Source organism: Hippichthys cyanospilos, chromosome 5 (genome assembly GCF_059441005.1).
Source record: "Hippichthys cyanospilos isolate Australia breed blue-spotted pipefish chromosome 5, RoL_Hcya_1.0, whole genome shotgun sequence".
Lineage (NCBI taxonomy): Eukaryota > Metazoa > Chordata > Actinopteri > Syngnathiformes > Syngnathidae > Hippichthys > Hippichthys cyanospilos.
In genome coordinates, this window is record NC_142373.1 from 6,105,327 (window position 1) to 6,249,505 (window position 144,179).

Below are 144,179 nucleotides of genomic sequence, written 5' to 3' on the forward strand. Positions count from 1 at the left end.
ACCCTGTCTAGAAACAAGACAAGTCAGTGGTGAATATGACAAATATTGTATTCATGAAGGACACCCTCCAACACTTTAACTAAAGCACTTCACTGAGAGATTTTGCAATCTTCTGTTCCCTCAGGAACACAAAAATACAGTAAAGGTTCAAATTTGCAACAGTTATGAATGGGGTCAAGCAGGGAAGTAATGTTTCCTTGCATTCCTTGTAATTTCCTCAGAGTAATTCAATTTAATTTGAATGCAAAATTAGTGATAGAGGTGAATGTTTTAATAACCAGTCTCAAGGGATTGTCTTGACTATTGAGGGGAAATTCTAGGGCATACTGATGGGACTAATGTTCCATTTGGCCTGGGAGTGTTTTAAGAACCCCCAGGAAGCCAGTGGGGTTGGCTTGAGTTTTGGAAATCTCTGATGTTTTACATTGCCTGAGGCCCGTGTGGCTTTTGCTGGGATTCATTGGTGAAAAGGTTTTTTTGATTGTTTTTTTTGGTGCTTCCTCATTATAAATCTCTGTCCATTCTAATGGATTTAACAGAGCATCTATGCTTTTGACGTTTGGTATATAAAATCAAACATATTGATAGAAAGTGTTTTATACTACACAAAATATTTTTTGTGGTAGTGTGTCTGGTAATCTGAAAGTCAAATTACTCTACCAAAAAGAATGCCTTTAAACATTGTGACAAATAAGCATACTGTATTTATACAGGAGTAGTGCACCCAAAAATCAACATCAGCACATCAATGGATCTCTTTTTTACCAAGAAGATTTTTTTTTCCGTCACAACAGGCGCCAGGTCAATGCCAATCTAAAGTCAGGCGTACAAACACACACACACACACACACACACACACACACACACACACACACACACACACACACACACACACACACACACACACACACAAAACAGAATGGATGCTAATCAACTTGTTTATTCTCTTTCTATTTCCATGAAATAAATGATAAGAGAATTTGATCAAGAAATCATGAATTAACCTCAACTGAAAATGTAATCATACAAATTGTATCAATTCCCATCCCTACCCACCAGTATCTTCTTGCACTGGTGCCATGGCATTGCCAGTTTCTTGGGCTGAGGTGCTGTCTGGCAGTACAGGTGTGGTCAGAGCTGCTAGTGTGTGCAGGACAGAGCTGACTATCTGCCTCTCATCTGCCTCCTGCTGTATTGTTTATTTATAATTTTTTGCCAGGGGTGAGGGGATGTAAATTATCCGCTTGTCCGACTGGACATCTTGACAGTTTTCCAGATAAACAATGAGGGTAGTACGAGGTCCATACAGTTGCTGTCATTTGCCCACCACCTTCTCAATTCTTTCCCTCCCAGCTTGCCTGTCTATGAATGGCCTAGGTGTTATTCTTTTATCCCTATCATTTTTATTCGCTATTTTATTCTTTTTATCCTCCATTTTATTCTATTTTTGATGCGTACTCATTTTGTCTTATCAGATTTAGCGTTTATGTTTTTGAGGTGTTTTGTCTGTTTTCGCGATGTTTTTATTTTTCTGTACAGCACTTTGTTCAGCTGTGGTTGTTTTAAAGTGCTTCACAAATAAAGTTGGATTGGATTGGGGGTGGAAAGTGAGACACAGCCTGCAGTGTGTACGGCAGATGTCATGGTAAATTGGGCGAGGTAAATCATGTTTGGAAAAGTCTTCCTTATGGAAGGTGTTGATAGCTTTCCACAATGTTGCCATATTGTCTCTGCTGTACTTTTGTGAGCGCACCACCTATTACAGCAAAGGCCACTCCTTTCTAAAACAGAGATTGAGATTTCAGCCTCTGATATTGTACTCTGTGCCGTGAAATTTGTGTCAATCCACCACAGTTTTAGGTTTGCCATAATACTCACAGCAGTTCAATTTCCTTTTCCCCATAATCCTCTCCTTTGCGTTTAGGAAGTGGTCGCATTCCAAGTATTGAGAATGCATACAGCTGATCTCCCATTTTGCTCCTGTCGCTGTTTTAGCCTTAGCTAGAGAGACGAATGATATTTTTCTTTTTGTATTTTTCTATTTTACCACCACCCGTCGGACCTGTGTTCGGTGTTTTTTATTTATTTTTGAGGACTGTTTCCATTCTTCGTTAGCTAGTGATTCACCGGTTCTCTGAACAGCTCCTAGCTCCGTTCGTCCTCGTTCTCGTGCAGCTCTGCTAGCGTAAGTATTCGCTTGGCTGTACTAAGATAAGCATGGCTTCATGCACCTCCACCGCATCAGTCACTTGCAACACTTGAATTATTCTCATGGAGCAGCTTTCTCTCCTAGAGGGCCGTGTCCGTCAGCTAGAGCAGAGTAGTTTGATAATGGTAGATCAGACGGACACATCTGATAGTGACAGTGCGGGCCGTAGCCCTCCCGCAATGCCGCTAGCTTCGAGAGGGGTCTGATCGCAGGATGTAGGACGGGGGGCGTGTAGATCCAAAAATGGCATCAAAAGAACTACACACCCCCTAGGGTGGGGTTTTGCCTTTATAGGAAAAAGGGGGCGTGTAATTATTTTTTCTAGGGAGGGTTTAATCCTGAACTACCGTATAGATATTAGAAAAAATGGCGGATTGGGCGCGCAATGTAAGTTAAAATTTTTTGTATTTAAGGAATGCTGCACAATTTTAAATTGGATTTTAATAAATATGGGTCGTTTAGCTATTCAATTCAGTGGATGTTATGAGATTGTTTTTCCTAGCATGGTGTAAATATAAGTATAGGATTGTGGAGTTATATATTACAACAGGTGTTGTCACAAATCGCTTTTTGCGTAGTTACTCATTCATGTTACTTTAATGTGACAATAGTACATGAATAACACGATTTTAGACGGTGGATTAAAATGTTCAAATGCATCTTTTTTGTTGTTAAGGTGATAAGAGTTTGAATTGTGCAAATTTACAGTAAAGCAGGGAGAACAGCTAATTTTAAAGTTAGGCTCTTTGGTGTAACTTTGACAGACAGAAGTCATTCTGCTAAAGGATATCAAGAAACTACACAGTGAAGTAGGATTGATTTGAATTGAATTAGCAAAAGTCCAACATCAAATTCTCAATTTATATCCTTTGTTCAAGATGAATTGAAGTGTGAAAATAATACATCTTAAACTGTTTACCGTTAAGCATAACAATGAATTTGAAAAATAAACATGATAGTTTCTGAATTTCGAGAGCCAGCAAGAGAGCTGGAAAATCATCCACAATGTAACTATGTCATATCAGCCAATAAATACTTTTTTTTCAAAACAATTAAAAAACAAAACAATTAAAATTAATATTCAACAGATTAAAGTTTAATGACAATCATATAACCATCTAGAGTAATTCCAGGCACATTCTTGTGACAATATAGTTATATATTTCCTTCTATTATAGTTAATAGAAGGAAACTGATGCATCTAGCATACTATGCAGTGCACATACACATATCCATTTTCTGTACCACTTATCCTCACTTGGGTCTAGGGGAAGCTGGCGCCTACCTCAGCAGACTCTGAACAATCGTGCTAGCCTCCTATTTCTGCTTTTATCTGGAACATTTCGATTTAATTTGCAACTGATGATACACCCCCTGAGCCAAAACACACATATCATTGAATTTTTGACTAAATTCAGTTGTGTGTAAAAACAACATGTTCCTCATTTTTTTGTTCTCAGGTTCCATCCAAAGGGGTGCATAGGCCATAGCAGCTAACATAGGTATAAGAAAAAGGTGTTTATAGCGGAACATTGTAAAATGGCAATTAAATACTTCTTGTAAAAATAACTTTGTTAGTTATTTTTTAAAGGATTCAAAACATAACATAAAAGGAAATTTACAAATATAATGAAACCCAATTTAAAACAGGGGCATCATCAATGATATCACAGTTTATATGATTAACACAAAAACCTATCAAGTCCTAGCCTTGTTCTCCATTACATCATACCAAATACTAGTTCTAGTTCAGGATACACATCTGCTTATGTTAGTTCTTACACTTTTTTGAAATCGCTTGTACCCCTTCAAACTATAATAGCCTTTTCTTATTGCAAAAAGCTTCTGGATACTATAGCAAAGTTTGCCATTATACGTTATATACATCATTTGTGCCATTTTGAATTCAACTAAGTCATCATAAGTAATTAAGTAAGTAAGTAAGTAAGATCATAAGTTGTTCAAGACTCACTCCAGAGCAGCAAACATTTTTGAAACATTTCAACTGTCATTAATATAAAATTATTAAAGGACCAAGCACAGAGCCTTGAGGGATCTATGTGGTATCTTCAGCTGAACTGATTTTTTGTTATTACAATAAATTGCACATACTGATTTCTATCATGCAGGTAACTTGTTATCCATTTGAAGTCCTAGTCCTTTGAAAAAAAAAATCCATTCATACAGTATGATCTATAGTAACAAACGTTTTCTTTAAATCTATGAAAATCAAAATTGGGAATTATTTGTTATACATATTAGTCGCAATTTCCTACAAAATCTCCAATACTGCCAACGTAGTGGACTCGTTCTTCTTGGAACAATATGGATTTTCAGTGAAATGATATTTCTTAAAAGTGAACTTATCAATGAAATTATTAAGTGTGTGTATGTGAATATAATTTATCTAGATTGTTTTTGCCAATTGTGGTAATATTTATTTTGGTCTCCACTTTTACATTTTATAATTATTTTTGCCATCGTATTTTGGATGGCGGAAAACACTGTTGTAAAGGACGTATCACAAATGTATGCAAGAGGTTGTACTGTACAACATTTTCCATAATATTTTTTTACTAGTGTCAGATGAATATTACAAGTGTCGACCATTTACTTTTTTTAATAGTTCTATTGCACGTGTTGAATTCATGATTTTTAAATTGTATAAATACATAACATAAACATTAGATGCATTATTTCACTCTATTATACAGTATCACTTTGTGTATGTACCTGTCGGGACAAGACGTTATCCAATAATATTTGAACTAATGTCATATTAATATTACAACAGTCAGATGACCTTTTATTTTTTCTAACGCTTTACAAGATTTAATAGTTCTATTTCACTGCGTTATGTTAATATGATATATAGTAACTACGACATAAATGTTAGACTAATGTCACCCACTAATATAGCTTTATGTACCTGTCGGGACGAGGGTGTGTAGTTCTTTTGGTGCCATTTTTGGAACTAAACGCCCCCGTCCTACATCCTGCAATCAGACCCATTAGCTAGTGTCGGCTAGTGCGGGTCGTAGCCTAGCTGCTAGTGCGGCTAGCATTAGCCCTAAGAAGCCTGCTAGCCGTGGTGAGCCTGTTCAGAAGCATAATCGTTTTAGCCCCCTTGCTAGGCATACTCCATCCCAGTATACTGGCTCCCGCACAATTGTTATAGGGGACTCCATTACCCGTAACATTAAGCTTAAAACACAAGCCACCGTAATGTGTATTCCTGGGGCCAGAGCACCCGACATTGAAGCTAATCCTAGGGAGCTGACACGCAAGAGGCCTAGACACCAGTTTAGTGCAAACAACACTAGTTACTCGGACATAGTTATACATGTTGGCTCCAACGATACTAGAATGAGGCAGTCTGAGATTATAAAGAAGAACATAGCTAGGACTTGTATTCTCGCTAGAAAGATGAGTCGGCATCGAGTTATTGTCTCTGGCCCTCTGCCTGCGAGAGGCAATGATGAGAGGTTTAGCAGATTATTCTCGCTTAACTGGTGGATGGCTAGTTTCTGTAGAGAGCAGGGTTTCCAGTTTGAAGATAATTGGCCCTCTTACTGGGGCAAGCCCGACCTGCTAAAGATGGATGGTCTTCACCATAACTGGGAAGGCGCCATCACTCTTTCTAGAAACATAGATTACTGTTTGAGCCTTCCATGACTTCTCACATTAAAGTATGTCAGGTCGCAGGTAAGTGGCGAGCCTGCTAGAACGGGTGTGGAGTCGTTAAGGCTAGTGTTAACCGGCACTAGGCTGGCCTGCTACAACACACATAGCATACTTAGTGTAGGTCACTGCAATCCACACACTGTTTCAATACCAAATGCTGAATCCCCTAGTGATAAGATTTCTGCTGAGGTGGTGTTGATTAAGGAAAATAGCCGTGCCTCCTTCACCGGTCAGACTAGTGACAGAGTACTGAGGCGGAATATTAATAATAATAAGTGCGCTGTAGCTGTCAACAATCGAATTCCTACTTCACTAACATTGTGACGAGGTTTTAATTACTCAAAATACCAAACAAGCCACAGCCATCAAAATCTTGTTAGTGGTAATACCAGCAACATGATGATTCAGAATAGTCCAGGAAAAAATTCCCAGTTTAAATTTGGCTTCATAAATATTAGGTCACCCCCCTCAAAAGCCCTTCTTGTAAATGATCTTATTACAGATCACAATCTTAAAGTGCTTGGTCTGCTAAACCTGGCTATAACCAAATTAATTTTTATCATTAAATGAGGCCTCACCCCAAACTTTGTGGGCTCACACGTAGCCCTTCCTTGTAAAAAAGGGGGAGGTGTCGCCCTAATTTCACGATTAATTAGCACGAGCACTAATCACACCTTCAAGACATTTGAGGCTCTCATTATGTGATTGAGCTCCTCACCACCATTCTATGTGGTAGTTATTTACCGTCCTCCCGGTCCTTACTCTGGATTCTTAGATGAATTCCCTGAACTTATGGCTGATTTAATAACACAGATAATATATTAATTATGGGTGACTTGAATATTCATTTGAATTCCCTATTGGAGCCACTAACTGTAGCATTTCAAGCAATAATCGATGCATTTAGTTTTACAAAAATAATAAAAGCAGCGACACACCGGAATGGTAATATCTTAGACTTATTGTTAACTGCCTGAAATGTCACAATTTTGCCATATACTAACGCTATGTCTGATCATTATCTTATAACATTTCAAATCCTAGCTCAGTGTGGTCTTATTGTCCACAACCAAGGCTTTAAGAGCCGTGATATTAACTCATCAACCACCGCTACATTTCTGAACTACTGCCATCCACAACAGCTTCCTTTCCGCCTTTCACTGGTTCAGTCGATAAGCTCATGAACGATTTTAATACAGTTTTTTTAAATTCCCTAAACTCTATTGCGCCGTTGAAACTTAAAACTCGTCCGAAGCGGCACACTCCGTGGTTTACGGAGGAAACGCGTACATTTAAATTGTTAAGTAGACAACTTGAGCGTAAGTGGCGAACAACTAAACTCAATGTTTTTCGTCAGGCCTGGTGCGATAACTTGCTGAAATATAAAGATGCTCTTAGGTTAGCTAAAACAAATTACTTTTCCAAAATGATTAGTCTTAATAAAAACAACTCAAAATATTTATTTGATACTGTAGCAGAGCTAACACAACAGCAGCAAATTAATGATAGTTCCCTCCATTCAGCACACGATTTCATGCAATTCTTTACTCAGCGGATTCAGCTAATAAGGGAAGAAATAAAAAAGGCAGCGCCGCTCACCACCTCGACTATGAGTGTTGATGCTAGTTCGGACAACCAGGTTCATGAAAGTCTGGCTACCCTGTCCCAGTTTGATTTAGTATCCCTGGAGTGTCTTACACAACTAGTTAATGCAGCAAAGCCGACGTCCTGCATGCTCGACCCGCTTCCAGGCAAACTCGTCAAAGATTTATTCCCGGTCTTAGGGTCATCTGTCTTGAATATTATCAACCTGTCACTCCTCTGGCATTGTACCTGAGACTTTTAAGACGGCTGTCATTCAACCATTACTTAAGAAACCTCACCTAGATCCTGAAGATCTCTAACTATAGGCCAGTGTCACACCTTCCGTTTATCGACAAAATTCTTGAGAAAGTTGTAACACAACAGCTTAGCGATTTTATGATAGACAACGATAGATTTGAACTCCTTCAGTCAGGTTTTAGGGCCAACCACTCAACTGAGACAGCCCTAGTAAAAGTGACGAATGATCTTCTATTAGCCTTGGATTCCAACGTCTCATCAGTATTGTTACTGCTTGATCTTAGTGCCGCATTTGACACTATTGATCATCATATTCTTATAGAACGTCTTAGATCATGTGTTGATATCTCGGGATCAGCACTTTCTTGGTTCAGATCTTACATCCTGGGAAGGACGCATAGTGTTTCTTATGGTGATGCGATCTCTGAGTCTTTCTCCGTCTCATGTGGTGTCCCGCAGGGGTCAGTACTTGGTCCCTTACTGTTCAACATCTACATGATTCCTCTCGGCGATATTATACGCAAACATGCTATTAGTTTTCATTGCTATGCTGATGATACCCAACTCTATATGCCCTTAGAAATAACGGATCCGTGTAAGTGCAGTAAACTGGAGGCTTGCCTTGCCGAGATTAAACAATGGATGTCTTCCAATTTTCTGCTTCTCAACCCTAATAAAACTGAGATGTTATTTATTGGCCCTGCTCATCATCAGCACTTGCTTAAGAATACCATGCTGAACCTAGAAAACTGTATTATTTCCCAAAGTAGTTCTGCAAAAAATCTCGGCGTGATATTTGACTCCACTCTCTCCTTTCGAACACATATTAATAACATGACAAGAACGGCGTTTTTTCACCTCCGCAATATAGCTAAAATTCGCCCTCTTCTTTCTCTTAGCGATGCAGAAACATTAATTCATGCATTTGTTCCGTCGCGCCTAGACTATTGCAACATTTTGTTTTCTGGACTTCCCATGTCCTACATTAAAAGCCTGCAGTGTGTACAGAATGCAGCAGCGAGACTATTGACAAGGACGAGAAAGTTTGATCATATTACTCCGATTCTAGCTGACCTGCATTGGCTTCCAATACACGTGAGATGTGATTTTAAGGTGCTGTTAATTACTTATAAAATTCTACACGGTTTAGCTCCTTCCTATCTCGTCGACTTAGTATCACCTTATGTTCCGCCCCGACAACTTCGATCGCAAAATGCCGGTTTGCTATCGACCCCACGGGCTAAAAAGAAGTCTGCGGGATCAAGGGCATTTTCCATTCACGCACCAGTACTATGGAATGCCCTACCTATGGAAGTTCGCGCAGCCACCTCAGTAGAAATCTTTAAATCCCGACTAAAAACACATTTATATTCAAAAGCATTTAGTTAATTTAGCCTGTCTGTAGCCTTCTTCTTTTTTCTTTTTTCCTGCCCCCCTCTTCCGGCTGGGAGAGGGGGGCTAGCTAGATGGTGAGGGTTGACTTGACCGCCTCCATTGGGTCCTGCGCTGGTCGACCATCACGGGTTAGGAGTTTGGCCGTCTGCAGTCCACCTGGCTGGTGAAGGAATGTAGTTTTTAGTAGGGTGACTGGCAAGAAAAATTCAGAGTAGCAACTTTCTGTGGAGCCGGCCCGGGAGGTCAACACCTGGTGCGATCATTTGTCTTTGTGATGCAGTCAGTAAAACAGGGACTTACTGGCGGCAATAACAAAAGAGGGGCGCCACAAAAGATAGGAGTGGGGGTAAAGTCCTCCAGAATGCATTGTTTGATGATCGACCTCGAATACACAGAGATGATTGGCGTCCACAGGTCTGGGACGGTGGGGACACACACACACATGCACACACATACACACACATACACCTACGGGCGCAAACAATAAAATACTGAAATATCGTACCGTATGAGAGAGGAGTTAAAAGATCAGATGAATGTAACAATAAAAGTCAGGGCTATATAATGGTGCAAAAAAGAACGTTCTAATGTGTGTTTGAGTGTCAAAAGCGTCTACACAGTTGCTGAAATGGCTGGATTGGAATCCTCCAACCGAAAGGGGGCAGCAGAGGACAGGATGACATGGACCTGTGACAACCCCCATTCAGTGGACCGGCAAATGCAAAAGAGAAGGGCCGATGAGGAACCGGCATCATTCTCACCATGACACGGGAATGATCCAGAGATCTCTGTTTTGGACAATTGACTTGTAAACTGCATTAGACAATTTGGTAATAATAAATCTTCGAAGTGTTGTTGACGCGATGAACGTGTGCATGTGTGTTTATCCCGGCTCATACCCGAACGCGCAGGAATCTTTCACAAAGGTATGTAAACAATATCCTATTATTCAATTGGGCCCGCAATCGAAACTACGAACAAATGTGAAAGTTCCAACACTGGAATGTGGGATGGTTCCTGCCCAATGGCTTTGCCTGCTGTCAAGACATCACTGCACTATATAGCACATTATGTTTTCTGTAATTTATGTTGTTTCTGTGTCTGGTACATGCAGCATCCACTTCAACCTGTGGGCCTGGAAGGGGGCCCCTCCCACCTGTGGTCCCATCTGGAGGTTTCTGATTTTCCCCAAATTGGGGTTTTTGAGTTTTTCCTTCCCCTTCTGGGAGCTTTGACAGGGGATGCTGTTGTGTACCCTATACTGAAAAGATGTCTCTGTACGACCTCTTTTCATTCTGTGAAGCCCTTTGAGACTTCGGTGATTTAGGGCTATATAAATAAAATTTGATTGATTGATTGATTGATAATTTAGAAATAAAATTCCAACACTACCCATTCTTTTTGAAAACTTTTTAATGATGTCAAATCCGGTGTATCATGTGATTCTTCACTTTTTCATCTAGCATGCAAAAAAAGGTGATGGTAACAGGGGCATGTATGTTGTGGGACACATATTTCATGAATAATAATTATTATTTGAGATATTATGTTCGTTAAAACAAATATTTCCACGGTTGCAAGAGGCAGCAAAAACAAACAAAACAAAATAATACAAAAAAAAAATCAAATTCCAGTTGATCGTTTTCATTTGAGATTAATTTAGGTCAGTACAGGGCATGGGAAAAGATGGGAAAAATGTCAATTTAGGGGATACTTCAGACTTATTTAGTATTTTAAAAACTATTCCCTAGCACTCTTTTCTTTTAGTTTTTAGAATTTGTTATCAGGATATATACATTTACTCAGAAATGATATTTTTCAGCATTTTGTATGTGGAATATTTAAAATTTGATGGGTTGAACATAAGATGGTCTCAAAATATGGAATGATTCTTGTGCCCTTAGTTATTTAAGTTAGTGTATTACTTTTACGTTGTCCTCCTGTGGACTCCGCTCCCCTGTCATTTTGAGTTTTTGCATGGACAATTTGTTATTCCCCCTTTTAGTTTAACTTTGAATTCTGTTGTCCTTCACCGCTGTTGTGCTTTGTTTTTATTTCCACGCTCAGATTGCGCTTTTGGTTAATAAATCTTTTGGACAATCATTTTTTTTGATCATCGATCCATCTTGGGGCCACATTTTCAGCCCGTATACCCGGAAGCTGCCATGACACACATGTACACACAAATTTTATTAGCAAGGGCAGGTGGACACAATACTAATGAAGACAAATGCAAGGGGAGCAAAACAAGAACATTGAAAAAATAATGTTTCTATTTGGTTTCCCTCACGTCTCCCCTCGTTAGCTTTAGCCTGCCTTACTCGTGTCATACAAGCAGCTTCCTCTGCCTTTTGTTTCTCTCCAGCTGTTTCGTGTTTCCTCGTTAAGTTTGACGTTTATTTAAGTCCCCAGTTTCCATTCAGTTAGTTGTCCGGTCATTGTCAATGTTTTTGTCTATGTCATCTGTTCCCTAGTTCTGCTACCTCCTTGTCACTATTACCCTTACATCCAAGCATGACAATAATATTTATCAGCCTCAACTTTTACACTCTAAAATTATCTTAGTCGGTGACAGGCAGGATCATTCCACTAGCCTGAAAACAAAAATTAGCATAATTATTCCTGGTTTTTGAAATTGTGCAATGCAGAAAACAGCTTAAAGCCAAAAATCTTAAATGTTTTCAAATCAGTCTCAAGGTAGAGCTAGAGTGAGGTGTTTTAGGCTTTTAAATCATGTTAGTTGCTTTATTATCACTTTGAGCATTTATAAAGGTATGCAGTCTAGATTGTTGTTGTTTTTTTTTTTCATTTTGTTACTTTATTGTTTGACCCCTTTGTTGTCGGCTGGGCGCCGGCAGGCGAAGACTTGGAGGGCGTCAGCTGGACGCTTGCAGGCAAAGACCTAGGAGGCATCTGCTGGGCACCGGCAGGTGAAGACCCAGGAGGCGTTGGTGACTGCAACGGACTGAGAAGGGAGACTGCAGAGGGTCAAGAGGCTGCTCGGGATACTGCTGCTGTGCTGTGACTGGCTGCTTGTAAGGTGGCTGCAGTGGCTTGAATAAGTACTCAGAGAGTGGCCGCAGCGGCTTGAATATGGACTCGGAGAGCGGCTGCAGTGGCTTGTCGTTGGACTCGGAGAGCGGCTGCAGCGGCTTGATATGGGACACAGAGAGCGACTGAAGAGAAAGGGAACAAAACCCCCACAAACATGTGATATATATATATATATATATATATATATATATATATATATATATATATATATATATATAGCCATATAGATGTGCTGAAAACATCAGCATTCAACAGAATTCATCCAACCATTTTCTAGAGCTTTTTGTCCTCACAAGGGTCAGAGGCTTGCTTGTGCCTATCCCGCGTGGCTTTCAAGAGTAAGCGGAGGGGACACTGAACTGGTTTTTAGCCAATTGCAGGGCACACAAGTGAACAACCATTCATGCTCCCAATCACAACAATACACCAATAGTATGTCCAATACACCTGCCATGCATGTTTTTGGAGTGTGAGTCGAAGCTGGACTGCCCGGAGGGAACCCGCACAGGCTTGGGGAGAACATGCAAAATCCACACAGGAAGGTGAGGTGGATTAGACCAATAATCGTTGATGCTTAAACCAATCACCAGGCAGTTTATTTATTTATTTTTATCAGCCTTGCCCACCAGTCACCAGGGAGCTTTTTGTAAAAGCCTGTCTTCTTAACTGCAGACTGCAGGTGTGCACAAAGATTTTGTTGGACCCTTGAAAACATCCTCATAAAATCAGATTCATGTTCAGACAATGGACAAATAGTTGATGCTTACGCTTCAGTCACTAGGCACTTTTTGTCAGCAGAATGACACGTGACATCATGCACAGTCAGTAATGTCGTCTTCTAAATGTGCTAAAGTGAGCGGACAGCAAACAGCAGACACCCTCTCAAGCAACACTTTTGCAGACATTGAGGTCTGCTTTCAAGACTTGTTTAACTTCAAAACGTTTCGGCCCGAATCAAGACTCACAGGCTACCCTCTTTTGCACATGCAAAACAACACGGATGCAGACTTTTGCATGAGCAAGACAAACTTAGACACTGAAGCACACATTGGCGCCAACGCTCAAACACATACATTTCAAATAACAGCACAAACTCGCAAAAATAAAATACCTTCAAGCACTTATGCAAAAACACACATACATATTCCTCTTACAATCCATATTGAGTTTATTAAACCATGCACTCTTGCTGTGCAGCGTGCGTTTGTAAAGAAAATTCACGAACTAGACTCTGGCGCCCCCTACTGGATTCGCCGTGTTAAAGGTTTCTACTTGTCAATTTCTTTTTTTGACCGACAGTGGAGGGTCTATTGAAAGGATTCATACAGTAATTATGCAAAAGCATGATAAAATAACAGTTTTACAGTACATGGGAAATGACAATTTATAATGGCAGTCAAAAAATAATTTAAATCATGTTCCAGGGTATCATTTTCTGAGAGTCAATCTGAAACAGAGACTAGATCTTGGTACACTTTTGACTTTTGACCTTTTTTGACATTCTGACAAATTTCAGCTCTGTAGTGTTTTTTTTTTTCCAATGTTTTATTTTCAATTAAACACAAAAAAAGTTGCTAAGTCCAAAAAATGTGACCGAAAAATACATGTACAAGGGTTCAGCATACAATATCTGGTGAAAAGGTTGACCTTTCTGCCTCCATGAAAACATGAACAATTCTGTTTATCGCCCAATGTTCTTTACAGTGCCCCACTGTTTAACTCCCATTGTTCTTTACATTGGTTCACTTAGCAGAACAGTCTTTTATGTTAAAACTTGCCCAAGGAATGTTGTCTTGTTGATTACATTCGGTGGGGTCCTATTTGTGTGTTCCAGGGAGGAATGCCAGGAATGGAGGCGTTGCCACATGCACACATCAGGGGACAGACATGTCATGCCAAAATAAGAGAGACCTAGAGTAGGTCAATTTGAAATGCTGTTATTGGTATTTCATACTGTTGCTAGATCAATTTACATGAGTCTTACCATGTTAAAGTCGTTAAGTATGAATGCCATTCAGATGATCAAAATCCACAGGTCAACAGGTAGCATTTCATAAGATTTGTTGTTGTCCGCTAATATGATTGTGTGACGCATTGTGTATTGTACTGTACTATTCCTTCTTATCCAATGATGATACCAATACTTTAGCTTGGAGCACTGCCTGAACTGATTATTTTTGTAATGCTAAAATTTGTAATATATATATATATGGTCAACATCTAAAAACACCATTGTACAACTACTGTTGATGGGACAAAACCACAGGTACGCGGCACCAGCCTCTCTGCTATGGCATGTTGCACAAATTGAGGAGGTTACTAAATTATCAAAAGCGGGGCTTATTGCAAAGGTCATACACATTTTTCTGTGTTGACAATTTTATCACTCATACCTTGGCTCTTTACTTTTCTCTATTTCTACAAATGATCTCCTTCTAGTCTTAAGCAGTGCTTCTATGACAATGTATGCTGATGACTCACCATTATATTATTGAACGGAAAGTCTCAGTGATATAAATAAGACACTGCAAAATGAAATTGATCATGTATCAAAATGGGTAGATGATACCAAATTTGTTTTAAACATTTGTAAAACCAAATGTTTAATTGTTGGCTCAAATATGTCATTCAAGAAGACTGAGCCTTTGCTACTCACTTTACATTGCCTCCCTTTATAGTCAAGTGCATGAATTCAGTCTTTGAGGAATAACTATAAATGAATTGGTCCAGTCATGTACCGTATTTTCCGGACTATAAGCCTCACCGCCGCAGCAGCAAAAGTTGACCAAAAATAAAAAACATTTTGCCACGGACAAGCTGCACTGGACTATAAGCAGCAGATATTTATGCAAAAAGATGGTATATGAAAGTTTTAATTTTTTATATGTATAATTTTTTAAATTGTCCACCAACTGCAACATTCTCTCTTTAACAGCATTCTGTCTCCCATTGTTTAATTCACAGGTGTCAAACTCAAGGCCCGCGGGCCAGATCCGGCCCGCCACATCATTTCACGCGGCCCACAAAACGCCCATTCCAATTCAAGTTTACGGTCAAAATATCACATTTGTAAGTTCAACTTGAGATTGTTTGGGGGAAAATGCAAGCGCTTTTGGTCCTCACCCTCTCTCTGATTTCAAAACTTGTTGGAAGTGTGACAAATACACCCAAAATGTATTTTATCACAGTCATCCTGGCCCTATGACAGAAACTGTAACTCCAACGTGGCCCTCGATAAGAATGAGTTTGACACCCCTAGTTTAATTGATAGATTAAGTTAGTGAACATTGCACACACTGCACATAAATAATACATACGATCATAATACTGTATTATAAATACAATCATATATATTGTATATTGTATATCAAACACAAACTTTTAAACAGGATGTTTATGCTGTCCTCACTCCGAAGCGTCGGGTTTTTGGCCAGCTAGACGGCTAGATAACGACGTTTCAAAAAAGCAGACTGTCTTTCCTTTTGGTCCGCTTTATTTGAACAATGGCCATTGACCATTACCCTCTTTAGGTCGCCATAAAACTAGAAAAATAAAACACATATTCAGCTATGATACATAGCATCTCTCGAGCTAACAAACAAGTTGCACAATGAAAAAATACTCAGATTTCCAATGTCTCTAATGATAAACAAAACAAATGAACAGTGTCATCATTTTGACAACTTGTGTACTTACGAACAATTCTCATCCAAGCCAAAACAAAATAAGATCAGCAATCCTCGAATATTAAAGTGTTGTCTTTGCTCTTGCCACATTGGAGAACTGACATCTACTGAGAAAAACAATGTTTCAAAGTAACCAGAAGAGGGTGCTCTAAGTCTATGTACAAATCTAAAACATCAAAGGTGGTACTGCACTTCTGAAGGGCAGAATAATCTTATTCAATTTAGACAATTTTTAAAAATATTTTTAAAACTATATTTCAATCTCTTTTTGAGCACAGCCATTGATTCACATTTTTGCAGTTCAATTTTGTAGTTGTTCCAAAAACTGACTCCTTGAGCAGATACACACAATTGCTTGACCGGTGGGAAAAAAAAAAAAAAAAACATTGGGTGAACTGCACTGGACTATAAGCCGCAGGGCTCAAATCATGAGGAAAAAGCCGTGGCTTATAGTCCGAACAATAAAGTAAATAAGATTGTGGCCAAAATGGGTAGAGATGTACCTGTCGTTTAAAAGATGTATTTATTTTATGACTAATATGCTTCAGTAAGACAAGTGTACTTCAGTCACTGGTATTATCTCATCTTGACAATAGGGCCTAACCCTAACCCTAACCCTAACCCTAACCCTTGCTTCAAAGACTGATGTGCTTCAGATAGTACTGAACAAAGCAGCTGGTCTTTCACTGCATTGCCTACCACATTATGAGTGTGTGCATTATCTATCAGTCCTTTTCATACAAAAAATTGGATAACCCAATTTATTGGCAAACAATGCCAATTGTGGCAAAAATTATTCAACAATTGAAAGACAAAAAATTTATTAATGCTAAACAGGCTCAATACCTTATCGGGGAGTCTGAGCCGCGGGAACGTCGATTTTACATTCTTCCAAAAATTCATAAGAATCCGAAAGAATGGACAGTGCCTTTTGAGATACCTCCCGGAAGACCGATCGTTTCTGATTGTGGAAGCGACACATACGCCACGGCTGAATATTTAGATTACTATTTGAATCCGCTTTCTAATCAACACCCAGCATTTGTAAAGGACACTTACCATTTTATAGAAATAGTCAAAAGTTTAAGGGTTTCTCCTGAGACTTGGTTATTTTCTATGGATGTAGAAAGCCTCTATACGAATATACCAATACAAGCGGGAATTGAATGTGTGAGGAAGGCTTTTAAGAAATTTCCAGATCCACGGAGACCAGATGAAGAATTGATCAAATTGTTGGAGATAAATTTAACAAGGAACGATTTCATGTTTGACGGTAAATATTATTTGCAAGTTAAGGGGACGGCGATGGGGAAGAAGTTTGCCCCAGCTTATGCAAATATTTTTATGGCCAATTGGGAGAGTGAAATTTTGGAGAAATGTATTCTAAAGCCAATTACTTATTTGAGATATTTAGATGATATATGGGGATTGTGGCCAGGATCTAAGAGTGAATTTGACTATTTTGTAAAACAACTGAATTCCCATGACCCATCAATAAAAATTAAGGCAGAGATTCACAAGAATCAAATAGATTTTCTCGACACCACCGTGTTCAAAGGACCAAACTTCCACAAGGATTTCAAACTGGATATCAAGGTCTACTTTAAAAGCACAGATACACATTCCCTGGTACATAAAGCAAGTTTCCATCCAAAACACACTTTTACGGGAGTTGTAAAGTCACAACTACTACGTTTTCATCGCATATGTACGAGGAAAGAGGATTTTTGGCAGGCAGTCAACGTCTTATTTAGGGCCCTGCGAAAGCGGGGGTATTCCAGGTCCCTATTAAGACGGTGCTTGAGGACTTTTCAGGAGAAACGAATGAAGGACCAGGGAAAGGTCATCCCGTTGATCACTGACTATTTTTCAGTGGGCAAATCCCTGCACACCCGGATGAAAATAAATTTCAAAGGAATTATGAATGCAGTAGGATGGATGCCACAGTCTACAATCATATCAGCATTCCGTCGGAAGAAAAATTTGAAAGATCTACTGATCCGGGCAAAATTACCATCACTAGAAACCCGGAAACCACAACCACTCAGTCGGTATTTCAGGAAATTACAATTTGTAAAGAATGCTCGATTTAAGTCAGTCATCAAGATTGAACAGGGTTTTGATCCAAAGTCCAAAAATTGTGTATATTTGATATTCTGTGCCAAGTGTGGAATCAAATATGTGGGAGAGACCAGGAATCCTATGATGGTTCGATTAATGCAACACCGCTATAATATAAAAAATAAAAAATAAATGGAAAAACCACTGGTGACACACTTTGTCAAACATGGACTGGAAGAACTCCGGATAGCAGGGTTACAGAAAAACGCATCCTGGTCAGATGCGAAACGTAGGAGTATGGAGAGAAGATGGATCTATTGGCTGGGAACAAGGATACCGGATGGATTGAATGTAGTGCATTAGGTTAAATTCTTACCCTGTCTATGTTCAACTTACCCTACTGGTGACCTTATCCTGAAATTTCTGTCTGTGTCTAACCCTAGCACTAACCCGAACCCTAGCCCCAACCCAATCCTAACCCTAACCCCAACCCAATCCTAACCCTAACCCCAACCCTAATCCTAACCCTAACCCCAACCCTAACCTACCCAAACCCAACCCTAGCCCCAACTCTATTCCCAATTCCAACCCTAGCCCCTACCCTATTCCTAACCCTAACCCCAACCCCCAACCCTAAACCTAACCCATTCCTTACCCCAACCCCAACCATAACCCTAACCCCAAACATTTAACCCTAATGTAGACCCTAATCCTAACCTGTCTGTTCTGTTCTAACCCTAACCCTATTGTGTTCCTTAGTAACGGTCACCAATAAGAACCCTAACGGTCCATGGACATCTACACTCCAACATAAAACATAAGGGATACTATAACAAAATAATCAATTTTTATAATAAATAGGGACTTAATTAAAGTATAATATAAATACTAATATAATCTTATAATGTAATATATGAATACATTAAGTATAGAGGTATAATTATATTATAAAGTAATATCAATAATAGACTATAGAGGAACATTTAAAGATAATATAATATAATATAATATAATATAATATGATATAATATAATATAATATAATATAATATAACATAATATAATATAATAGAATATAATAGAATATAATATATATCAATAAGAAACATAACAGGGTATAGTAATTGCATACAGACAGATTAAACTTATACATAAAAAATATATACACATAATATATATATATATTTATATATAATATAAATAACATAATTATAATATATTAACACATTATATATAGTATACAGGGGTTAGAAATATACAGGGATCAATTATATTCATATGGTATAGCTTTATTATAAGGGGAATCTGTAAGGGAAGGGATTGAAGGTTATTGTCGAATGTAGATACTGTTTTTTTTGAAGGACGAGTTGGGTGGGAGGGGTATGTGAGTATATATAAAGCGGGAACACAGAGGACGGGCAGCCAGTCGGGAGTTGGCTGTTGAGGTGAGAGGACCTCGGTGAGGAAAGACAAAGGGAAGTGTGCCATTACCAACCTGAGGAAGGCGTCTTTGCGCCGAAACGTTGTTGGAAGGCACACGGGATATAGAGTTTGATTGGGATAGATAGATTTGGGTGAGCTTTTACTTTTATATTAATTTTAATTTTATTTACTTAGGGTTCAAATAATAGTGGGTAATTAGTGATTATAATATAACTATTCTAGATTATATAATACTAATTATTTATATAGTGATTAATTAGATAACAAAGGCGATTTCAGAAGATTAACTAAAAAACAATAATAATATAATAAAGAAAAACACTAAAAAAATAACAAAAATAAAATGAACAAAAGAGTTATGGATGGGGGGTGGACGGTGGTCCGGTATGGGCGGGCCCGTCCACCTAACAGAGAAGTGGAGAACCGGTATGGGGGTTGGGGTCGGGGTGGGATGGCCCGAGCAACTTCCTTTCCCTCCGGGAGAAGGGGTGATGCCCCTTATCCCGGGAGGGAAAGATTCTTTTTCAATCCTAACCCTTGCTTCAAAGACTGATGTGCTTCAGATAGTACTGAACAAAGCAGCTGGTCTTTCACTGCATTGCCTACCACATTATGAGTGTGTGCATTATCTATCAGTCCTTTTCATGACAGAAGGCTGGTTAAGAATCTTCTTGTGTTCTTTCATAATTATCATGTTCTGTTGTGGGTTGGGGTTGGTTTTTCATTTTTATTTGTATTTTTCAAATTGTGGGTTTGTTAGTTCTTGTCTTGTTTCTATTTGGTTTCCCTCACGTCTCCCCTCGTTAGCTTTAGCCTGCCTTACTCGTGTCATACAAGCAGCTTCCTTTGCCTTTTGTTTCTCTCCAGCTGTTTCGTGTTTCCTCATTAAGTGTGAAGTTTATTTAAGTCCCCAGTTTGCATTCAGTTAGTTGTTGGGTCATTGTCAATGTTTTAGTTTGTCGTCTGTTCCCTAGTTCTGCTACCTCCTTGTCGTTGTTACCCTCATATCCAAGCATGACAATAATATTTATCAGCCTCAACTTTTACACTAAACCAGTGGTTCTTAATCTGGGTTCGATCGAACCCTAGGGGTTTGGTGAGTCGGTCTCAGGGGTTCGGTGGGGCCTTTGCCGCAGAGATCCACCCCTCAGTCTAAAGAATCATATTTTATTTTTTACTAAAGAAGGGTTCGGTGAATGAGCATATGAAACTGGTGGGGTTCGGTGCCTCCAACAAGGTTAAGAACCACTGCACCAAAGTTATCTTAGTCGGTGACAGGCAGGATCATTCCACTAGACTCAAAACAAAAATTAGCATAATTATTCCTGCTTTTTGAAATTGTGCAATGCAGAAAACAGTTTAAAGCCAAAAATATGAAATGTTTTGAAATCAATCTCAAGGTAGAGCTTCAGTTAAGTGTTTTAGGCTTTTAAATTTTGTTTTCTTTTTCATTTTGTTTCAATTCTTTATTGTTGAACCCCTTTGTCTTTCTCAAGGCAACCCTTTGCAACCACCTCTTGGTTCTTTCGGTCATGAGGGAGAACAGTGCCTTAACAACCACAGACACAAATTCTATCAAAAATAGAGTTTATTGGTTTTTCATGTTAATGTGACCACCCACTCTAATAGTTAAAACACTTAAGAACACTTGAATGTGATTGTCTTTTAATAGTTAAAGTCCAAACCAAAAAAAAAAATACAGTTGTCGGTCCACTAAGTTCAAACAGTATCCTCCAATGCCGTTCCAGGGTCACCTGTGAGGAGACGAGAGGGGAAACAGCAAGCTGCCCACTTCTCCAGGTCCACCATAGGCCTGCTCAGAACCTACACGATTACAGCGGATGATGTATTGGTGGGAAAAGACAGCATTTGTGGCAGAAGCTCCAGCCTCTGCCATATTAATCCTCTCCAACAACTTAAAAGTAACAAATCCAAGTAACTTATTCCTCATCATGGACAGCAATATTGAAACAAATGTTACTTTCAAATTTATCTATCCATAGATCCGCTTACCCTCACAACAGTTGCAGGTTTGCTGGTGCCTATCAGCTGGCTTTGGGCAACTGGCAGGGGACACCCTAAACTGGTTGTCAGCCTATTGCAGGGCACACAGAGACAAACAACCATTCTTACACCCAATCACAACTAAGGACAATTTAGTATGTCCAATTCACCTCCCATGCATGTTTTTGGAGTGTGGGAAGAAGCCAGAGTTCCCTCAGGGAGAACATGCAAACTCCACACAGGAAGGCCGGGACCAGCTGGATATGAACTCGGGATGCTAACCGTGCCATTCAGAGGTCCTCCAGACTGGCTGCGCCGAATATTTTTCATCTAGCATTCCAGAAGTTCCCCTGACTGGCCTCGCCAGGGGGGCCTCTCTTGGCTCGAGGACACTTTGTGACGAGTACCACTGGGCGCATTTCAGTTAGTGGTGTTTTTAGACTGGTTTTGTTGTGTAGTTTTACCCCCTTTGCCAGCCCTGCTTGTGTTTAGTCTGTGCTTCAATGCTGAAGCTGTTGCTAGGTAGTGAACGTGTTTTATTTATTTTATTTTTTTCTTTTCCATTTTGTTAGGGTTCCTGTTTCCATGTCTCGTTTTCCTCGTGGTCGATTGTAAGTTTGTAAGTTGTAAGATTGTAAGTTGGCATTATTCCTTCTACCTGTCAGTTGTGTGTACGTGCCTCGCCCATTTCCCTCAATTCACTGCTTACAGTGTGTCGGGCCAGATGTTTCTTGTCACCTTAATTAGCAGTAGGGTATTTATATTTTGATTTGTTTTCCATGGGTTTTGGGTCAGTTTCGATTAAGGTTTTTTGTTGTGTCTGTGTAGATTTTTCTGCATCCATTTCCCTGAACCATTTCCCTAAAGCAATCAGTTTGCCTGTGTCTTGGGTCCACCTCTGCTCTCAACCATTTCTCTGTGTGCCAAGCATTGTGGCATGGTCCCTCCGCTCTCAATAGGGCAGGACTGCTCAGACCAGCCAGAAGTATTACTAACTGGCTACACAAACAAGGGGGTGGACACACCAAAAGCACATAATCATGACATAATCAGCCTTCCATGACTTCCCACATCAGAGCATGTCGGGTCGCAGGCGAGTAGCGAGCCTGCTAGAACGGGTGTGGAGTCGTTAAGGCTAGAGTTAACCGGCACTAGGCTGGACTGTTACAACACACATAGCATACTTAGTCTAGGTCACTGCAATCCACACACTGTTTCAATACCTAATGCTGAATGCCCCAATGATAAGATTTCTGCTGAGGTGGTGTTGATTAAGGAAAACAGCCCTGCCTCTTTAATCAGTAAGACTAGTGACAAAGTGCCTAGGCGAAATATTAATATCAATATGCGCGCTGTAGTCGTCGACAATCGAATTCCTACTTTACTAACATCGCGACGAGGTTTTAATTACTCAAAATATAGAGCAAGCCCCAGCCATAAAAATCTTGTTGGTATTAGTACTACCAACACGAGGACTCAGAATAGTCCGGGAAAAATGTCCCAGTTTAAATTCGGCTTCATAAATATTAGGTCACTCGCTTCAAAAGCCCTTCTTGTAAATGATCTTATTACAGATCAAAATCTTAACGTGCTTGGTCTCTGCGAAACCTGGCTAAAACCAAATGAATTCTTACCATTAAATGAGGCCTCACCCGCAAACTTTGTGGGCTCACATGTTGCCCGTCCTTGTAAAAAAGGGGGGGGTGTCGCCCTAATTTCGGAATCTGATCTTAGGCTTAGCACGAGCTCGAGTCACACTTTCAAGACATTTGAGGCTCTCGTTATGCGATCGAGCTCCTCACCACCATTTTATGTGGTAGTTATTTACCGTCCTCCTGGCCCATACTCTGGATTCTTAGATGAATTCCCTGAACTTATGGCTGACTTAATAACTCACACAGATAATATATTAATTATGGGTGACTTCAATATTCATATGAACTCCCCATCAGAGCCACTTACTGTAGCTTTTCAAGCAATAATCGATGCATTTGGTTTTACACAAATAATAAAAGCAGCAACACACCGGAATGGTAATATCTTAGACTTAGTGCTAACCCGTGGCCTAACTGCCTCAAACGTCATAATTCTGCCACATACTAACGTTATGTCTGATCATTATCTTATAACATTTGAAGTCCTAGCTCAGTGTGGTCTTGTTGTCCACAACCAAGGCTTTAAGAGCCGTGATATTAATTCTTCAACGACTGCTGCACTTTCTGAATTACTGCCTTCCGCAACAGCTGCCTTTCCGTCCTTCACTGGCTCAGTCGATAAGCTCGCGAATGATTTTAATTCGGTTCTTCTAAATTCCCTAAACTCTATTGCGCCGCTGAAACTTAAAACTCGTCCGAAGCGGCGCACTCCGTGGTTTACGGAGGAAACGCGTACGTGTAAACTGTTAAGTAGACAACTTGAGCGTAAATGGCGAACAACTAAACTTGAGGTTTTCCGTCAGGCCTGGTGCGATAGCTTGCTGAAATATAAAGAGGCTCTTAGGCTAGCAAAAACTAATCACTTTTCCAAAATGATTAGTCTTAATAAAAACAACCCAAAGTATTTATTTGAGACGGTAGCGCAGCTAACACAGCAGCAGCAGGTTAATCAAAATTCCCTCCATTCAGCACACGATTTCATGCAATCCTTTACTCAGCGGATTCAGCTAATAAGGGAAGAAATAAAAAAGGCAGCGCCGCTCACCACCTCAACTGTGATTGTTGATGCTAGTTCGGACAATCAGGTTCATGAAAGTCTGGCTACCCTGTCCCAGTTTGATTTAGTATCCCTGGAGTGTCTTACACAACTGGTTAATGCAGCAAAGCCGACGTCCTGCATGCTCGACCCGCTTCCAGGCAAACTCGTCAAAGAGTTGTTCCCGATCTTGGGGTCGTCTGTCTTGAATATTATCAACCTGTCACTCTCCTCTGGCATTGTACCTGAAGCTTTTAAGACGGCCGTCATTCAACCATTACTTAAGAAACCACACCTAGATCCTGAAGATCTCGCTAACTATAGGCCAGTGTCACACCTTCCGTTTATCGCCAAAATTCTCGAGAAAGTTGTAACACAACAGCTTAGTGATTTTATGATAGACAACAATAGATTTGAACTCCTTCAGTCAGGTTTTAGGGCCAACCACTCAACTGAGACAGCCCTAGTAAAAGTGACGAATGATCTTCTCTTAGCCTCGGATTCCAACATCTCATCAATATTATTACTGCTTGATCTTAGTGCCGCATTTGACACTATTGATCATCATATTCTTATAGAACGTCTTAGATCATGTGTTGGTATCTCGGGATCAGCACTTTCTTGGTTCAGCTCTTACATCCTGGGAAGGACGCATAGTGTCTCTTATGGCGACGCAATCTCTGAGTCTTTCTCCGTCTCATGTGGTGTCCCGCAGGGGTCAGTACTTGGCCCCTTACTGTTCAACATCTACATGATTCCTCTCGGCGATATTATACGTAAACATGCTATTAGTTTTCATTGCTATGCTGATGATACCCAACTCTATATGCCCTTAGAAATAACGGATCCGTGCAAGTGCAGTAAACTGGAGGCTTGCCTCGCCGAGATTAAACAATGGATGTCTTCCAATTTTCTGCTTCTCAACCCTAATAAAACTGAGATGTTATTTATTGGCCCTGCTCATCATCAGCACCTGCTTAAGAATACCACGCTGAACCTAGAAAACTGTATTATTTCCCAAAGTAGTTCTGCAAAAAATCTCGGCGTGATATTTGACTCAACTCTCTCCTTTCGAACACATATTAATAACATGACAAGAACGGCGTTTTTTCACCTCCGCAATATAGCTAAAATTCGCCCTATTCTTTCTCTTAGCGATGCAGAAACATTAATTCATGCATTTGTTACGTCGCGCCTAGACTATTGCAACATTTTGTTTTCTGGCCTTCCCATGTCTCACATTAAAAGCCTGCAGTGTGTACAGAATGCAGCGGCGAGACTATTGACAAGGACGAGAAAGTTTGATCATATTACTCCGATTCTAGCTGACCTGCATTGGCTTCCAATACACGTGAGATGTGATTTTAAGGTGTTGTTAATTACTTATAAAATTTTACACGGTTTAGCTCCTTCCTATCTCGTCGACTTAGTATCACCTTATGTTCCGTCCCGACAACTTCGATCACAAAATGCCGGTTTGCTATCGACCCCACGGGCTAAAAAGAAGTCTGCGGGATCAAGGGCATTTTCCATTCGCGCGCCAGTACTATGGAATGCCCTACCTATGGAAGTTCGCGCAGCCACCTCGGTAGAAATCTTTAAATCCCGACTAAAAACACATCTATACTCAAAAGCATTCAGTTAAATTAGCCTGTCTGCAGCCTTCTTCTTTTTTCCTGCCCCCCTCTTCCGGCCGGGAGAGGGGGCTAGCTAGATGGTGAGGGTTGACTTGACCGCCTCCATTGGGTCCTGCGCTGGTCGACCATCACGGGTTAGGAGTCTAGCCGTCTGCGGTCCACCTGGCTGGAATGCGGGATGGTTCCTGCCCAATGGCTTTGCCTGCTGTCAAGACATCACTGCACTATATAGCACAATATGTTTTCTGTAATTTATATTGTTTCTGTGTTCGGTACATGCAGCATCCACTTCAACCTGTGGGCCTGGAAGGGGGCTCCTCCCACCTGTGGTCCCTTCTGGAGGTTTCTGATTTTCCCCAAATTGGGGTTTTTGAGTTTTTCCTTCCCCTTCTGGGAGCTTTGACAGGGGATGCTGTTGTGTACCTTACATTGAAAAGATGTCTCTGTATGACCTCTTTTCATTCTGTGAAGCCCTTTGAGACTTCGGTGATTTAGGGCTATATAAATAAAATTTGATTGATTGATTGATTGAACACAAGCAAGATATCCCTTGATGAAACCCAAAACAGGCTTTTTCACTGTCAGGTTGATTGTCAATATAGTGCTTATACTGTACATTTTCTACAATCAATAATCAATGTAGGGATTTTACATTTGCTAAAATCGGTAATTGCTAGCATCGAAGAAATACTTTGCCATGGGAATGTATGCACTGCTTGCAATAAAGAAATGCTTCTCTGTAAAAAGGTTGCCACGGCAGTAAGACCCTTTCCAGGGACTTGGTCTCAGCTCCATGTCTGGGGATTGAGTGTTGACACAAAGCAAAAGGAGTGAAGGCATCTTAGGTAAGGTGAGTAGGAAGCTCACACACTCATAAGAGTGGGTGGAATGCGTGTCTCGGTGAGAGTGGCAGAAGTAAAACCTTGGGAATACTAGTTTCTATCAAATAAAGAAACAGAGTAGCTTATTAAACTGTACGTGAATAGGGTGGTGGTGCCCTGTAAGTACTTAAAGCTCGTATGTGAAACGTGCGCAAAATGCTGTGTGAATGTGAAATGATTCTCCCCAATCTGCCAACATCCATGCCGGCTTATTTGAGCACATGTCCAACGGTAAGCATTATAAGAAGGCAAAGATGTCCTGTTTTTTTTTCTTTTCCTAATGCTTCAAAGTCCGCTGAAAAAATATCATTGTTGACAACAGAGGCAAATAGGCTGTAATTGACAAAAGTGCATGATTTGTCCAAACACTCTAAAAGGATGCATGCTGTAAATGTAAATTAGGGGTACACCTACAGATCATCATTTTAATCCTTGCAAAAGACGTACTATTACTTATTTCGCATTTAAAGTGATGTTATTCAAACAAGTGGGAAAAATAGCCTGATTGGAGTTATGCAGTTATAAGTAGACCCTCCTAAAAAGGGGTTTGAAACTGGAGAGATAAAAAAAAACTCAACTGATCCTCACAGAAATGTTCATTTTATGGATTATCCAAGTCTGAAAGCTATTTTATTTTAAAAACCTTTCATTTTGAACACTGAAAGAATTCTCTAAGAATAATTTTGGTCACTTGAGTGCAAAAATTTCACCCACAAATCAGTTAAATGGGCAAGAAACCAACATCTTTAGGAAGGGCGGAACACCCATTCAAGAGAAAGATGATGTGATTACAACTTTGAAGAAAAAGAAAGCTTTTAACAGGCAATACTTGAAGTCCTACTTGAAATAACTAGAATATTTGCAATTTCTGAAGAAATTGCATGAAGGAAAAGTTGAATGGCAAAGATAGAAGTGAAAAACTGAACTAGTGGAAATGTGGGTAAATTTTGAATTTTGGGAAGAGGAAAATGGATACCACCATGGAATGGTGGGAATCGGGGGAATCGATTAAAGTTTGAATGGTCAGAATCGGATGAAGAATGGCAAAGACAGAAGGGTAAGACTGAAAAAGTGGAATTGTGGGAAATTTTTGAATTGTGGGTAAAATTGGAATGGCGGGCATCGGGGAAATGGATTAAAATTGGAACAGTCAGAATCGGATGAAGAATGGCAAAGATAGAAGTGATAAACTGAAAAAGTGGAATTGTGGGTAAATTTTGAATTCTGGAAAGAGGAAAATGGATAACAGCATGGAAAGGCGGGAATTAGATGAATCAATTAAACTTGGAACGGTCACAATCGGATGAAGAATGGCAGAGTTAGAAGGGAAAAACTGAAAAAGTGGAATTATGGGTAATTTTTTAAATGTGGGTAAAAATGGAGTGGCGGGTCTCGGGGGAATTGATTAAAGTTGGAATGGTCAGAATCGGATGAAGAATGGCAAAGATAGAAGGGAAAAACTGAAAAAAAGGAATCGTGGGTAATTTTTGAATTGTGTGTAAAATTGGAATGGCAGGCATTGGGGAAATGGATTACAGTTGGAACGGTCGGAATCGGATGAAGAATGGCAAAGATAGAAGGGAAAAACTGAAAAAAATGAATTGTGGGCAATTTTTGAATTGTGGGTAAAATTGGAATGGCGGGCATTGGGGAAATGGATTAAAGTTGGAACGGTCGGAATCAGATGAAGAATGGCAACGATAGAAGGGAAAAACTGAAAAAGTGGAATTGTGGGTAATTTTTTAATCATTAGAGGAGGAAAAGGGATAAACAAATGGAATGGTGGAAATTGGGGGAATCCATTAAAGTTGGAAAGGTGGGAATCATGGCAGGAATGGCCAAGATAGAAGGTTACAAAGTTTTGGTGAGGAAAATGGGAATGAGGAATTATGGGTAAAAATATGAAAATAGTTATGAATTACTGGAAGGTGTCAATATGAGAAGTTTTGAAATTGGGGAATGTATTAACTGATTAATGTGAGTGTGAAGTGGAGAAGCTTCAAATCAAAAATGTTAAATCCGCCACCGGGTATGAATTATGAATTGTTATACATGAAAAATATGGAATTATGGGAAAGTATTGAAAAATATTAACTGTTACAATAGTGGGAATGAGCCAAATGGTGAAATGTATGAGTTAAATGTTATGAATATGAAATAGGAAAGCTCAAAATGTGAAATGTTTAATCTCCCATTGGGAAGGAATGGGAAGCCCTCCCATTAGAAATGAATTATGAATTTTTGAAGGATGAAATATATGGAATCATGGGAACATATTAGAATGTATTAATTACTGGAATGATGGGAAGGATCCCTAAAACGAGATGAATGAGTTAAATATTGAAAATATGAAAAGGGAAAGTGTGAAGGGAATCATATATTAGGTTGTTATCATTATGTTCTTAGTTCATTGTTACCCATTTATGCAATCCTAGTTCATCTTGACCCTGTCCTTAGATAGAACTGTTGACGCACGAAAGTGTGAGCCGGGACCTTGGCCCAGCTGCCGGTGGCGCCCGGCTGGCTCTTTTGTTGTGTCTTGTAATCTGCTATGCTTCTATTCAATAAAAGCCAGGGGGAACGGCTGGGCAAGTGGAAAACTGGCGTTGGAAGACCCACGAGTTACATTTGCCCAAGTTTTTTTTCCCTACGCCGGCGTAGAAAAGTCAATCTTGGCTGGTCTGAGTTACTCTTTTTGCTGTTTAAGCAGCTAGGCTTGTCCTAGTCTTCTTTTCTGAGATTTCTCTGACAGAAAGCTGTAATAATGAAACTAAATATGACCCAAGGTAAGTCAATGGGACTTTTTGGGGTGGAAAACCGGGAATTCTGGGAAAACTGTGAATCCTTGGAATTCCAAAAATGGAAACGCCCTTCGGGCGCTTAACTTGAATAATGTCAAATTGGAATGGTGTGAATCGGATAAACTGGGAATGAGTTGAAACTCATCGAAAAACAGGCAGAATAAGAATAATAACTAGAAATATTTGCAATTTCTGAAGAAATTGCATGTGAAGGTGTAATCTTTGAAGGAAAAATTGTTGAATGGTAAAGATAGAAGTGAAAAACTGAAGTAGTGGAATTGTTGGTAAATTTTGAATTTTGGGAAGAGGAAAATGGATACCACCATGGAATGGTGGGAATTGGGGGAATCAGTTGAAGTTGGAACGGTCGGAATCAGAAGAAAAATGGCAAAGATAGAAGGGAATAACTGAAAAAGTGGAATTGTGGGTAAATTTTGAATTGTGGGTAAAAATGGAATGGTGGGCATCAGGGAAATCGATTAATGTTGGAACTGTCGGAATCGGATGAAGAATAGCAAAGATAGAAGGGAAAAACTGAATAAGTGGAATTGTGTAATGTTTGAATTCTTTGAAGAGGAAAATGGATACCACCATGGAATGGCAGGAATTGGGGGAATCGATTAAAGTTGGAACGGTCAGAATCGGATGAAGAATGGCAAAGATAGAAGTGATAAACTGAAAACGTGGAATTATGGGTAATTTTTGAATTGTGGGTAAAAATGGAGTGGCGGGTCTCGGGGGAATTGATTAAAGTTGGAACAGTCAGAATCGGATAAAAAATGGCAAAGATAGAAGGGAAAAACTGAAAAAGTGGAATTGTGGGTAATTTTTGAATTCTTTGAAGAGGAAAATGGATACCACCATGGAATGGCAGGAATTGGGGTAATCGATTAAAGTTGGAACGGTCAGAATCGGATGAAGAATGGCAAAGATAGAAGTGATAAACTGAAAAAGTGGAATTATGGGTAATTTTTGAATTGTGGGTAAAAATGGAGTGGCGGGTCTCGGGGGAATTGATTAAAATTGGAACGGTCGGAATCGGATTAACACTGGCAAAGATAGAAGGGAAAAACTGAATGAGATGTCTGATCAGATATCCAAGATGGCCGCCCCTGAGGGTTGATGGGAAATGGAGTCTCAATGTATGTAGTCAAGTGACCAAGATGGCCACCTGATGACCCCATGGGAAACAGAGTACTTTGTCTACCTAAACAATAGTCCACGAAGGCCAAAGGCCCACACAATGAATGACCTCATTGAAAATGAATTGGTTCATTAAAGGTACAGTGTGTGGAATTGTGGGTAAATTTTGATTCCTGGTAAGAGGTAAATGAATACACCAATGAATTGGTGGGGATGAATGGAATCAATTAAAGTTGGAACGGTGGGAATCGGATGAAGAATGGTGAAGACAGAAGGTTACAATGTTTAAGCAAGAATAATTAACTGAGGAATTATGGGTAAAAAAATGGGAAAAACTTGAAATTTTTGGTGCAAGGGTGTTCTTGGCAATCTAACCCATAATGGGAAACACCTAAAGTTGGAAGGATAAGTATAGGACGGATGCAAATGGAGATATCACAAGAGGAAACATTAAAAAATCTGATTTTTCGCAAGTTTTAGGGGGCTATTACTTATGCGAAACAGATGCATTGTGGGTAAATGAAACTCTGAGGTCATAGGCAGGGTCAAGATGAATGGTTAAATGCTGAATTGGCCTGAATCGGACAAACACTCAGTGTTTAATAACAACAGTCATTAAAGTGAAAAAAACTATAATTTTTCGTATTTTGTAAAATATCACAAAATTTCAAAAAGTGAGAAAAAAGTACACTTAAAGTTCAAATTCTGAATTTTGGGGGATTACATTTAATAGTTTGGATGTTCAACATTTGGAGAGAGTCGCTTTTATTGTTCTGAGTTAACCAAGATGGCCGCCATCCTGGGTGAAAGTTTGGCTGAGCCCTCATGAGATGTCTGATCAGATATCCAAGATGGCCACCCCTCAGGGCTGATGGGAAATAAAGTCTCAGTGTATGCGGGCAAGTGTCCAAGATGGCCACCTGACGACCCCATGGGAAATGGAGTACTTTGTCTATCTAAACAGTAGTCCACGAAGGCCAAACGGCAACACAGTGAATGACCTAATTGAAAATGAATTGGTTCATTAAAGGTACAGTATGTGGAATTGTGGGAAAATTTTGAATTCTGGTAAGAGGTAAATGAATACACTAATGAATTGGCGAGGATGAATGGAATCAATCAAAGTTGGAAGGGTGGGAATCGGAGCAGGAATGGCCAAGATAGAAGGTTACAAAGTTTTGGTGAAGAAAAAGGGAATGAGGAATTATGGGTAAAATTTTTAATATATTTATGAAATACTGGAATGTGTTAATATGTGTAAAGATGACAATGTGAAGTGTATTAGCTGAATGACTTGAATGTGATGTTGCTTTAAATAAGAAATGTTAAATCGGCCATTGGGAATGATATATGAATTGTTATAGGTGTAAAATATGGAATTATGGGATAATATGAATATTTATGAACTATAGGAAAGATGAGAATGAGCCATAAGGCAGAATGAATGAGTTAAATGTTATGAATATGAAAAAGGAAAGCTCAAAATGTGAAATGTTCAAATTCCCATTGGGAATGAATGGGAAGCCCTCCCATTGGAAATGAATTATGAATTTTTAAAGATGCAAAAACATGGGATTATGGGAAAATATTGAAACATATTAATTACTGGAATGATGGGAAGGATCCCTAAGACGAGATGTATGAGTTAAATATTGAAAATATGAAAAGGGAAAGCTGTAAACATGAAATGAAAAATAACCCAATGTATGTCAATGGAACTTTTAGGGGTGGAAAACCGGGAATTCTGGGAAAACTGAATATTTGGAATGTGAAAAATGGAATCTTCTCATTCCTGAATAAGTGGAATAACATGAAAGTGGAACGGGGTGAATTAAATAAACTGGGAATGAGTTGAAATATGCCGAAAAACAGGGCGGAATAATAATAAAAATTACTAGAAAATGTGCAATTCCTGAAGAAATTGCGTGTGAAGGTGTAACCTTTGAAGGTAGCGGTGCTGAACGCTAGAGTAATGTTGAAAGTTTGAGTGTTTGAATCTGTGACATCATGTGAATGATACAGATATGGAATTGTTTGAATAGGCCAAACTCTGTAGAAGATACAAGAAAACACTGAAAAATGAGGAATTGTGGGAAAATCTTGAATTCTGGGAAGAGGAAACTGGATAAAAGAATGGAATGGCGAGAATATGGGGAATTGATTAAAGTTGGAACGGTAGGAATCGGATGAAGAATGGCAAAGATAGAAGGGAAAAACTGAAAAAGTGGAATTGTGGGTAATTTTTGAATTGTGGGTAAAAATGGATGGGGGGGCATTGGGGGAATTGATTAAAGTTGGAACGGTCGGAATCGGATGAAGAATGACAAAGATATGAGGGAAAAACTGAAGAAGTGGAATTGTGGGTAAATTTCAAATTCTGGGAAGAATTGGATACCACCATGGAATGGCGGGACTTGGGGGAATCGATTAAAGTTGGAACGGTCGGAATTGGATAAAAAATGGCAAAGAAATAAGGGAAAAACTGAAAGAGTGGAATTGTGGGTAATTTTTGAATTGTGGGTAAAAATGTTGGGAGGTTATATTTAATAGTTTGGATGATCAACATTTGGAGAGAGTCGCTTTTATTGTTCTGAGTTAACCAAGATGGCCGCCATCCTGGGTGGAAGTTGGGCTGAGCGCTCATGAGATGTCTGACCCAAGATGGCCGCCCCTCAGGGCTGATGGGAAATGGAGTCTCAGTGTATGCAGGCAAGTGTCCAAGATGGCCACCTGATGACCCCATGGGAAATGGAGTACTTTGACTACCTTAACAGAAGTCCATGCAGGCCAAATGCCCACACAATGAATGACCTCATTGAAAATGAATTGGTTCATTAAAGGTACAGTGTGTGGAATTGTGGGAAAATTTTGATTCCTGGTAAGAGGCAAATGAATACACCAAAGAATTGGTGGGGATGAATGGAATCGATTAAAGTTGGAACGGTGGGAATCGGATGAAGAATGGCGAAGACAGAAGGTTACAATGTTTTGGCAAGAACAGTTAACAGGAATTATGGGTAAAAAAAATGGGAAAAACTTGAAATGTTTGGTGCGAGGGTGTTCTTGGCAATCTAACCCATAATAGGAAACACCTAAAGTTGGAACGATGAGTATAGGTCGGACGCAAATGGAGATATAACAAGAGGAAACATAAAAAGTCTGATTTTTCACAGGTTTTAGGGAGCTATTACTTATGCAAAAAAGATACATTGTGGGTAAATGACACCCGGAGGTCATAGGCAGGGTCAAGATGAACGGTTAAACGCTGAATCGGACTGAATCGGACAAACACCTGTAGTCATTAAAGTGAAAAAACAACAATTCTTTGAATTTTGTAAAATATCACATTATTTCAAAAAGTAAAAAAAAAATACACTCAAAGTTCAAATTCTGAATTTGGGGGGATTATATTTAATAGTTTGGATGTTCAACATTTGGAGAGTGTTGTTTTTATTGTTCTGAGTTAACCAAGATGGCCGCCATCATGGATGGAAGTTGGGCTGAGCGCTCATGAAATGTCTGATCAGATATCCAAGATGGCCGCCCCTGAGGGTTGATGCGAAGGAGTATTAGCGTATGTAGTCCAAAGTCCAAAATGCCCGCTTAATGAGGGGTTCATGGGAAATAACTTTGTGAATGTGTGTGTATTCGTTTGTCACTTACATGGGTGAATTGTCCATCCACGGTCCCCGTCCCCTCAGGCAGCTTTTGTTTCACGTCGGATAGCGTTTATGGCACAGATGAGGCATAGAGGAGCCCTCTCTAGCTGGGGGCCTCCTTTTCCTCTGGTAATTGCAGTTGGCGCCCGACATCAAATTTGTGGCCCTTCTGCTCGTTGACAAACACGAAACTGCTGCCATCTTTGGACGCAATTTTTACCTTGAAACTCATGTGTTCTACAACTACCTTAGCGATGTCGTATCCATTCTGAAAGAGAAAAGCAAAAACTATTGACATTTTATTTTTATTTAAATGTTCTAAATCAGACATGTCAAACTCATTCTGGCTCTGGGGCCGGATCTACACCTACTGTTCTCAGGTGGGCCAAATCAATAAAAAAAGTGTCAACTCTAGCTTCGTTTCCCAGAAGTATGTTTTATCATTCAGTCTACATTTGTAGCCTATCCTACATATTGTAAATACGGATGACAAGGGATCTGTTCTAAGCACAGCACATTTATTCACAAACAATTGCATTAGAAAAAATATGTTTTTGTGTTTGGTGGTGAATGTGTAAACAATGGCTTTAACAGTTGACTGAATGCAGTTTTAGTCCTGAACCAACTCAGCAAACTAACAAACTGAAGTGGGGCACCAGCTATCTAAGGGGGGAAGAGTGTGACAGTGATGCCGCTGCACTAATCACACATATTTCATATGACTGTGTAAACAAGCACTTAAAGTAATATTAAAACATTGCAGGTCACGATTTGAAAATTATTTACATAATATAAATTGATTGTTTAGTTTTGTTAATAGTAATTCTTTTCAGTCAAGGTTTTTTAATTTCTTACAATAAAAAAAATAACTATAATATATAACCTTAAAATATAATACGACATATATTAGATTCCCATAATCAGTACCGGGATCGTATCTTTCATCTATCTTTCAGTGGCGTGAATATTTGGTAATCTTACCGTTACACTCGGCAACATTTTTGACATCATGAACTAAATATATTACCCGCGTAGGCTACCTGGGGTGTACCTAATAAATTGATCAAAATGGCTGCCACCCGGGGCTGAATCTTTGGCATACCTAATCAATATTCTAATATCTATTTCTATTTCTATATATATATATATATATATATATATATATATATATATATATATATATATATATATATATATATATATAATGTGAGTGTGTGTGTGTGTGTGTGTGTGTGTGTGGTGAAAAAATCTTAATGTCACACCAAAGCAGTCTTTATAATGCATTAATTTGCTGGATAAATTCTACCGCTGCACAATGCTCATTTGTACACATCGAAGGTATTATGCACCTACAGCTTTGACCTCTCCTCCACTGGGTGCAGTTGTGGGAATGGCGCCACATCAAATCTGCTCTTGTACCTGCAAGCTGCATCATGCTGTCCTCCATGAAATGAGGACGATGACAAACATCTGCTGGTTGCCCGGCCGTGTGCTTCAAACAAATGTTCACAGGTGCGACAACCTCAGTAAATAAATAAAATGTTATTTACTAGGCCAATTCAGTGCAAAATCGCTTCTCCACAACTCCAATGCAAAATTAAAAGTAAAAGTAGGATGCCATAGGCGGCCATGTGTTGCTGCCACTCACTCATGACAAAATAAAAATTTGTATAAAAATGCAACTTATGCCAACAGGCTGGTTTATTTACATTTGAAAGAAAAAAAAGAAAGAATGCAAAAAACTAATGAGTATGGAGCCTCATGACTTCCCCCTGTGTGTTATACAAAATTGTGAGCCGGAGGCCACCGGCAGGTATAAGCGGCCGCTCATCGAATGTGGCTTCCCACACGGCCAGGGGGATGGTGACTGGGTTGCCGGAGTCCTGCACCACCTCTACTGTGTCCACTGAGTAGTCAAAACCAATGATGGTTATGACTTAGCTTGACTTGCAGATCTGTTTTGAGTGGAATGATAAAATGAAGTGCCCCAATGGATGGAAAACAAAATAAAAATACTTATCAGTGTACTTAGCTTTTTTGTTTTTAACACAAACATTTATCATTGTGCATTAATGAAAGAGGACTAGAGAACTGTCTAATTCATTCCATTTATTCCAATTACAATAGGTATGAATTGACTCAAAGGTATGAAAATGCTTTGTATTAACACCTCAATCGGAATGAAAAATCCAAGCCTAAGTGAGATTGCATTTGGATTCACAGGTGTGTTGTATTCATTTTAGTCATCCAAACACATGTCACAAGTACGGTTCAATCAGAATAGCTAAGCTGCGCCAATGGTTATGTCTTGATTGAAATGTGTTGTAACATTGTAGTTCGCATACTTAAAAATGGCAGCGTCTTACCAAGAGCGTGATAAAGACTGAAGTACTTTTAGTACTGTTATTTGTTTTTGTCTTGCTTAGTAAATGTTAAAACACCTTGACTATGTAGACCACAGGCAGGCAATATTTGCAGGCAATATTTACTCACCTCTACTTTTGTGTACTGCGTTGAATGCAGCATTAGGCCATAGCTGTTGCTCCGTGCTGTGAGGTGGGTGAGGCGATAACCAATCCCCACTGCCACATTGCTGAGGGTGGCCTCCTTCCACAGCGCAATCTTCACAACTGCTTCATCCTGTAACGGTTAAAAAACACTCGGTATGTGTTCGTGAAGTCCAACAAAAGAAAGTTACAAACGGTGTACTTACTTTTTTAATTGTGATAATGCGCATTGGCGCATCCCGGGTCCCCCTCTGCCTAACCATCCGCATTGACTGCATCTAAAGTGGAGCAAAGTAAACATAAAAGTCAAAGGTAGAATTATGTGTGCGCGCATGCGTGGAAACAACGGTGAAACTGAAAGGAAAAAAAAATACTTTGGGGTGTCCTTGTAATAAACAGTGAATCACAATAATTATGTTGAACTGCACATTACTGGATTTCAAATTCTTCCATGTCCTTCTGGGGCAACTTTGAGACAAACCAAAGTAGTGTTGAATTTTACTCAATTGCATTGTGAACGTAATACAAACAAGTAAATGCTCTTTGTTGACACCTGATGAAAAACAAAATCCATTTCAAATACAATATTGCAAGAGAAGGCAACCAATTGTGTTAGAACACAAAAAATAGGTGTAATAGAAATTATTTAAATATAATATGAATTAATGATTTTATCCTCCCATATCATCTTTGATGAATGTGTACTTGCATGTGTGTGGTAGTGCATATAAGTGCATGTGTGACTTGATAAACTTACATTGGTGACTTTGCCATCAAGGGTCACCATCCCCTCAGGCACCTGCTTATTAACCTCCTGAGGGGATGATGGAGGCGATGGGGGGCACAACAGGAGCCTTGCTTCGGCCTCTAGAGCAGGGGGGATGCTCAATTGAGGGCCAGCGTATATTTTCATGCCCCTCCTGCTTAGGAGCACATTTGGTCTCCTGCTGTCCACTCCATACCGGCAAATAACAAAGTTATTGCCCTCTCTGACTTTAGCGGACAAATCTGGGAAAAGTACCAATTTGTACACGCTCTGCCCGTCACAGAGGGTAACAACTTTATTTTCATAGAAACCATCCATTTCTATACGTCCATTGGGACGAATAATCCAATTTTTTGCAGTCACCCGTGTTTCAACTTTAACTGCTTTGGCAATCAGGATCTGTGTTGCCATTCTGAAAGAGAAAGAGGAAACACTATTTAAACCATGATAATTTATTAGATTCATTTTAAATAGTTGCCGAAACGGTTAAGTAGTACAGAACCTAGTATATGCATATAGATAGATAGATAGATAGATAGAGAGTTTTACAGTAACATTTATTGTTCCAGTTACATTTATTGACTGCATTTAAAGATAGTAATTATGTACAACAAAAACTAAATAATGCAGGTATTCCTGTATTTGTATGAAATACAATGTCATAAGTAAGTAGATGAAGTTGAGACTATTGATTTTAAGGATCCACCAGGTATCAGTACTGAGCGGCAAAACAACACGTCATAGCCAAACTAAATTAAAGCCACACATGGCAAATTTGAGGCTCGCAGAAGGTTCCACCTGCCTATCGCTTGCATTGTGAGGGAAGACATGCTACGAACATTTGAGTGACACTTCCTTGGGGCACTTACAAAATAAAAGCCCCTAACATATTCCAGCACTCAGGGCCGATTGATTGTGATGGGTGGCGACAACAGCAACGTATGTATTTGAGGAACAGTCTGCAGTCGACTAACGGTTAAGGGGATAATCACAGAGCACCTACTTAAATGAGAATTTTTTTTCCTTTTCTAACGTCGGTTTCATACTGTAATACAAGTGTTTTGTATTTGTATTAGAATACATTGATTGACTGCAATTAAACATAATACATGTACAATGAAAACACAATAACGCAATAAATATTGTGACAAAATAAAATGCCATGAGTCAGTCGATATAGTTGAGAGCAATTATTTTTAAGATCCACTAGGTGTCAGTGCTGAGCGACAGTAGCCAAGCTAGCTTAAAGCCGCACGTGGCGAATCTGTGTGCTAGCAGAAGCGTCCACAACTATTGTGAGGGAAACACGCTAAGAAATTTCAATTGACACATTACAAATTTAAAGTTACACTTACAAATTAAAAGTCTCTAACATATTCCAGCACTCAAGACTGATTTATTGTGGCGGGCGGCGACAAAGGGGTGTATATAATTAACTCGAGTTTCACCCCCCCACCCCCACCCCACTATCGCGATTAACAGTTTAGGGAAGAAAAAAAACTGGAAAACGTGGAAGACGAAATAATGAAATATATTGTCCATAATAGGAGAGCATAAAATAAATCGACAATTCGTATGGTTCATCAACCGTTTGTAGTTTTACAAAAAACACGTTACAGAATGCTAGGCCATTTTTCCTCCACCTGCTAGCCAAGTTTTTTTTACCTTACGTGGCAGACGGCCGAAATTTTTTTCACACTGGTTTCCACCGATTTCTAACGGCATTTGCAGAACATAAAGCAATGTTACGGAAAATAAACCTCACACAACACATTTTGAAGTGTGTAACCATGCCTTACATATTAAATATTTTCGAGTTTTTTGTCACTTTCATCCATTTTGAGTCAGTCAGTCGCCAAAATGTAATTTTGTAGTATTTATAAATACAATTATAAAAAAATACGTCACAGAGGTACATTCACTCGGAAAAATGGAAACACGCACAACAATAATTTGGGGAAAGTGTTACATTCGGTTCGAATTTAAGAGGAAATAATAGCCTACCTCTCTCTGTCGTCGTCAATGCAAAATGAATTTTTTATTCCAAGTAGCCCCACCCCCAAGTGGCCGAAAGCGGAAATAAACATTCAATTTTAGTAATGTACGTCATCTAGAAAAAAAAGAGGATGATTTATTAAAGTTGTAGCGGGCTTCAAATCGGCAGTGCATACCGACTCTGTGCCTATTCATTACTACTTAATAAGCCTAATAACATCTAGAGGCACACAGGGGGTTGAGAATGCACACAATTCATAACATCACCCTTAATAAGCTAATGAAGCAACACTCAATTTCCAGAGCTTTCAAAACCAATAGTTTATTTTCTTTTACATTTTTTGAAGCCATTGATTTAATAACTAATAAACGTGACTGCATCAGAAATAAAGTATTTGCACTCACCAATGCAGGTCCGCACAGTACCGCCATTTAAAAATAAAATGGTTAAGAACAAAAGACTTTGACCGAGCAAGAATAGTTTTTGAGCACATAAAAATATATTGATTTTCTGTCATTGCAATCTCGTTTGCGTTTTCGGGTGAACGCAACAAGAAATCTAATTGGCAACAAGCAGTCAATCAATATACTTTTACTCGTTCTGATTGGCTGGATTTACCATAGCTGAACACGCAGAGGACACAACTCAAGCAATGCAAAAGAGAGCGAGATGTTGAGCGTGGGAGAGCGGACCATAGTGAGCGAGCGAGGGATTTGGAGCGAGCAAAATGTTTTCCTGTGCTCAAAATCCATCGTTGTTCAAACTATGATTGCTCGCTTGATATATTTTTCTGTGCTCAAAATCTATTCCTGCTCACTCAAAATAAGTCATTGCTCGCTCTCGATATTGGCGCAACTACAATTCTATAGTGTCAGTTTACTGACAGCGAAGGTGCTGAACGGTGCAGGAACTAGTTCTGAAAGCTATTGCAGACTTCAGGTAAACTGGCAACACAGGCTATCTGAAGATGAAAAAAAAACAGCTTTCAAATACATAGCACTCGAATCATTGGGAAAAAAACGGATGAAATATGTCAAGAGATCAAACCAGATAGAAATGTATTTAAAACATATTTAGGAATGGAAAGACACTTCAGTGGCAAAAACATTTTTTATGACAATGAGGAAGCGTGCATCAAGAGAGACAAACAGACAGGCAAACAACAAAACAACATAACGTCCGACTAGGATCAAGATCTAGATTGATTAACAGTGAGCTTCCAGCGTGAAGTGGTGGTGATGAAGCCAACAACCAAACTAGCAAGTGAATAATTCATTCTTAGCCAAACTTCAAATGCTATAAGGAGGGGGCATGCAGATCGTTTTCTACATAAAGAAACAATCTGCATTACCCACATTTCAGAACGAAAGATTTTTTCAACAATAGGTTGTTAAATGGCTGTGGACAAAATGCTGTGTATACATACAGGCATACATGTTTTTTTTTGTATAAGGATACTGTATTTTGTCAGACATATGACATGAATTAGTCACATTGTACATAGTTCACAAAGGTGTTGCTGGAGTTGTGGGGTCTGTAATGTGTGTAGAGCTTAGAGTTCAACACACAGCCAGTGCTCAGAGGAAGAAGAGCGAGGTCCCAGATGGACTGACTGCTTCGGCCAAAGTTCTTGTGGTAGACAAGTGTGAGCAGTCTGGGTGTTTTCCAGGTTGTCTTATGAGGTTTGAAGAGGGTAATGTGGACAAAGAGTGATTTCTTTTGATACAACATTTTGTGGGAATAAAGTGACTGAGAGATACAAGCAGTTTGTCTAAAATCTTCAAGTAAAACCACAAAGGAAAAACCTCTCTGAAATTGAATATCATATTATAATGTTTAATTATAAACATTTAATTCTCTGGATATTATAATGATTATAATATCCAGAGAATTAAATTTTTGTGGCATTTAACAATCTGGCCAATTTGCATCAAAGGGGTTTCCACTGTATAACGTGTTTTTACTGTTAAGCACTCAAGTATGCTGGCAGCATAATCGATGCAACACTGAATGGTGTTGAACTGAATGCAAGATACAAACGCGAAAAGTAATTACTAAGAAGTTTAGAACAAAATTAGTTGGTAGAGTGTGCCTGAACACAGAGGAGTGTTTTTTTTAATGTCTTAATAAATAAATCCAGATAAGATAGTTGATGAATAGATGCACAATAAGAAATGTAAAAAAAAAAAAAAAAAAGTGAATAGGAACAAATCTGTTCCAGCAGCAAAGAAAGGTGTTTACACTGGATGACACCTTTTTTTTTTTTTTAACTTTAGGGCAGGGATCACCAAACTTATTGAAACCGAGAGCAATTCTTTGGAACTGAGTAATACGAAGGACTACCAGTTTATGTGAAGACCCTGATCGTGTGATTGATTTCTCACAAGAATTAAGGAACAGCTGTAGTGAATAAAGTGTAATATGTAATGTATATGTGATATGCATAATCAGCAGTAAAATTCCTGGAAAATCACAATGTTCTATCACTTGGAACTATTAGCAGACCAGGTCTGTGGGTTGTTCATGGGATTTTTGGGGGTGACCCAGTAGTGCCTGCGGCCACTACGTTGGTGACCCCTGCTTTAGGTCATTCAATTATGCTGGTAGCATAAACTCTCAAGCAATGTATTATTCAATGACACGGAATTGAATGTTTGAAATAAAGATTCAAAGGAATCTGCATGGTAAATAGGCTAAAAGACAGTGGAAATGGTTGAGCAATGTCTTGTTTTCCTGTAGTTTGAATGTGTTTCCCATTGGGTGAATATAAATGTAAATATGAAAAAGTACAATGTTTTCGTAGAGGGGGTATCATACAGTGGAAAGTCCTCATACTAACTGCAGTAATATTATTTAATGGAGAATTAATGATAAAATAGGAGATGAATAGATGCACAGAGAGTAGTAAAAAAAACAATTAAAATAATGGGAACAAATCTGGTCCTATCGCATCAAAGGTGTTTCCACTTTAAGACACTTTAATTTTTTTTACTGTAAAGGGTAACTATACATTTAAATATGAAGTACAGTGTTTTAGTAAAGGCAGTATCAAACAGTGGAAAGTCCTCATTCTAACTGCTGTAAAATTTCTTAATGAAGAATTAATGATAAAATAGATGAATTGATGCACAAAAAATAGCATCAAAGGTGTTTCCACTGTATGACTCATTCATTTTATTACTGTAAAAGACTCAAGTATGCTTGCAGCATTAACCGGTAACTGATGAAACACTGAATGATGCTGAACTGAATGTTGGTTACAACAGCTGAAAAGTAATTACTAAGAAGATTCGGAGGAAATTGGTTGATACAATAGGCTTAAAAACGGCAGAAGAGGGTGTGTGTGTGTGTGTGTGTGCGTGTGTATGTACATATACACACACACACACACATATACTATATATATATATATATATATATATATATATATATATATATATATATATATATATATATATATATATTTTTTTTTTTTTTTTTTTTTTTTTTTTTTTTGATAACAGGCTTCTCATTTCATGACTGTACATTTAAATGTCACCTTACACCTAAAACAGAAGTGCTGCGTCATAGAGTCCATTACACTGTTTTAACTGAGGGGTTTTTATACAGTGGAAAGACAGAATTTAATCTCATAATAACTGCTTTAAGATTTCTTAATGAATAAGTAATGATAAAATAGTGGATGAAAAGATGCACAAAGACTTATGTAAAAAAATGGATTAAAGGAATAGAAACAAATCTCTAAGATCAAACAAGCTTGTCAAAAATTTTAAGTGCAAACCATTGAAAAAGGAGACCAACGAATATAAATTGTTGTGTGATGTGAAGCACTACATTATAGCTTCATGTGTCAGAGTGAGAGATTGTATTTATGTTATAGAATATTACGATGTTACATGAAACATTGTCTGTATCAACGTTGTCCGTATCAACGGCAGTGGTTAGATTTTGGAGCTGATTTGTTCTCATTCCATAATTTGCTAGTGCTGCGGTTGGCTGGCAACCAGTTGAGAGTGTCCCTCACCCACTGCCGAAGACAGCTGGCATAGACACCAGCAAGCGAGCGGTCCGCGTGAGGCTATGCACCGACAGATAATGGATGAATCGATGGGTAGAATTTGCTAAGGTAAACGTTGACACAGGCAATAACAAATTGAGGTCGATGTGACTCCCAGAATGCTTGCTTGATCGCAGAGATTTAACAGAAAATCATGAGTAAGGTACGTATGTGAACAAACAAATGCATGAGTGAATAGGTATTTCATATGGCAACCTTTGTAGAGCACACGGATGACGGCAAAAATGTATCTATGGATACGGATCATGTAGATTGGATTAGGTGACTAGGATTGTTCCTTTCAATGCATGGACAATTTTTACATTGTCAAAATTGTTAACAAAAATATTTCCACTAGACCCTCCCATCATCTTGACCCTCCCTCCCCAAAGATCTTTATACTTTCTCTGTACGTTGTCTCTCACCTCCTCACCTTCCACACGATAAACCGTCTTCGCAGCAGATTTCATCCTATCACATGTCAACATATAATTCCACCACTCTGTCCCATCGACTTGACCCCTCCATTCCTCCATTTTTAAAAAAAATCTTTTTCATGAATTTTGACTCTTACCTCCTCACCTCCCACTCACCACATCGCACACACGCTACATCATCTTCACCCCTGATTTAATCCCATCACATCTCAACATTATTGCTCCTTCACACGACAAGGACAACTCTTAATTTGCGACTTGGATAGGACTCACCTTTCAGTGTGTAAAACACAGAAGACAGGATCGTGATAGCTGTGGTATGTTCGCAATACACCTGAATGAACAGCACACTGAGGTCGGGAGACAAAAATGAGGTCAAGCAGTGTGTTATTGTCAGTGGTACTTGTATTTATGAGCTGTGTGTAACCCTTAGAGACAAACAGTTCCATAATGGGCTTGTGTGAGTCTGACAGTGCATCTTCATTGAAATCTCCACATACCAAGATCTGATGATGGTCCATCACTTCCAGAGCGTACAACAAACTTTCCAAGTTTGGCAAAAAAGAGCGCAGACTCTGTCCCGGAGGCCTGTACACAGCAGCAATGAACATATCGATGGGAGCTTCAAGTTTGACCACAACAAATTCAATATCAGTGACACCCTGGATGTAGATCGTTTCGTGTGCCGGAATGTGTTCTTTCACCCAAATACCTAAACCGCCGCCACGTTTCATTGCCAAGTCAGGACAATTTAAATGTGAGACACTTCGGTTCCGGTGAAACACCGCGTAGCCTTCCAAGACGGACTTTGGAGCATCTGCTGACCCCTGGAGGTGTGTTTCTGTCAAGCACAAAACGTCAGCAAAGTGCAGCTCATGGTGACATTTGATATCCTGCGCATGACATAGCAGCCCTTCTGTGTTGTGATGGACAACGACCAGGTTGCTGGTCGGATCTAGTGTGGGCATGACATGAAGGAGAGGCATCACGTGGTCCAAGGACGCGTCCGTCATTGCAGCAAGAGCAGAGGTTATTTCGGGGTTGGCGTGAATCCTTCTCTCATCCATATGCAGCACATGGAGCCCACTGAGAGACGTCACTCGGCTCAGGGCCACGTACGCCATGCCGTGCTCAAAGACACCTTTCAGCGACACCACCGCTTCTGATGCAGTCATACCTTGGACTTTGTGGATCGTGCAAGCAAAAGCAAGCTTAATGGGGAACTGCAAACGCACCACTCCTGGCCGTTTTAACTTTTCCTCTTGCCTGTCGATGTAAACGGTGTTATCAGCAGCACCCGCCTTTGTCGCGGCGTCAAGCTCCAGCCCAAGTTTCTGAACCTGTGCATCGTTGGGATAATGCACCAATTTGACAACTCTCGCTAAGGAGCCGTTGCACAGACCTGCCTGAACATCAATATTTCGGGTTACCATAACACGAGCACCAATGGCCACTTTTATCGAGTCCGGCAACTCGTTCTTCGCCCCTTGGACAGGGGCGGCTTGTCTCGCCATTCTGCCAGTCCTTTGGTCTTTCTTGTAGTCGTCGGCATCGATGGTCACAATTTCCTCATAGGGCAGATTCAGCATCTGAGAGTTATGGTCATTTACCTGTTTGTTTGTGGCGAAAACATGCAGAACTTCCTTCGGGCAGTTCTCTGGAGCAGTGTAAGTCATAGCCAGCAAAGCTCTGTCCACTTCCGACAGCTCACATGACTTCTCTTTGACGCGAAGTCGGTTTAGCAGTTCGGCGAACGGAACGTCATCCTTCTGCCTCATGATTTCGGTCAGCGTGATCATTTCAAAGTTGTCGCACCAGTGGTCCAGCCTGGTGGGATCGTAAACACACAAAGGTTTGGACTGTCTCACAGGAGGGAGCTGATAGAAATCCCCGACGGCGATAACGGACATGCCACCAAATGGTAAATTGATTCCTTTGATTTTCCTCAACCGGGCGTCGACATATGCAAAGAGGTCTTTCGACACCATGGAAATCTCATCGATGATGAGAATTTCAGCGAGCGACAGCTTCGCTCTCACTTCGTCCACTTTGTTGCCCAGGCCATGATAGGGGGGTTTGAGGCTTCTTAGCAGTTTCAGTAGGCAGTGTAAAGTCATACCTGAAATGCTGAAGGCCGCGGTGCCGGTGAAGGCTGCAAGAATGACCGTTTGTTTGGAAATGTCCGCTTCCTCAGCCAGGTGCGACAGTCTGTGCAGTATTTTTGTAGCCTCTGCGTGAATACATTTGATTAAATGTGACTTTCCCGTTCCGGCGCCACCATTGATGTAATAGAAGAACTGCCGTGGTTTTAAGCCACACACGCACCTTATGCACCAATCTCTGACCAGGTAGAAGGCACACGCTTGCGTTCGATTAAGGTTCCGATATATGTCGCGCAAAGCAGCCGGAACGATGCGAGCGGCTTCCGTCGCGATAGACATTTCCGTTACCTCGGACCTGACATTGTAGTCTGGTATGTTTTCCTCTGCGTCACCGGGATCATCTCTCGCATTGATTTCCTCGATGCACTCGATTCTTTGCAGTTCGCTTTCGGGCGCTAGCTGACACTACTCGTTGAAGACCATTCCGCTTTCCTCCACCTCTCGGATGGCGTTGTCAACATCTTTGCTGTGCCTCTCATACTTCTCTCTGTTCCGGTCGACAATTTGCACAACGGCCTCTGGATGCTCAGCAGCCGGGAACTGTACAAAGGCATGATCATAAAACAACTTGTATGTAGGATAGTGTCTGGACTTCAACTGGCAGTCGGCACGATGAGGCAGGTACAGCTTTAGCAACGTGCAGTAAAATTCCTCCGGCTTTTTTTCCTGTGAGAATTTACAGTATTTGATGACAGCGTGTTTACCTGTTCTTTTTTGAACATAACCCATGTCGTTCAGCAGGGGGAAAACATTTTCACCTTTAGCCTGCTTGCCGTACACGATTCTGCAGGTTGAGGCAAAATCAGCCAAGCACATCGCTTCAAATTCCTCCGTTTGAGGTCTGCATTTATACTTTTCCGGCAAGCCGGTCATCCACACTTCAACGGACTCCTGTGTTTGGCCCTCAAGGTATGAGAGGGGATAACTCATTTTCAACTGGTTTGTACAAAAATCACACTGCGGGACGCTTGCTTCATATGGAGGCCACATACGCGTGTGACACACTCTTGTGCACTCACCTCTCTTTTCTTTGAGTACGCTTGCATGATTTGTTTCATTTCATCGCTCTCGTTGACATTTTTGTTGCGGGAGTTCTCAATCACCGATTTCAGGTACTGGCTCAGACCGTGTTCAGCTTTGCTGATGTAGCTGCAGATAGGTAATGCAGGAATAAGCGTTCAGAATGTATTGAATGTCCATATTTGCATCCCAAGCAAGAAGCAGGTGTCGATTGTAGTTGTTCATGCAGCAGTCTTTGGGCTCTCGCTTGAGCACCACAGAGGTCTTTGCGGCAATCGAGTACAAACCTTCCATGTACTCATCACTGGTGAGCTCGCACTTAGCCAGTAGCTGCGGCAGAGTCAGAGAGGCCGTTTCCGGTTCGTTCAGCAAATTTTGCAAATTAACAAGCTTGGGGTTTGGCGCCGGCTGCTTCTCCTTCTCTGTATTTTCTCCATCACACTCTTCGCGTCTCATGATCATGGTTATCTCGCACGGCTGCTTGGGGAAACAAAAACGGCACTGCGCGCCGGGTGCTTTGACACACGTCTTGAATGAGACTTACTGTGCATCTGAACCTCTGTGACTTTTTGATGCAGTTCGGGTTCCTTTTCCGGATCGGGCAGCTCAGCGGAAATTTAGCGCGACACAAAATCGCAGATTTCTTGATCTGAGGCCTCCTCAAAGACGGGTCGCCTTCAACCCAAATGAGGCAATGGATGTGCGACTTCCTCTATGCTGAAACTCCAATCTGTAAAAGTAGTCGACCACTTTTCCAATGGGTTGCGCCGGAGACAGGAGCAGGTCTCGGAACAGAGCTTCCACACGTTTGTCAAACATGCGCATCGTTGTCACCGGATTGCTGCGGAGAATTTCACACTTTGTGGCCCAGTCGAGGTCAGCGAAAATCACCCGTTCACCTTGTTGCGCTTTGATGGCGGTGATGACTTCTTCCCAACGCATTTCAGCAGCGGAGAATGTACAGAAGAACGTGGGGGTGCCCAGTTGCCGAATCATGGCAAAAATGTCCTTGAGACATTTCTCCCAATAGGCTGGCGTGCCCCTTAATGGCGCCATGAAGCGGACAGCGTCTTTGCTGTGTATCAGTTTTTCAACTTCCCGTTTTTCCTGAAACATAGCATTGTTTATTCGCCGACCGTCTCTGGTAAAAGGTTTACCATTGCGTAACTGTATTCTTATGCTTGATGTGGCCTGGTGGATTTCAGTCACAAACTGAACAAAGAACAAGTAGTTAGTGTCTCTGGCAAAACGTTCATCCACACAAGACAGTCGTGTTTTGAAATACTTGCTTGGTGTGAGTTTAATCTCCCTCTCTTCATCAAGAGTGTTTTCCCCGGTTGGAAACTGGACCGGAAAAGCCATGGCCTCAAGTTTGGGTGTCTTGAAAAAGCTTACCGGGTTATTTCTTTCTGCGGGAGCAACAGAGTAAATTCCCTCAGTGAAACTCATAATTTCCTCCTAAACATCGTTAGGTTGGAGACATGATTCGAAGATTACGGCACCACCTGGTTCATCTACTTTTTGCACATTTTGGGCATGTTGCTGTGGTTTGTCACTCTTACCATTGTCTTTCTCATCGTTTATTTCGCGGAGCACATCACTCTCAAATCTGTTTATCTGGACCAGATCTTCCTCGTCAAAGTCACTCATATTCATTCCGTCTTCAGAAGAGCTACTTTCATCATCGGTGAGCGTTGGGTCACAAAGGTCAGGGTTGTCGCGAATGATTATGTCGCTGTACTGTGGGTGGACCTGCTTCAGTTTAATCAGAGCACGCATTAGGTTAGGCCAAGTGACAGTTTGAAATACCTGATGGCCTTTGCAGCAAAGCCGTCACTTCAGTTTCACTCGCAAAACTTGGGATTCTCTTCTGGGTCTAGGCAAGACGTTGACCGTCTCTTGTACTTCTGATGGGACACACACAACATTTCCACGAATGGCTCGTTGCTGACCTTTAGGTAATGCAAGAATTTTTGCAAACGGGATAAATTTTGCGATCAGATGCCGTTCCAATATGTTCAACCCACAAAGCTCATTTGGAATGTCAGCAAGTTGGAGGTTGTTAGCAATCGCTAGTGCAGGCATTTTGCCATTTTTGAGATGCTCAAAGCAAGTGTGACAAATCCACTCTTGTTTTCTTTCCTCTGGTACTATACATGAAGGGTCACATTCACGGTTACAAATATGAACAAACTTTCCGGTGAGGCAACTTTCAACAATATGTTTGTTTTTCTCAAAAGAGTGATGCTGACAAGGGCGCACTTGGTTAGCAAATAATGCTCGGTGACAAACAGTGCAGACAAATGTGGGTCCAAATTTAATTTGCCTTTGGAAGAGCTCGACAGCATTACTGATTTCACAATGAATTCTGTCTTTTAATAGTTGCTTTATGACTTTGTACTTTTTCAAAATCCTAATTGCGCTACACAACGCATTCGTTCTCAATAAATAAGACTTTGTTTTCATTGCCCGTCTCATGATTTCCTTACGTTTGGCTCGGAATTCAGGGTCGTTCTGGTACCGGTTTGTGACGTAGGAGCACTGTCTGCCCTTAAACCCAGTATTATCACGATACTTTTGTCTAAAGTAAAAGCGCTGTCGAGCTTTAAACGCAAGATCATCACTATATCATTGTTTAATGTAGCGGGGTTGTCTATCTTTAAACACAGGGTCATCAATGTACCGTTGTTTAATGTAGCGGCGCTGTCTATCTTTGAACGCGAGGTCATCACTGTACCGTTGTTTAAGGTAGCGGCGCTGTCTATCTTTGAACGCAGGGTCATTGCTATACCGTTCTTTAATGTAGCAGCGCTGGCGCATCTTAAAGCAATCATCTGTTCTATAACGATGTGAAATGGAGGAACGGGCCTTCGTCTTATAGTCCTGGTCGATCATGTACCGTTGTGTAACATAGGACTTTTGTTTTAAACAATAACTTATGTCTTGTCGGTAACGAGTTGTGATATAACGTTTTTTACGTTGTCTCAATTCTGCATTGTGAATGTACTTTTCTTTTTGTCGCATATTCCTAATTTTTCGCTTAAGTTCCCCTTTTGCATGACTGTCTCCAGAGTCAACATTCACCCATTCCAGAGCCTTCTTGTGTCTTTGTAATTTTCTTCTCCTTGCTTTACTCATTTTTGACAAATCTTGCAGCGGTTTACCTGATGTTGGGTAAAGCACCCCATCGTTATTATTCGTCAGATCGTTGTGGTGTTTTTCACCATGATGCACGGACTGTTTTTAACGTGAACTTGTTAGGGTGTCAGCAACCCCTTGGCTTGTTTTGACGCATGCAAACCGCATCTTCGGGGGAGGACGCTCCGCACATGGTACCATCTCGTGGTCATCAGCAGTAACATCTACAGATGCAAAACTAACAGGTATCATCTCGTACGGAGAATCACAAGTGGCGTCCGACATTGTGAAAGACTTAATCAATGTATCTATCAGGTCATTCAAGCATGTAAAAAGAATCAGAACAGCTTTGCCATCTTGAGCAGGGAATCCATCACATCCTCTGCTATGCGGATCAAAAAACCCAAACCTGCCTTCACGGTCTTGAAAAACAGCTATGCACAATGACTGCATAATCAAAAGAGCAAAGTCAACGCCTGAAGCCAAGCACTGAAGTCTGTCATGAAGATTGAGATAATACTCCACACCACAGAAAGAAGTCAACATACCAGACAATGATAGACACTTTGTTAACTTATGCTGTTTTGTAAACCCGCTTAAAACCTCGGGAAGTTCATCAGTTGTCAAAAAATCAAGAACAAAGCGTCCTTCTGCTTGCAACTTAGTCATAATACTTACATACAGTTCATGGCCCCGTTTGAGAATAAGATCGAGGTGGGAGCTGGTCAGGTGATCTAAATCCTGCAGGAATGCCAGAAACGTAACAAAGTTAGCCACACACTGGCTGTTTCTCCATTTGCCATATCTCTGATGGGCTTGGCTGTGAGAGGCCAAAACATAAGTTATCTTAGGATGTTGCACAGGTGCCTTTTCATCAATCGCAGTATGTGAATCAGTAGCACAGCGGTCTGCTAGATCAATTTGTGCAGCATTTGCAGATAGATCATAAACTTCAATGCTTAAATCATTGCTATGATCGCATTTATTATGGGTATTATCAATTTCAATGCGTTCATCATTATGTATATCATGAATTTCAATGTGTTTATTTATATTACAAAGTTCAATGGTTTCATCTTGGTGGACATCATGAAGTTCAATGGGTTCATCCTTGCGTATATCATGAAGTTCAATGGTTTTCATCCTTACGGATATCAAGAAGTTCAATGCGTTCATCCTTACGGATATCATGAAGTTCAATGCGTTCATCCTTACAGATATCATGAAGTTTAATGCGTTCATCATTTATATCATGAAGTTCACTGCGTTCATCCTTACGGATATGAAGTTCAATGCATTCATCCTTACGGATATGAAGTTCAATGCGATCAACATGTGCACTGTCAGCACTGAAATCAACGCTATCAGAACATGCAACATTGGCATGGACGGCATCGATTCGTGCATGAATGGCACTTAGTGCAGTATGGGCAGCACATGCATCATCAGGGCGTACAGGTGTTGGCTGGGAGGCACAGCTTTTTGCACGGCGCGCCCAACCAGACTTAGCAGCCACTGATTTCTTGCTCTTGCAAGGCATATGTGCTTTATTATGAACGGGCGAGGGATAGAAAAAAAGGCAGAGACAAAAGATAGAGCAGCAACAAGAGAGGGTGTTTGGGGTCAGAAACTGCTGGTCTTCTGCAAAAGAATAAAAAAGAACATAATCTTTAATCTTTATAGTTCATAAGCGTATTGCATTTCATGTGCGAAACAAACGGGCTAAAATATTGAAACCCATGTAAAACAATCAGATAAAAAGGAAGCATCATTCTAATACAATTAGAGAGTTGGATGTTGGTTCTGTGGACATCATAAATAAAATCATCCCACAAAAAAGGCATTTTATTTATTAAACAATTATATAAAGCTTTGCCAATCTGACATATGTACACAATACAGTGCAGATGAGCATCTTTGCAAGCCCCTTGCAGGATATTATAGCGTAATGCACAATGATGAGGAAAGGTCAATAAGATTAATTACAATGATCGTGTTGAAATGGCAGACAGGGAGTTAAGTGTCCTGACTCCAATGTGGAGTAAACTGTTCCTGAGCCTGCTGGTCCTGACTCAGGGGCCATGCGGTCTTCTTCCTGATTGTGAGCAGGCTGAAGAGGCTGTGAGACGAGTGGCAGGGGAAGGGACCCCCGGCGATCCTAACAGCTTTGCGGGTGAGACGAGTGTTATAGATGTCCAGCAGAGTAGAAGAGAGACACGCACAGATGATTCTCTCAGCTGGTTTCACAGTGCGCTGGCGAGTGTGCCGACAGGTCACGAAGCAGGCTTCATACCATACGATGATGCAGCTGCCAAACAGTAGTGCTAGTAGGCATGGGCTGAAAACCATGTTGATGGTTTACTGCAGTGTTAAAAGGTTAAGGTTTCAATAATGACTGATGCTGCCAATAACCAGTAATTACATACTGCAAGACCTTTGTATGGCACGGCAGCATAGTTGACACAATTCTTTCAGATGATATGAGCCTGTTATGAAAATGTATAGGTAATTTGCACACACCTCAAGTTGGTAGAGTAGCGGGATTCAACAGCCGGATCTGTCGACACAAAGAGCAACACCGACAGACATGAAATCTGGAACATTTCACACAAAACACAGACGTAGATTTTTTGCACAAAATAGTTTCATATGTACTTTAATTGTATGCTTTTATTTGACATGAACCAAGTGATGCATTCTTGAATGGACATCACCATCTAATGCAAAGGCGAGCTGTACCTATCAGTTCAAAAATGGTGTACCATCAGAAACTACAGACATCCAGGTACTTTTTATTTAGGTGTTGATTTGTACATCGTAAAATGTTGAGCATACCTCTACTTATGCCAAAAACAGAGTGCTGATGTGTGTGTTAATGTGTGTGTGTGTGTGTGTGTGTGTGTGTGGGGGGGGGGGGGGGGGGGGGCTGAAGATGACGTACAAGACTTCAAGAGCAAAAACCGAGACACTGAACCTACCTTCAAATATCAAAGTATCAAATATTTGGTGCAAAGTAAAGCCATCAACTGCTAAAAATGATATGCCTTACTGTTATATGTAGTCTGGGATTACATGAAGCATAGAGGAGATTGAAAAAGAAAAAGAAAAACGATTTTGAAAGTGGCATATATGCAAAAAGTGTTATAAAGAGAATTATTAAAATATGCAAATATTTTTTGAGTATTACAATGGAGTTTCATTTAAAAAAATTACAATCTCATGGTTACTCAACCCCATTATCCAAAACAGCCTTGTTGTTAGAATGATTTGAGCCACATTCTTTTGTCTTCTTTTCGGTGAGGTGAACAGAGTAAGAATTCTACTGTGATATGCATGTGACAATACTTCCCGACGGTTCTGACACTGAGAAATCTTTTTTATTTTTGAGAATTGTAGCTTCTATGACTCTATTTGACCACAAGATGTCCCTAGTTTGGCTATTTTATAAGGCTTGGCAGAATTGACGGTTTCCAAATCAATATGGTAAAGACCTCAAAAGGTTTCACATGGTGTCATCAACAAATATGCACTTTATATTGAACATGCATTAAATATAGGAGCAATGTCTTCTTTTAATAAAGCAAAGTAAGCTTAAGTAATTCTGTTTAGGAATTTGCACATACCTCAGATCAGAAGAGTCCTAAAGCAGATTCCCTAAACATAGAGAACAAAAATATGGATTTTGTAATATTTTACTCAAAATACAAATGCATGTTTTTACAAGAGTTACACAATTCATTGAAAAAAAAAAAACTCGTTGTGATACAGTCATGTGCAATACGTGTAGTACAACCACATGCATTAAGTTTTATATGTGCATGTGCAACTGTTTATCTGTCTTGGACCAGTTGAGGCAATCTTAAATTTACATTGCCATAAAATGTGAAGTCTTTACAGCACCTATGCACTCAAAAAATATGCATCATCAGGAATTGAACACATCTTTCAGTACTTTATAAAGAGCGAATCGGATCCTGATACACAGATGACCTCTTCAGTCAGTCAGCACATTCTTTTATGAGCGTGTGACACAAGCTGTACAGAAATACATTATGTATACATTAGCATCTATTAACATTTATAAACCTTGTTTTTAAAAACTTGGTGTTATAAATTGAACATTTTAATGATAAAACCCTAAGTATCATCATCATCATTATCATTATCATCATCATCATTTTTTGACTGCTTTGTGAGACAAACATTTTTTTGTTCAATTCCCCCTACCAATTTTATTTTATTTTTTGCTAAATAACATCTGTCCGAAGACGTCTGATACATTTTCAAATGCATTTGGCCACACAAAAACTTTTTAAACATATTGACTGCAGTGTGAGAAAAAGGTGTTTGGATACCCATATTAACTATGGGGCAATGGCACCATTTTAAGTATCAGCTAATAGTACAGTGATCCCCCTACTTCGCGGTTAATGGGGGGTGTCAACCCCCCGCAAAGTCTGAAACCCGCCAAGTAGGGTATCAGTTCATAGATTTCTATTTACGCCCCAATATAGCCGCAGTAACCATAAACAATCCTTTTTTTGTATTTTTTTTTAGTATTTTATTTCCTTTCTATTATTTAACATTACATTATTCTTATTAACATTATTGTATATTTATTAAATAACTAACATTACTTAGTTTGTTGAGAATTTGTTTCTCAGGACTGGTTATCTGCACCAAGACTCCGGTGAAAGAGTACGCAAGTCATCATGTTTATTATGGCTCATGTATGGTGTATCATGTAGTATCTGCTGAATAATAAATCAACAACAATGTTAAAGTCAGTCAACTAACATATAAACACTTGCCAAACTTTAATCTATGAATTTACTGTATTTTTAGCCGACATTAGCGGGTTAGCAACAACTAACAACAACTACTAACTATAAAGTGCAACCTCTACACAAACACAAACAAAATAAACACTCATCGCTTACTAAACATAGGCAGTAGCGTGCGTTATCAACATAAACTAGAATATTTGCAATTTCTGAAGAAATTGCGTGTGAAGGTGTAACCTCTGAAGGCAAAGGTGTTGAATGATGTGGAATGGTGGGAATTGGGGGAATTGATTAAAGTTGGAACGGTCCGAATCGGATGAAGAATGACAAAGATAGAAGTGATAAACTAAAAAAGTGGAATTGTGGGTAATTTTTGAACTCTGGAAAGAAGAAAATTCAAACTACCATTGAATGGGGGGAATTGGATGAATCGATTAAACTTGGAACGGTCGCAATCGGATGAAGAATGGCAAAGGTAGAAGGGAAAAACTGAAAAAGTGGAATTGTGGGAAATTTTTGAATTGTGAGTAAAAATGGAGTGGCGGGCATTGGGAGAATGGATTAAAGTTAGAACGGTAAAAATCGGATGAAGAATGGTGAAGATAGAAGGGAAAAACTGAAAAAGTGGAATTATGGGTAATTTTTGAATTGTGGGTAAAAATGGAGTGGCGGGCATTGGGGGAATTGATTAAAGTTGGAACGGTCAGAATCGGATGAAGAATGGCAAAGATAGAAGGGAAAAACTGAAAAAGTGGAATTATGGGTAATTTTTGAATTGTGGGTAAAAATGGAGTGGCGGGCATCGGGGGAATTGATGAAAGTTGGAACGGTCAGAATCGGATGAAGAATGGCAAAGATAGAAGGGAAAAACTGAAAAAGTGGAATTATGGGTAATTTTTGAATTGTGGGTAAAAATGGAGTGGCGGGCATCAGGGGAATTGATTAATGTTGGAACGGTCACAATCGGATGAAGAATGGAAAAGATAGAAGGGAAAAACTGAAAAAGTGGAATTGTGGGTAATTTTTTAATTCAGGTAAGAAGAAAATAGATACCACCATGTAATGGCGGGAATTGGGGGAATTGATTCAAGTTGGAACGGTCGCAATTGGATGAAGAATGGCAAAGATAGAAGGGAAAAACTGAAAAAGTGGAATTATGGGTAATTTTTGAATTGTGGGTAAAAATGGAGTGGCGGGCATCGGGGGAATTGATGAAAGTTGGAACGGTCAGAATGGGATGAAGAATGGCAAAGATAGAAGGGAAAAACTGAAAAAGTGGAATTATGGGTAATTTTTGAATTGTGGGTAAAAATGGAGTGGCGGGCATTGGGGGAATTGATTAAAGTTGGAATGGTCAGAATCGGATAAAGAATGGAAAAGATAGAGGGGAAAAACTGATAAAGTGGAATTGTGGGTAATTTTTGAATCATGGGAAGAGGAAAGGGGATACACAAATGAAATGGTGGGAATTGGGGGAATCCATTAAAGTTGGAACGGTGGGAATCGGAGCAGGAATGGCCAAGATAGAAGGTTACAAAGTTTTGGATGAGGAAAATGGGAATGAGGAATTATGGGTAAAAATATGAAAATAGTTATGAATTACTGGAAGGTGTGAATATGAGTAGTATTCAAATTGGGGAATGTATTAACTGATTAATGTGAGTGTGAAGTGGAGAAGCTTTAAATAAAAAATGTTAAGTCCGCCACTGGGAATGAATTATGAATTGTTATACATGAAAAATATGTAATTATGGGAAAATATTGAAAATTATTAATTGTTACAATAGTGGGAATGAGCCAACAGGCGAAATGTATGAGTTAAATGTTATGAATATGAAATAGGAAAGCTCAAAATGTGAAATGTTTAATCTCCCATTGGGAATGAATGGGAAGCCCTCCCATTGGAAATGAATTATGAATATTTGAAGGATGAAAAATATGGAATTATGGGAAAATATTGGAATGTATTAATTACTGGAATGATAGGAAGGATCCCTATAACGAGATGAATAAGTTAAATATTGAAAATATGAAAAGGGAGAGCTGTAATAATGAAACAAAATATGACCCAATGTTAGTCAATGGGACTTTTTGGGGTGGAAAACCGGGAATTCTGGGAAAACTGTGAATACTTGGAATTCCAAAAATGGAAACGCCCTTCGGGCGCTTTACTGGAATAATGTGAAATTGGAACGGTGTGAATCGGATAAACTGGGAATGAGCTGAAATCCGTCGAAAAACAGGCAGAATAAGAATAATAATAACTAGAATATTTGCAATTTCTGAAGAAATTGCGTGTGAAGGTGTAACCTCCGAAGGCAAAGGTGTTGAATGATGTGGAATGGTGGGAATTGGGGGAATTGATTAAAGTTGGAACGGTCCGAATCGGATGAAGAATGACAAAGATAGAAGTGATAAACTAAAAAAGTGGAATTGTGGGTAATTTTTGAACTCTGGAAAGAAGAAAATTCAAACTACCATTGAATGGGGGGAATTGGATGAATCGATTAAACTTGGAACGGTCGCAATCGGATGAAGAATGGCAAAGGTAGAAGGGAAAAACTGAAAAAGTGGAATTGTGGGAAATTTTTGAATTGTGAGTAAAAATGGAGTGGCGGGCATTGGGAGAATGGATTAAAGTTAGAACGGTAAAAATCGGATGAAGAATGGTGAAGATAGAAGGGAAAAACTGAAAAAGTGGAATTATGGGTAATTTTTGAATTGTGGGTAAAAATGGAGTGGCGGGCATTGGGGGAATTGATGAAAGTTGGAACGGTCAGAATCGGATGAAGAATGGCAAAGATAGAAGGGAAAAACTGAAAAAGTGGAATTATGGGTAATTTTTGAATTGTGGGTAAAAATGGAGTGGCGGGCATCGGGGGAATTGATGAAAGTTGGAACGGTCAGAATCGGATGAAGAATGGCAAAGATAGAAGGGAAAAACTGAAAAAGTGGAATTATGGGTAATTTTTGAATTGTGGGTAAAAATGGAGTGGCGGGCATCAGGGGAATTGATTAATGTTGGAACGGTCACAATCGGATGAAGAATGGAAAAGATAGAAGGGAAAAACTGAAAAAGTGGAATTGTGGGTAATTTTTTAATTCAGGTAAGAAGAAAATAGATACCACCATGTAATGGCGGGAATTGGGGGAATTGATTCAAGTTGGAACGGTCGCAATTGGATGAAGAATGGCAAAGATAGAAGGGAAAAACTGAAAAAGTGGAATTATGGGTAATTTTTGAATTGTGGGTAAAAATGGAGTGGCGGGCATCGGGGGAATTGATGAAAGTTGGAACGGTCAGAATCGGATGAAGAATGGCAAAGATAGAAGGGAAAAACTGAAAAAGTGGAATTATGGGTAATTTTTGAATTGTGGGTAAAAATGGAGTGGCGGGCATTGGGGGAATTGATTAAAGTTGGAATGGTCAGAATCGGATAAAGAATGGAAAAGATAGAGGGGAAAAACTGATAAAGTGGAATTGTGGGTAATTTTTGAATCATGGGAAGAGGAAAGGGGATACACAAATGAAATGGTGGGAATTGGGGGAATCCATTAAAGTTGGAACGGTGGGAATCGGAGCAGGAATGGCCAAGATAGAAGGTTACAAAGTTTTGGATGAGGAAAATGGGAATGAGGAATTATGGGTAAAAATATGAAAATAGTTATGAATTACTGGAAGGTGTGAATATGAGTAGTATTGATATTGGGGAATGTATTAACTGATTAATGTGAGTGTGAAGTGGAGAAGCTTCAAGTAAAAAATGTTAAATCCACCACTGGGAATGAATTATGAATTGTTATAAATGAAAAATATTGAATTATGGGAAAATATTAATAATTATTAACTGTTACAATGGTGGGAATGAGCCATAAGGCGAAATGTATGAGATAAATGTTATGAATATGAAATAGGAAAGCTCAAAATGTAAAATGTTTAATCTCCCATTGGGAATGAATGGGAAGCCCTCCCATTGGAAATGAATTATGAATATTTGAAGGATGAAAAATATGGAATTATGGGAAAATATTGGAATGTATTAATTACTGGAATGATAGGAAGGATCCCTATAACGAGATGAATAAGTTAAATATTGAAAATATGAAAAGGGAGAGCTGTAATAATGAAACAAAAAATGACCCAATGTAAGTCAATGGGACTTTTTGGGGTGGAAAACCGGGAATTCTGGGAAAACTGTGAATACTTGGAATTCCAAAAATGGAAACGCCCTTCGGGCGCTTAACTGGAATAATGTGAAATTGGAACGGTGTGAATCGGATAAACTGGGAATGAGCTGAAATCCGTCGAAAAACAGGCAGAATAAGAATAATAATAATAACTAGAATATTTGCAATTTCTGAAGAAATTGCGTGTGAAGGTGTAACCTCTGAAGGCAAAGGTGTTGAATGATGTGGAATGGTGGGAATTGGGGGAATTGATTAAAGTTGGAACGGTCCGAATCGGATGAAGAATGACAAAGATAGAAGTGATAAACTGAAAAAGTGGAATTGTGGGTAATTTTTGAACTCTGGAAAGAAGAAAATTCAAACTACCATTGAATGGGGGGAATTGGATGAATCGATTAAACTTGGAACGGTCGCAATCGGATGAAGAATGGCAAAGGTAGAAGGGAAAAACTGAAAAAGTGGAATTGTGGGAAATTTTTGAATTGTGAGTAAAAATGGAGTGGCGGGCATTGGGAGAATGGATTAAAGTTAGAACGGTAAAAATCGGATGAAGAATGGTGAAGATAGAAGGGAAAAACTGAAAAAGTGGAATTATGGGTAATTTTTGAATTGTGGGTAAAAATGGAGTGGCGGGCATTGGGGGAATTGATTAAAGTTGGAACGGTCAGAATCGGATGAAGAATGGCAAAGATAGAAGGGAAAAACTGAAAAAGTGGAATTATGGGTAATTTTTGAATTGTGGGTAAAAATGGAGTGGCGGGCATCAGGGGAATTGATTAATGTTGGAACGGTCACAATCGGATGAAGAATGGAAAAGATAGAAGGGAAAAACTGAAAAAGTGGAATTGTGGGTAATTTTTTAATTCAGGTAAGAAGAAAATAGATACCACCATGTAATGGCGGGAATTGGGGGAATTGATTCAAGTTGGAACGGTCGCAATTGGATGAAGAATGGCAAAGATAGAAGGGAAAAACTGAAAAAGTGGAATTATGGGTAATTTTTGAATTGTGGGTAAAAATGGAGTGGCGGGCATCGGGGGAATTGATGAAAGTTGGAACGGTCAGAATCAGATGAAGAATGGCAAAGATAGAAGGGAAAAACTGAAAAAGTGGAATTATGGGTAATTTTTGAATTGTGGGTAAAAAATGGAGTGGCGGGCATTGGGGGAATTGATTAAAGTTGGAATGGTCAGAATCGGATAAAGAATGGAAAAGATAGAGGGGAAAAACTGATAAAGTGGAATTGTGGGTAATTTTTGAATCATGGGAAGAGGAAAGGGGATACACAAATGAAATGGTGGGAATTGGGGGAATCCATTAAAGTTGGAACGGTGGGAATCGGAGCAGGAATGGCCAAGATAGAAGGTTACAAAGTTTTGGATGAGGAAAATGGGAATGAGGAATTATGGGTAAAAATATGAAAATAGTTATGAATTACTGGAAGGTGTGAATATGAGTAGTATTGATATTGGGGAATGTATTAACTGATTAATGTGAGTGTGAAGTGGAGAAGCTTCAAGTAAAAAATGTTAAATCCACCACTGGGAATGAATTATGAATTGTTATAAATGAAAAATATTGAATTATGGGAAAATATTAATAATTATTAACTGTTACAATGGTGGGAATGAGCCATAAGGCGAAATGTATGAGATAAATGTTATGAATATGAAATAGGAAAGCTCAAAATGTAAAATGTTTAATCTCCCATTGGGAATGAATGGGAAGCCCTCCCATTGGAAATGAATTATGAATATTTGAAGGATGAAAAATATGGAATTATGGGAAAATATTGGAATGTATTAATTACTGGAATGATAGGAAGGATCCCTATAACGAGATGAATAAGTTAAATATTGAAAATATGAAAAGGGAGAGCTGTAATAATGAAACAAAAAATGACCCAATGTAAGTCAATGGGACTTTTTGGGGTGGAAAACCGGGAATTCTGGGAAAACTGTGAATACTTGGAATTCCAAAAATGGAAACGCCCTTCGGGCGCTTAACTGGAATAATGTGAAATTGGAACGGTGTGAATCGGATAAACTGGGAATGAGCTGAAATCCGTCGAAAAACAGGCAGAATAAGAATAATAATAATAACTAGAATATTTGCAATTTCTGAAGAAATTGCGTGTGAAGGTGTAACCTCTGAAGGCAAAGGTGTTGAATGATGTGGAATGGTGGGAATTGGGGGAATTGATTAAAGTTGGAACGGTCCGAATCGGATGAAGAATGACAAAGATAGAAGTGATAAACTGAAAAAGTGGAATTGTGGGTAATTTTTGAACTCTGGAAAGAAGAAAATTCAAACTACCATTGAATGGGGGGAATTGGATGAATCGATTAAACTTGGAACGGTCGCAATCGGATGAAGAATGGCAAAGGTAGAAGGGAAAAACTGAAAAAGTGGAATTGTGGGAAATTTTTGAATTGTGAGTAAAAATGGAGTGGCGGGCATTGGGAGAATGGATTAAAGTTAGAACGGTAAAAATCGGATGAAGAATGGTGAAGATAGAAGGGAAAAACTGAAAAAGTGGAATTATGGGTAATTTTTGAATTGTGGGTAAAAATGGAGTGGCGGGCATTGGGGGAATTGATTAAAGTTGGAACGGTCAGAATCGGATGAAGAATGGCAAAGATAGAAGGGAAAAACTGAAAAAGTGGAATTATGGGTAATTTTTGAATTGTGGGTAAAAATGGAGTGGCGGGCATCGGGGGAATTGATGAAAGTTGGAACGGTCAGAATCGGATGAAGAATGGCAAAGATAGAAGGGAAAAACTGAAAAAGTGGAATTATGGGTAATTTTTGAATTGTGGGTAAAAATGGAGTGGCGGGCATCAGGGGAATTGATTAATGTTGGAACGGTCACAATCGGATGAAGAATGGAAAAGATAGAAGGGAAAAACAGAAAAAGTGGAATTGTGGGTAATTTTTTAATTCAGGTAAGAAGAAAATAGATACCACCATGTAATGGCGGGAATTGGGGGAATTGATTCAAGTTGGAACGGTCGCAATTGGATGAAGAATGGCAAAGATAGAAGGGAAAAACTGAAAAAGTGGAATTATGGGTAATTTTTGAATTGTGGGTAAAAATGGAGTGGCGGTCATCGGGGGAATTGATGAAAGTTGGAACGGTCAGAATCGGATGAAGAATGGCAAAGATAGAAGGGAAAAACTGAAAAAGTGGAATTATGGGTAATTTTTGAATTGTGGGTAAAAATGGAGTGGCGGGCATTGGGGGAATTGATTAAAGTTGGAATGGTCAGAATCGGATAAAGAATGGAAAAGATAGAGGGGAAAAACTGATAAAGTGGAATTGTGGGTAATTTTTGAATCATGGGAAGAGGAAAGGGGATACACAAATGAAATGGTGGGAATTGGGGGAATCCATTAAAGTTGGAACGGTGGGAATCGGAGCAGGAATGGCCAAGATAGAAGGTTACAAAGTTTTGGATGAGGAAAATGGGAATGAGGAATTATGGGTAAAAATATGAAAATAGTTATGAATTACTGGAAGGTGTGAATATGAGTAGTATTGATATTGGGGAATGTATTAACTGATTAATGTGAGTGTGAAGTGGAGAAGCTTCAAGTAAAAAATGTTAAATCCACCACTGGGAATGAATTATGAATTGTTATAAATGAAAAATATTGAATTATGGGAAAATATTAATAATTATTAACTGTTACAATGGTGGGAATGAGCCATAAGGCGAAATGTATGAGATAAATGTTATGAATATGAAATAGGAAAGCTCAAAATGTAAAATGTTTAATCTCCCATTGGGAATGAATGGGAAGCCCTCCCATTGGAAATGAATTATGAATATTTGAAGGATGAAAAATATGGAATTATGGGAAAATATTGGAATGTATTAATTACTGGAATGATAGGAAGGATCCCTATAACGAGATGAATAAGTTAAATATTGAAAATATGAAAAGGGAGAGCTGTAATAATGAAACAAAAAATGACCCAATGTAAGTCAATGGGACTTTTTGGGGTGGAAAACCGGGAATTCTGGGAAAACTGTGAATACTTGGAATTCCAAAAATGGAAACGCCCTTCGGGCGCTTAACTGGAATAATGTGAAATTGGAACGGTGTGAATCGGATAAACTGGGAATGAGCTGAAATCCGTCGAAAAACAGGCAGAATAAGAATAATAATAATAATAATAAAGAAAATGGCCGAGCACAATAACATATGTGTGAAGGTTCCACCTTCACACAATAATAAAGAAAATGGCCGAGCACAATAACATATGTGTGAAGGTTCCACCTTCACACAATAATAAAGAAAATGGCCGAGCACAATAACATATGTGTGAAGGTTCCACCTTCACACAATAACTAGAAATAGTGCAATTTCTGAAGAAATTGCGTGTGAAGGTGAAACCGTTGAAGGTTTGGGAGGTGAAAAGTGGAATTACGTGGAACGATTGAATGGTGTGAATCTGTGAAGAAATATGAATACAAAGTTGAAAAACTGAATAAAAGTTGAACTGTGGAATTTGAAGATGAATGAAAAACTGAAAAAGTTGAACTGGAGAATGATGTGAATCTGTGAAAAATTATGAATCCTACAAAGTTGAAAAACTGAGAAAAGTTGAACTGGAATAGAGAGCAGAGAACATTCACTAAACATTGATAACTAACATAACTAACATTGTACAATATGTTACATCATATGCTCACATGACTCTATATTAGCTTAGAATAACATAAACAACACAGGCAAACATACCGTACAATGATAGGAAGAATGAATTCAACCCAATCGTTCCAAAATGTGCGTTAGGTAGGAAAGGGTTAATGGAGCCGAATAGATTTGAGTGGGCGGTGACGTCACTCCCTTACGGCGTAAGGATCACATTGGCACACACGGCAAACCTGAGACAAACACGCACTTTTTGTGGATGAAACTTTAACGTGAATACTAAAAGTGAAGTATGAAAAGTACAGTATATCTGCCTTTAGCAATTATACCAAACTTAGGTGCAATAACAACTTAGACATTAATGGACAAAGTGAAGCAGTGCAAACGTAAACATGTATCCAAAACCACGAACGGACAACATATTCAAACTGTACTTACATTCTCATGGACGCACGGAATAATAATGAAAGGAATTAGATAATCCACAGAATGATAGAAAGCAGAAAAAATGACTGTCCGTTACAACGATACCTGCCGACTGACCCGTGAAAGAGCAAAACAACCTATGATAGTGTAAACAGAGTCCTGATTGGTAGTGCAGGAATGAAACACAACTTGTGATTAGTTGCTAGGCGGTTGCTAGGAAGACCACATGACCACAGGAGAAACATGTCCAGACGTAAATAGTAATAACAGAACGATTCAAACACGAAATCGTTAAGTATAATCAGAAACTTCTTAACAACACCATTCACTTAACATTAGACAATTTTTACGGTACAAAAACTTGAATTGTAGCTGAAAGTTGAACTGTAAACGTGAAACGCGATTTGCCCGAACCAGGACACGGACATGTTGAAGATGACAACTCTACCACTGGGCCACTGGGGGGCAGTGTAAGACCACACTGGAAAGCTTGAAATATAGGGAATGAAGTATTTTTGAACGTGAATCTATGAAGAACTACGAATAATACAAAGTTCAAAAACTGAAAAAAGTTCAACTGTGGAATGAAAAGATGAAATGAAAGTAAGAACAGTTTGAAAAGGCTAAATTCTTTAAATATGAATAGTATAAAAAACGTCAATTGTAGGAAAACGATGAATAGTTGAACCTTGAAAAATAAAAAAGCACTTCACGTGAATATGTGGAATGATATGAAGTTCGAACGGCATGAATTGGATGAACTGGGAAGGAATTGAAACCAAAAAAAAATACTGAATGAACTGAAAAAAAACACTGAATGTGTGAAAAGACACAGCGGGGATCGAACACACGAACATGTAGTAGATATACGTCAACAGAACGTCTGAGCCACGGGAAATGACGAAACCGTGAACGCTTTAAAAGGAAGTAGGAAGAACGCTCCAATCACTTAACATTAGGCCGTTTTTACGGTACAAAAACTTAAATTGTAGGAAAACGATTAAAAGTTGAAACTTGAAAAATAGACCCGCACTAACTAAAAAAGACTCACACAACTAAAAAATGACGCAGCCTGGGATTGAACCCACGAACATGAAGTGCGAATGCCGCACACAAATCCCATGCGCCACCGAGACATAGGAAATATCGAAAACGTTAAAGTTTAAAAATAAAGCACGAAGACCAGCCCATTCACTTAACATTAGGCCATTTTTACGGTACAAAAACTTAAATTGTAGGAAAACGATGAAAAGTTGAAACTTGAAAAATAGACCCGCACTAAACATGAATATGTAGAATGATATGAAGTTTGAACGGCATGAATTGGATGAACTGGGAATGAGTTGAAACGTACCTAAAAAACGGTCGGAATAAAAAAAATAATAATAATAATAAAGGTGGAGAAAAACATAAGTGTGAAGGTTTCACCTTCACACAATAATAATAATAAAGAAAATGGCCGAGCACAATAACATATGTGTGAAGGTTCCACCTTCACACAATGATAATAAACTATAAATATGAGCTTACGTTGTCATTCACTATGTCACCATAACGAGCCGAATGACGCACAGAGAACGTAAAACAGGAAACGGAAATGCAACGCGACCCGACAAATTAAAAGCATGCGTTTCAAAATAAGATAACAAACGTCACGATCTCTAACGCTTGAAGAATTCTCAACATAGTTATTAACTAATATTACTTAGTTCTATGATGAATACAGTACTGTATTATATACTTTTTTCTGTTTTTTTCCATTTTTGCACATTTTTTAAATGATTTTTTATTTTGAAATATTTTTAATTTTTCCTGGAAAAACCCGCCAAGTACTGAGACCCGCGATATCTGAGACCGCAAAGTAGGAGAGATCACTGTATTACCCTAAATAAAACAGGCGCTTTGCAAAATATGTAAAATCATATGAAACAGTTGCTTGCCTATTTCATTTGAAGTCCTGTGGCGAACTAAGACAGTTAAGATGAGCCTAACAGACAAGTGCTGTGCATTGTTTCTACCCACAGTTGTCAGAAATACTTCAGACATTGAGTTCAAGGCAGCAAGACTTCTAAAAAAAAATATCTACCACAAAATTAAACACGCATATCTAATGTCACATGAGTTTAAGCTGATAAATGAATTGGCACAATGACAAGTTATCCAATTGACAATTTTTGTTTGACGGTCACAACTTCTATAAAATTATGGTTGTGTCATTTAATTTTGCACAGGTTTTCATTTAGTTGTATGCTGTACATTCCACCGAGCGCAATACTTTACAGTAAATTATTTAAGGGCGTGTAAGTACTGTAATTCATATAGAATTAGAAAACACGTCCACATTTTGTTTTGCTGATATTTATTAAAGCCATAAAATACCATCTGTGAATCAAAGGTTGTGAATCACAATAGTGGCAGCAAAATTTCATTAGGTAAGCAAGGAAGTGACAATAATAATAATAGTCATTATTATAATAATAATAGTAGGGGAAATTCTAGTGGACAGTTTAGTGATAATTGAATTTGAATTATTTCATAGCACACGTAGCATTAGCATACTAGCGAACAAATATGTAATGAAATATTTATATTGGTCGTATTGGTCGTATATTGTAATTAATAATACTCAATATAGTGAAAACAAAGTGATTGAAGAACATAGATGCTACTTTTGTTTTTAACACCAACTAAGTACACCACTAATTGGAAAAAGGGATGTTAATTATTACATTTGTTTTTGCACCGACTTCACTATTCGTAATTAGAAAATAATGAAATGATGGTGAAATTAAATGATGAAAATGAAAAGAACGTTGTATTCATAATTGTAGATGTTGGTGGCGGTAGCTGTATTGCGTTAAGTAAGCAAGCACGTTACTACAATATAATACCGCACCATAACGAGTCGAATGCGTCATCAAATTAGCACGCGTAGCACACGTGTCGGCATACCATCGGACGAAAACCTTTGCGAACAAAGTTGAAGTAATAATGACTAAATACGATAACAACAAAATGCTTATAGAACATAAACGTTACCGTCCATTGTAGGTTAGAGCAGTGTAGATAGAACAATTACAAATATAAAATCGCAGGAGCTTAGACGACTTACTTACCTCACGATGCCCACGGGAAGAGCTGAACCGGAAGAGCAAGTGCACGAAGGTCAGCCCTTGGGTTACTTTCGCTGACACTTGGAAACAAAATTATTTTGGAAACGTATTTGGAGTGTAGCTATGCAAAAAAAAAACATTTGTAACAATATATTATTTAATTTGTTGCAGGTAGTGAAAGGCAAATCGAAAAAAGGATTCAACGTGTGAAGCAATAGGGCCGCAAATGTGATTATGAGCCCGGGTCCATATTTAGAGCTGTGATGTCCCACTCTTCCTGAACTGTCCTGTACCACAGGCAGACACAGAGTTGTTCGCTTTTTTTAATATACAGTATTTGTGTAATGTTGTGTTGTACTAAATCTGATGGTTTGTAGCACCTCTGGGGATCGTTAAATATGTATTGCCCTGTACTGCTTTGGATCAGTAATAAAGAATTGAGAAAAAAAGAACAAATAAGAGCTGTCATTTCAACTATTGCGTGAGCGGCTTCGACATCCATGACTGGGACGAGTCGTGCAACTACAATTTTCTTGTCAAAAAATCACAAAGTGGGACGATGTATCGTTTTATCTTTATTTCTTTCGTCACCACACCCGCCCGACATGCAACTACATTATGCTCCTAATAGTTTCCATGTCGTCTTCATACTCTCTTCTGGTCGCGCCATCATAAAAGCAACACAAAACTGCACGTAAATGAAAACGAGTCATACAATACTTCTGAAAATGCAGGAAACCCCACTGCTTTGTTTGAGCAATAAATAATTGAAAAATAAAAATAGAGACGTCATGTCAAATGTCGCTTGAGCAGTTTCAACATCCATGACATATGGGTGTGACATATATTAATGAGCTTAAGTGACAGCTGATAGTCATTACTTGATTCACCGTGAGGCAAAAGAACAAAAGCTCCAAACTGAAGTTATTTTGGTTACAAAATATTGATATGTGGTATGACACGAATACATTGTGAATGTTTATTTAATTATTGTTGATTGAAAGCATACATTATTGCAACTGACAAAAGTTATTTCTGATCATGTATTTGGGAAAAGAGATGATCACTTGTTTGATAGTGAAATAATGTCGTCTACATGTAACCGACTAATTTATCTTCGCATTGATCTCCCCTTGTCGTCGTTTGTTTATTTATTAAAAAAAAACTCACCTAAATAAAACCACATAGTGCGGTTTCAAATACTGTACATGTACAAGCAATGCCAACTCGTTAGGCGGCAGAAATGTCGCAAATTCTGTCTAATCAGAAAGAACTTTCCCTCTGAGGTCACCAGTATCAGAAGAGTCTTCTGTGGGAAAAAGAATAGCGCGATGACGCAAATCCCCCTTGAAGCTGGGCACGCGCGTCCACGAAACCGGAAGCAAATCTCCAATTAGGCCGGAGGTTTTCTAACATTAGATTTTGATTAAAAAAAACAAACAACAGCAACAAAAAGCCCGGCCACATATAGCAAAGAGGACAAAACGGAGACATTTGATGCCTGTTTGCAAGAACACCTATGTGTAGGCAAGGCCCAAGTCGTGTCCTCATCTCCCCCATCACCTTTGTGTTCAGGGGTGCTAATTGTTACCCAGGATCCCTTACAAGCGGAACCTGTAACAAATACTTCTAACTATGCAAAATCCGAAAAAAAACAAAAACAAAAACAAAAAAACATCATACTACACATGAAATGTACAAACTGACACTTTGGCACACAAAAAACATTTAACTTCAAAATAAAATAAAAGACAATGAAAGCACACAACTTGGCATGACAATAATATCGCTTTGAAGCATAAAAAACCCCACTACAAAACATTATGGGATTCCCCACAGAGCTTCAATAAATTTTGTGAAATACAATGAAACATATCCATGGTTTAACCCTGCATATTTATTTAAATGTTTTTGCAGTTTTCATAGTGATCCAATCATTTGTTTTATGGGGAGAAAAGTGATTGAAGTAAATTTAATGGAAGTCTTGATGGTGCCATAGATTAAATGAATCAGAATAAAGTGTTGGTGCATTTGCTTGCACAGTTACTGATAGTTCCCAAGGTTCATAGGGCTTCATTTCACATCACAAGTTGCCAGGAATTGAACGTCTTGATGATGCGATTGTACTGTAAAAAATTGGAGAAAGAAAAATAAATGAAAAAATATGTACATTTCGAAGTATAATTCAAATCTTAATTCAAACATATGGTGATTAATGAAATACATAAAAAATACGAAAGATTCAAATATGTAATCAATTCAAATTATACCTAGTTTACCTCAGTTTGTGATATCAAAACTGAATTTGTCAAAACTCGGTCTAAAATTTTGATGTGTCACTTGTACACAGTTTTTGTACACAGTTTGATCAAGTGGCAAATGCTTTGCTGCCTCCATGGAACAAACAAACACCTGTTGTCACTAAAGTGAAAAAACAGCAATTCTTTGAATTATGTGAATATAACAACATTTCAGAAAGTAAGAAAAGAGTACACTCAAAGTATAAATTCTGAATTTCGGGGAATATATTTAATAGTTTGGATGTTCAACAGTTGGTGTGTGGTTTTTATTGTTCTGAGTCAACCAAGATGGCCGCCATCCTGGCTGGACGTTGGGCCAAGATGGCCACACAACGGCCCCACGGGAAACGGAGTACTTTGTGTACCTAAAGAGTAGTCCACCAAGTCCGAACCCCCACATTACAAATGACCTCATTGAAAATGAATTGGTTCTCGATGTGTACAAAATGTGGAATTGTGGGAAAAATTTGAATTCTGGGAAGAGAAAAAGGGATAAACAAATAGAATGGCGGGAATATGGGGAATCGATTGAAGTTGGAACGGTGCGAATCGGATGAAGAATGGCAAAGACAGAAGGTTACAAAGTTTTGGCAACAACAATTAACTGAGGAATTATGGGTAAAATAATGGGAAAAAACTTGAAATTTTTAATGCGAGGGTGTTCTTTGTAATCTTACCAGATAAGGGAAGCACCTAAAGTTTCAAGGACTAATATAAGTCGGACACAAATGGAAAAATTGCAAATGGAAACCTAAAAAAATCTGTTTTTTTTTTTGCAAGATTTAGTGAGCTATTACTTACGCAAAAATGATGAATTATGGGTAAATGACACCCTGAGGTCATACAGAAGGTCAATACGAACGGATAAACCCTGAATCAGACTGAATCGGACAAATACATGTAATCATTAAAGAGAAAAAAAACTTTTGGGAATTTTGTAAAATATCACAAAATTTCAAAAAGTAAGAAAAAAGTACACTCAAAGTACAAATTCTGAATTTTGGGGGAATATATTTAATATTATGGATGTTCAAAATTTGGAGAGTGTGTTTTTATTGTTCTGAGTTAACCAAGATGGCCGCCATCCTGGGTGGAAGTTGGGCTGAGCGGTCATGAGATGTTTGCTCAGCAATCCAAGATGGCCACCCCTGAGGGTTGATAGGAAATGGAGTCTCAGTGTAAATGGGCAAGTGTCCAAGATGGCCGCTAGACGACCCCATGGGAAACGGAGTACTTTGTCTACCTAAACCAGGGGTGGGCAATTCCAGGCCTCGGGGGCAGGTGTGCTGCATGTTTTCCTGTTTTCTCTCTCAAACACACCTGATTCAAATGATTAGGATTATTCTCAAGCTCCAGCAGAGCTTGTTAATGAGCTAATGGTTTAAATCAGGTGTGTTAGGAGAGAAAACTGAAAAACATGCAGGACACCGGCCCTCGAGGGCTGGAGTTGCCCACCCCTGACCTAAACAGTAGTCCACGAAGGCCAAACGCCCACAAATGAAAGACCTCATTGAAAATAATTTGGTTTGTTATGGGTACAGAATGTGGAATTGTGGGAAAATTTGGAATTCTGGGAAGAGGTAAATGAATACACCAATGAATTGGCGGGGATTAACAGAATCAATTAAAGTTTGAAGAGTCAGAATCGGATGAAGAATGGCAAAGATGGAAGTTTCCAAAGTTTCGGCGAGAACAATGAAATGAGGAATTATGGGTAAAAAATTTGATAATATTGATCATTTTTCATGCAAGAGTGTTTTTGGCATTCTTACCAGTTATGGCTAACACCTAAAATTGGATCGACTAGTATAGGCTGGACGCAAATGTAGTTATTGCAGGAGGAAACATAAAAATTCTGATTTTTTCGCAAGTTTTAGGGGGTTATAACTGACGCAAAAAGATGAATTATGGATAACTGACACCCTGAGGTCATACACAGGGTCAAGGTGAACGGTCAAATGCTGAATCGGACTGAATCGGACAAACACCTGTAGTCTTTAAGGTGAAAAAAAATCAATATTTTGAATTTTGTAAATTATCAAAAAATTACAAAAAGTAAGAAGAAAGTACACTCAAAGTTCAAATTCTGAAGTTTGGGGGAATATATTTAATAGTTTAAATGTTCAACATTTGGAGAGTTTCATTTTTATTGTTCTGAGTTATCCAAGATGGCCGCCATCCTGGGTGGAAATTGGGCTGAACCCTCATGAGATGTCTGATCAGACATCCAGATGGCCGTCCCTGAGGGTTGATGGGAAATGGAGTCTCAGTGTATGTGGGCAAGTGTTCAAGATGACCGTTTGACGACCCCATGGGAAATGCAGGACTTTGTCTACCTAAACAGTAGTCCACAAAGGCTAAACACCCACACAATGAATGACCTCATTGAAAATGAAATGGTTCTCTTTGTGGACAGAATGTGGAATTGTGGGAATTTTTTTTTTTTAATTCTGGGAAGAGGAAAAGGGATACGAATGGAATGGCGGGAATATGGGGAATCAATTAAAGTTGGAACAGTAGGAATCGGATAAAGAATGGTGAAGACAGAAAGTCACAAAGTTTTGGCAAGAACAATTAACTGAGGAATTATTGGTAAAAAAATGGGAAAAACTTGAAATTGTTGGTCCAAGGGTGTTCTTGGCAATCTAACCCATAATGTGAAACACTTAGAGTTGAGATATCACAAGAGGAAACATAAAAAAAAATATGATTTTTCGCGAGTTTTCGCTATTATTAAGCTATTATTATTTTGCTATTACTTATGCAAAACAGATGCATTATGGGTAAATGACACTCTGAGGTCATAGGCAGGGTCAAGATGAATGGTTAAACGCTGAATCAGACTGACTCAGACAATCACCTGTTGACTTTAAGTGATATAAACAACAATTTTTTGAATTTTGTAAAATATCACAAAATTTCAAAAAGTAAGAAAAAAGTACACTTGAATTTAAAATTCTGAATTTTGAGGAATTGTTTTTATTAGTTTGGATGTTCAACATTTGGAGAGAGTCGTTTTTATTGTTCTGAGTTAACCAAGATGGCTGCCATCCTGGGTGGAGCGCTCATGAGATGTCTGATCAGATATCCAAGATGGCCGCCCCTGAGGGTTGATGGGAAATGGAGTCTCAGTGTATGTGGGCAAGTGTCCAAGATGGCCACCTGACGACCCCATGGGAAATGGAGTACTTTGTCTACCTAAACAGTAGTCCACAAAGGCCAAACGCCCACACAATGAATGACCTTATTGAAAATGAGTTGGTTCATTAAAGGTACAGTATTTGGAATTGTGGGAAAATTTTGAATTCTGGTAAGAGGTAAATGAATACACTAATGAATTGGCGGGGATGAATGGAATCAATTAAAGTTGGAACGGTGGGAATCGGAGCAGGAATGGCCAAGATAGAAGGTTACAAAATTTTGGTGAAAAAAAAGGGAATGAGGAATTATGGGTAAAATTTTTAATATACAGTGGGCCCCCGGGTTACGAACTTAATCCGTTCAGTGGCTACGCTCGTATCTCGAATTGCTCGTATAGCGGGCAATCCAAACCCATGTTAATTCGTGAATGCGTGCAACGCGCGGCGAAGCCTTAGGTAAAAACGACACACTGTATACATATATTATAATTGAGTGACATAATCTGCTGTACACTTGTATTATATAATAAATACAATGGATAAATAGCTTTTACCTTTGGAACGACGGACTTGAGCTGGGTGTAGGCAGAGGGGGGCAGAGTCCAACGCTCAAAGTTAACACGCCAATAGATATGCTATTGGTCTTACAGTGTTACAGTAACTCTTTCAGTCAGGGTGCAAATCACGCAGATACTAAAACATCATCCTCTTATTTCTTTCTTTACCGCTGCTAGTAATTTTAGAAGCTATGTCTAACAGATAAAGTTTGCAAAGTCTTCACAACATTCAGTTTTTCACTAATTTTCTCTCCTTCCTTCCATCCTGTCCCATCAAGCTAGATAAAGGCGTTCGGCCAATAGCATATCGGCATTTCTGTGATTGACGTGTGACGCCGGCCAATGGCATCTCCGTGAGTGAGACCGGGTGACCTTAATCGACCAATAGCATATTCGCATCTCCGTGACTGACTGATAATTATTCGCACTTTTTTTTTTAAACGGTTGGAATGTATTGACAATTAATTTAAATAAAAACACACATTTAAACCAATGACAATTCTTTGTCCTGCAATCGGCACATTTAATTTCATGTAAGCTGTTTTTCCCTTTAGCTGTACAAACACTACACTTAAATGGTAATATATTTAGACACCGTGAGTGAGACAGTCAGTGTGACGTTGTAAGACCAATAGCGTTCACGTTACTGCCACAAGTGTCCACTGATGATTGATGATGTCGCTACTGTTGATTTTATTGACGCAATTAAACGAGAACATTTCTACATACTCAATGGCCGGCATGTCGAATTGCTCGTAAGGCGAGAGGTTTGTTCGTAAGCGGAGGACAAAAATCTCCCTGATCCACGCTCGTAAGGCGAATTGTTCGTAAATCAGGGTGCTCGTAAGCCGGGGGCCGACTGTATTTATGAAATACTGGAATGTGTTACAATGTTTAATGATGACAATGTGAAATGCATTAGCTGAATGATTTGAATGTTATATTGGGAAGCTTCAAATACGAAATGTTAAATCGGCCATTGGGAATGAATTACGAATTGTTATAGGTGAAAAATATGGAATTATGGGAAAATATGAATAAATATGAACTCTAAGAATGATGGGAATGAGCCATAAGGCAGAATGAATGAGTTAAATGTTATGAATATGAAAAAGGAAAGCTCAATATGTGAAATGTTCAATCTTTGGGTTGGGGGGTCGTCTGGTTAGTCACCACGATTTCCTGTCGATTTTCCCCGCCTATGTCCTCTACCACAAGTTTTAGTCCGTCAGTCCTTTCAGTATTGGCAGCCCCTTCAAAAATTCCTTCTCCACCCAGTTCGTAAACTGAGGCTTGCAAAGTTACTCTTTGACCATTAGATGCAGTTTGGGATGGCTCAGTGTGCTCGGAGGGTGCAGCGGTCCTGCCCTGTTTTGCAACCCCCAATGGTGGGTCAAAGTGACCCTCTTTTTCCTCCTGACCAGCAGCCACAGCAGTCATCATCAAATACATTTCATGCAAATTGCGCTGCAACTTTTCATACTCCCTTATTTCTCTGGTTAAATTTCTCCTCTTTATCCATCCACTTTCCTCTATCTTCTCCCTCAACTCTTTTTTCACTGCAATGACTTCCCTTTCTGCCATTTGAAAATCCTTAGCCAAATGTGCAAATGTACATTTATCTCTATCAACCTTTCTATCCTCCTTCCATTTCACCCACACTTTTGTCCACTCTGCTTGTTTTACTTTTTGCTTCTCCTTTTCCACACACGCTAACAACTGACTTTCTAGTTCCCTCCATAACTCATCCATTGTTTTATGCCATCCTCCACCATAACTTTCACAACCAAATTTACGACATTCTGCATCCCTTTCTTCCTCCGAATTCACTGGTGGCATACTCATCTCTCGAGATTGTCGTCAATGGAGCCTTTGTCACTAAACTCAACACTGATCAGTGTCCTCTAACGGTTACCACGGTTAAATTAAGTGGGCCGTGTCCTTCGTTACCACGGTTAAATTAAGCGGGCCGTGTCCTTCGTTACCACGGTTAAACTAAACACCGATCCGTGTCCTCTACTGTTACCACGATTGAATTAAGTGGGCCGTGTCCTTTGTTACCACGGTTAAATTAAGCGGGCCGTGTCCTTCGTTACCACGGTTGAATTAAGCGAGCCGTGTCCTTCGTTACCACGGTTAAATTTAGCGAGCCGTGTCCGTCGTTACCACGGTTAAATTTAGCGAGCCATGTCCATCGTTACCACGGTTAAATTTAGCGAGCCGTGTCCTTCGTTACCACGGTTGAATTAAGCGAGCCGTGTCCTTCGTTACCACGGTTAAATTACGCGAGCCGTGTCCTTCGTTACCACGGTTAAATTTAGCGAGCCGTGTCCTTCGTTACCACAGTTTAATTAAGCGTCAAAAAATAAAATTATTGTACTCACAGTAAAATCCCTCACTGTCACCAAATAAAACACAGTACTTACAGAGACATCACCATATCTTCAATCTCCCAAAATTTAGAATACTCAATCTAGCAGAATTCGGATATACAACAGGTTTCTGCTTACCTTTCTTTTGGTGCACCAGGGAGACCAAAGTCCGGCAAAATCTCTGCCAACTCCTCTGTCCTTTCAACCTGATCTTCCAAGAATCACGTCGGGGTCACCAACTGAAGAAATCTAGGAAAAGCTTCTTGCCTTAAACATGAAACATTAAAGTAGAACGGGGTGAATTAAATAAACTGGGAATGAGTTGAAACGTGCCGAAAAACAGGGCGGAATAATAATAATAACTAGAATATGTGCAATTCCTGAAGAAATTGTGTGTGAAGGTGAAACACCTGAAAGGATAGGTGTTGAATGATGTGGAATGGAAGGAATTGGGGGAATCGATTAAAGTAGGAACGGTCGAAATCGGATGAAGAATGGCAAAGATATAAGGGAAAAACTGAAAAAGTGGAATTGTGGGTAAATTTTAAATTCTGGGGAAAAAGCGGATACCACCATGGAATGGCGGGACTTGGGGGAATCGATTAAAGTTGGAACGGTTGGAATCGGATGAAAAATGGCAAAGATATAGGGGAAAAACAGAAAAAGTGGAATTGTGGGTAATCTTTTAATTCTGGGAAGAAGAAAATGGATATCACCATGAAATGGCAGAACTTAGGGGAATCGTTTAAAGTTGGAACGGTAGGAATCGGATGAAGAATGACAAAGATATAAGGGAAAAACTGAATAAGTGGAATTGTGGGTAGTTTTTGATTTGTGGGTAAAAATGGAATGGCGGGCATCGGGGGAATCGATTAAAATTGGAACAGTCGGAATCGGACTAAGACAGGCAAAGATAGAAGGGAAAAACTGAATGAGATGTCTGATCAGATATCCAAGATGGCCTCCCCTGAGGGTTGATGGGAAATGGAGTCTCAGTGTATGTGGTCAAGTGTCGAAGAACAATTACGGGAAACACCTAAAGTTGGAACGACCAGTATAGGTCTAACGCAAATGGAGAAAACGCAAGAGGTAATCTAAAATAGCTTATATTATACAGGTTAAGCGGGCGGCCATTATCGAACTTCGGAAAATCGGCTCTATTCGCTTATCGGAATGTCGGAGCGTCGCGGCGTTATCATTAAAAATCCACAACGATGGTCCATGAGTTAGGTGGTTCCGCTCATTTCCACGTGAGGGTTTCCAAAAAAACTTTTTTTTCCCACTTTTTTCCACTTTTCCCCATTCAAAGTGAATGGGCTGCGGCGAGAGCTTGTCAAATGTCCAAGATGGCCGCCTTACAGGGGTGTATGGGAGCTGTAGTATTTGATGTAGGTCAGAGTTCATCCAAGACGGCTGCTGGGTGGGGGTACCATGGTAAATAGAGTACAACGTGTACCTGAACAGTAGTCCAAGAAGGTCACATGCTCACAGAATGAATGACCCCATAGAAAATGAATGGATTCTTTGTGACTACAGAATGAGGAATTGTGGGTAAAATTTTGAGTTCTGGGAAGCTACCCCTTTGGAATGCCGGGATTTGGGGGAATCCATCAAAGTTGGAACGGTGGGAATCGGAGTAGGATAGGCCAAGATAGAAGGTTACAAAGTTTTGGTGAGGAAAATGGGAATGAGGAATTATGGGTAAATTTATTAATATTGTTATGAATTACTGGTTTGTGTGAATATGTGTAATGATGACAATGTGAAATGACTTGGCTGAATGAATTGAATGCAAAATGAGGAAGCTTCAAATAGGAAAAGTAAAATCTGCCTTTGGGAATGAATAACAAATTGTTATAGGTGAAAAATATGGAATTATGGGAAATTATTAATAATTTTGATTTATTGAATTGTTGGGAATGAGCCATAGGGTGGAATGAATAAGTTCAATGTTATGAATATGAAATGGGAAACATCAAAATGTGAAATGTTAATTGTCCCATTGAGAATGAATGGGAAGCCCTCCCATTGGAAATGCATTATGAAATATTAAAGGTGGGAAAAATATGGAATTATGGGAAATTATTGGAAACTATGTATTACTGGAATGATGAGAATGATCCCTAAGGCAAGCTGAATGAGTTAAATTTTGAAAATATGAAACGTAAAAGATGTAATATTGAAATGAAAAATCACCCAATGTAAGTCAATGGCACTTTTGGCTCGGAAAACAGGGAATTGTGGGAAATCTATGAATAATTGGAATTATAAAAATACACGCGCACCGAATGGGAATAAGTGGAATAAGATGAAATTGGAACGGCGTGAATCGGATAAACTGGGAAAGAGATGAAATGTCCCAAAAAACGGCAGAATAATCATAATAACTAGAAAATGTGCAATTTCTGAAGAAATTGCGTGTGAAGGTGAAACCGTTGAAGGTTTGGGAGGTGAAAAGTGGAATTACGTGGAACGATTGAATGGTGTGAATCTGTGAAGAAATATGAATGCAAAGTTGAAAAACTGAATAAAAGTTGAACTGTGGAATTTGAACATGAATGAAAAACTGAAAAAGTTGAACTGGAGAATGAAGTGAATCTGTGAAAAATTATGAATCCGACAAAGTTGAAAAACTGAGAAACTGAAAAAAAAACGAATGTTTGAATCGTAAAAAAGTGTGGATGATCCGAAGTAAAAGCAGAAGAGAAAATACAAAGTTTTTCAACTTTGTATTATTCACAATGCTTCACTGTTTCAAGCAATCTACAATCCACCTCATTCAAATCCACCTCATTCAAATGATTAGCTCATTATCAGGAGTTAAAAAATGATCCCTAAGCAAACTTTTCAGTTTTTTTAGTGCTTGAAATATGAATAATACAAAGTTGAAAACTGAAAAACTGAAAAAAACTGAATGTATGAATCAAGCTGAGTTCACCAAGCCAGATGCTGTACTAGGTGGAAGCACTAGTGACAGGTAATGAGACGTCTAAGAAAATATCCAAGATGGCCGCCCATGAGGGCAGATGGGAGTTGGAGTCTTCAGTGGTCTAAGATGGCCGCCCGACGGCATCATGGGAAATGGTGTACTTTGTGTAACTAAACTGTAGGTTTCAAACTCCAGTCCTCGAGGGCTTGTATCCTGCATGTTTTTGAATCACAGCATTCACTTAACATTAGGCCATTTTTTACGGTAGAAAAACTTGAATTGTAGCTGAAAGTTGAACTGTGGTATAATGTTAATTTGAAGAAATATGAATAATACAAAGTTGAAAAATTGAACAAAGTTGAACTGTGGAATGATGTGAATGTGTGAAAAAATATGAATAACACAAAGTTGAAAACTGAAAAAAAACCCGAATGTTTTAATCTTAAATAAGTGTGGATGATCTGAAGTAAAAGCAGAAGAGAAAAAACAACTGTAAACGTGAAACGCGATTTGCCCGAACCGGGACACGGACATTGTGAAGATGACAACTCTACCACTGGGCCACTGGGGGGCGGTGTCAGACCACACTGTGAAAGCTTTAAATTAAGAGAATGAAGTATGTTTGAACGTGAATCTGTGAAGAACTTCGAATAATACAAAGTTTAAAAACTGAAAAAAGTTCAACTGTGGAATGAAAAGTAAGATGAAATGAAAGTAAGAACAGTTTGAAAAGGCTAAATTCTTTAAATATGAATAGTATAAAAAACGTAAATTGTAGGAAAATGATGAATAGTTGAACCTTGAAAAATACAAAAGCACGGCATGAACGGCATGAATTGGATTAACTGGGAAGGAGTTGAAAGCAAAAGAAAATTCGGAATTAACTGAAAAAAAAAACACTGAATGTGCGAAAAGACGCAGCCTGGGATTGAACCCACGAACATGAAGTGCGAATGCAGTACACAAATCCCATGAGCCACTGGGACATAGGAAATGCGGAAACCGTTAAAGTTTAAAAATAAAGTACGAAGACCACCCCATTCACTTAACATTAGGCCATTTTTACGGTACAAAAACTTAAATTGTAGGAAAACGATGAAAAGTTGAAACTTGAAAAATAGACCCGCACTAACCATGAATATGTAGAATGATATGAAGTTTGAACGGCATGAATTGGATGAACTGGGAATGAGTTGAAACGTACCTAAAAAACGGTCGGAATAAAAAAAATAATAATTATAACTAGAAAATGTGCAATTTCTGAAGAAATTGCGTGTGAAGGTGAAACCGTTGAAGGTTTGGGAGTTGAAAAGTGGAATGATGTTGAACGATTGAATGGTGTGAATCTGTGAAGAAATATGAATACAAAGTTGAAAAACTGAAAAAAAGTTGAACTGTGGAATTTGAAGATGAATGAAAAACTGAAAAAAGTTGAACTGTAGAATGATTTGAATCTGTGAAAAATTATGAATCCTACAAAGTTGAAAAACTGAGAAACTGAAAAAAAAACGAATGTTTGAATCGTAAAAAAGTGTGGATGATCCGAAGTAAAAGCAGAAGAGAAAATACAAAGTTTTTCAACTTTGTATTATTCACAATTCTTCACTGTTTCACATCAATCCATAATGCACCTCATTCAAATGATTAGATCATTATCAGTTTAAAAATGATCCCTATTCAAAGTTTTTCAGTTTTTTTACTGCTTGAAATATGAATAATACAAAGTTGAAAAACTGAAAAAAACTGAATGTATGAATCAAGCTGAGTTCACCAAGCCAGAAGCTGTACTAGGTGGAAGCAGAAGTGAGAGGTAATGAGACGTCTAAGAAAATATCCAAGATGGCCGCCTATGAGAGCAGATGGGAGTTGGAGTCTTCAGTGGTCTAAGATGGCCGCCCGATGGCATCATGGGAAATGGTGTACTTTATGTAACTAAACTATAGGTGTCAAACTCCAGTCCTCGAGGGCTTGTATCCTGCATGTTTTTGAATCACACCATTCACTTAACATTAGGCCATTTTTACGGTGGAAAAACTTGAATTGTAGCTGAAAGATGAACTGTGGTATAATGTTAATGTGAAGAAATATGAATAATACAAAGTTGAAAAATTTAAAAAAGTTGAACTGTGGAATGATGTGAATGTGTGAAAAAATATGAATAACACAAAGTTGGAAACTAAAAAAAAAACGAATGTTTGAATTATAAAAAAAGTGTGGATGATCTGAACTAAAAGCAGAAGAGAAAAAACAACTGTAAACGTGAAACGCGATTTGCCCGAACCGGGACACGGACATGTTGAAGATGACAACTCTTCCACTGGGCCACTGGGGGGCAGTGTAAGACCACACTGTGAAAGCTTGAAATATAGGGAATGAAGTATTTTTGAACGTGAATCTATGAAGAACTACGAATAATACAAAGTTAAAAAACTGAAAAAAGTTCAACTGTGGAATGAAAAGATGAAATGAAAGTAAGAACAGTTTGAAAAGGCTAAATTCTTTAAATATGAATAGTATAAAAAACGTAAATTGTAGGAAAATGATGAATAGTTGAACCTTGAAAAATAAAAAAGCACTTCACGTGAATATGTGGAATGATATGAAGTTTGAACGGCATGAATTGGATGAACTGGGAAGGAGTTGAAACCAAAAGAAAACACGGAATTAACTGAAAAAAAACACTGAATGTGTGAAAAGACATAGCGGGGATCGAACGCACGAACTTGAAGTGATAATACGTCAACGGAATGTCTGAACCACAGTGACACGGGAAATGACGAAACCGTGAACAGTTTAAAAGGAAGTAGGAAGAACGCTCCAATCACTTAACATTAGGCCATTTTTACGGTACAAAAACTTAAAATTGTAGGAAAACGATGAAAAGTTGAAACTTGAAAAATAGACCCGCACTAATTATGAATATGTGGAATGATATGAAGTTTGAACGGAATGAAATGGATGAACTGGGAAAGAGTTAAAACGAACCTAAAAAACGGTCGGAATAATAAAAATAATAATAATAATAATAAAGGTGGAGAAAAACATAAGTGTGAAGGTTTCACCTTCACACAATAATTGTGTGAAGTTTGAACGGAATGAAATGGATGAACTGGGAAAGAGTTAAAACGAACCTAAAAAACGGTCGGAATAATAAAAATAATAATAATAATAATAAAGGTGGAGAAAAACATAAGTGTGAAGGTTTCACCTTCACACAATAATAATAATAATAAAGTCAAGGAATAACATATGTGTGAAGGTTTCACCTTCACACAATAATAAAGTCAAGGAATAACATATGTGTGAAGGTTTCACCTTCACACAATAACTAGAAAATGTGCAATTTCTGAAGAAATTGCGTGTGAAGGTGAAACCGTTGAAGGTTTGGGAGTTGAAAAGTGGAATGATGTGGAACGATTGAATGGTGTGAATCTGTGAAGAAATATGAATACAAAGTTGAAAAACTAAAAAAAAGTTGAACTGTGGAATTTGAAAATGAATGAAAAACTGAAAAAAGTTGAACTGTAGAATGATGTGAATCTGTGAAAAATTATGAATCCTACAAAGTTGAAAAACTGAGAAACTGAAAAAAAACGAATGTTTGAATCATAAAAAAGTGTGGATGATCCGAAGTAAAAGCAGAAGAGAAAATACAAAGTTATTCAACTTTGTATTATTCACATTTCTTCACTGTTTCACATCAATCCACAATGCACCTCATTCAAATGATTAGATCATTATCAGTTTAAAAATGATCCCTATTCAAAGTTTTTCAGTTTTTTTACTGCTTTAAATATGAATAATACAGAGTTGAAAAACTGAAAAAAAACTGAACGTATGAATCAAGCTGAGTTAACCAAGCCAGATGCTGTACGAGGTGGAAGCAGTAGTGAGAGGTAATGAGACGTCTAATAAAATATCCAAGCTGGCCGCCCATGAGGGCAGATGGGAGTTGGAGTCTTCGGTGGTCTAAGATGGCCGCCTGATGGCATCATGAGAAATGAAGTACTTTGTGTAACTAAACTATAGGTGTCAAACTCTAGTCCTCGAGGGCTTGTATTCTGTATGTTTTTGAACACACCATTCACTTAACATTAGGCCATTTTTACAGTACAAAAACTTGAATTGTAGCTGAAAGTTGAACTGTGGAATAATGTTAATGTAAAGTAATATGAATAATACAAAGTTGAAAAATTGAAAAAAGTTGAACTGTGGAATGATGTGAATGTGTGAAAAAATATGAATAACACAGTGTTGAAAACTGAAAAAAAAAAAACGAATGTTTGAATTATAAAACGTGTGGATGATCCGAAGTAAAAGCAGAAGAGAAAAAACAACTGGAAACGTGAAACGCGATTTGCCCGAACCGGGGCACGGACATGTTGAAGATGACAACTCTACCACTGGGCCACGGGGGGGCGATGTCAACCCACACTGTGAAAGCTGTAAATAAAGAGAATGAAGTATGTTTGAACGAGTGTCTGTGAAGAACTACGAATAATACAAAGTTAAAAAACTGAAAAAAGTTGAACTGTGGAATGAAAAGTAAGATGAAATGAAAGTAAGAACAGTTTGAAAAGGCTAAATACTTTAAATATGAATAGTATAAAAATCGTGAATTGTAGGAAAACGATGAATAGTTGAACCTTGAAAAATACAAAAGCACTTCACGTGAATATGTGGAATGATATGGAGTTTGAACGGCATGAATTGGATGAACTGGGAAGGAGTTGAAACCAAAAGAAAATAAGGAATTAACTGAAAAAAAAAAACTGAATGTGCAAAAAGACGCAACCTGGGATTGAACCCATGAACATGAAGTTCACAATACGCACGAACACAATACGCATGAGCCACGGGGACACGGGAAACGCAGAAACCGTTAAAGTTTAAAAATAAAGTACGAAGACCACCCCATTCACTTAACATTTGGCCATTTTTACGGTACAAACACTTAAATTGTAGGAAAACGATGAAAAGTTGAAACTTGAAAAATAGACCCGCACTAAACATGAATATGTGGAATGATATGAAGTTTGAACGGTATGAAATGAATGAACTGGGAAAGAGTTAAAACGAACCTAAGGTTTCACCTTCACACAATAATAAAGTCAAGGAATAACATATGTGTGAAGGTTTCACCTTCACACAATAATAAAGTCAAGGAATAACATATGTGTGAAGGTTTCACCTTCACACAATAATAATAATAAAGGTGGAGAAAAACATAAGTGTGAAGGTTTCACCTTCACACAATAATAATAATTAAGAAAATGGCTGAGCACAATAACATGTGTGAAGGTTCCACCTTCACACAATAATAATAAAGCGGTAGAATAACATATGTGTGAAGGTTCCACCTTCACACAATAATAATAATAATAATAATAATAATAATAATAAAGCGGTAGAATAACATATGTGAAGGTTCCACCTTCACACAATAAAGCGGTAGAATAACATGTGTGAAGGTTCCACCTTCACACAATAAAGAAAATGGCCGAGCACAATAACATATGTGTGAAGGTTCCACCTTCACACAACTAGAATATTTGCAATTTCTGAAGAAATTGCGTGTGAAGGTGTAACCTCTGAAGTCAAAGATGTTGAATGGCCAAGGTACAAGGGGAAAAACTGAAATAGTGGAATTGTGGGTAAATTTTGAATTCTGGGAAGAGGAAAATGGATACCACCATGGAATGGCAGGAATTGGGGGAATCAGTTAAAGGTGGAATGGTCGGAATCGGATGAAGAATGGATAAGATAGAAGGGAAATGTGAAAAAGTGGATTTGTGGGTAATTTCTGAATTGTGGGAAGAGGAAAATGGGTGACACCATGGCATGGCGGGAATTGGGGGAATCGATTAAAGTTGAAACGGTTGGAATCGGATGAAGAATGACAAAGGTAAAAGGGAAAAACTGAAAATGTGGAATTGTGGGTAATTTTTTGAATTGTGGGTAAAATTGGAATGCGGGCATTGGGGGAATCGATTAAAGTTGGAACGGTCAGAATCGGATGAGGAATGGATAAGATAGAAAGGAAAAGCTGAAAAAGTGAAATTGTGGGTAACTTTTGAATTCTGGGAAAAGGAAAATGGATGCCACCATGGAATGGCGGGAAGTGGGAGAATTGATCAAAGTTGGAACAGTTGGAATTGAATGAAGAATGGCAAAGATAGAAGGCAAAAACTCAAAAAGTGGAATTGTGGGTAAATTTTGAATTCTGGGAAGAGGAAAATGGATTGACCTATGGAATGGCCGGAATTGGGGGAATCGATTAACGTTGGAAAGGTGGGAATCAAAGCAGGAATGGCCAAGATAGAAGGTTACAAAGATTTGGGGACGAAAACGGGAATGAGGAATTATGGGTAAAATTATTAATTTAGTTAGGAATTACAGTCGGTCCCGGTTAAGAACACTTCGACTTAGCGTGGACCGCGGAGATTTTTCAAACAATCCGACATGCCTGCCGTTGTGTAATCAAATGTAATTTCACTTGACTGTGTCATCAAAGTTAGTGGTTGATGCTTGTGACATTAACGTGAACGCTATTGCTCTTACAACGTCACAATCACTGTCTCAGTCACGGTGTCAGTCACGTGACTGAGAGTGACTAACCCCATATTGGATGGATGCCAATATGCTATTGGTCGATTAAGGTCACCCGGTCTCACTCACGGAGATGCTATTGGCCGGCGTCACGTCAATCACAGAAATGCCGATATGCTATTGGCCGAATGCCTTTATCTAGCTTGATGGCACAGCTGGTCGGGATGGAAAGAAGGAGAGAAAATGAGTGAAACGGAAGGAAGGAATGTTGTGAAGACTTTGCAAACTTTATCTGTTTGACAGCTTCTAAAATTGCTAGTAGCGGTAAAGGAAGAAGTAAGAGGATGATGACAATAGAAACGAAGCAGGAGATAATTTTAAAAAAAAAACTGACACCGTGACTGAAAGAGTGACTGTGACATTTTAAGACCAATAGCATATCACCGTAAATGTATGCACTTTGTGGGTTGGTCTCTGCTCCCCTCCGCCACCACTAAGCACAAGTTACGTCGCTCCAAAGATAAATGTCATTTATCCTTTGTATATGTTGTTCAATTTAACTGTTCAGTAGGTTATGTTACTCACTTTAAATATGTGCACAAAGTCGTGATGTTTTTACTAAGGTTTCTTCACGCGTTGCACGCATTCACGAATTATCATAGGTTTGGATAGCCCGCCATACGAGCAGTTCGCAGTTCGAGTTACGAGCATAGCCGCTAAACGGATTAAGTTCGTAACACGGGGGCCCACTGTACTGGAATGTGCTTCATGTGTAATGGTGGCAATGTAAAATATATTAGCTGAATGATTACAATGTGGAATGGGGAAGCTTCAAATAGTAGTAATAGTAATAGTAAAATCTGCCATTGGGAATGAAACATGAATTGTTAAAGATGAAAAAAATGGAATAATGGAGAAAATATGAAAGTTTATGAATGATGGGAATAAGGTGAATGAGTTAAATGTTATGAATACAAAATGGGAAATATCAAAATGTGAAATGTTAAATGTCCCATTAGGAATGAATGGGAAGCCCTCCCATTGAAAATGAATTATGAATTATTGAATGTGGAAAAATATGGAATTATGGGAAAATATTGGAATAATTGAACTTAAGTACAGTAACGAAGTACATGTAGTTCGTTTCTTCCCATCACTGATATTGGGATATAAAATCATACGTATAATTGATGAGTTCATAAAGAAATGCCCTTGTACCAGCAAACTGCACTAGGCAGTCTCATGTCAAAATTTCAATACCAGACAATTGCCCGACCTTGTACTCCCAAACAGATTATTGCCACTTTGACGTCTTTTACAGTCAAGAAAATAAGTTATTCACGATAGGCATTTTCATGCAAAATCACTTTGGAGTAAAGACCTGAAGTAAAAATAGGAAGACACCAGTAGCCATCTTGCATTTTCGCTCGTATGGTGAGAGGCAATATCGAGATTGAGAAAAAAGAATTAGAAACTTATTCAGAAAAAAATGCTAATACAGTACATTTATTTAGAAAACATTTTTTTCAGCAGTCAACAACAATGAACTAGTTATGTGTCACCTTGTCACCTGCGTAAATAACTTTTTAAACAAACAAATCAACAACAAATATCACCCCCTTTCCACTTGTGTATTATTTTTCTTTTTAACCAAACATATAAAAAAGAAACAAATCACTCCCTCGTCACCTGTGTGATGGTCCCCACTGTACCATAAACAAAACTTAAATTTAAGCCATTGGAGGGGATTTCTGGCGGCTCTTCAAATGTAGATTCCCAGATGTGTTTGAGAATTTCTAGGAAAAAATGCTAATACAGAACATTTACATAGAAAACATTTTTTTCAGCAAACAGTCATCAACAATGAACTAGTTATGTGTCACCTTGTCACCTGCATAAATAACTTTTTAAACAAACAAATCAACAACACATATCACCTCCTTTCCACTTGTGTATATTTTTTCTTTTTAACCAAACATATAAAAAAAGAAACAAATCACTCCCTCGTCACCTGTGTGATGGTCCCCACTGTACCATAAACAAAACTTAAATTTAAACCATTGGAGGGGATTTCTGGCGGCTCTTCAAATGTTGATTCCCAGATGTGTTTGGGAATTTCTAGGGTCTTCCCCGAAGGCAGGACCACTTCCACTGGGTCGTCACTCAGGTCCATCCCGATAATTGTGACCTTTAGTGTTGACTCACAAACCTGTTGAGTGGAATGATGAAATCAAGTTTGATAAATATAAAACAACCAAAGTATATGTCATCAGATTAACAATCTTTGAATTTTTAACACAAAAGAGAATCTTCTTTTATGAAACAATACAGGAATCAATTACTGATGAGAGACTGAAGTCACAAGATCGGGCAATGTAAAATAAAACGATAGTTGGGTATGTTGTAATAATAATATTAATAATAATAATATATAAATCTTAAAACAAATGACAACGACGCTTTCTACATGTAAATATATATACAGTGAGCCCCCGGTTTACATACTCCCTGTTTTACAAACTTTTCATCTTACGAACGTGGACCGCGACTTTTTTTTGTCCCCATCTTACGCACAAACCTTTCGTCTTATGAACAGTCCAACATGCCAGCAGTGTGTCTGCACTATTTTTTTCGCTTTGCTGCGTCAACAAAAATAACTATTCTCACATGTCACAGAAACGCCGATATGCTATTGGTCTTATAAGGTCACTGTCACGATCTCAGTCACGGAGATGCCGATATGCTATTGGTCGATTAAGGTCAGAGTCACGGTCTCAGTCACGGAGATGCCGATATGCTATTGGCCGGCGTCACGTCAATCACAGAAATGCCGATATGCTATTGGCCGAACGCCTTCATCTAGCTTGATGGCACAGCTGGTCGGTGTGTTGTGAAGACTTTGCAAACTTTATCTGTTAGACATGGCTTCTAAAATTGCAAGTGGCGGTAAAGGAAGAAGTAAGAGGATGATGACAATAGAAACCAAGCAGGAGATAATCAAAAAATATGAAGGAGGCACACGCATAGTTAACCTTGCTCGTGAGTATGGCCATAACCGCTCGGCAGTCTTCTAAGGGCAAGACTTTCCTTGCCAGGGGACGAACCTCCGTCATCAACAAAATGGAGAGGCTTCTTTTATTATGGATTAAAGAGAAGGAAATCGTTCTTGTTTGAGAAAAGTTGAAAAACTGAGCGCTCTTGCCGTTTGTAATAAATTGACATGTGAAAAACCAATACAGAACAGCGTCAATATTTTATTTCTAGCTAACAATAAAGCCACTGAGCCAATCAGGTTTCAGAACACAATGCACTGTAAAAAAAAAATCCACACTGTAAAAAATCCGTGAAGCAGCAAAGCCGTGAAAATTGCGATATGGCGAGGGATCACTGTATATATATATATATATATATATATATATATATATATATATATATATATATATATATATATATATATATATATATATATATAAATAAACAAATCTGTCTGGATAAATAACATGAGGGTGGATGGATACTGAAAAACTTAATACAGGAGCTTAAATTAAAAATATCAAAGTTATCATTCACGGACAATACCCACACTTCGATCAATTGAAAAACATTCAACTGATCTTGTACCTATGAAATATTTCTGAATTTATCTCAGCCAGAATATTGGCTGGAACTGATATTCAATAAGGCTTTACACCAATTAAATACTTTTAACTTACTCAAAGTCTAAATATTGGATATGTAACACCAATTGAATATTTTTTAATTGATAGAAGCTTGTGATGAATAACTTCAATCCTCTTTTTATCTGTGTGTGCAAGTAATGCCATTTTTTAAAGTATATTTACCCTGATGCTGTGCTAACTAAAGCTCTAAACCAGTGGTTCTTAACCTGGGTTTGATCGAACCCGAGGGGTTCGGTGAGATGGTCTCAGGTGTTCGGTGGAGCCTACGCCGCAGATTTTTTTTTTCTGCCTCCGCCGCAGAGGTCCGCTCCTCAGTCTAGTCTTCAGTTAGTGGGCACAGTCATTGAAAGCATCCTGCTCTGAGATTTCCTCCCGGTCCTACTGAGCTAAGCTAACAATAGCGCAGCATTGTCACCACAATAATAATTGTCAGCACGGTCACGGCCACTGCAGATTCGTTGTAGGAGCATATGAAACATGTAGGGTTCGGTGACCGCTTAGAGAGGGCTGTATATGTGTGAGATGTGTAATATGTATGAGACTCCCTACCGGTCCACTTTGAAAGCGCTGGATAAGCAGAAGAGTGAGACCTCCTTGTCAGCACGGAATCGGCCACTGAGAGATTGGGATAGCACCCCCCCCCGCCCCCCCCCCCCGCCCCCCCCCCCCCCCCCCCCCCCCCCCCCCGGTCCACGATATAACTATTCGGTGCCTCCAAAATGTTAAGAACCACTGCTCTAAACACACTACTCCACAAGTGCAGCAGCAGCTGATAGTGTTCAACAAATTCCAAGCAGGCATCACAGTGGGCCTAATTGAATTCTGCTTTAAACTTCAGTTCTAACGTCCCCAAAAATGTAAAAAATGACACGCGAGACAGACAGACACACACACACACACACACACACACACACACCCTTTCACACAGAGCCCCCAAAGTTGACACAGGAGGAAAAAAAGTCACACATTTAATATTAAAGTAACATCAGTATATTTTTAAGATCTTTCAAAATCCTATTAGTGACCTAATATGAGCGTTAAGGGGAACTTTTAACGTTTTAATGCCTTAAATTCAAATTATCGGAATTACGGCCTTTGTAGATGATTTAATACTGCGCATATATCTTGAAGACAGGGACCACAAATCGGCAACAGCCTTCTGAGTACCACTGACAATGAACCATTTATTTACTCACCTTAATTTCTGTCAGTTGGGTTGTGTTGAGGGTGAGGCCATATTCATTTAAAAGGGCACTCAGGTGTGTAAATCGATATATTGTGCCCTTCCTCAGTTTTTCTAGGTTGGCCTCCCTCCAAATCGCCACTTTTACCGCGTCTTCATCCTGCAACAGTTTAAAGATGCACATTTGCTCACTATGCATTTGTGAAGTGCAATAACAGGAAGATCATAAACAAGGTACATACTTTTTCCAATGGAAATGATGCGCAATGGCACAGCATCGGCACCTTTGCGTACCATCCGAATTGCACGCATCTAAGGCAGACTGAAAAAACATAAGTCATAATTATAATTCTGTGTGTGTGTACGGAATGTGTCAACATAGAATAAAGAGAGCATGGAAGCTGAGCGAACAGAAGAAGAATTTCACTGTGAGGTATAGTACAATTCATGTGACAATAACATTTCTTTGAATCTTTACTAACCCGCAAAGTAGTAATCATAAAAAATCATATATAATAATGTCCTTCCTGGTCAATTACTGAATGAAAAAAAGTCCCATCCAATTAAATCAATCATTTTGTAAATAGAAAATGACTAAGTTACATGATTTATTCAGCTGTGATGGTAGAAAAATCATTCAACATCAGCAATGACAATATTGCAAGAAAATGCAACTATTGTGTTGGAACACAAATGTTATTGTTAGTTAAATGTATTTTTTCCTCCCATGTCATTTTTGGGAGCGCTATGTGAAAGTGAGTGTATGTGTGTCTGTGTGTGTGCGTGCACAAGCGTGTGCAATTGGATATGTGAATATTTACTTCACAAGTCAGTTTAGATGTCAGTTTCACTCCTAAAATTTCTGGTTAGTGGGTACTTTGCTCCACGTACGAAATAAAAAAAATTCTGGCTGGAGACCTGTGGTGAGCGTATGTACATGGATGTATGCGAGTGTGTACATGTTTGGGATTCAAGAAACTTACATTTATTATTTGGCCATCCAATGTGACCAAGCCCTCAGGCAGCTGCAGTCTGACGTCAGCTATGGTCGACGGCAGAGATTGTGGAAGAATGAGATCTCTAGCTTCAGTCTCCATTTCCAGAGAGACGTGAATCTGAGCCCCGATATAGATTCGCGTGGCCCTTCTGCTGAGGAGTGATTTTTTGTTTTTACCGTCCACACCATAATTTACAAAAACAAAACTGTTGCCCTCTGTGACTTGGGATGCAAGTTCAGGGAACAGCACCATTTTAAATGTGTCAAACCCATCACAGAGGGCAACTGTTTTGTTTATGTATTGTCCATGCATCTCCACAGTGTCATCTGGAAGTAATGACCATCTTCTTGCTTTAACTGTCTCAAGTTCTGCGACCACTTTTGCACAGAGTATAGTTGCTGCCATTCTGAAAAAGAAAAGCAAATACTATTATGGACATGTTTTTTTTAAATGTGATATATTCTAAATGTTCAAAACGATTTGACAAAACTGTATAAAGTCCTACAGAAGCTAGGATATGCATGTGAAATTTAATCATGAGGTGAAGCACAGCTTCCAGTTTAGCGGATGACAACAAAACACTGATTTAAGCAGCAAGGGAGTCTTCTTTTTCAAACGTTAGTTTAATACTATAATAAATATATTTGATATTAATATTACGTTTATGACATTATCTTAGACTATATTTTAAAGGCAGCTATTCGTTTTAAAATTAGATGAAGTTAAAAGTGTACCATGTACAATTAAAACATAATAGATTAAATATTAATGACATCGTAATATTAAAATGCAAAATGAGTCAATAGATGAAGTTGAGCGCCATTATTTGTAAGTGCCACAAGGTGTCAGTGATGAGCGTCAAAAAGCAATAGTCAGTAGCCGAGCTAGCTTAATGCAGCATGTGGCAAATGTGTGCGCTACCAGAAGCTTCCACCTGCCAATCACGTGCATTGTGAGTGAAGATGCGTTAAGGACATTCGATTGATACTTCCTTGCGAGGCTTACAGAATAAAAGTCTCCAACATCCATCGTCCAAGCAGAGATGACTTGGTTTTAATCAAACTGAGAATAGGAGGGGAAAAAGATGCATTCCCGTCCACTGCCAGTTGCAAACATCTCTGCATGTTCTCAATTTCATGATGACAGGAATATGTTGTGAGTGGTTATTTCCTGGCAGCAGCTCATATAGGCAACAAAAAGATTATTTTAAGACTATTTTAGTACAAGACAAATACTGTACAATAATGTGGCTAAATTTAATGACACAGCTGAAATTGGAATAGATTTATTAAGGTGAATATTAGCCAACGAGAGTATAATTTGGGATGTCATTTATATGGAAGGAAGCTGTCTACAATTATTCTCCTTTGCCAGTCTGTTTGAGATGCTTTGCTGCATTAGATGCCAAACTGTGTCTTTGAACTTTGACTTGGAATTTTACTAACAATTATACACACATTTACATTCCATATTACACTTGATTTACATATTTACTACAGCTGTTATATAATTATTGTGAGAATTCATTAACATGATACATTTAACTCTTTAAAGAATTAAAAGTGTCTCAGTCCAGTTCACAAAAGTCTGTGACTTGCACCTTAATCATATCATATTTAAATGTTTGTCTTGACACAAGGAATAGCGTGAACTAACTTAGCATGAACCACGGACTTCACTATTAGTTGATGGGAAACAGGGCCAATTTTCAGAAACTTAAAATTTAATTATTTTCAAAACCAAAGCAGCTAGCGACCTAAAACCAAAACAGGCACCTACCTTAGGCAAATATGAGTCTCCATGAGCAGCGGCAACAAAAAATTCAGTCGTTCCCGAATAAATGCCTGATTAATATTTTTTTTTCACATCGGTATAGGAAAACTTAAAATGCTATAAATTCCTCAGATTTTATGATAGATTGACAAATGACAAAATGCGGAGATAATCTATATTTTCAGGAGCAATAGCTATATTTAACATATATGTTTTGGATCGAAATATCTACCATTTTTTGTGCAATTTTGACCTAAGTTATAAACAGCAAAAAAGTTATAAATGTACAATGCCTGTACATCTTAGGACCAGCCCTATAGAGATGCAGACGTGATCAAAAAGACACTGTTGTACCGTTTTTGGCACTTATTTTTCTGACTGAGGAGGATTTGAGCCTTCACCAAGATGAGCAGAAGCGCTGCTCAGCTGCTAGGGTCTCAATGTCAATGTCCTTGACCCCCTCCACCACCATCGTCACGTTGTCTGTTTCCTCAACGCTGTAGTTGTTGAGGAAGCCCAGAGCCCTGGTTACCTGGCGCACCCTTGTGAAGACATCCCTGTGGCCGTGCAAGATGTGCCACAGCTTGCTGTTAGCGATCTTGACACTGCCTTTGGCCGTGAGGAAGCTCCCAGTCTCTCCAATCGTCAGCACGTTGGCCACGGCAGGCAGCCCTCCAAGCATGGCTCATACATGAACAGGGTGAGAAACTGCCTGTTCTGCTTGAAGGTGTCCGTATCCAGGGAGATTCTGAAATGGAAATCAAATTAAAAGCTTGTTTGCTGGCATTAAAATGTATTTTCAGGGCCAAAGTTTCTTTTATAGTCAGCTAGTTGCACTCAAATCTTGCCTGTAGTTTCTCGGTTATCTGTCTTGATCTTTCTGAGGTCCTTAAGGGAGGTGAATTTGTCACTGTCCATGAACTCGCTCTCCATCTTTGCTTTTTCTGCCACCTGTACCTATTTCCTGGCTGTCGATGAGGCCATGGACCTCTTGGAGGCGTGAGGCGCCTGCCGCATGCAGGGTGGGTAGGCAGTGCTTTGGCGAAACCTTCTGGCACGGCGTCCTTGATCAGCCGCTTCCTCTGCCTTCCTCCGTGCACTGTGGGCGTAGCTGTAAAGTCACTGTCTTTGGAGTGCAAGAAGAAGTACCTTTCAGCAATTGGGTCGTCCTTCCTCTCCTTCATTATATTCTTGAGCAACCTGGCCCACAGCTCGTCATCCCAGGGCAACTCATATTAAGGAGGGCGATCGGGGTCCCCATTGGCCGCCTGCTCCTGTACCACCACCCTATTGATCAAATCTTGCCGTCTTGCAGTACACAACCCAACACTACTTCCCCATGGTGCACTGAAAGTGTTTAGATTGAAAGGTAACATAAAATAAAACGTAAAAGCTGAAAAAATGTTTACGGAAGCAGAAATATATAAATTACTAGTTGTTTTTCGGGGGACAAAAACGTCAGTTGGACTATAATTACCTTATTATTTGAATGTAAAGTTACGCTGTTGTGTATTTGCAAAATCCAACATGGTGCTGGTGTTACAGTTCAACTGGTTCTGGGATTAACTGGCTCCCAATTCCAGATGTGGGTCGATTGTTGACATATTTTATGTTTCCAGACTGCAGGAGTCACAACCCTACATCTGAAAAAGAATGCATTTCAGCTTGTGTCCCTTCGATCACATGTAACACTCATTCATAATCACACGAAACAGCATTTGCATTCAGCAACTGGTTGCTGAATGTATGAACCCTAAAGATTACACTACACAGTACCATTGAATAGAAGATGTGTACATGTATTTTTTTTTTTTCGAAAGTTCAGTCACGCATTTGAGGTTCTCGTTGCACATTTGTGGTTCTCGTTGCACGTTTGTGACTTTCGTTACGCATTCGTGAATACTTTTGCTACAATTTTGACACCATGTTCCCATCAACTAATAATGAAGTGTGCACATGACTTTTAAAAGACTTAAGTTACCTCGGACTTCACTCACCTTGCTCGTTCCTCTGAAGGAGGGCCATTCGAAGATTGAGAAAAATAAATATCAAGCTTGAGAAAACAGGTTCTGCATATGTACATATGTACACACATGTGTACACATGTATGTTTTAAAATGCAACCCTAAACCTAATTTAAATAATTGTATCATTTACTCACTCAATCCATGGGAGTGATAGGCTGACTTCACACTGTACAACATTCACTGTACTTGTAAACTTTTAACACAATATTTCATTTATCTATTTGGAATAGAATGTTTAGTTTAAATAGGGTCATGTATGTAATTAGTAATAATGGAAGAATTTGCAAGTTCGCTCATCCACGTCATGGTCTCATGCTTCACCATACAAATGCAATATCTTATAATAACTACTGCCAGTAGATCTACAACTTTACTTTTAAGTGTACAGAGGCGGGTTATAACCTGTCAGGCTTACCTTAGCAATGATGGGTATTCGATCCTTGACGGAGAGATGTTGGACATCTTTAACCCACCCACACACGAAGTAGTTGTAGAACTCCAGTGTTTTTAAGCCTTCTTATCTTTTAATCAGTATGCACTTATGTGTTCAATAAATAATTGACAATGTCAAGATACGTGATATTCGGCTAGTCTTCAGTCAGTTGAAAAGTTTTCCTCCACTTCATACAGCTTGATTCTCTATTTCCAAATTTTGACTTGTATCGCTCCAGGGACTGTTAATCTAAACCTTCCGCATACGTTCTCTTTAAAAAAAAAAAAAAAAAGTAACGTTAGAGGTAGATGAGTCTGACATTTTAAATAACTGACCATGTAAACAAGTACAAGCTTGCCCCACAATATGGCACCAAGTCACGATATTGTGACGTCAGTTAATGCTATCTATTCACTAGCGTTGGTTCATTGCTTCAAAAAAGTTGGTTCAGTGCTTGGGGCCTCAATGACAGTTTTGAGGACATCTAGTGATCATTGAATTAAGCGCAACAAAGTCGTATCGAAGAATGCGCGGTCAAAATCGACACAGCAATTTACAGAACATAAAATTAAGAAAACATGGAATGTTTTTCACTATGCCTGCGATTAACCCCCAAATATGTACATGTTAAAGTTTGAGTTATTTTCTTATTAAAACTCTGTTATAAGGAATATTAAAATAGAGAACTATATACTGTATGTTTATGATGCAACCCTTTTTTTTTCAAATTCACATATTTTTTTTATCCTGGTAAAAACAATGGATTACACCTACATATGAATGGATAGAACTGATGCTACTGGACAATTTAAGTGGTTGAAAGAAAAAAAAAAATCATAAATAACTTAGGTATTATTACTTTAAAAGCAGTTACAAAATTTGGAAAAACATGGAATGTTTATTTCTTTCACTATAACTGCAATTACCTCCAAAATGAGCAGGAGAGAAAAAAAAAAAGTTTTTTTTCCTCTTATTCAAAGCTCTAATATGTCATGTGGAAAATTCATGTCGAGAAATATGTTTCTGATACAAACACATTAATTTCCCACCAAGTATCCATGGGCAGTAGCCAAGTTTATTCATTTAGCCCTGAATTACTGTAATCTGAAAGGGCTTCAGAGGTGACGAGAAATTAGAGAGCATCATAACACAATATTACAGATAAGCAAATATGTATGCAGTCTAAAGCTCCCAGAAGAGGAAGGAAAAACTCAAAAACCCCAGCTGGGGAAAAAAAGAAACCTTCAGAAGGGACCACAACTGGGAGCAGCCCCCTTCTAGGCTCAACAGGGTGGAATAGATGCAGAGTGCCAAGAGAACACATATTGTAAGCAGTAAGTGTCCATTGCGAAGATATCGTGATAACAAAAGACATTATCAGGTAAGAACCTCCTCCACAATCTGGCCCGGTGGGTCCATCAGAAGCAACTCAGTGAAGGTGGTCCACCTTGAAACCTCTGCAGTCACATAGCGCAAGTCTGCACAGCATGCTAGGATGAACTGCTGTTTCTCCAGAAAAATAGAACCTGTTAAATGTAAAGAATAGGGAGTAAAATCAAATGTTTAGTTGGTTTAGAAAAACAGTCCAGTTCAGATGAGGGAATTTGTTGATTACTTTCAATGGTTGGAAAATGCTCTGAAGAGAACAGAAGACATACATGATTTGAAGCCAAGGAGAACGACCTTGAAATATTGTCCCACGGCGGCGAGCTCCCTGCTGCTCTTTGGTCCAATGGAACATGCGGAGCCACGTGCAACATATGGACAATGTAGATCTACACACAAAAAAAAAGTAAGCAAAGTTTTGGTAATTTTAACTGACAAAGTTCATGACCATTTATACAAGAGTGAAGAGAAGTTGTGGTTGGCTGCCACCCTGCTTTTGAAGTCAGGCAGTCTGTCACAAGCGTTTTGCTTCAAATACAAATGGCACTTTAACAAACAAAAAAATCTGTTAAAATGGAAGCAAAACACCATTCAAGTGGCTTGAAAAGAACAGAAAACAGACTTGATCCTGAAGAGAACATGTCATGGTATCTTTATACAGTAAATGTCATCAAGCTCTTCATCGGGCAAGCGGGAACAAGTAGCATCCAGATTTGGTTGCTGAGCTTCCATCTGGTTTTCTCTGGCCAAACAGAATTACTGCAGCTACAGCCAACATGTGAAAAAGACAGGTTTACAATTAATAAAACGAATGAAATAGAACAAGGTGGTGGTTGGAACAAACAGCTGATAAATACTTGCATACATGGAATTATAGAGGGTGTTGGGGTTCACTTCACTGTTCCACAAGAATAACGGGACCTACTGCTTGGCTGCCACCCTGGGGTATGTAAATATAAAAAGACATTCAATTATAAAGCGCTTGTTTAAGAAACTAATCATCTATCTACTGATGATACAGCATTTGGAGCAATTTGAGGTTATAAAATGGCATGACATTGTGTGTCATGCTCGGGCTGCACAATTAATGAAATTTTAATTGCAAGCACATATTGGTTGCAACAATTAAGCAGAATGTTTCACATGTTTGCATAACAAAAGCCTTTGCTTTACTCACCCTAATACATTATGTACCAGTGTGAAATGGCGAGTTTCTCACCTGATTCCTAATATATACAATGCTTGCTGTCAATTGAGACACAATATGAAAAAAATGGTAAAAATTTGATAAAAAAAAATTGTATAAATCCATTCTGAAACGATGGAAAATGACATTTTGACCGTTAATTAAAATTTGCGTAAAAGTAAACGTGATTGGTTCTAAGTAGGCTCCAAGTTTTTTGCCATGTCATACCTGAAAATTTTGATTATTTACTGTATTTATTGTACTTTTCTGTAAGTTTCAAGCTTCAAAGACTTGTTTTTCTGCTGCTTGTATTAAAAAAAAAAGGGGGGGGTTCAATACATAGACATGTGTGATCATGATGAATAATCGTGATTATTATTTTGGCCTACTTACCTTGTCACAGCGAGGCAAAAATGACGGGACCTTCTTAGGGTGCCACCCCGGTTTCAAAGTCCGTGTTCCATGGCGTATGTTTACCACCACCAGTGGACAAAAACTGCACTTTGTTCTCCATTATGAGATGGACAATTTCTCCAGAACAGCAGCCCTTGTTAAAAGTAGTGGATTACTGCCTTCACATTATTAGTTATTTCATATTGACCTACTTACATCATCTGTTTTCTGTTGTCACCTCATGATGATTGGTACATAATTGACAAGTTAACAAAATAGTAATTATTCCACCACTCTTCTCTTTGAATTGACCCTCCACCAACTTTCAAAATTCTTTTCATTAATGCTTCCCTCTCTCTGTCTCTCACTTCCTGCAAAGCTCTACGTTCACTTACCAACTTTTACACATGCTAATCCACCTTCACTTCAGATTTTATACCATCCCATTACAAAATGTATGCTCTTTCCCATTTGACAAATCTCTCCTAAGACATGTTTATATTAGATTAAATTCTCAATCGATATACCTACTGACTGTGGCATTTTATTATTCAGATCTGATTCAAGTGATACTTCGGTAAGTACATAATAAATGCTGAAAAGAAAGATAAAAAGAAAAAAAAATCAAGTTGACCTTTCTATCTCCCCTCCACCCACTCAAATGTCACTTTCATGTCAATCAAACCTTTTGCACTCATTTGTATTATTTATTTATTTATAATTTAAATGTTGACTATCTATGTTTGACAATTGAGGACAATCCCCCCCCCCAACTTTTTTTTTTGTTGCCAAATTTGCTTTTTCAGACCATTCTATATTTTTCACTGAAAGAAAAATAAACTCATTAGTTTATTTGATTGAATGGTTGCACACAAGTAAATCATAGATTCAGTGCTAGTTGATTGTTTCATGCAACTACTAACAAATACTAGACTACCATTCTCTTTCAGTCATGATCTGTCGCATCATAGCTTTTTTTTTTTTTTTTTGGACAGGTTGTGGATAAATCTTTAGTGATTCAAGTTGACAATTGTACTTTTAGGGTGTACTGGAAGTAAGTGCTTTGGAGATGCAATGTTTCCACAAGACAACAGTGTTTTTCAAAATGAGCAATCTTCGACCTAGACCCAATTTTGTCACATTAAAAAGATTTGTCTCACAAACCAAGACAGCAAAGAAATAGGCACAGCAGCAACATGTCAAACTCACTCATCACTGCCATAATATCATCTCCCTGCAACACCACTAATTTGCAAGTCAATTCATAATGTTTTTGCTAAAAACTGAAATTCCCTGTTATAAGTAGAGTGGAGTAACATTACACCATTTGCTGTCTGTACAATAATATATGTTTCAAGACCTGTTTATCGTGTCTATTTTCTGTTCTGCCCTGGTAATTGACACAAAATGTTAGAGTACATGATCCCACCACTCTTTTCCATTGATTTGACAGGACAAACATCTTTTTAAAATTCTATACAATATTCCTTTATTTAACAACCCAAATATCATTTGCTTTCCCTCAAATCTGTCTCCTATGACATGATTATCTCGCATAAAAATCTCAATGTATAATTATATTTGCTTACTGCACAATTCTTTTATTCAGATCAGATTCAACTGATACTTTGAAAGGTTAAATGCATAAAACAAAATAAAAGCAAAAGTTAAAAATCAAAAGATTCGTCTCGCCAACAGTTGCAGCATAGAAATAGGAGCAGCATCAGCATGTGCAGTACAAATTACCCAACATTGCCCTAATATCATCTCCCTGAAAGACTGCACATTTTCAGGTAATTCCATGAGGCATTTCCAACAACTGAAATGTATGACTTAGTTCAGACTCACCTTCCAGTGTTTATAACACAGAAGACCGGATTGTGATAGCTGTAATAAGTTTGAAGAACACCGGAATGAATGGCACACTGAGGTCGAGAAACAAATATTAGGTCAAGCAATGTGGTTTTGTCTGTGGTACCAGTAGTGATGAGTTGTGTGTAACCTTTTGAAATGAACAGTTCAAGAATGGGCTTGTAAGAATGCGACAGCGCATCTTCATTGAAATCTCCACATACCAGAATCTGATGTTGGTCCATCACCTCAAGAGAGTGCAACAAACTTTGCAGGTTAGGCAGAAATGACCGCAAACTTTGTCCTGGAGGCCTGTAAACAGGGGCAATCAACATGTTGATAGGATCTTCAAGTTTCACAACAACAAATTCAATATGAGTTACACCATGGATGTACAGTCAGCCCCCTGCTTACGAGCATCCTGATTTGCGAACATTCCGCCTTACGAGCGTGGATCAGGGAGAATTTTGTCCTCCGCTTACGAGCAAACCTCTCGTCTTGCGAGCATTCCGACAAACCAGCCATTGAGTATGTAGAAATGTTCTCGCCTAACTGCGTCAATATATTCAGCAGTTGCGTCATCTACAATCATTAATAGATACTTATAGCGGTAACGTGAACGCTATTGGTCTTACAATCTCACACTGACTGTCTCACTCACGGTGTCTAAATATATTACCATTTAAGTGTAGTGTTTGTACATTGAAGGAAATTCATATTTTTCAAATTCAATTTATCAATAAAATAGTATGTACATTGAACTGTGTTTTCTAATAAAGATTGAGACAATGGAATGTCAGTATAAAGCAGATACGATCCTGGCCCTGGGGGAGTGAAGACGAGTCGGCACCTCCAACAAGAACAAAGGGCATCCCCCGAGACAACAGTCTACCAGGAACTAAAGGCCAGGTGTGATCTTCAAGAGAAGATACCAGCCAGGGTTTATGGTAGTCAGACTTCCTCCCGCTTCAAAGGACAAAGACTTTTGATCCCCACTCAAACGGACCCTCACGCACGCACACACGCACACACCGACAGACACGCACGCACGTGCACGCACACACACACACCGACAGGCACGCACGTGCACGCACACACACACACACCGACAGGCACGCACGCACGTGCACGCACACACACACACACACCGACAGGCACGCACGCACGTGCACGCACACACACACACACACCGACAGGCACGCACGCACGTGCACGCACACACACACACACACCGACAGGCACGCACGCACGGGCACGCACATACACACACACTTGCAATCCACAGTGGGACTAGATGACCCGGAAGGGTATAAGAACTGAATGTTGAATGTGAAACGTTGCCATTTTTCTGCTCGGACCCGCGGCAGGACTGGCCCGAGGCCTCGTGTACTTTCCCACTCGGTCTGGATTAAATCGATTGTTTCACTATGTTGTGGTATGGGCGATCTTTCAACAAAAACGAACACGCTAGGAACTAGTTTAAGGCAGGAAGCTTTTTCTAGATTCCTTCAACAGCTAAAGGGAAAAACAGCTGACATGAAATTAAATGTGCCGATTGCAGGACAAAGAATTGTCATTGGTTTAAATGTGTGTTTTTTTTTTTAATTAATTGTCAATACATTCCAACCGTTTAAAAAAAAGTGCGAATAATTATCAGTCAGTCAAGGAGATGCCAATATGCTATTGGTCGATTAAGGTCACCCGGTCTCACTCACGGAGATGCTATTGGCCGGCGTCACACGTCAATCACAGAAATGCCGATATGCTATTGGCCGAACGCCTTTATCTAGCTTGATGGGACAGGATGGAAGGAAGTAGACAAAATGAGTGAAAAACGGAATGTTTTGAAGACTTTGCAAACTTTATCTGTTAGACATAGCTTCTAAAATTACTAGCAGCGGTAAAGGAAGAAATAAGAGGATGATGTTTTAGTATCTCCGTGATTTGCACCATGACTGAAAGAGTTACTGTAACACTGTAAGACCAATAGCCTATATGCGTTGCCGTATTAACTCAAGAGGTTAATCTCTGCACCCTATTACGGGTGATGTTACAGCGCCATATAATGGTTGCTTGACAAGATTGCATGTCAGGTTAGTCGGCGATCTCCCGATATGCATTGGGACAGCGTCATTGTTGCAATTTTGTGAGTTGTAACCAAAGGTGAACTGACGCTCGAACAAGCCATAAGTGTGCTGCCTAGTAAATGCAACACACACAACCACCTCTCCGCTTCCACCGTGCTCAATTCACGTCGGGAAAAACAGTTGACATGAAATTAAGTGTGCCGATTGCAGGACAAAAAATCGTCACAGATTTAAATGTGTTTTAATCAATAAGATGTCAATACATTCCAACCGTTTAAAAAAAAAGTGCAAATAATTATCAGTCAGTCAAGGAGACGCCAATATGCTATTGGTCGATTAAGGTCACCCGGTCTCACTCACGGAGATGCTATTGGCCGGTGTCACACGTCAATCACAGAAGTGCCGATATGCTATTGGCCGAACGCCTTTATCTAGCTTGATGGCACAGCTGGTTGGGATGGAAGGAAGTAGAGAAAACCCTGACTGAAAAAGTTACTTTGACACTGTAAGACCAATAGCATATCTGATTTACCGTATTGACTTAGAGCATTCATCTCTGCTCATCTCTGCTTATCTCAGCACAAGTCACGTCTTTCCAAAGGTAAAAGTCATTTATCCTTTGTATTTGTTATTTAATGCAACTGTACAGTAGATTATGTCACTTAATATTAATTTATGTATACAGCGTGATGATTTTACCTAAGGCTTCTGCGCGCGTTGCACGCACTCACGAATTAACATGGGTTTGGATTGCCCGCTATACGAGCAATTCGAGATACGAGCGTAGCCGCTGAACGGATTAAGTTCGTAACCCGGGGGCCCACTGTATTTCTTTTCCTGTGCCACTATGTGATGTTTTACACATATAGCTACACCACCACCCTGTTTTATTGCCAAGTCAGGACAGTTTAAATAGGAAACATTTCGACTCCGGTGAAAGACCGTGTAGCCTTCCAAGACAGCAATTCCGGCAGCAACTGACCCCTGCATATGTGTTTCTGTGAAGCACAAAACATCAGCAAAAAGTAGTTCGTGGTGATGTTTGATATCCTGCTCATGACAAAACAGCCCCTCTGTGTTATGATGGACAATGACCAGGTTATTTACTCGATCTAGAGTGGGCAGGACATGATATAGAGGCATCACATGGTCCAAAGAAGCATCCGTCATTTCACCAAGAGCGTCGGTTATTTGTGGGTTTGCATGAATCCTTCTCTCATCCATATACAGGATATGTAGGCCACGGAAAGATGTGACTCTGCTCAGAGCAACGTACGCCATGCCATGCTCAAAGACACACTTCAGCTTCTGATGTGGTCATACCTTGTACTTTGTGGATCGTGCAGCCGAAAGCAAGCTTAATGGGAAATTGTAAACGCACCACTCCAGGTTTTTTTCCTCCTGTCTATCAATGTAAACAATCTTATCAGCAACGCTTATCTTTGTCACACAAAGTTCCATCCCAAGTTTCTGAACACGCGCTTCGTTGGGATAATGCACAAATTTCACGACTACGGCAAATGACCCGTTGCACAAACCTGCTTGAACATCAATATTGCGCGTGACCATAACTCGAGCACCGATTGCTACCTTGATGGAATCTGATAACTCACTCTTTGTTCCTTTGACAGGGGCGGCTTGTCTCGCCATTCTACCAGTTCTTTGGTCTTTTTTGTAGTCATCTGCATTAATAGTTACAATTTCCTCACACAGCTTATCCAACATCTTGGAATTATGCTCATCTACTTGTTTATTGGTGGCGTAAACATGCAGCACATTCTTAGGGCATTTTTCTGGAGAGGTGAACGCTGTAGCAAGCAAAGCTCTGTCTAGTTCTAACAGTTCAGCAGACTTCTCTTTGACCCGAAGCCGGTTTAGCAGTTCAGCAAATTGAACATCATCCTTCTGCCTCATGATTTCAGTCAGCGTGATCATTTTGAAGTTGTCACGCCAGTGGTCCAGTCCGGTAGGATCGTACACACACAAAGGTTTGGACTGTCTCACAGGAGGTAATTGATAGAAGTCTCCAACAGCAATAACGGACATTCCACCAAACGGCAAATTGATTCCTTTGATTTGCTTCAATCTGGCATCGACATACGCAAAGAGGTTTTTGGACACCATGGAAATCTCATCGATAATGAGAATTTCAGCAAGCGAGAGCTCCGCTCTGACTTCGTCCAGTTGGTTGCCGAGGCCATGATATGGTGGTTTGAGGCTTCTTGGTAGTTTAAGTAGACGATGCAAAGTTGAGCCAGAAATGTTGAAGGCTGCAGTGCCAGTGAAGGCTGCAAGAATAACCGGCTGTTTGGATATGTCTGCTTCCTCAGCAAGTCGTGGAAGTCTTTGCAGTATTTTTGAAGCTTCTGCATGAATACATTTGATCAAATGTGACTTACCAGTTCCTGCACCACCATTGACATAATAAAAGAACTGCTGTGGTTTTAAGCCACACACACGTCGTATGCACCAATCTCTGACCATGTAGAATGCACACGCGTGCATCCGGTTAAGGTTCTGATACATATTGCGCAATACAGCGGGATCTACGCGAGCGGCTTCTGTCACAACCGACATTTCCATTGCCTCAGAGCTGACATTATAGTCTGGAACATTTTCAACAGTGTCACCAGGATCATCTCTTGCATTCATTTCTTCAATGCATTCTAGTCGTTGTAGTTCACTTTCCGGTGCTAATTGACACCATTCATTTAAGACAATTCCACCTTCCTCTACCTCTCGGATGGCACTGTCCACTTCTTTGCTGTGCTTCTCATACCTTTCTTTATTCCTGTTAACAATTTGCATAACAGCTTCTGGATGCTCAGCAGTCGGCAACTGTACAAAGGCATGATCATGAAACAACCGGTATGTAGGATAGTGTCTAGATTTCAACTTGCAGTCAGCACGATGAGGCAGGTACAGCTTGAGCATAGCACAATAAAATTCCTCTGGATTTTTCTCCTGCGAGAATTTACAGTATTTGATGACTGCGTGTTTTCCTGTTTTCTGGACACACCCCATGTCGTTCAACAGGGCGAAAACATTTTTGCCTTTCGCTTGCTTGCCATATACAATTCTGCAAGTAGATGCAAAATCGGCCATGCACATTGCTTCAAACTCTTCCGTCTGAGGTCTGCATTTATATTTTTCTGGTAAACCAGTCATCCACAGGTCCACAGACTCCTGCGTTTTACCCTCAAGATGTGAGAGAGGATAACTCATTATCAGCGCATTGTCACTTGTTTGTAAAAATACCACACTGCGGGACGCTTGTTTCATATGGAGACATATGAGTTGCGGAGGGCATCGCTCTCAAATTTGTTTATCTGGACCAGATCTTCCTCATCGAAGTCACTCATATTCATTTAATCTTCAGAAGAGCTACCTTCATCATCGGTGAGGGTTGGGTCACAAAGGTCAGGGTCGTCACGAATGATTATGTCGCTGTACTGTTGATGGACCTGCTTCAATTTAATCAGAGCACGCATTAGGTTCGGCCAAGTGACAGTTTGAAATACCTGATGACCTTTGTAGCAAAATCGACGCTTCAGTTTCACTCGCAACACTTGGGACTCGCTTCTGGGTCTTGGCAAGACATTGACCGTCTCTTGCACTTCTGATGGAACGCACACAACATTTCCACGAATGGCTCGTTGCTGACCTTTTGGTAGCGGAATAATTTTGGCAAATAGAATCATTTTTGAGATGAGATGCCGTTCCATTATGTTCAGCCCACAAAGCTCATTTGGAATGTCAGCGAGTTGGAGGTTGTTAGCAATCGCTAGTGCAGGCATTTTGCTGTTTTTGAGATGCCGAAAGCAAGTGTGACAAATCCACTCCTGTTTTCTTTCCTGTGGTACGTTGCATGTTGGCCCACATTCTTGATTGCAAATATGAACAAATGCTCCTGTGAGGCAACTTCCAACAATATGTTTGTTTTTCTTAAAAGAGCGACGCTAAAAAGGGCGCACTTGGTTAGCAAATAAGGCTCTGTGGCAAACAGTGCAGGCAAATGTGGGCCCAATTTTAATTTGCCTTTGAAAGAGATTAATAGCTTTTGCGATTTCACTGTCAACTCTCACTTTTAACTGTTGACTTATAACTTTGTATTTTTGCATGATCTTATTTGCAGTGCACATTGCCTCAGTCTGCAATATATACTTTCTTTTCATTGACTGTTTCATATTTGCTTTATGTTTGGCGCGAAATTTGGGATCATTACAATAGCATTGTGAGATCCAGGAGCGCTGTCTTGCTTGAAAGTTAGGATCAAAATGGTATCGTTTTGACACATAGGCAGCTGTTTTGCTTCAAACTCAAGATCATGACGATAACGATGAGTCACATAGGCGCGATGTTTTGCTTGAAACTCAAGATCATGAAGATAACGATGAGTCACATAGGCACGCTGTTTTGCTTGAAAGTCAAGGTCATGACGATAACGATGAGTCACGTAGGAACGCTGTTGTGCTCGAAATTTAGGGTCATGATGATAACGATGAGTCACATAGGAGCGCTGTCTCACTTTAAATGCAAGATCGCATAGATAACGTTTTTTTTTATGTAGCAGCGCTGTCGCATCTTAAAACAATCAACTGATTTATAGCGATGTGAAACATGGAAACGAGCTTTCATCCTCATGTCCTGATCGGTCATGTACCGTTGTGTAAAATAGGACTTTTTTCTAAACGATAACTTATGTCTTGTAGATAACGAGTTCTGATATAATGTCTTTTACGTTGTCTTAACTCTTCATTTTGACTGTACTTTAGTTTTTGCTTGAAGTTCTTAATTTTTCGCTTTTGTTCCTGTTTTGTATGTGTGTCTCCAGAGTCAACATTCATCTTTTCCTGTGACATCATGCGTCTTTGGAATTTGCGCCTATTAGATTTCTTTATTTTTGATATGTCTGGCAGGGGATTACCTGTTGTTGGACAAAGCACATCATCGGTGTAATCCGTCAAACCGTGGAGTTGTTTAGCAGCATGAGGCACAGACTCTTTCGAACATGAATGTGTCATGGTGTCAGCAACGGCTCCACTTGATGCATTCAAATCGGGTCATTGGGGGAGGGCACTCTGCACATGGCATCATCTTGTGGTCATCAGAAGTAACATCAAATTGCGTCAACAGGTGAGGACGCTCGGCACATGGCAACATCTCATGGTCATCAGCAGTCACATCTAAAGATGCAAAACTAATAGGAATCATTTCGTAGGGAGAATCACAACTGCCAAACGACATTGTGAAAGACTTAATCAATGTATCTATCAAGTCATTCAAGCACATAAAAAGCATTGTAACAGCTGTGCCCTTATTTTGAACAGGGAGTCCATCACGTCCTCTCATGTGGGGATCAAAAAACCCAAACCTGCCTTCACGGTCTCAAAAAAGGGCTATGCACAGTGACCGCACGATCAAAAGAGCAAAGTTTACCTCTGAAGTCAAGCACTGAAGTCTATCATGAAGGTTCAGATAAAAGTCATCGTCATTGGAAGAAGTTAGCAAACCAGACAATGATAGATACTTTATTAACATGTGCTGTTTTGTAAACCCACTTACAATCTCTGGAAGTTCATCAGATGTCAAGTGATTGTGAACAAAGCGTCCTTCTGCTTGCAACATAGTCACAATACTTACATACAGTTCATGGCCCCGTTTGAGAACAAGATCAAGCTGGAAGCTGGTCAGGTGATGTAACTCGTGCAAGAATGCCAGAAATGTAACAGAGTTGGCCACACACTGGGTGTTTCTCCATTTGCCGTATTTCTGATGATCTTGGCTGTGAGAAGCCAACACATAGGTTACCTTAGCATGTTGCACAGGTTCTATCCTTTCAATCTCACTACGTTCATCAATTCGGATATCATGATTTTCAATGCCTTCATCATATATATCATCAGAAAGTGCAATGCGTTCATCTTTACTGATAAGAATCTCAATGTTTTCATCACAATTTTCAATGTGTTCATCACAATTTTCAATATGTTCATCACAATTTTCAATCTCAACATGTGCATCGTCAGCAATGAAAGTGACACTATCAGTACATGCAATGCTGGCATGGACAGCATCAATTTGTGCATGAATAGCACTTCTCAGATTGGCAGCACATGCATTATCAGGGCGTGCAGGTGTTGGCTGGGAGGCACAGGTTTTCGCACGGCGCTCCCAACCAAGCTTAGCAGCCACTGACTTCTTGCTCTTGCGAGGCATATGTGCCATATTCTGACGGGTGAAGGATGGAAAAAAAGACAGAGACAAAAGATAGAGCAGTAACAAAAGAGGGTCTTTGGGGTCAAAAACAGGTGGTCTCCTGGAAAAAGAAATATTTAATTAAGCTTTATAGTTCATATACATCGTGCATTTCATTATGAGACAGTCAACCATTGGATTTTTTCAGTTACAATATTTGGACTTTGCAACTGTTTCATCAAAGATAAAGCATTGAACAAACCCACTACAGGGCTGATGTTAATGTTAACAGCTGATATGATCCCATGCTTACTCACAAACATTCAAAATATTGTTGCAATTATGACCGATCATTTTCCTTATATACTTAAAGCTGAACAAACTTGCACATGTTTTATGCTTTGCACATACAATTTAAAAGCTCACTTGAAAAGGTTTATTTTCATTTACTATAAATGTAATGAAAAATACTAATATTTTTCATCTGGACAACATTTTTCAAAATCTTATTGTGTTATGTAAAAGTTTTAGGATTTATGGCTAACTTCAAAAAGTAGTGATTGTCCACATGTTATTTGTGGGTGGGGGGGGGGGGGGGGGTATGTTTCTTTCAAAACAAAAATTATTCTGTCTTGCAAGCAGACTCAAACTGTGTGAGGATTCTTTGCACATCAATATACAGTGGGCCCCCGTGTTACGACATTACTCCGTTCCACAGTTGGAGTCACAAGGCGAATTCGTCCTATGACGGCAATCCAAACCTATGCTAAATAGCTAACGCGTTAAGGATCCCCAGGTAAAAACATAAAAATTGCACATATATTACAAATTGGGACCAAAATAGTATAAAAAGTGCTATGTATATATATTATACATGTATACAATCATAAAAAAACATCATAAAAAAAAAAAAAAGAAATTATTTATTTACCTCTGAGTGCTGCTTGTCATGCCCATACTCCCAAAAAGGGGGTATCTCCAGCATGGTTTCCATATAAATCATCTTCTTATTTCTCTCTTTAACATCACTAGCAATCTTGGGACCCATCGCTAACCCTTTCAACTTTAAATTAAGCAGTAAAATGCACTATAAATATGGTCTTGTAACCACTCACAATCGAACAAAACTTTACAGTTCTGCCATTTTGAAACTAGTGAGACCGACCAACAGCAGACCATTATTTCGGTGAAGAGACGCCGACCAATAGCAGCCCAGCATTGTAGTCACAAGCTGCATGGAAGCAGTTAGGCTGCAATAGTAATTAAGTGCAATTACCTAAAAACGCCAGTAGATAGAGGCAAAACAACACAAATACAGGCAAACCCCTAGCGTCATGAGTTGTTTTTGTCACAAATCCGGGAACATGTCATAAAGAGGGGATAACAAAACTCAGTCGCAACATGAAAAGAACGTAAATCAGGGATGTTGTAACACAGGGTCTACTGTATTGAAGCAGAAAAAAATTATGATTGAATGGAATCGTTTTAAATGGAAAATCGTTTCTGAAAACAATCGGGGACCCCAAATTCAGAATTGAATCATCAGTCAAAGATGACTGCTCCCAGTATTAAGAAAGCAAAATAATCATCATCAATGTACTGAACTTTTATTCAGCAATACATGACCAATTACTAACATTTTTTACAAATTTGTTTGCCATGTTTGTTTTGATCTTAGCGATCAGATTTTCTTGATTTTACCCAAGATTTTGTTTTTGTGAGATTTTGTCTGCAGGATCACTCCTAAAAGTGCTATATTTAAGCCCAAAACAATATCAACCCTATGTATATATATATTCTTTTTAGTATAGAGACAAGTGAAATTAAACACAATCAGGTAACAATGAGCCAGAAAGTAAAAGGTGAAAGCAAAATGCTTTGGAGAACTGAGAAGAGGAAATAATGCTGACATAATGTTGAGTGGTTTTTCATATCACAATCGACTAAGTTTTGTCAGTGGATCTGATGTGTTTTCAGAGTTCAAATGAGACTGACATAATAGATTAACTGATAATGATTCAATGCAGTAACAAAGTTATAATAAAGTTATAATATATAATATGTAAGTCGACAAGATCAGAATATTAGCACACATGGCATTGAGTTAATCGTGTCATACTATCAGCACGCATGGTGTTCAAAAGTGCTAACGTGCCAAAACCATAACAATGTTAATTTAATGACAGTAAATAACAACTTAAAAACAGCTTAAAAAACATAAGCGTTACATCGATGCAGGTTACAATGATATATACATCTAACATTATTAATCATAAAACTGAAGTCGGCTGCGTCATAATAGTGGCACACCCGGCGTTGAGTTAAATACATCATAGTGTTAACATACATGGTGTCCAAATGCTAACGCATAGGATCAGCACACGTGGTGTCTAAATGCTAATGCACAAAAACCAGTGAACACTGTTAAAATAATGACTCAATAGATAAAAACAACGTACCTAAAGAAAATAAACGTTATGACACAGCGGGTTACAACAATATATCGACCTAACATTATTAATTATAGAACTTAAGTCAACTGCATCATAATATTGGCACACCTGGCGTTGAGTTAAATGTGTCATAGTATTAGCATACATGACAACGCATAGTAGCAGCACACTTAGTGTCCAAATGCTAACGCACAGAAACCAGTTAAATACATCTTAGTATTAACGTACATGGTGTCCAAATGCTAACGCATAGGATCAGCACATGTGGTGTCTAAATGCTAATGCGCAAAAACCATAGTGAACACTGTTAAAATAATGACTCAATAGGTAACAATGTGCTTAAAGAACATACATGTTACAACAAAGTAGGTTACAACAATAAATAACCCCAACATTATTAATCAAAGAACTGAAGTCGACTGCGTCATATTATTAACACACCTGCCGTTGAGTTAAATGCGTCATAGTATTAGAATACATGGTGCCCAAATGCTAACGCATTGTAGCAGCACACGTGGTGTACAAATGCTAAGGCACAAAACCATAGTGAACAATATTAAATTAAAAATGACTCAATAGATAAAAACAACGTACCTAAAGAACATAAACGTAACAACACAGAGGGTTACAATATATCGACCTAACATTATTAATTATAAAACTTAAGTCAACTGCGTCACAATATTGGGACACCTGGCGTTGAGTTAAATGCGTCATAGTATTAGCATACATGCCAACGCATAGTAGCAGCACACATAGTGTCCAAATGCTAACACACAGAAACCATAGTGAACAATATTAATTAATAATGACTCAATAGATAACAACGTACTTAAAGAACATAAATGTTACAACAGAGCGGGTTACAATGATATATTCCCCAACAATATTAACTATAGAACTTAAGTCGACTGCGTCATAATATTGGCACACCTGGCATTGAGTTGAATGCGTCATGGTATTAGCATACGTAGTATCCAAATTCGCACAAAAAGCACAGCGAAAAACGTTAAATTATTAATGACTCATTTCGACAACTACAACATGCCTAAAGAACATATGCGTTACATGTAGTACTAGGTTATAGCAGTCTAAATCGAACAATTCCAAATATTAAGATCACAACGACACTAAAGCTCTACTTACTTCAGTTTGGCCGAAGTCAGTCTGAGGCAGGAGCCGAAGTACAGGCCAATGTCCTCTGGGGAGTTAAATGACACTTGGAAACGAATGATTTTGTTTCGAAGCATCTTTGCGGGGTAGTTTTACAAAACGCTTTTGTAACAAGACTTTTTCATTAATATACATACATGTACATATATGTTTTTTTTTTTTTAATTGTTGGCAGCAGTGTTGGGCGAAAGGAACAGACGTGGAAGTCAAGTGCAGCCGTGAGCGTAGATCTGTGCCTTGTTCGGCGTTGAAAGCTATGATCTCCCACTGTCCCTGAAGCACCGTACAATGTGACGGATATTGAAAGTAATTAGCTGGTTGACAGCTGTCATTTAAACCAGGGACGTGCGGTCAGGGGAGGCAGGTGAGGCAGAGCCTCACCTGTCATCATTACAAGTAAAAAAGAAAAATAATTATAACATTACATTTATATTAATATTTGTACACGGATTTTTGTGTATGACATTTCAAATATTTTGTTTTGTCAAAATCGCTGAATTTGCCTATTTCCTGTTCAAATACAGGGATGAAACGAGAGGTGAGGCAGCAACGAGTCAAGCAAGCTTCACCTCCGAATGCGCAATCATCACAAACTGGGTTGATACGTGCAACTGGCGCGTGCTGCTTGCCGTATATCTGCATGTCGCCGAAATAATGTTTGCAGATACGTTTTTTTACCTGATTTTCCACAGTCTGGCTAATGTCTTTAACCATTAAAGTTTAATGTTCGTTAATAACATAATTAGTTTTGCTGATGGGAAATATAACCACAGTGAAAAGGCATAGGGTGAGGGAGATAGTTCTCTGCTGCAATGAGGAGGGCGTACGTGAGCAATCGGGTACTTGTTGCGCTGTTCTTCTATGGCAGGGGTGTCCAAACTTTTTGCAAAGTGGGCCAGATTTGGTGTGTTAAAAATGTAGGCGGCCAACCTCGGCAGGCGTTCTTTACATATAACACCAATTAATTTAAATACATTTCAGCGAGCCTTTCTGTGTTTAACAATTGCTTTTTTATTTTCATTTCAGCTATCTTAAGCATGTGTTTTGGTTAATTTGAAACATGCATATCAAAAATGAATTGACATTAAATATTGAAATTGAATATTCACTTAACTTCACTTTATTTAACACTAATTAACTTTTTTGTAACAGTTGTACAAAAGTAATTGTACTCTTGGGTGCAAATTACATTTGAAACATAAAAATATATCTCACCAAGGCAGTTTGATATTGATAGAATTTTTAAACACAATAACAGAGAAATGAACAAGTAATAATCATATCAACAAGTGCAGGGCTCATTTAAAATATGAAATTAGTAACTATGAATGTTGATTGGATTTTTAAATGATTATTATTCTGGAGTGAAAAAAAAAAAAAGGAAAAAAAAAAACGTTTTCAAACTCATCGTAAATGAACAATGACTTGTCCGCATGAGTGTGATGGGGAAAACTCAGATCTGGAGTGTGGTATGGATAAAGAAATTTAACTGTTTACAAGACTGGAGTCAATGCTCAAGTAGGCCAAATATATTATCATGGAACATGTCACGTGACTAATCAAAGATAACAACATAGTCTTATATGAATGGTTTAAAAAACTATGTTTTTTTTTTTTTTTTAATTATCAATATGTGCTGTGTGTTTTGTTTTTGTTTTTTTTCTGTCATGCACTTAATACGCTCTCATGAGTTCTTTGTGACCTAGTATAATATTACGTCCAGTAACGCTGCTGGGACAACCCCTCAAAACAAAGAGTTCATTAAGAGCACATAAGTCAACATGAAGCATAAAAGACTCTGCATACAGAGATGGAGTCCCCCGCACAGCTACTGTTGTTTTAAAGATCCACTGCAATATTAACAGTAAACAGTAGTCCACGAAGGCCAAAGGCTCACAAAATGAATGACCTCATTGAAAATTGATTCTCTATGGGGACAGAATGTGGAATTGTGGGAAATTTTTTTGAATTCTGTGAAGAGGAAAAGGGATACACGAATGGAATGGCTGGCATCGGGGAATTTGATTAAAGTTGGAACGGTGGGAATCAAATGAGGACTGGCGAAAACAGAAATTTACTAAGTTCTGGCAAGAATATATAACTGAGGAATTATGGGTAATAAAATGGAAATTGAATTTTTTTGTGCAAGGGTGTTCTTGGTAATCTTACCAGATTAGGGAAACATCTAAAGTTGGAACGACTAGTAGAGGTTGGACGCAAATGGAGATATCACAAGACGAAACATAAAAAAATATGATTTTTCAAAAATTTTAGGGGACTATTACTTACGCAAAAAGGTTGAATTATGGGTAAATGAAACCCTGAAGTCATACACAGGGTGAAGACAAATGGTTCATGAATGGAATCAATTAGAGTTTGAACGGTCGGAATCGAATGAAGTTTGGCAAAGACAGAAGGTTTCAAAGCTTTGGTGAGAACAATGAAATGAGGAATTATGGGTAAAAAAATTGGAAAAAATTGAACAATTTTCATGCAAGGGTGTTCTTGGCATTCTTACCCATAATGGGAAACACCTAAAGTTGGAACGATAAGTTTAGGTCGGACGCAAATGGAGATATCACAAGAGGAAACATAAAAAATTTGATTTTTCGCAAGTTTTAGGGTGCTATTACTTGTGCAAAAAAGATGCATTATGGGAAAATGACACTCGGAGGTCATGGGCAGGGTCAAGATAAACTGTTAAACGTGAAATCTGATTGAATCGGACAAACACCAGTAATCATTTAAGTGAAAAATAAAAAAATTGAGTTTTGTAAAATATCACAAAATTTCAAAAAGTAAAAAAAAAGTACATTTGAAGTTCAAATTCTGAATTTTGGGGGATTATATTTAATAAATTGGACGTTCAACATTTGGTGAGAGTCGTTTTTATTGTTCTGAGTTAACCAAGATGGCTGCCATCCTGGGTTGAAGTTGGGCTGATCGCTCATGTGATGTCTGATCAGATATCCAAGATGGCCGCCCCTCAGGGTTGATGGGAAATGGAGTCTCAGTGTATGTAGTCAAGTGTCCAAGATGGCCACCTGACGACCTCATAGGAAATAGAGTACTGTACTTTGTGTCGCTAAGAAGTAGTCAACGAAGGCTGAACGCGCACACAATGAAAGACCTCATCGAAAATGAATTGGTTCATTAAAGGTACAGTATGTCGAATTGTGGGAAAATTTTGAATTCTGGTAAGAGGTAAATGAATACACCAATGAATTGGTGGGGATGAATGGAATCGATTAAAGTTGGAATGGTGGGAATCGGATGAAGAATGGCAAAGACAGAAGGATACAATATTTTGGCAAGAACAATTAACTGAGGAATTATGGGCAAAAAATGGGAAAAACTATAAATTGTTGAAGCGAGGGTGTTCTTGGCAATCTAACCCATAAAGGGAAACACCTAAAGTTGGAACGATAAGGATAGGTCGGACGCAAATGGAGATATCACAAGAGGAAACATAAAAAATATGATTTTTTGCGAGTTTTAGGGGGCTATTGTGGGTAAATGACAGCCTGAGGTCATAGGCAGGGTCAAGATGAAAGGTTAAACGCTGAATCGGCCAGAATCGGACAAACACCTGTCTTCATTAAAGTGAAAACAACTACATTTTTTGAATTTGATAAAATACCACAAAATTTCAAAAAGTGAGAAAAAAGTACAATTAAAGTTCAAATTCTGAATCTTGGGAGGTTATTTTTAATAGTTTGGATGTTCAACATTTGGAGAGAGTCGCTTTTATTGTTCTGAGTTAACCAAGATGGCCGCCATCCTGGGTGGAAGTTGGGCTGAGCGATCATGAGATGTCTGATCAGATATCCAAGATGGCCGCCCCTGAGGGCTGATGGGAAATGGAGTCTCAGTGTATGCACTCAAGTATCCAAGATGGGAATGAATTATGATTTGTTATACATAAAAAATATGGAAATATGGGAAAATATTGAAAATATTAACTGTTACAATGGTGGGAATGAGTCATAAGGCGAAATGTATGAGTTAAATGTTATGAATATGAAATAGGAAAGCTCAAAATGTGAAATGTTTAATCTCCCATTGGGAATGAATGGGAAGCCCTCCCATTGGAAATGAATTATGAATTATTGAAGGATGAAAAATATGGGAATATGGGAAAATATTGGAATGTATTAATTACTGGAATGATGGGAAGGATCCCTAAAACGAGAGGAATGAGGTAAATATTGAAAATATGAAAAGGGAAAGCTGTAATAATGAAACAAAAAATGACCCAATGTAAGTCAATGGGCCTTTTGGGGTGGAAAACCGGGAATTCTGGGAAAACTGTGAATACTTGGAATTCCAAAAATGGAAACACCCTTCGGGCGCTTAACTGGAATAATGTGAAATTGGAACGGTGTGAATCGGATAAACTGGGAATGAGTTGAAACTCGTCGAAAAACAGGCAGAATAAGAATAATAATAATAACTAGAATATTTGCAATTTCTGAAGAAATTGCGTGTGAAGGTGTAACCTCTGAAGGCAAAGGTGTTGAATGATGTGGAATGGTGGGAATTGGGGGAATTGATTAAAGTTGGAACGGTCCGAATCGGATGAAGAATGACAAAGATAGAAGTGATAAACTAAAAAAGTGGAATTGTGGGTAATTTTTGAACTCTGGAAAGAAGAAAATTCAAACTACCATGGAATGGGGGGAATTGGATGAATCGATTAAACTTGGAACGGTCGCAATCGGATGAAGAATGGCAAAGGTAGAAGGGAAAAACTGAAAAAGTGGAATTGTGGGAAATTTTTGAATTGTGAGTAAAAATGGAGTGGCGGGCATTGGGAGAATGGATTAAAGTTAGAACGGTAAAAATCGGATGAAGAATGGTGAAGATAGAAGGGAAAAACTGAAAAAGTGGAATTATGGGTAATTTTTGAATTGTGGGTAAAAATGGAGTGGCGGGCATTGGGGGAATTGATTAAAGTTGGAACGGTCAGAATCGGATGAAGAATGGCAAAGATAGAAGGGAAAAACTGAAAAAGTGGAATTATGGGTAATTTTTGAATTGTGGGTAAAAATGGAGTGGCGGGCATCGGGGGAATTGATGAAAGTTGGAACGGTCAGAATCGGATGAAGAATGGCAAAGATAGAAGGGAAAAACTGAAAAAGTGGAATTATGGGTAATTTTTGAATTGTGGGTAAAAATGGAGTGGCGGGCATCAGGGGAATTGATTAATGTTGGAACGGTCACAATCGGATGAAGAATGGAAAAGATAGAAGGGAAAAACTGAAAAAGTGGAATTGTGGGTAATTTTTTAATTCAGGTAAGAAGAAAATAGATACCACCATGTAATGGCGGGAATTGGGGGAATTGATTCAAGTTGGAACGGTCGCAATTGGATGAAGAATGGCAAAGATAGAAGGGAAAAACTGAAAAAGTGGAATTATGGGTAATTTTTGAATTGTGGGTAAAAATGGAGTGGCGGGCATCGGGGGAATTGATGAAAGTTGGAACGGTCAGAATCGGATGAAGAATGGCAAAGATAGAAGGGAAAAACTGAAAAAGTGGAATTATGGGTAATTTTTGAATTGTGGGTAAAAATGGAGTGGCGGGCATTGGGGGAATTGATTAAAGTTGGAATGGTCAGAATCGGATAAAGAATGGAAAAGATAGAGGGGAAAAACTGATAAAGTGGAATTGTGGGTAATTTTTGAATCATGGGAAGAGGAAAGGGGATACACAAATGAAATGGTGGGAATTGGGGGAATCCATTAAAGTTGGAACGGTGGGAATCGGAGCAGGAATGGCCAAGATAGAAGGTTACAAAGTTTTGGATGAGGAAAATGGGAATGAGGAATTATGGGTAAAAATATGAAAATAGTTATGAATTACTGGAAGGTGTGAATATGAGTAGTATTCAAATTGGGGAATGTATTAACTGATTAATGTGAGTGTGAAGTGGAGAAGCTTTAAATAAAAAATGTTAAGTCCGCCACTGGGAATGAATTATGAGTTGTTATACATGAAAAATATGTAATTATGGGAAAATATTGAAAATTATTAATTGTTACAATAGTGGGAATGAGCCAACAGGCGAAATGTATGAGTTAAATGTTATGAATATGAAATAGGAAAGCTCAAAATGTGAAATGTTTAATCTCCCATTGGGAATGAATGGGAAGCCCTCCCATTGGAAATGAATTATGAATATTTGAAGGATGAAAAATATGGAATTATGGGAAAATATTGGAATGTATTAATTACTGGAATGATAGGAAGGATCCCTATAACGAGATGAATAAGTTAAATATTGAAAATATGAAAAGGGAGAGCTGTAATAATGAAACAAAATATGACCCAATGTTAGTCAATGGGACTTTTTGGGGTGGAAAACCGGGAATTCTGGGAAAACTGTGAATACTTGGAATTCCAAAAATGGAAACGCCCTTCGGGCGCTTTACTGGAATAATGTGAAATTGGAACGGTGTGAATCGGATAAACTGGGAATGAGCTGAAACCCGTCGAAAAACAGGCAGAAGTAGAATAATAATAACTAGAAAATATGCAATTCCTGAAGAAATTGCGTGTGAAGGTGTAACCTTTGAAGGTAGCGGTGCTGAACGCTAGAGTGATGTTGAAAGTTTGAGTGCTTGAATCTGTGACATCATGTGAATGATACAGATTTGGAATTGTTTGAAAAGGTCAAACAATGTAGAAGATACAAGAAAACACTGAAAAATGAGGAATTGTGGGAAAATCTTGAATTGTAGGAAGAGAAAAATGGATACACGAATGGAATAGCGGGAATATGGGGAATCGATTAAAGTTGGAACGGTAGGAATCGGATGAAGAATGGCAAAGATATAGGGGAAAAACTGAAAGAAGTGGAATTGTGGGTAATTTTTGAATTGTGGGTAAAAATGCTTTGGCGGGCATTGGGGGAATTGATTAAAGTTGGAACGGTCGGAATTGGATGAAGAATGGCAAAGATATAAGGGAAAAACAGAAATAGTGGAATTGTGGGTAATTTTTGAAATGTGTGTGAAATGGGTAAAAATGGATGGGTGGGCATTGGGAGAAACGATTAAAGTTGGAACGGTGGAAATCGCAGCAGGAATGGCAAAGTTACAAGGGAAAAACTGAAAAAGTGGAATTGTGGGTAATTTTTGAACTCTGGGAAGAAAGCGGAAACCACCGTGGAATGGTGGGACTTCGAGGAATCGATTAAAGTTGGAATGGTCGGAATCGAGTGAAGAATGGCAAAGATAAAAGGAAAAAACTGAAAAAGTGGAATTGTGGGTAATTTTTGAATTGTGGGTAAAAATGCATTAGCGGGCATTGGGGGAATCGATTAAAGTTGGAACGAAGGAAATCGCAGCAGGAATGGCTAAAATACAAGGGAAAAACTGAAAAAGTGGAATTGTGGGTAATTTTTGAACTCTGGGAAGAAAGCGGATACCACCGTGGAATGGTGGGACTTCGAGGAATCGATTAAAGTTGGAATGGTCGGAATCGAGTGAAGAATGGCAAAGATATAAGGAAAAAACTGAAAAAGTGGAATTGTGGGTAATTTTTGAATTGTACGTAAAAATGCATTGGCGGGCGTTGGGGGAATTGAATAAAGTTGGAACGGTCGGAATTGGATGAAGAATGGCAAAGATATAAGGGAAAAACTGAAAAAAGTGGAATTGTGGGTAATTTTTGAATTCTGGGAAGAAAGCGGATACCACCATGGAATGGCGGGACTTGGGGGAATCGATTAAAGTTAGAATGGTCGGAATCGGATGAAGAATGGCAAAGATATAAGGGAAAAACTGAAAAAACGGAATTGTGGGTCATTTTTGAATTGTGGGTAAAAATGGATGGGCGGGCATTGGGGGAATCGATTAAAGTTGGAACAGTGGAAATCGCAGCAGGAATGACAAAGATACGAGGGAAAAACTGAAAGTGGGATTGTGGGTAGTTTTTGAATTCTGGGAAAAAGAAAAAGGATATCACCATGAAATGGCAGGACTCAGGGGAATCGTTTAAAGTTGGAACGGTAGGAATCGGATGAAGATATCGGATCAGATATCCAAGATGGCCACCCCTGAGGTTTGATGGGAAATGGAGTCTCAGTGTATGTGGGCAAGTGTCCAAGATGGCCACCTGACGACCCCATGGGAAATGGAGTACTTTGACTACCTCAACACCAAAGGCCAAACGCCCACACAATGAATGACCTCATTGAAAATGAATTGGTTCATTAAAGGTACAGTGTGTGGAATTGTGGTGCAACTTTGAATTCTGGTAAGAGGTAAACGAGTACACCAATGAATTGGCGGGGATGAATGGAATCATATAAAGTTAGAACGGTGGGAATCGGATGAAGAATGGCAAAGACAGAAGGTTACAATGTTTTGGCGAGAACAATTAACTGAGGAATTATGGGTAAAAAAATGGGAAAAACTATAAATTGTTGGTGCGGGGGTGTTCTTGGCAATCTAACCCATGATGGGAAACACCTAAAATTGAAACAATAAGTATATGTCGGACGCAAATGGAGATATCACAAGAGGAAACATAAAAAATCAGATTTTTCGCGAGTTTTAGGGGGCTATAACTTACGCAAAACAGATGCATTGTGGGTAAATGACACTCTGAGGTCATAGGCAGGGTCAAGATGAACGGTTAAACGCTGAATTGGCCTGAATCGGACAAACACCTGTAGTCATTAAAGAGAAAAAAACAAAAATTTTATGAATTTAGTAAAATATCACAAAATTTCAAAAAGTGAGAAAAAAGTACACTTAAAGTTCAAATTCTGAATTTTGGGGGATTATATTTAATAGTTTGGATGTTCAACATTAGGAGAGTGTTGTTTTTATTGTTCTGAGTTAACCAAGATGGCCGCCATCCTGGGTGGAAGTTGGGCTGAGCGCTCATGAGATGTCTGATCAGATATCCAAGATGGCCGCCCCTGAGGGTTGATGGGAAATGGAGTCTCAGTGTATGTGGGCAAGTGTCCAAGATGGCCGCTTGACGACCCCATGGGAAATGGAGTACTTTGTCTACCTGAACAGTAGTCACCGAAGGCCAAACGCCCACACAATGAATGACCGCATTGAAAATGAATTGGTTCATTAAAGGTACAGTGTGTGGAATTGTGGTAAATCTTTGAATTCTGGTAAGAGGTAAATGAATACACCAATGAATTGGCGGGGATGAATGGAATCATATAAAGTTGGAACGGTGGGAATCGGATGAAGAATGGCAAAGACAGAAGGTTACAATGTTTTGGCGAGAACAATTAACTGAGGAATTATGGGTAAAAAAATGGGAAAAACTATAAATTGTTGGTGCGGGGGTGTTCTTGGCAATCTAACCCATGATGGGAAACACCTAAAATTGAAACAATAAGTATATGTCGGACGCAAATGGAGATATCACAAGAGGAAACATAAAAAATCAGATTTTTCGCGAGTTTTAGGGGGCTATAACTTACGCAAAACAGATGCATTGTGGGTAAATGACACTCTGAGGTCATAGGCAGGGTCAAGATGAACGGTTAAACGCTGAATTGGCCTGAATCGGACAAACACCTGTAGTCATTAAAGAGAAAAAAACAAAAATTTTATGAATTTAGTAAAATATCACAAAATTTCAAAAAGTGAGAAAAAAGTACACTTAAAGTTCAAATTCTGAATTTTGGGGGATTATATTTAATAGTTTGGATGTTCAACATTAGGAGAGTGTTGTTTTTATTGTTCTGAGTTAACCAAGATGGCCGCCATCCTGGGTGGAAGTTGGGCTGAGCGCTCATGAGATGTCTGATCAGATATCCAAGATGGCCGCCCCTGAGGGTTGATGGGAAATGGAGGAAAGAGGAAACATAAAAAATCAGATTTTTCGCGAGTTTTAGGGGGCTATAACTTACGCAAAACAGATGCATTGTGGGTAAATGACACTCTGAGGTCATAGGCAGGGTCAAGATGAACGGTTAAACGCTGAATTGGCCTGAATCGGACAAACACCTGTAGTCATTAAAGAGAAAAAAACAAAAATTTTATGAATTTAGTAAAATATCACAAAATTTCAAAAAGTGAGAAAAAAGTACACTTAAAGTTCAAATTCTGAATTTTGGGGGATTATATTTAATAGTTTGGATGTTCAACATTAGGAGAGTGTTGTTTTTATTGTTCTGAGTTAACCAAGATGGCCGCCATCCTGGGTGGAAGTTGGGCTGAGCGCTCATGAGATGTCTGATCAGATATTTTTCGCGAGTTTTAGGGGGCTACTACTTATGCAAAACAGATGCATTGTGGGTAAATGACACCCTGAGGTCATAGGCAGGGTCAAGATGAACGGTTAAACGCTGAGTCAAACTGAATCGGACAAACACCTGTAGTCATTAAAGTGAAAAAAACAACAATTTTTTGAATTTTGTAAAATATCACAAAATTTCAAAAAGTAAGAAAAAAGTACACTTAAAGTTCAAATTCTGAATTTTGGGGGATTATAATTATTAGTTTGGATGTTCAACATTAGGAGAGTGTTGTTTTTATTGTTCTGAGTTAACCAAGATGGCCGCCATCCTGGGTGGAAGTTGGGCTGAGCGCTCAAGAGATGTCTGATCAGATATCCAAGATGGCCGCCCCTGAGGGTTGATGGGAAATGGAGTCTCAGTGTATGTGGGCAAGTGTCCAAGATGGCCGCTTGACGACCCCTTGGGAAACGGAGTACTTTGTCTTCCTAACCAGCAGTCACCGAAGGCGAAACGCCCACACAATGAATGACCTCATTGAAAATGAATTGGTTTATTAAAGGTACAGTGTGTGGAATTGTGACAAAATTTTTAATTTTGAGAAGAGGTAAATGGATACACGAATGGAATGGCGGGCATCAGTGGAATCGATTAAAGTTGGAACGGTGGGAATCGGAGCAGGAATGGCCGAGATAGAACGTTACAAAGTTTTGTTGAATAAAATGGGAATGAGGAATTATGGGTAATATTTTTAATATATTTATGAAATACTGGAATGTGTTATAATGTATAATGATGACAATGTGAAATGCATTAGCTGAATGATTTAAATGTGGTATTGGGAAGCTTCAAATAAGAAATGTTAAATCGGCCATTGGGAATGAATTATGAATTGTAATAGGTGAAAAATATGGAATTATGGGAAAATATGAATAATTATGAACTCTAGGAATGATGGGAATGAGCCATAAGGCAGAATGAATGAGTTAAATGTTATGAATATGAAAAAGGAAAGCTCAAAATGTGAAATGTTCAATCTCCCATTGGGAATGAATGGGAAGCCCTCCCATTGGAAATGAATTATGGATATTTAAAGATGGAAAAATATGGAATTATGGGAAAATATTGAAATGTATTAATTACTGGAATGACGGGAAGGATCCCTAAGACGAGATGTATGAGTTAAATATTGAAAATATTAAAAAGGAAAGCTGTAATAATGAAACGAAAAATGACCCAATGTAAGTCAATGGAACTTTTTGGGGTGGAAAACCGGGAATTCTGGGAAAACTGTGAATATTTGGAATGTGAAAAATGGAAACCCCTCATTCCCGAATAAGTGGAATAACATGAAAGTGGAACGGGGTGAATTAAATAAACTGGGAATGAGTTGAAACGTGCCGAAAAACAGGGCGGAATAATAATAATAATAATAATAATAATAATAAAGCGGTAGAATAACATATGTGTGAAGGTTCCACCTTCACACAATAATAAAGCGGTAGAATAACATATGTGTGAAGGTTCCACCTTCACACAACTAGAAAAAGTGCAATTTCTGAAGAAATTGCGTGTGAAGGTGAAACCGTTGAAGGTTTGGGAGTTGAAAAGTGGAATGATGTGGAACGATTGAATGGTGTGAATCTGTGAAGAAATATGAATACAAAGTTGAAAAACTGTAAAAAAGTTGAACTGTGGAATTTGAAGATGAATGAAAAACTGAAAAAGTTGAACTGGAGAATGATGTGAATCTGTGAAAAATTATGAATCCTACAAAGTTGAAAAACTGAGAAAAGTTGAACTGGAATAGTGTGAATCTGTGACATTAGGCCTAATGTTAAGTGAATGATGTGATTCAAAAACATGCAGGATATCAGCCCTCGAGGACTGGAGTTTTAAACTCCTGTTAATGAGCTTATCATTTGAATGAGGTGGATTGAATGAGGTGGATTGTGGATTGATGTGAAACAGTGAAGAAATGTGAATAATACAGAGTTGAAAAACTGAAAAAAACTAAAACGTATGAATCAAGCTGAGTTAACCAAGCCAGATGCTGTACTAGGTGGAAGCAGTAGTGAAAGGTAATGAGACGTCTAATAAAATGTCCAAGATGGCCGCCCATGAGGGCAGATTGGAGTTGGAGTCTTCAGTGGTCTAAGATGGCCGCCCGATGGCAACATGGGAAATGGATTACTTTGTGTAACTAAACTATAGGTGTCAAACTCCAGTCTTCGAGGGCTTGTATCCTGCATGTTTTTGAATCACACCTGTAATGGAGGTGTCGGAGTAGCGTCCAAACTTGTGACCTCCTTGAAAGGACTGTACTTGACTGATTCACTCAATCTTATCAGGTTGTCCGGCCAGAACATAAAGACGATGCACACTCTCATGCCACTCTTTATTTGTATATAATGTTCTATTTATTTATCTGGGTTGGTGTGTGTGTGTTTCTGTGTTTGTGTGTTCTGTGTGTGTTCTATGTTTGATTGTGGGTGTGTGGTCTCTGCAAAGGAGAGCAGAGAACATTCACTAAACATTGATAACTAACATAACTAACATTGTACAATATGTTACATCATATGCTCACATGACTCTATATTAGCTTAGAATAACATAAACAACACAGGCAAACATACCGTACAATGATAGGAAGAATGAATTCAACCCAGTCGTTCCAAAATGTGCGTTAGGTAGGAAAGAGTTAATGGAGCCGAATAGATTTGAGTGGGCGGTGACGTCACTCCCTTAAGGCGGAAAGATCACATTGGCACACACGGCAAACAAGCGACAAATACGCACATTTTGTGGATGAAACTTTAACGTGAATACTAAAAGTGAAGTATGAAAAGTACGGTATATCTGCCTTTAGCAATTATACCAAACTTAGGTGCAATAACAACTTAGACATTAATGGACAAAGTGAAGCAGTGCAAACGTAAACATGTATCCAAAACCACGAACGGACAACATATTCAAACTGTACTTACATTCTCATGGACGCACGGAATAATAATGAAAGGAATGAGATAATCCACAGAATGATTGAAAGCAGAAAAAATGACTGTCCGTTACAACGATACCTGCCGACTACCGGTGAAAGAGCAAAACAACCTATGATAGTGTAAACAGAGTCCTGATTGGTAGTGGAGGAAAGAAACACAACTTGTGATTAGTTGCTAGGCGGTTGCTAGGAAGATCACATGACCACAGGAGAAACATGTCCAGACGTAAATAGTAATAACAGAACGATTCAAACACGAAATCGTTAAGTATAATCAGAAACTTCTTAACAACACCATTCACTTAACATTAGACAATTTTTACGGTACAAAAACTTGAATTGTAGCTGAAAGTTGAACTGTAAACGTGAAACGCGATTTGCCCGAACCGGGACACGGACATGTTGAAGATGACAACTCTACCACTGAGCCACTGGGGGGCAGTGTAAGACCACACTAGGGAATGAAGTATTTTTGAACGTGAATCTATGAAGAACTACGAATAATACAAAGTTAAAAAACTGAAAAAAGTTCAACTGTGGAATGAAAAGATGAAATGAAAGTAAGAACAGTTTGAAAAGGCTAAATTCTTTAAATATGAATAGTATAAAAAACGTAAATTGTAGGAAAACGATGAATAGTTGAACCTTGAAAAATAAAAAAGCACTTCACGTGAATATGTGGAATGATATGAAGTTCGAACGGCGTGAATTGGATGAACTGGGAAGAAATTGAAACCAAAAAAAAAAATACTGAATTAACTGAAAAAAAACACAGAATGTGTGAAAAGACACAGCGGGGATCGAACGCACGAACATGTAGTAGATATACGTCATCAGAACGTCTGAGCCACGGGAAATGACGAAACCGTGAACGCTTTAAAAGGAAGTAGGAAGAACGCTCCAATCACTTAACATTAGGCCGTTTTTACGGTACAAAAACTTAAATTGTAGGAAAACGATGAAAAGTTGAAACTTGAAAAATAGACCCGCACTAACTAAAAAAGACTCACACAACTAAAAAATGACGCAGCCTGGGATTGAACCCACGAACATGAAGTGCGAATGCGATACACAAATCCCATGAGCTACAGAGACATGGGAAATATCGAAAACGTTAAAGTTTAAAAATAAAGCACGAAGACCAGCCCATTCACTTAACATTAGGCCATTTTTACGGTACAAAAACTTAAATTGTAGGAAAACGATGAAAAGTTGAAACTTGAAAAATAGACCCGCACTAAACATGAATATGTGGAATGATATGAAGTTTGAACGGCATGAATTGGATGAACTGGGAATGAGTTGAAACGTACCTAAAAAAACGGTCGGAATAAAAAAAAAAAAAATAATAATAATAATAACTAGAAAATGTGCAATTTCTGAAGAAATTGCGTGTGAAGGTGAAACCGTTGAAGGTTTGGGAGGTGAAAAGTGGAATTACGTGGAACGATTGAATGGTGTGAATCTGTGAAGAAATATGAATACAAAGTTGAAAAACTGAATAAAAGTTGAACTGTGGAATTTGAAGATATGAATGAAAAACTGAAAAAGTTGAACTGGAGAATGAAGTGAATCTGTGAAAAATTATGAATCCGACAAAGTTGAAAAACTGAGAAACTGAAAAAAAAAACGAATGTTTGAATCGTAAAAAAGTGTGGATGATCCGAAGTAAAAGCAGAAGAGAAAATACAAAGTTTTTCAACTTTGTATTATTCACAATGCTTCACTGTTTCAAGCAATCCACAATCCACCTCATTCAAATCCACCTCATTCAAATGATTAGCTCATTATCAGGAGTTAAAAAATGATGCCTAAGCAAACTTTTCAGTTTTTTTAGTGCTTGAAATATGAATAAAACAAAGTTGAAAACTGAAAAACTGAAAAAAACTGAATGTATGAATCAAGCTGAGTTCACCAAGCCAGATGCTGTACTAGGTGGAAGCAGAAGTGACAGGTAATGAGACGTCTAAGAAAATATCCAAGATGGCCGCCCATGAGGGCAGATGGGAGTTGGAGTCTTCAGTGGTCTAAGATGGCCGCCCGACGGCATCATGGGAAATGGTGTACTTTGTGTAACTAAACTGTAGGTTTCAAACTCCAGTCCTCGAGGGCTTGTATCCTGCATGTTTTTGAATCACAGCATTCACTTAACATTAGGCCATTTTTTACGGTAGAAAAACTTGAATTTTAGCTGAAAGTTGAACTGTGGTATAATGGTAATGTGAAGAAATATGAATAATACAAAGTTGAAAAATTGAACAAAGTTGAACTGTGGAATGATGTGAATGTGTGAAAAAATATGAATAACACAAAGTTGAAAACTGAAAAAAATCCGAATGTTTTAATCTTAAAAAAGTGTGGATGATCCGAATTAAAAGCAGAAGAGAAAAAACAACTGTAAACGTGAAACGCGATTTGCCCGAACCGGGACACGGACACGTTGAAGATGACAACTCTACCACTGGGCCACTGGGGGGCGGTGTCAGACCACACTGTAAAAAAGCTTTATATAAAGGGAATGAAGTATGTTTGAAGGTGAATCTGTGAAGTATTACGAATAATACAAAGTTAAAAAAACTGAGAAAAGTTCAACTGTCGAATGAAAAGTAAGATGAAATGAAAGTAAGAACAGTTTGAAAAGGCTAAATTCTTTAAATATGAATAGTATAAAAAACGTAAATTGTAGGAAAACGATGAATAGTTGAACCTTGAAATATAAAAAAGCACTTCACGTGAATATGTGGAATGATATGAAGTTCGAACGGCATGAATTGGATGAACTGGGAAGGAGTTGAAACCAAAAAAAAAATACTGAATTAACTGAAAAAAAACACTGAATGTGTGAAAAGACACAGCGGGGATCGAACGCACGAACATGTAGAAGATATACGTCAACAGAACGTCTGAGCCACGGGAAATGACGAAACCGTGAACGCTTTAAAATGAAGTAGGAAGAACGCTCCAATCACTTAACATTAGGCCGTTTTTACGGTACAAAAACTTAAATTGTAGGAAAACGATGAAAAGTTGAAACTTGAAAAATAGACCCGCACTAACTAAAAAAGACTCACACAACTAAAAAATGACGCAGCCTGGGATTGAACCCACAACATGAAGTGCGAATGCGGTACACAAATCCCATGCGCCACAGGAGATATCGAAAACGTTAAAGTTTAAAAATAAAGCACGAAGACCAGCCCATTCACTTAACATTAGGCCATTTTTACGGTACAAAAACTTAAATTGTAGGAGAACGATGAAAAGTTGAAACTTGAAAAATAGACCCGCACTAAACATGAATATGTAGAATGATATGAAGTTTGAACGGCATGAATTGGATGAACTGGGAATGAGTTGAAACGTACCTAAAAAACGGTCGGAATAAAAAAAATAATAATAATAATAAAGGTGGAGAAAAACATAAGTGTGAAGGTTTCACCTTCACACAATAAAGGTGGAGAAAAACATAAGTGTGAAGGTTTCACCTTCACACAATAATAATAATAATAATAATAAAGAAAATGGCCGAACACAATAACATATGTGTGAAGGTTCCACCTTCACACAATAATAATAATAATAATAAAGAAAATGGCCGAGCACAATAACATATGTGTGAAGGTTCCACCTTCACACAATAATAATAATAATAATAAAGAAAATGGCCGAGCACAATAACATATGTGTGAAGGTTCCACCTTCACACAATAATAATAATAAAGAAAATGGCCGAGCACAATAACATATGTGTGAAGGTTCCACCTTCACACAATAATAATAAAGAAAATGGCCGAGCACAATAACATATGTGTGAAGGTTCCACCTTCACACAATAATAATAAAGAATATGGCCGAGCACAATAACATATGTGTGAAGGTTCCACCTTCACACAATAATAATAAAGAAAATGGCCGAGCACAATAACATATGTGTGAAGGTTCCACCTTCACACAATAATAAAGAAAATGGCCGAGCACAATAACATATGTGTGTAGGTTCCACCTTCACACAATATAGGTGTAGAAAAACATAAGTGTGAAGGTTTCACCTTCACACAATAATAATAATAAAGAAAATGGCCGAGCACAATAACATATGTGTGAAAGTTCCACCTTCACACAATAAAGAAAATGGCCGAGCACAATAACATATGTGTGAAGGTTCCACCTTCACACAACTAGAATATTTGCAATTTCTGAAGAAATTGCGTGTGAAAGTGTAACCTCTGATGGAAAAGTTGTTGAATGGCAAAGATAGAAGTGACAAACTGAAGTAGTGGAATTGTGGGTAAATTTTGAATTTTGGGAAGAGGAAAATGGATACCACCAGGGAATGGTGGGAATTGGGGGAATCAGTTGAAGTTGGTAGGCGGAATCAAATGATGAATGGCAAAGATAGAAGGGCAAAACTGAAAAAGTGGAATTGTGGGTAAATTTTGAATTGTGGGTAAAATTGGAATGGGGGCATCGGGGGAATCGATTAAAGTTGGATCGGTCAGAATCGGATGAAGAATGGCAAAGATAGAAGGTAAAGACTGAAATAGTGGAATCATGGGTAATTTTTGACTTCTTGGAAGAGGAAAATGGATAGCACCACGGAATGGCAGGAATTGGGGTAATCGATTAAAGTTGGAATGGTGGAAATCGGATGAAGAATGGCAAAGATAAAAGGGAAAAACTGAATAAGTGGAATTGTGGGTAATTTTTTACTTGTGGGTAAAACTGGAATGGCGGGCATCGGGGGAATCGATTAAAATTGGAACGGTCGGAATTGGATTAAGACTAAAATTTGATGGGTGGGTCGAAAAATGTAATCCACTTCTGAAATGACCTTTTTATAAAGGTGGGAACGATACTCGAGATTGAACTGTCCACAGAGGAGTTTTACTGTGCCCCCTCCCTGTCACCCGTCCCCCTTACAACTCCCTGTATAACCCTGTACAAAGTGGATCCAGCCAGGTGAATGTGATGAACTGTATAATCAATAATCAACACACAACCCCAAAGAAGTGAAATCGATAAAAGGGGGTGATAATCCCTTCCATTGAATTCATTGAACATCATTGACTTAAAAGTGTGTTCTTAATTCATTCATTTAATCGGAAACATTTGTAGTACTTGACACCCCAAAATTGCTCTAAGATAGTTCAAAGCTCTTGAAGAGATGAATGGGGTCATGTCGACAAAGACGAAATGCTTTCTTTTCTCCAAAGCCTAAAAAGGCCTGTCAATTGGCTTCATTGTCAACATCCTAAAAGACTGTTCTATAAGTGTCAAGATCAAAGGGCTTGACTAACAATGCACACACACTTTTTGTTATTGTAAAGATCATCTTCATTTTGGAAATTACAGTCATTCACGACAAGCTGTACAAGCTTTGGATTGTGACAGACGCTCTGAGGAGATACCAACAAATCAAAACCAATACTAAAGCTGAGAAGAAAAAGCTTGTGTACATTTATCAGCTCTTTGAAGTAGAAAAATGTCACAGTGCTTGACTCACCATGCATAAGATTTATTAAATTTGGAAGTTTTGTACAAAAGAAAATTAAAATCGAAATACTGTAGTTCATATTAGAAACATAGTGAATTTGTTGCTCGGGTAAAAAAAAAAACAATTCACAGTTCTCATAACATATCAGTTCAGTTCATCAGTTCACATCACATTCAATCAGAGCGAACTGACGTAAACACCGGTGTTGAGTATGTTGCACCCTTTTTCAGATGTCTATTTTTGTTGACCATTATTTGCATTCACAGTCCATTGCAGATAACTGGATGAGTCGTAATAATACAAAATCAGTTCTGTAATGGAAAAACAGAGTAGAAGCTGGCTACAGCATATGGGAAAAAAAGAAGACATTTTGCTCTTTCAAAAATCATCTGAATGATTCTATTAGTTCACTATATTATTTCTCTGTGGAATATTCAAAAGTAAAATGAAAAACAAGTAACTAAAACTTAATTTTCTTCAGCATGAGTGTGTAAAACTCAGCAGTGACTTCGTTCTGCTTCAACAATGATTATGTTTACATGCAGTGAATAATCCTTTCAAGACCCAAATATTAGCAATATTCGGTTTCAGAAACATCTGGTAAACACCCACAGAAATCAGGACATGCTAATATTTGGGTTTTAAAAACCTTAAGACTTCTGTGGTAGTCCTTTTTCATCCTGAGTATTTATATATATTAAAAAATCAAGAATCCTTTATTAGCTCTAGTTCGTGTGTTAAAAATGAACGGATTAAGCTCGTAACACGGGGGCCCACTGTATTGTCTTTTGTGTTCTTCGTGACTTATAATACAAATCTTGTTTCAACAGTTAATATTAAACAAAATATCATATTTGCAAACCAATAACACTTCTCAATAGCCAGCCTTTGCGTATGGACAAATAACGTCATAGAATCATAGATCATAGTTCTTAATATCTATTTTGTAAACTTAATGAACTAACAGTTTCACAGAACATACTGTAATATTTTTAAACTTGGTTTCATATTTACAGCTTTCTCATTTCATTTTTTCAATATTTTCAATATTTAACTCATTCATCTCGTTATAGGGATCCTTCCCATCATCCAGTAATTAATACATTTCAATATTTTCCCATAATCCCACATTTTTCCATCTTTAAATATTCATAATTCATTTCCAATGGGAGGGCTTCCCATTCATTCCCAATGGGAGATTGAACATTTCACATTTTGAGCTTTCCTTTTTCATATTCATAACAATTAACTCATTCATTCTGCCTTATGTCTCATTCGCATCATTCCTAGAGTTCATAATTATTCATATTTTCCCATAATTCCATATTTTTAACCTATAACAATTCTTAATTCATTACCAATGCCCGATTTAACATTTCTTATTTGAAGTTTCCCAATATAACATTCAAATCATTCAGCTAATGCATTTCACATTGTCATCTTTACACATTATAACACATTCCAGTATTTCATAAATATATTAAAAATTTTACCCATAATTCCTCATTCCCATTTTTTTTAGCAAAACTTTGTAACCTTCTATCTTGGCCATTCCTGCTCCGATTCCCACCGTTCCAACTTTAATTGATTCCAGTCATCCCTGCCAATTCATTAGTGTATTCATTTACCTCTTACCAGAATTCTAAATTTTCCCACAATTCCACATACTGTACCTTTAATAAACCAATTCATTTTCAATGAGGTCATTCATTGTGTGGGCGTTTGGGCTTCATGGACTACTGATTAGGTAGACAAAGTACTCCATTTCCCATGGGGTCGTCAGGTGGCCATCTTGGACACTTGACTACATACACTGAGACTCCATTTCCCATCAACCCTCAGGGGCGGCCATCTTGGATATCTGATCAGACGTCTCATTCAATTTTTCCCTTCTATCTTTGCCAGTCTTAATCCAATTCCGACCGTTCCAATTTGAATCGATTCCCCCGATGCCCGCCATTCCATTTTTACCCACAAATAAAAAATTACCCACAATTCCACTTATTCAGTTTTTCCTTTTTATCTTTGCCATTCTTCATCCGATTCCAACCGTTCCTACTTTATTCGATTACCCCAATTCTTGCCATTCCATGGTGGTATCCAATTTCCTCTTCCAAAAATTCAAAAACTACCCACAAATCCACTTGTTCAGTTGTTCCCTGCTATCTTTGCTATTGTTCATCCGATTCCGACCGTTCCAACTTTAATCGATTCCCCTGATGCCCGCCATTCCATTTGTACCCACAATTCCACTTTTTCAGTCTTTACCTTCAATCCTTGCCATTCTTCATCCGATTCTGACCGTTCCAACTTTAATTGATTCCCCCGATGCCCGCCATTTCATTTTTACCCACAATTCAACTTTTTCAATTTTTCCCTTCTATCTTTGCCATTCTTCATCTGATTCCGACCGTTCCAACTTCAACTGATTCCCCCAATTCCCACCATTCCGTGGTGGTATCCATTTTCCTCTTCCCAAAATTCAAATTTTACCCACAATTCCACTACTTTAGTTTTTCACTTCTTTCTTTGCCATTCAACAACTTTTCCTTCAGAGGTTACACCTTCACACGCAATTTCTTCAGAAATTGCAAATATTCTAGTTGTGTGAAGGTGGAACCTTCACACATATGTTATTGTGCTCGGCCATTTTCTTTATTGTGTGAAGGTGGAACCTTCACACATATGTTATTGTGCTCGGCCATTTTTGACGAGTTTCAGCTCATTCCCAGTTTATCCGATTCACACCGTTCCTATTTCACATTATTCCAGTAAAGCGCCCGAAAGGCGTTTCCATTTTTGGAATTCCAAGTATTCACAGTTTTCCCAGAATTCCCGGTTTTCCACCCCAAAAAGTCCCATTGACTAACATTGGGTCATTTTTTGTTTCATTATTACAGCTCTCCCTTTTCATATTTTCAATATTTAACTTATTCATCTCGTTTTAGGGATCCTTCCTATCATTCCAGTAATTAATACATTCCAATATTTTCCCATAATTCCATATTTTTCATCCTTCAAAAATTCATAATTCATTTCCAATGGGAGGGCTTCCCATTCATTCCCAATGGGAGATTGAACATTTCACATTTTGAGCTTTCCTTTTTCATATTCATAACATTTAACTCATTCATTCTGCCTTATGGCTCATTCCCATCATTCCTAGAGTTCATAATTATTCATATTTTCCCATAATTCCATATTTTTCACCTATAACAATTCATAATTCATTCCCAGTGGCGGACTTAACATTTTTTATTTAAAGCTTCTCCACTTCACACTCACATTAATCAGTTAATACATTCCCCAATTACAATACTACTCATATTCACACCTTCCAGTAATTAATAACTATTTTCATATTTTTACCCATAATTCCTCATTCCCATTTTCCTCATCCAAAACTTTGTAACCTTCTATCTTGGCCATTCCTGCTCCGATTCCCACCGTTCCAACTTTAATCAATTCCTCCAATGCCCGCCACTCAATTTTTACCCACAATTCAAAAATTACCCATAAATCCACTTTTTCAGTTTTTCCCTTCTATCTTTGCCATTCTTCATCCGATTCTGACCGTTCCAACTTTCATCAATTCCTCCGATGCCCGCCACTCCATTTTTACCCACAATTCAAATATTACCCATAATTCCACTTTTTCAGTTTTTCCCTATCTTTGCCGTTCTTCATCCAATTGCGACCGTTCCAACTTTAAACAATTCCCCCAATTCCCACCATTACATGGTGGTATCTATTTTCTTTTTACCTGAATTAAAAAATTACCCACAATTCCACTTTTTCAGTTTTTCCCTTCTATCTTTTCCATTCTTCACCCGATTGCGACCGTTCCAACATTAATCAATTCCGCCAATTCCCGCCTTTACAGGGTGGTATCGATTTTCCTCTTCCCTGAGTTAAAAAATTACCCACAATTCCACTTTTTTAGTTTTTCCCTTCTATCTTTGCCATTCTTCATCCAATTCTGACCGTTCCAACTTTAATCAATTCCCCTGATGCCCGCCACTCCATTTTTACCCACAATTCAAAAATTACCCATAATTCCACTTTTTCAGTTTTTCCCTTCTATCTTTGCCGTTCTTCATCCGATTCTGACCGTTCCAAGTTTAATCGATTCTTCCAATTCCCGCCATTCCATGGTGGTTTACATTCTTCTCTTCCCAGAATTCAAATTTTACCCACAATTCCACTTTTTCAGTTTTTCCCTTCTATCTTTGCCATTCTTCATCCAATTCCAGCCGTTACAACTTTAATCGATTTCCCCAATTCCCACCATTCCACATCATTCAACACCTTTGCCTTCAGAGGTTACACCTTCACACGCAATTTCTTCAGAAATTGCAAATATTCTAGTTGTGTGAAGGTGGAACCTTCACACATATGTTATTGTGCTCGGCCATTTTCTTTATTGTGTGAAGGTGGAACCTTCACACATATGTTATTCTACCGCTTTATTATTATTATTATTGTGTGAAGGTGGAACCTTCACACATATGTTATTGTGCTCGGCCATTTTCTTTATTATTATTATTGTGTGAAGGTGAAAAAAATGTTATTCTACCGCTTTATTGTGTGAAGGTGAAACCTTCACACTTATGTTTTTCTCCACCTTTATTGTGTGAAGGTGAAACCTTCACACTTATGTTTTTCTCCACCTTTATTATTATTATTTTTATTTTTTTTATTCCGACCGTTTTTTAGGTACGTTTCAACTCATTCCCGGTTCATCCAATTCATGCCGTTCAAACTTCATATCATTCCACATATTCATGTTTAGTGCGGGTCTATTTTTCAAGTTTCAACTTTTCATCGTTTTCCTACAATTTAAGTTTTTGTACCGTAAAAATGGCCTAATGTTAAGTGAATGGGCTGGTCTTCGTGCTTTATTTTTAAACTTTAACGTTTTCGTTATTTCCTATGTTTCCGTGGCTCATGGGATTTGTGTTCCGCATTCGCACTTCATGTTCGTGGGTTCAATCCCAGGCTGCGTCACTTTTTAGTTGTGTGAGTCTTTTTTTAGTTAGTGCGGGTCTATTTTTCAAGTTTCAACTTTTCATCGTTTTCCTACAATTTAAGTTTTTGTACCGTAAAAACGGCCTAATGTTAAGTGATTGGAGCGTTCTTCCTACTTCCTTTTAAAGCGTTCACGGTTTCGTCATTTCCCGTGGCTCAGACGTTCTGTTGACGTATATCTACTACATGTTCGTGCGTTCGATCCCCGCTGTGTCTTTTCACACATTCAGTGTTTTTTTTCAGTTAATTCAGTATTTTCTTTTGGTTTCAACTCCTTCCCAGTTCATCCAATTCATGCCGTTCGAACTTCATATCATTCCACATATTCACGTGAAGTGCTTTTTTATTTTTCAAGGTTCAACTATTCATCGTTTTCCTACAATTTACGTTTTTTATACTATTCATATTTAAAGAATTTAGCCTTTTCAAACTGTTCTTACTTTCATTTCATCTTTTCATTCCACAGTTGAACTTTTTGCAGTTTTTGAACTTTGTATTATTCGTAGTTCTTCATAGATTCACGTTCAAAAATACTTCATTCCCTATATTTCAAGCTTCACAGTGTGGTCTTACACTGCCCCCCAGTGGCCCAGTGGTAGAGTTGTCATCTTCAACATGTCCGTGTCCCGGTTCGGGCAAATCGCGTTTCACGTTTACAGTTCAACTTTCAGCTACAATTCAAGTTTTTGTACCGTAAAAATTGTCTAATGTTAAGTGAATGGTGTTGTTAAGAAGTTTCTGATTATACTTAACGATTTCGTGTTTGAATCGTTCTGTTATTACTATTTACGTCTGGATATGTTTCTCCTGTGGTCATGTGATCTTCCTAGCAACCGCCTAGCAACTAATCACAAGTTGTGTTTCATTCCTGCACTACCAATCAGGACTCTGTTTACACGATCATTGGTTGTTTTGCTCTTTCACCGGTAGTCGGCAGGTATGTTGTAACGGACAGTCATTTTTTCTGCTTTCAATCATTCTGTGGATTATCTCATTCCTTTCATTATTATTCCGTGCGTCCATGAGAATGTAAGTACAGTTTGAATATGTTGTCCGTTCGTGGTTTTGGATACATGTTTACGTTTGCACTGCTTCACTTTGTCCATTAATGTCTAAGTTGTTATTGCACCTAAGTTTGGTATAATTGCTAAAGGCAGATATACCGTACTTTTCATACTTCACTTTTAGTATTCACGTTAAAGTTTCATCCACAAAATGTGCATGTTTGTCGCATGTTTGCCGTGTGTGCCAATGTGATCTTTCCGCCGTAAGGGAGTGACGTCACCGCCCACTCAAATCTATTCGGCTCCATTAACCCTTTCCTACCTAACGCACATTTTGGAACGATTGGGTTGAATTCATTCTTCCTATCATTGTACGGTATGTTTGCCTGTGTTGTTTATGTTATTCTAAGCTAATATAGAGTCATGTGAGCATATGATGTAACATATTGTACAATGTTAGTTATGTTAGTTATCAATGTTTAGTGAATGTTCTCTGCTCTCCTTTGCAGAGACCACACACCCACAATCAAACATAGAACACACACAGAACACACAAACACAGAAACACACACACACCAACCCAGATAAATAAATAGAACATTATATACAAATAAAGAGTGGCATGAGAGTGTGCATCGTCTTTATGTTCTGGCCGGACAACCTGATAAGATTGAGGATCCTCTGAATCAGTCAAGTAGCTACAGTCCTTTCAAGGAGGTCACAAGTTTGGACGCTACTCCGACACCTCCATTACAGGTGTGATTCAAAAACATGCAGGATACAAGCCCTCGAGGACTGGAGTTTGACACCTATAGTTTAGTTACACAAAGTAATCCATTTCCCATGTTGCCATCGGGCGGCCATCTTAGACCACTGAAGACTCCAACTCCAATCTGCCCTCATGGGCGGCCATCTTGGACATTTTATTAGACGTCTCATTACCTCTCACTAGTGCTTCCACCTAGTACAGCATCTGGCTTGGTTAACTCAGCTTGATTCATACGTTTTAGTTTTTTTCAGTTTTTCAACTCTGTATTATTCACATTTCTTCACTGTTTCACATCAATCCACAATCCACCTCATTCAATCCACCTCATTCAAATGATAAGCTCATTAACAGGAGTTTAAAACTCCAGTCCTCGAGGGCTGATATCCTGCATGTTTTTGAATCACATCATTCACTTAACATTAGGCATAATGTCACAGATTCACACTATTCCAGTTCAACTTTTCTCAGTTTTTCAACTTTGTAGGATTCATAATTTTTCACAGATTCACATCATTCTCCAGTTCAACTTTTTCAGTTTTTCATTCATCTTCAAATTCCACAGTTCAACTTTTTTACAGTTTTTCAACTTTGTATTCATATTTCTTCACAGATTCACACCATTCAATCGTTCCACATCATTCCACTTTTCAACTCCCAAACCTTCAACGGTTTCACCTTCACACGCAATTTCTTCAGAAATTGCACTTTTTCTAGTTATTATTATTATTATTCTGCCGTTTTTTGGGACATTTCATCTCTTTCCCAGTTTATCCGATTCACGCCGTTCCAATTTCATCTTATTCCACTTATTCCCATTCGGGGCGCGTGTATTTTTAAAATTCCAATTATTCATAGATTTCCCACAATTCCCTGTTTTCCGAGCCAAAAGTGCCATTGACTTACATTGGGTGATTTTTCATTTCAATATTACATCTTTTACGTTTCATATTTTCAAAATTTAACTCATTCAGCTTGCCTTAGGGATCATTCTCATCATTCCAGTAATACATAGTTTCCAATAATTTCCCATAATTCCATATTTTTCCCACCTTTAATATTTCATAATGCATTTCCAATGGGAGGGCTTCCCATTCATTCTCAATGGGACAATTAACATTTCACATTTTGATGTTTCCCATTTCATATTCATAACATTGAACTTATTCATTCCACCCTATGGCTCATTCCAAACAATTCAATAAATCAAAATTATTAATAATTTCCCATAATTCCATATTTTTCACCTATAACAATTTGTTATTCATTCCCAAAGGCAGATTTTACTTTTCCTATTTGAAGCTTCCTCATTTTGCATTCAAATCATTCAGCCAATTCATTTCACGTTGTCATCATTACACATATTCACACAAACCAGTAATTCATAACAATATTAATAAATTTACCCATAATTCCTCATTCCCATTTTCCTCACCAAAACTTTGTAACCTTCTATCTTGGCCATTCCTACTCCGATTCCCACCGTTCCAACTTTGATGGATTCCCCCAAATCCCGGCATTCCAAAGGGGTAGCTTCCCAGAACTCAAAATTTTACCCACAATTCCTCATTCTGTAGTCACAAAGAATCCATTCATTTTCTATGGGGTCATTCATTCTGTGAGCATGTGACCTTCTTGGACTACTGTTCAGGTACACGTTGTACTCTATTTACCATGGTACCCCCACCCAGCGGCTGTCTTGGATGAACTCTGACCTACATCAAATACTACAGCTCTCATAAACCCCTGTAAGGCGGCCATCTTGGACATTTGACAAGCTCTCGCCGCAGCCCATTCACTTTGAATGGGGAAAAGTGGAAAAAAGTGGGAAAAAAAAGTTTTTTTGGAAACCCTCACGTGGAAATGAGCGGAACCACCTAACTCATGGACCATCGTTGTGGATTTTTAATGATAACGCCGCGACGCTCCGACATTCCGATAAGCGAATAGAGACGATTTTCCGAAGTTCGATAATGGCCGCCCGCTTAACCTGTATAATATAAGCTATTTTAGATTACCTCTTGCGTTTTCTCCATTTGCATTAGACCTATACTGGTCGTTCCAACTTTAGGTGTTTCCCATAATTGTTCTTCGTCACTTGCCCACGTACACTCAGACTCCATTTCCCATCAACCCTGAGGGGCGGCCATCTTGGATATCTGATCAGACATCTCATGAGCGCTCAGCCCAACTTCCACCCAAGATGGCGGCCATCTTGGTTAACTCAGAACAATAAAAACGACTCTCTCCAAATGTTGAACATCCAAACTATGAAATCTAATCCCCCAAAATTCAGAATTTGTTCTTTGAATGTATTTTTTTCTTCCTTTTTTAAATTTTGTGATATTTTACAAAATTCAAAGAATTGTTGTTTTTTTCACTTAATGACTACAGGTGTTTGTCCGATTCAGTCCGATTCAGCGTTTAACTGTTCATCTTGACCCTGCCAATGATCTCCGGGTGTCATTTACCCAGAATGCATCTTTTTTGCAAAAGTAATAGCCCCCTAAAACTCGCGAAAAATCCGATTTTTTTATATTTCCTCTTGTGATATCTCCATTTGCGTCCGACCTATACTTATCGTTCCAACTGTAGGTGTTTCCCATTATGGGTTAGATTGCCAAGAACACCCTCGCACCAAATATTTCAAGTTTTTCCGATTTTTTACCCATGATTCCTCAGTCAATTGTTCTTGCCAAAACATTGTAACTTTCTGTCTTCGCCAAACTTCATCCGATTCCGACCGTTCAAACTCTAATTGATTCCATTCATCCCCGCCAATTCATTGGTGTATTCATTTACCTCTTACCAGAATTCAAAGATTTCCCACAATTCCACACACTGTACCTTTAATGAACCAATTCATTTTCAATGAGGTCATTCATTGTGTGGGCGTTTGGCCTTCGTGGACTACTGTTTAGGTAGACAAAGTACTCCATTTCCCATGGGGTCGTCAGGTGGCCATCTTGGACACTTGACTACATACACTGAGACTCCATCTCCCATTAACCCTCAGGGGCGGCCATCTTGGATATCTGATCAGACATCTCATGAGGGCTCAGCCCAAATTCCACCCAGGTTGGCGGCCATCTGTGTTAACTCAGGACAATAAAAACGACTCTCTCCAAATGTTGAACATCCAAACTATTAAATATAGTTCCCCAAAATTCAGAATTTGAACTTTTTAAGTGTACTTTTTTTCTTCCTTTTTGAAATGTTGTGATATCTTACAAAATTCAAAAATTTGTTGTTTTTTTCACTTAATGACTACAGGTATTAGTCCGATTCAGTCCAATTCAGCGTTTAACCGTTCATCTTGACCCTTCCTATGACATCCGAGTGTCATTTACCCATAATGCATCTTTTTTGCATAAGTAATAGTCCCCTAAAACTCGCGAAAAATCAGATTTTTTTATGTTTCCTATTGTGATATCTCCATTTGCGTCCGACCTATACTTATCGTTCCAACTTTAGGTGTTTTAGGTTTTTCCCATTATGGGTAAGAATGCCAAGAACACCCTTGCATGAAAAACGTTCAATTTTTTCCAATTTTTTTACCCATAATTCCTCATTTCATTGTTCTCACCTAACCTTTGAAACCTTCTGTCTTTGCCAATCTTCATCCGATACCGACCGTTTAAACTCTAATTGATTCCTTTCATCTTCGCCAATTTATTGGTGTATTCATTTACCTCTAACCAGAATTAAACATTTTCCCACAATTCTATATACTGTACCTTTAATTAACCAATTCATTTTCAATGAGGTCTTTCATTGTGTGCACGTTCAGCCTTAATTGACTACTTCTTAGCTAAACAAAGTACTCCATTTCTCATGGGGTCGTCAGGTGGCCATTTTGGACACTTGCCCACATACACTGAGACTCCATTTCCCATCAACCCTCAGGGGCGGCCATCTTGGATATCTGATCAGACATCTCATGAGGGCTCAGCCCAAATTCCACCCAGGATGGCGGCCATCTGTGTTAACTCAGGACAATAAAAACGACTCTCTCCAAATGTTGAACATCCAAACTATTAAATATAGTTCCCCAAAATTCAGAATTTGAACTTTTTAAGTGTACTTTTTTTCTTACTTTTTGAAATTGCACCCTAAAACTTGCAAAAATCTGATTTTTTTAGGTTTCCTCTTGCGATATCTCCATTTGCGTCAGACCCATTCTAATCATTCCAACTTTAGGTGTTTCCCATTATTGGTAAGAATGCCAAGAACGCTCTTGAATGAATAATGTTCAATTTTTTTCTACACATAGTTCCCCATTTCATTGTTCTCACCAAAACTTTGTAACCTTCTATCTTTGCCATTTTTCATCGGATTCTGACCATTCAAACTTTCATCGATTCTGCCAATTCCCGCCAATCCATTGATGTATCCATCATCCTCTTCCCAGAATTCAAAATGTTTCCACAATTTCACATTGTGTACCCATAACAAACCAATTCATTATCAATGAGGTCATTCATTGTGGACTACTATTTAGCTACACAAAGTACTCCATTTCCTATGGAGTCGTCAGGCGGCCATCTCGGACACTTGATTACATACACTGAGACTCCATTTCCCAAGAACCATCAGAGGCGGCCATTTTGGATATTTGCTTAGACGTCTCAAGAGTGCTCAGCCTCGCTTCTACCTAGGATGGCGGCCATCTTGGTTAACTCAGAACAATAAAAATCATATTTACCAAATGTTGAACATACAAACTGTTGAATGTAAAACCCCAAAATTCAGAATTTGAACTTTTATAGTACTTTTTTCTTTTTACTTCTATACTATACTTCATATTTGTAACTTTTGATTTTCATTATGTATTCTAATAATTACCATACCTTTATATTAAGGGTTAATCAAATTTGATTTCGGACTGCATTTTTTTCGGTTTCTTTCTTCCTCTCTCTCTCTCTCTCTCTCTCTCTCTCTCTCTCTCTCTCTCTCCCTCCCTCTCACTCTTTCCATCATCAAGACCTTGAATTATTGGCAACTATTGATGTGAGAGGAAGCCCTCTGAACCTTGGAAACTATCAACTAACTGCAACCACACGTACCAACACTTCATTGTGGTTTATTTACAATATCGACAGACAGACAAATGTATAGATCTATATGTATAAATTACGAATAGACAATATAATATACAATGCCCAATTCCATAATTATTGTGTTGCCGAGAAACCATGCGCTCAAGGCTTGTAATGCGTTTTGTGCATCTAAATATGAATGATGGGGGGGGGGGGGGGGGGGGGGTGTTACGATTTTGTTACGCTTCAATCAGTTACCACGAGATGTCCACCTTAAACCGTTTCTTCAAGGCTCCGAGCAACGAATCAGCGGTCGAAAAAAGATTCGGAGCTCCAAAGCCTCACTCGGCCATCACTATTTCTCGAATTGTCAGAAGTATTTGTTACAAGTCCCAGTGGCCTGGGATATCGTCTAATAATTAGCACGTGAAATTACAGGTAATGGGGAGGAAGATGAAGACACGACGCGGAGTGGTTCCTCTCGACTCGAGTATCGTTGTTATTAATATGAATATGATCATCTTTTTTTCCCCAAATACATTGTCTTTACAACAGTAACAGAAATAGCTTTTCTTTGTCAGCTGTCACAATGTATGTCTTTAATCAACCATACTTAAATAATCATTAACAATTCATTCGTGTCATACTATATATTTTGTCGCAATATTTATTTACCAAAATAATTGTTTGGAGCTTTTGCTCTTTTGCGTCACCCACGTTGTTAAAAGTAGCGGTTAATCAAGTAATGACATCAGCAATCGCATAACGTGCATTTTCCCCGACGCTTTACATAGCTCATTAACATACGGCTCACAAATGTCACGGATGTCGAAACTGCTCACGTGACAGTTGAAATGACAGCTCTTTTTTTCTTTTTCAGTTCTTTGTTGCTGATACAAAGCAGTGGGGTTTCCTGCATTGTCAGTATTAAATGACTGTAATTTTCATTTACGTGCATGCATTTTTAAACCACCACGCGACCAGAAGAGAGCATGAAGACGACAGGAAACTATTAAGAGCATAAAGCAGTTGCAGCGATGTCGGGCGGGTGTTGTGGCAAAAGAAATAATCATAAAATGAGACATTATCCCACTTCGTGATTATTCGTTTGACAAGAGAATTGTAATTGCACGACTCGTTCCCGTCATGGATGTCGATGCTGCTTACGCAACAGTTGTAGTGACAGCTTTTTTGTTTTTTCATTTTTTTTCAATTCTTTATTAGTGATACAATGAACCACAGTGCAAATAATATATTACGATCGTGGGGGGAATACACTCCACCCGATTCATTACAACACATTATCAAACAAAAGCAAGAGCACACAAATCGCAGCTTTTCATGGCTTTCAAATTATTAGAATTTCTGATGCCTTTTGTGTTGTTTGACCTCACTACAAAGGCAGAGAATATTGGGTTTTGACAAGTGGAGCTGCATTAGTGGCGATGTTATTTGAGCAAATGACATCTAAATCTTCGAGCGAACTACAGTACTTGAGTTCGTACAGTTCAGGAAGCG

General features: G+C 38.7%; 3 protein-coding genes, 3 long non-coding RNA genes and 3 pseudogenes across 14 annotated transcripts; 3 read left to right on the forward strand and 6 right to left on the reverse strand.

Moving 5' to 3' along the window:
* Positions 1-4,228: 4,228 nt before the first annotated feature.
* Positions 4,229-7,904, forward strand: LOC148423252 (uncharacterized; annotated as a pseudogene).
* Positions 7,905-16,357: 8,453 nt separating this feature from the next.
* On the forward strand, positions 16,358-22,372 carry LOC148423253 (uncharacterized). Its single transcript, XM_088414976.1, has 3 exons — positions 16,358-16,361; positions 16,796-17,712; positions 22,337-22,372. The coding sequence occupies exons 1-3, from the start codon at positions 16,358-16,360 to the stop codon at positions 22,370-22,372; spliced, it is 957 nt and encodes a 318-aa protein (XP_088271102.1).
* An 85-nt stretch (positions 22,373-22,457) lies between these two features.
* Positions 22,458-26,230, forward strand: LOC148423254 (uncharacterized). The gene has a single exon (XM_088415898.1). The coding sequence runs from the start codon at positions 22,723-22,725 to the stop codon at positions 25,711-25,713; it is 2,991 nt and encodes a 996-aa protein (XP_088272024.1). The 5' UTR covers positions 22,458-22,722; the 3' UTR covers positions 25,714-26,230.
* A 13,651-nt stretch (positions 26,231-39,881) lies between these two features.
* LOC148423255 (uncharacterized) lies at positions 39,882-46,336 on the reverse strand. 2 transcript variants are annotated; one of them, XM_088414222.1, is made up of 5 exons: positions 46,278-46,336; positions 46,072-46,182; positions 44,453-45,779; positions 44,226-44,302; positions 39,882-41,132 (listed from the first exon to the last, which is right to left on the reverse strand). In XM_088414222.1, exons 3-5 carry the CDS (start codon positions 45,749-45,751, stop codon positions 41,036-41,038), a joined length of 1,473 nt encoding a protein of 490 aa, XP_088270348.1. In that variant the 5' UTR covers positions 45,752-45,779; positions 46,072-46,182; positions 46,278-46,336; the 3' UTR covers positions 39,882-41,035. The 2 variants fall into 2 exon arrangements, with proteins under 2 accessions (XP_088270348.1, XP_088270349.1); XM_088414223.1 differs by lacking the exon at positions 46,278-46,336 and having other exon boundaries at positions 46,072-46,231.
* Positions 46,337-47,751: 1,415 nt separating this feature from the next.
* LOC148423256 (uncharacterized) lies at positions 47,752-48,790 on the reverse strand (annotated as a pseudogene).
* Positions 48,791-51,551: 2,761 nt separating this feature from the next.
* Positions 51,552-64,542, reverse strand: LOC148423257 (uncharacterized). The gene is made up of 4 exons (XR_015865750.1): positions 64,345-64,542; positions 53,896-53,926; positions 52,793-52,829; positions 51,552-51,913 (listed from the first exon to the last, which is right to left on the reverse strand). It is a non-coding gene; the product is annotated as an uncharacterized LOC148423257 (long non-coding RNA).
* Positions 64,543-86,876: 22,334 nt separating this feature from the next.
* Positions 86,877-91,336, reverse strand: LOC148423258 (uncharacterized). Its single transcript, XR_015865741.1, has 4 exons — positions 91,139-91,336; positions 90,398-90,477; positions 90,169-90,315; positions 86,877-87,501 (listed from the first exon to the last, which is right to left on the reverse strand). It is a non-coding gene; the product is annotated as an uncharacterized LOC148423258 (long non-coding RNA).
* A 1,783-nt stretch (positions 91,337-93,119) lies between these two features.
* Positions 93,120-94,267, reverse strand: LOC148423259 (uncharacterized; annotated as a pseudogene).
* Positions 94,268-96,441: 2,174 nt separating this feature from the next.
* LOC148423260 (uncharacterized) lies at positions 96,442-125,052 on the reverse strand. Of its 8 annotated transcripts, XR_015865738.1 has the most exons (8): positions 124,966-125,051; positions 107,933-108,074; positions 107,217-107,475; positions 100,427-100,514; positions 98,352-100,276; positions 97,638-97,712; positions 97,045-97,537; positions 96,442-96,912 (listed from the first exon to the last, which is right to left on the reverse strand). It is a non-coding gene; the product is annotated as an uncharacterized LOC148423260 (long non-coding RNA). The 8 variants fall into 8 exon arrangements; XR_015865734.1 differs by having other exon boundaries at positions 98,352-100,514; positions 124,966-125,052; XR_015865740.1 differs by lacking the exons at positions 107,217-107,475; positions 107,933-108,074; positions 124,966-125,051 and having other exon boundaries at positions 98,352-98,505; positions 100,200-100,238; positions 100,427-101,847.
* Between the last annotated feature and the right edge of the window lie 19,127 nt (positions 125,053-144,179).

What these genes read in the sequence shown, in the direction of transcription:
- LOC148423253 (XM_088414976.1), top strand. An exon ending in GAATGAAGGACCAGGGAAAG is followed by an intron (nt 17,713 to 22,336) that starts GTCATCCCGTTG and finishes CGCTCTCAATAG; the next exon opens with GGCAGGACTGCTCAGACCAG.
- LOC148423254 (XM_088415898.1), top strand. Translation starts at nt 22,723, where the DNA reads ATGCGCGCTGTAGTCGTCGACAATCGAATTCCTACTTTACTAACATCG.
- LOC148423255 (XM_088414222.1), bottom strand. Translation starts at nt 45,751, where the DNA reads ATGATCACGCTGACCGAAATCATGAGGCAGAAGGATGACGTTCCGTTC. An exon ending in TGGACCATCATCAGATCTTG is followed by an intron (nt 44,303 to 44,452) that starts GTATGTGGAGAT and finishes TCCCGACCTCAG; the next exon opens with TGTGCTGTTCATTCAGGTGT. An exon ending in TGTGTTTTACACACTGAAAG is followed by an intron (nt 41,133 to 44,225) that starts GTGAGTCCTATC and finishes AAACCTCATAAG; the next exon opens with ACAACCTGGAAAACACCCAG.